General features: G+C 41.8%; 4 protein-coding genes across 8 annotated transcripts in view; 3 read left to right on the top strand and 1 right to left on the bottom strand.

The window, feature by feature from the left end:
• LOC124285663 (mucin-4-like) overlaps nt 1-5,620 on the top strand; it is a 6,394-nt gene extending 774 nt beyond the window's left edge. The window contains exons 2-3 of the mRNA XM_046721936.1: nt 1-134; nt 5,395-5,620. The exon at nt 1-134 is cut by the window's left edge and continues 602 nt beyond it. Coding sequence (XP_046577892.1) covers nt 1-134; nt 5,395-5,620 — 360 coding nt within the window. The remainder of the gene's footprint in view (nt 135-5,394) is intronic.
• A 13,369-nt stretch (nt 5,621-18,989) lies between these two features.
• LOC124285650 (low-density lipoprotein receptor-related protein 4-like) lies at nt 18,990-62,515 on the bottom strand. The gene is made up of 21 exons (XM_046721911.1): nt 62,449-62,515; nt 50,923-51,379; nt 47,366-47,612; nt 47,003-47,144; nt 45,768-45,881; nt 45,289-45,561; nt 35,560-35,713; nt 35,205-35,339; nt 34,782-34,899; nt 34,066-34,219; nt 33,772-33,894; nt 32,716-32,952; nt 32,201-32,372; nt 31,988-32,118; nt 30,275-30,431; nt 28,567-28,676; nt 25,799-25,921; nt 25,341-25,598; nt 25,065-25,133; nt 21,634-21,733; nt 18,990-21,140 (listed from the first exon to the last, which is right to left on the bottom strand). The coding sequence occupies exons 1-21, from the start codon at nt 62,513-62,515 to the stop codon at nt 20,948-20,950; spliced, it is 3,534 nt and encodes a 1,177-aa protein (XP_046577867.1). The 3' UTR covers nt 18,990-20,947.
• A 14,398-nt stretch (nt 62,516-76,913) lies between these two features.
• Nucleotides 76,914-112,998, top strand: LOC124285630 (monocarboxylate transporter 12-like). 3 transcript variants are annotated; one of them, XR_006900855.1, is made up of 8 exons: nt 76,914-77,108; nt 102,567-102,793; nt 103,469-103,612; nt 106,190-106,924; nt 107,940-107,990; nt 108,612-108,774; nt 109,792-111,862; nt 111,893-112,998. XR_006900855.1 is itself a non-coding variant. In XM_046721891.1 (7 exons), the coding sequence occupies exons 2-7, from the start codon at nt 102,574-102,576 to the stop codon at nt 109,814-109,816; spliced, it is 1,338 nt and encodes a 445-aa protein (XP_046577847.1). In that variant the 5' UTR covers nt 76,914-77,108; nt 102,567-102,573; the 3' UTR covers nt 109,817-112,998. The 3 variants fall into 3 exon arrangements, 2 of the variants coding, with proteins under 2 accessions (XP_046577847.1, XP_046577848.1); XM_046721891.1 differs by having other exon boundaries at nt 109,792-112,998; XM_046721892.1 differs by lacking the exon at nt 76,914-77,108 and adding an exon at nt 87,458-87,860 and having other exon boundaries at nt 109,792-112,998.
• A 30,559-nt stretch (nt 112,999-143,557) lies between these two features.
• LOC124285667 overlaps nt 143,558-144,179 on the top strand; it is a 45,853-nt gene continuing 45,231 nt past the window's right edge. For 2 of the 3 annotated variants that reach the window (XM_046721941.1, XM_046721940.1), the window contains exon 1: nt 143,558-143,653. The gene's annotated coding sequence lies outside the window, so the exon portion shown is untranslated. The remainder of the gene's footprint in view (nt 143,654-144,179) is intronic. The other variant, XR_006900864.1, reaches the window with a different exon arrangement.

The following is a 144,179-nucleotide window of genomic DNA, read 5'->3' on the forward strand; positions in this document are numbered from 1 at the left end:
CACAGCCGTTCAGTGTCCACAGGTCACAGCCGTTCAGTGTCCACAGGTCACAGCCGCTCAGTGTCCACAGGTCACAGCCGCTCAGTGTCCACAAGTCACAGCCGCTCAGTGTCCACAGGTCACAGCCGTTCAGTGTATTTATGTTAGACCTCTCTTTTATTAATCTCTTTTATACGTCACAGGTTCTAGATTCAATGGCACAGCTCACAAACGTCTATGTTACATTTGTTTGGAACCTTGCTTTCAGAACACAACTGTTAAAGTAAACGTCTTTTGGTCAACTGTGTTATGGTAAATGTCTACAGATAATGGTTCCTACCGTCAATGTCTTTCAATCACAACAGTTATGGTCAATGCATATAGGGCACATCTATTAGGGTCATTTTTTGCTGTGTCACAGCTGTTAGGGTCAATGTCGTTGTGTCAAAGCTGTTAGGGTCAATGTCGTTGTGTCACAGCTGTTAGGGTCAATGTCGTTGTGTCACAGCTGTTAGGGATTTCAACTGATATTCCAATTACTGATATACTCTGCAGACAACCATGGCTTCAAATCATTTGCCAGTATATGGTGAGTGGGCGATTCAAACATTCTATCCATAGGTGCTATCCAAAGTTACTATTTGGTTGAAATTACACAACATCGAATATTTTTAGAAAGAGATTTTGCCAAAAACGGATCCAGACCCAATTATTTCTGTGTTGTAAATGCCATACATTAGCATTAGGAATTTGCTCGCGTATTACAATGTGTGTCCCCATATAATACATGTAGAAGGGAAATACTGTTTGATAATAGTCTATCGTTAACAAGCCAATGAAGTGGACATTCTTCCACATCACGCTTAAAGTTGATATAACTAGTTTATTATTAGTTTGCACTAATCAAGTCTTTCTATGTCCTCGTATCAATACTCTTCATAATCTAGAAAATATAACCTGGGGTAGTTAAGATGTGACAAATTAGAGTTTCAACCTTACCAATAAGGCCATGGTCAAAGTGCTTGCGTCATTCCTCCCACCAGCTGTGAACGACTTCTGTTAAAGGTCACCCTTTCTCCACAATTCCGACACCACGACCTTCTCCCAGTCTACCATGCAAATGTACCTATCTGAGAGGACGAGATACCTGTGTGGCGCACGACGGAAATAAACCCAGAGTGGGAGGTCATATGAGAGTTATAGTGTTATTGTCTTGCTATCGTGCAAACTTCAGCAGTCGCGCGGATATGTTACTTCACGACACAGTTAGTGTTACTACTGAACACTTAATGAAGATGGGGATGGAACAGTGAAGCGTGAAGCCCCGTTTTGACTAACACTGAGTCATATATGGAGAAATTTCCGTCTATTCTGGAACAGAGAAGGCGTAAGTTTTTTTACCTATTGGTTAAAGCTAACTGTTAACTGGTCATAATCAGGTCGAATCTAGGTTTTAGCCCCAGTGGATTCTTACCCAGTTTGGAGATGACTACTTGGCCAAACGAACCACATAAAAATAAGTAGGCATACATTGCCAGTATATTCAATGGGTTGTCAATATGTTGTTCTTAAACGTTAAATGGCGATGACCGTACGAGGGGCTATCAAAAGTTTTGAGCCTAAAATACTTCTGATATGTGCATGATAGTAATAACTGTGTGATACTGAATAATAGTTGATATCATTTACATAAACCTAATACTGACTTGCACATGTCGCTAGTTTCCGGTCACATGACATCTCAGTGATGGATGATAACTTCTTGTTTATTGCATAGTGCGACATCGGTATCAACCTTAAGTGACTACAACCAAATGGTGAGAAGTATATATGCATGGTATATTATAACAGCAGATTAACATTAACAACAGCAGGTAATTGAAGAACAAGTGGTACATAATTGGAAGAGGCCAGTAGGGGGACTAAAAACAACAAATAGCACTGGTGATGAAGCCAATAGTGAGTAGGTATTGTTTTAGGCCGCCAATATTCCAGCAACATCACGGCGGGGGACACTAGAAATAGGCTTCACACATTGTACCCACGTGGGGAATCGAAACCGGGCCTTCGGCTTGACGAGCGAACGCTTTAACCACTAGGCTACCCCACCACACCAATGAAGCCAATAAACAAGGGGGACTAAGTAGTAATAACAAGCTGATAGGGTGTTTTGATAGAGTCTATAGTTTGATTAATTCTTTATAGGTATGTCGTGTCCTTGGTCTCTGTTGATCAAAGGCGGATTTCGATGGCTTCCAAAAGTTTTCTTTTTGTGAAGTCCTGATTTTGGGTTCATAGGACTTCGAATTTGTCAAACGTGATATGATGGGTAGGGAAATTTTGTTGGTGATCTGAGAGGGCTTGATTTGCTGTCTGCCTCGGCTGATGAATGTTTCATTTCTATATGAGCGTAAGCGTGGCATGAAGTAACACACAGATACTAAGTTTAAGTTCTACACCAGGATCCAATCCAGCCTACAATTGTGATTTCAAAGATAGCTTTGGTCTCAGCAGTGAAAATGGAACTATTGTATTAACAACAGAACCATTCCAAAATCTTCATCGTTTTTACAGACTCATTATCTTGCCTTCAAGCACTTCAAAATGTTACTTCAAGTCACCCTATCATCCTAGACATTTCAGAACTTTACAACGATCTTTCTACTGGCCAATTTGACATCAAACCCACTATCAAAAGTTATACTCGGGACCAACCTTCATGAATTGAAGCCAACATTTGGTTATACCTACGTGGGTTGTCAGTCAAGAGGAGATGAGGTAATTTTACGACGATGTCGTATTGGCCACATTCGGTTTACTCATAACTATCTGCTGAAAACTGATGGCGATGGATCCCCCATGTGTGCCTCTTGCGGGGAAGTGTTCTCCATCAAGCATATTCTGCTTGACTGTGCGGACTTTTCGACGGCAAGGGACTCACATTATGACGCGGCAAACCTGAAAGATCTCTTCTCACGCGTAAGCGGGCATCTCATTGTTAACTACCTGATGAAAGTTGACCTGTATCATAAATTGTAGTTATGTAATGTGAATAACGAACTGCTTACGTTCGAATTTGGTGCTATAACAATGTAAATAATATATATGCTTTTGAATAACAACTCATTTGGACTTTGAACTTAAAACGTTTATTAATTCACACTTGATCCCGTCACTATATGGCTGGAATAATGCCGATGTGACGTAAAACCCAACTCAACCCAACTCAACCTACACCAGGATCACAATGTCAGACACAGAGTTATGTCGGAGATTAAAATGTTGACACAAATAATTAAATAGTTGCATTTACTAACTTCCGGCAGCTTGTCCTGGCAAGCCAAAACCTTCTTTTGATGACACTAAACTATCTTATCGTTAGTGTTTCTAAGTACTAACACATCTGTTTCCAGTTCCTACATCTGGAGTTCAGGTATGGGGTTAACACCAGCCAAGAAGAACAGATTACCAATGATGCATCTGTTTCGTAAAATATACCGTTACTCATGATGCATCTCTATAGCGAGTGAGTGAGTGAGTGAGTGAGTATGGTTTTACGCCGCTTTTAGTAATATTCCAGCAATATCAAGGCGGGGGACACCAGAAATGGGCTTCACACATTGTATCCATGTGGGGAATCGAACCCGGGTCTTCAGCGTGAGGAGCGGACGCCTTAACCACTGGGATACCCCACCGCCCGTATCGTAGAAGAAACCTTTACTAACGAGGCATCTGTATCGTAGAAGAAACCATTACTAACGATGCATCTGTATCGTACAAGACCACCGATGATAACAAAGCATCATCCATTTATAATATAGATATCGCTTGTTATGTACTGGCCACTTAAAACGGTTGGTTATGGGAAAACTCTGAAACGATTCGTCCACCTTTGCAGGATCGATTCAGTGTGTACAGGACACCGGAAACTTATTTCATTGTTGTAAGCAGATAATTTTCTACATGTTATTGACAATACATATTTCATGAGTGTTTTCTTAATATTTTTTCCTGAAGTAACGTCATTGGCGGATACAGAGGGGTGGGGTGTCAGGGGGTTCGAACCCCCTCCTTTCAAATTCCTGGATCCGCCCGTGAACGTTTATCCAGATTGTTTCAATGTACTGCTAGACAGTTCAGTTTACAAAAAGTAAATGCCGTACTGTTCACAATGAGTTCTTGTTATTACAACAGATGCATGGGCAGGTATTTTCCCACCGAGATGAACCTGATGAAGCCGAGTAAAGGTTTGAGAAACACGTGTATTCACAGATCTCTTTGCAGCTTGATCGTTCAACGTACCGTGACACGCCACTTGTTTAGACATTGAACAACGAGACAAGAAACACTTTACTTTCACTCCTTCTCATTGTGTTACTTATGGATCATTCCTTCTGGAGCCGTGTAATATAATGAATATGCACAAGGAGTATCACATTTTCGCTGACCAACGCTTCTCCGAGTTACTGCAACAATCAAATTGAAGGAAGCGCCATAAAATGATTATACAGCGGCATAACGTTAGACTCTCTGTATCAAACATGGGGAGCTTAGTATGTGTTGTTGTAAACGTACGATATACCATCTGTTCACACTTAGTGCCTATAGTCAGTCAACACTGGGTTTCACACTCAGGTCCTAGGCACGTAATTCGCCTGAGTGTGTTAGCATCATTACTATGAGAGCCAGGTATCTCTGGGCTATCAAAGGAAAAAAGCACTGTGGTATAAAAAAGACTGGTTGGACGAAACGTTGTTTCTTGCAAATCACATATCAAGTTACAATGGCAACATATTGATCCTAATCAACGCCCTATGATACCCCCTGGGAAAGGGAAGAGATGCTCATCACAACATTGGCTCAGTATTCTTTGTTGTTATGGATGATACCCTATACCATTGTTGCATAGAACCAGGGAAGAGATGCTCATCACAACATTGGCTCAGTATTCTTTGTTGTTATGGATGATACCCTATACCATTGTTGCATAGAACCAGGGGAGAGTTGGAGGAGAGATGCTCATCACAACATTGGCTCAGTATTCTTTGTTGTTATGGATGATACCCTATACCATTGTTGCATAGAACCAGAGGAGAGATGCTCATCATCACAACACATTGGCTCAGTATTCTTTGTTGTTATGGATGATACCCATACCATTGTTGCATAGAACCAGAGGAGAGATGCTCATCACAACATTGGCTCAGTATTCTTTGTTGTTATGGATGATACCCTATACCATTGTTGCATAGAACCAGGGAGAGATGCTCATCACAACATTGGCTCAGTATTCTTTGTTGTTATGGATGATACCCTATACCATTGTTGCATAGAACCAGAGGAGAGATGCTCATCACAACATTGGCTCAGTATTCTTTGTTGTTATGGATGATACCCTATACCATTGTTGCATAGAACCAGGGGAGAGATGTATCAAGGGAAGATGGCGTGGGTGTCTGACCGAGTAATCATGGAATGTCCAAGCAAAGCTACTGAGTCAGGGTTGTACCGGATCATCCTTGCACAAGGCCGCCTGCAGCTCATCAGACTAAGTCCGTCAAATCAACATGGCCATAAGGTCACCCATCTCACGCCATGTCACCCATCTCACGCCATGTCACGCCATGTCATGCCACGCTAGTGACTTTTACCCAGGACACATCAGGGACACAACAACAAGAAAATACATCTTTTAAAATCATTTTGTAAGATGTCAAAAGAATAGTTGAGAAGGAAATCGATTTGTGGTAGAAATGTGTTGACGATGTTGAGACAATTAAGGAATAATACTGTCGAGTTTGGATAAGGATGACGACACAGATGTTGTATTGACATCACGGTACATCAAAGTAGATGTTTCATCGACTTTTGCTAATTGGGCCATGAACCACCGACCTGAGCAAACCATGCGATAATGTCAGATATATTCTGTCGTGCACACAAGTAGCATGTTCTCTCTTTTTATCAACTTCATTTGTTAACCTTTTATATGTTTATCATTATTCACATGATAAATATGTTTTTACACATGGGTTGGTTAAAAAAAATACAATAACAGTAACCACTTACTACACTACATCTACACTAAATTCCAAATCTCCATTACTCTTTACTTGTTTCATATTTTGTACCTTTTTAATTCGGCCCCCATTCAAATTTCCCTTAACACTCAGTTTTTTTGGTTGTTGTTGTTGTTGTTGTTTTTTGGGTAGTACACCACCACTCTTTCAAAATTTCTATTTTTGGTTCCCCCTCATTTCTTTAGAAGTGTACTACCCCGTCGCCGAAATACCTTAGTTGTGAGTGCGACGTTAAATAAAGCAGATAACAACAAGTAGCATGTTGGTGTTGGCAGACTTTCAATCACCTTCTGTTACCCACCAATGACGGGAGCACGATCGCTGCCACCAAATTACATGATAGCAATGAAGGAAGATCTACAGTGTGTGATGATGAAAGCTGATTTTTTAATTAGAACAAGTGATACTTTCATCATATACGAACATTTTCAAGTATCGCGCTAAAGACGGGTGCCATTTGTGGATGCTAGGGAGTAATCCATGAGGTGATTCTCCTTCTTATTATAAGTATCATTACTGGCTTCTCTTGTACGGAGGTTTCACACAATTTCAAGCTTTAATCAAGTATTATTTTGGAGGCCTTTGAAGAATTGTCTATACCGTGGCCAATGTTCTTGTGATAATATATGATCCTACAGCAAAGCAGCAATCGTATAATTATCATTATTTTGCTAAAGCAATGTTTGTTACAATTCAAGTGTAGTTTCAGTTTGTGGGAATACTTGTTGTACATCCAACTATTGTAAACATGGATGCTACCTTGCTGGTAAATACACAGTGAACCCGACTCCGCGGTTAAACAGCATTCACCGGCCACCAGTCAACGTGAAACCCAAGGTTTTAATGCATGGGCCACTTAATTAATGAGTGTAGTATTCCAGCACCACAAACACCTTGCACATTATCCCTCACAGCAGACCTGGTTCGAATTTGTTCATAACGCAGAGGAGGCCGCCAATATTCTCGTGTGCCACGGGCATGTGCAACAATACCCAACGCAATGTTACTATTGAGAAAACTCAACACAGTACACTAGCCTAAATTCATCTTCAAGGTACAGTACAACTAGAAATTATTGAGAATTTAAAGATTGTTAGTTTGTTTTTTTCACTCATTACTCACGTTTTAAATGTCAATATTAGCAGAACATAACTCCAGATTCAAAGACAGGTGAACAGTTAGTATTTTGTCAAGTCACCATGGGCAGCAATGCAGGCTTCAATGCGCCGGGGCATACTACTGATCAAAGAAGTTAGAAAGTCGTGGTCCCATGCTGTCCCCAAACATTTTGTATTGGATTTAGGTCAGGGCTATAGCTTGGCCAATCTAATAATGTCATATTTTGGGTCCGAAACCAGGCCTGTGAATGCTTTGAACGATGTTTTGGGTCGTTGTCCTGCTGGAAAATCAAAAATGTTCCATAGAACACTTGAGCAGATGGAAGTAAATGTCCCTCGAGAATATCTGTGTACCGCTCACTGTTCATATTCCCTTCAAATACTCAGAGGGGCGTTACCACTAACACAGATATGCCACCCCACACGTTAAATTTCGGACTGTACTTTGGGCGCTGATACCAAAGTTTTTCAGTTTGTTTGGTCCAGAATTTCAATGTATTAGGAAACAGCCACACAGAACTTTCATCTGAGAAAATCACATTGTCCCAGTTAAATTTCTATGCTGTAAGCACCAGTTCAACCTTCGCTCCTTTTGTTCAGGTTTCATGATCGGTGATGGAATTCCTCGACTTTTCTGCCAACCCATTGCATGCAGCTCAGTTCTAATTGTCTCCTTACAGACAGCCACAGTTCCTCTATCAATCATAGCCAGCCTTCAGTTTTCTAAACTCCTTCGTTTGTTTTTAGAAACAAGAATACCAAGCCGCCTCCTGTCACCGAAAGTCAATTTTCTGGGCCTACCTGCGCCTCCCTGGTGCTCAATGCCATATCCATTTGCAATATTTTTCAAAACACGATAAACAGTGGACAAAGGGATGCCTGTTCTACTTGAAATCACTTTAGCTGATCTGATGTCCTTGTTATAATACTCTAAAATCAACTTCCTCTTCTCTAAATCATCCATACCGAGGATAACTGAAAATGTCGTCTGCTAGCAAGTAAACAAAGGGGGCTAACTCTTCACAAACTAATGAAAAAGGATTAACGGAGTTGTCTCTCCTGAATGAAACCAGGCACTTGATAGCTGGTCAAGGTTGTTTATACTAAAAATCCAATTAAACATATTCCTAAAATTCTCAATAATTTATGGTCATACTATATATCTTCACATTAACCTATTAATATTCAGTACGCATGCGTTCTAACTGACTGACTGACTGACAGACTCACTCACTCACTCACTCACTGTTCCCCCCAATGATTTGGAGAGTACATGCAATGTCGTTACATTACATTACTTGTCAATGGCAATGACAATAGATATATACATATCACAGCAGTTACCTCGAGTCTCAGATAGGTGTCAAGGATAAGATTATCAAACAGACACTCACTCTAAACATACAGTTATATTACACACTATGTTCGGGGACCCGAAGATCATGGGTCATCAGTTGATAGTTCTGATGGATGCACAATCCACTACTAATTGCTTGATCTGCCTTTTCGACGTTCATCAGTAAATAATAAAGCATGCAACTTTATGGATAGGAACTTATTGTTTATTGCACAGAGCGAGAAATATGTCAGGATTAATATTCTCTTAATAGATATTGAGAAGGCGTTCGATACAGTATCTAAAAATTTCTTAAATATCATTATAGCGAAATTTGGTTTTGGTCCTGAAATTATTTGTTGGATAAATATACTGACATATGAAACATCATCCTGTGTAATCTAACGTGGGGCATTATCTGAATTTTTCGTAAATGACCGAGAATGCAGGCAAGGCGATCCTCTGTCATAGTACCTCTATATATTTGCCGCTGAAATACTTGGTTGTATGATTAGAAGTAATAAGAACATAAAAGGCATTGCTATTGACAATAATGAGTATAAGGTAAATTAATATGCAGATGATACTGAATTATTTCTTGATGGGAGTGAACAAAGCTTAAAGGCTACTATTGATGAGATTAATACTTTTTATAAAATGTCAGGATTTAAACTAAACATTGATAAGGCCAAAGCTATATGGATTGGCTCAAAGAGAAATAGTATTGATATATTTTGCAAAGACATTAAAATAGAATGGCAAAATGGTGTGTTTGAAGTCTTGGGAGTTAAATGGTGAGGTGAAATTGGGTTTAACGTCGTGCTTAAGAATATTTCGCTCATATGACGACGTGCATGCGTGTGAGTGTGTATGTGCTGCTGCTTGTACTAGCCCAGACTGAAGCTGGTTTTATAGTGCTAGCCCACTGAGATACCACGCCGCAGTGAAGCATAAATACCCCACTCAGACACATTATACTGACTCCGAGCCGACCAGTCCTTGTTCTACCCATAAATGCCGAGCGCCAGACAGGGACCAACAAGTACCATATTTTAACGTCTTTTGGTATGACGCGGTCGGGGATCGAACCCGCGACCTTCCGCTCTCCTGGGAATTAAATTCCACACAGATCTTAACAATTTGTGGGTAATTAATGCCAGAAAAGGACTAGAGGAAATAAACAGACTGCTTGCACAATGGAGGAAAAACAATTGACATCTGATTGGCAAAATAACTGTCATAAAATCTTTGGCTCTGTCAAAACTTGTTCAAATATTCAATACTTTGCCTAATCCTCCAAAGGATTTCATTACTTCATTGAAGAATATCTTCCTCAAATTCATATGGAAACCTGATAAAATCAAAAGGAACAATTTTGAAAAGGATATACAAAGATGGTGGATTAAGGATGATTGACACTGCAACTTTTTGTGAAGCATTGAAACTTGCCAATCTGAGATCATATTGTAGAAAAACAACCATTGAAAACCCCTGTAATATTCCTTTTGATGTCATTTTACAATTTTACAATCTGGTGCAAATGTTGATCAAGTCACTCACATCGATAACCCTTATTGGAAGGATGTTTTGAAAGTATGGAAGAAATATTGTAATAAAAGACATGTGAATTCTGGAGATATTTATGAAATCTTAGCCAAACCACTATGGTTTAACCGTAATTGCGAAAACCCAACATATTACAATAAAACTGGGCAAGTAAGGGAATTCTTACAATTAAGGATCTATGTGACAAAACTGGTTTCCTATCGTTTGACAAGTTGAAGGCAATTTATGGTATTAAAGGCAGATATTTGGACTATTTGCATGTTTTGAATATACTACCCGATTCCGGGAAATATACCATTAGACACTCTAGAAATATCCCAGTTAATAACTTACTCCTAACTGAATGCCATTTGAATTTACTGAAACCATGCACAGGCTCTAGAATTTTTTTATGATGCTTTGATTTTTAATGAAGAGTTACCTAAAGTGTGTCTTAAATGGCAAGCATCTGTTGCTAATGATACTTTTGATTGGAATAGGATTTTTATATGACGTACAGATATGGTTTGAAAGATGTTTGATAACCAATACAAGTTTTTACATGGTATTATCTATACTAAAATGAATTGTTTAAAATGAAATTTGTTGACAATTTAGTTAGCTTTTTTTGTAATGAGCTGAATGAGAGTACTTGTCATGTATCTGGAATGAACTTGAAGTTTGAATGAACAATCATACAGAGAACACAATTGAAATAGCAAAATACCTTGTTTGGTTTGGAACATTAGATTATTGAAAAAATATATCCATTTATGTGGGATTAAACAACATGCTCCAAAACGTCAAAGATATTTGGTTGCTTTGAGAAAGATTCATTGCAAATATAAATAATAGACTTCAGGTATCACGACAAAAAATGGCTATCTATATTCCCAACTCAGCAATAAACCTAGACTCACTATTGGTATATAATCTTGAATTGTGTGTGGCAAACTCTGAAAATGTTCTGTATAACGGTGTACTCTAGGGAACAATAAAACCTCTCTGATGATAATGTACTCTTGATACAGACTACAAGTTTACAAGAAACTTCAGAGATGATACACGTGTCTGTACTCAGTGTAGTTGTTCCATACTGGAATAGAATTCGCACGGGAGGGTTTGCAGTTACCTTTAAGTGCAGGACTAGCGTCCCAATGGAGAGGGTTTACAGACTCGCACTTTGTACTACAGTATTGTGTTTACGGTATCACCAATAAGCAGATGTCTCCATTATTATGTCTCCTCTATTATTAATAAATTACAAATATGCCCAACATATCGGAGAGAATAATGTTCTCTTGCACAGACCTCATCCTGGGCATTGTGGTCTGGTTGTATGTCTCAACATTCTGAATACAGTATACCCTGGTTATAATGCCACCGTTTGACCAGGAGAAAATATGGCATTATATCCAGGACGGCATTAGACATTTATGAAAGTAGAGGTTTGCGGTTAGCTCGGCAATGTAGCTCATTATTAACTCAGGTAAATATGTCAGGTAATGGTAGAGTCTCTTAGAAATCTGTCACCATAAAGTCTTAAATGGAATATTGTTGTTGAGTACGACGTTAAACAACAAACATACACTACAGATGAGAGCACCCTACCGCCTAAACCTCTCACATAGCACGCAAACGAATATGTTCTATTTGGGAACAAATACATAGATTGCCATAAAATATATTTTGTTATTTTGGTGGTGGTGTGTGGTCCTGTGCGTAGAGTTCAGTTAACAAATCAGTTGAAGTTAAGCAACGTGGGTTGCGGAGAGTCCTGAGAGTGTCTGGGACTTCAGTCCTGCCCCACAACGAAGCACATGTGAATCAGGTGGTCTCACCTTAGGCAAGTGAGTTTGTTCAAACTTGCCGCTGTTCACCCAGCAGAAAAAGGGTATCCGGTGGGATAAGTCATGTGACTATTAACCTTCTAGCGTCTGACAGGCAATTTGGGTTATCTGGGGTAATAATAATCAGATTGTAGCGCCTTGAGCGTGCCCCCCGTGGTGCGGAAGTCAGCGCATTACAAATGACTTCAGTATTATTGTAATTATTATTATGATGATGACTGTAGATAGTTGTTTTCCTTCCCCCGGTGAACTTCCCTGCAACATGATTTAGGAGGACAATAAACATTCAGTGAGTGAGTTTAGTTTTACGCCGCTTTTAGCAATATTTCAGCAATATCACTGCGGGGACACCAGAAATGGTCTTCACATATTGTACCCATGTGTGAAATCGAACCCGGGTCTTCGGCGTGACGAGCGAACGCTTTAACCACTAGGCTACCCCACCGCCCCACCAACAAACAGTCGAACTGTGAAAATATCCAGGTAGTACCCGTCTGTATAGCGGCATTTCAATACGCTTCGTGTCCTTTCAGTTCCGTGGAAAATCTGATAAAAATATATTTCTATTCCTTTTTCATAAACCTGGCGAATTCAAGCAAGCAACTGCAAGTAGTCTATTGTCTCAAAGATGTAATAACAGCTGTGTCAGTGCTCTTAAACATATGTGCATGCCTCATTGTAAGCAGCGAGAAGCTGAATATGGAAATTTTGTGTTGCTGTGGGGACAAAATTCTCTTGAGGTTCAGTAGATATAGTTCGGAATTCAATCTTCTCTCAATGACCGGAAGCTTGTTTGTAGACTAATGAACACATTTGACACTACATTAATCTCCACATGAATTCCTGAGTTGATGGCTGTGCCTCTCTATTAACCACACTTGACGACGAGAACAAGGCGAGTATCTCAAGTTAAACAGGAAGCTGATCATTTCGTCACTTCCAGCAAGTGGCTGTGTAACTAGAGAACAACAGCTGACTTGTGATGTGTAGGAAGGAGTGTTGTGTGTGCTGATTGTAACAGCAGCACGGACATGCGGAATGATTCCTCTCATTCAGACAATGATTTTTATGCATGTACGGGTACTTTCCTTCATCCACACGCTAAATATTATACAAGTAAGCGCATACAGATATTTCCCTTCATCCTGACGCTGATTATTATACAAGTACGGGTATACAGATATTTCCCTTTATGCAGACGCTGATTATTATACAAGTACGGGTATACAGATATTTCAATTCACCCAGACGCTGATTATTATACAAGTACGTATACAGATATTTCCCTTTATGCGGGTATACAGATATTTCCCTTCATCCAGACGCTGATTATTATACAAGTACGCTTATACAGATATTTCCCTTCATCCAGACACTGATTATATTACAAGTAAGCGCATACAGATATTTCCTTTCATCCAGACACTGATTATATTACAAGTAAGCGCATACAGATATTTCCCTTCATCCAGACACTGATTATTATACAAGTGTGCTTATACAGATATTTCCCTTCATCCAGACACTGATTATTATACAAGTGTGCTTATACAGATATTTCCCTTCATCCAGACACTGATTATATTACAAGTAAGCGCATACAGATATTTCCTTCATCCAGACACTGATTATATTACAAGTAAGCGCATACAGATATTTCCCTTCACCCAGACGCTGATTATATTATACATAAGCGCTTACAGATATTTCAATTCATCCAGACACTGATTATATTACAAGTAAGCGCATACAGATATTTCCCTTCATCCAAACCCTGATTATTATACAAGTGTGCTTATACAGATATTTCCCTTCACCAAGACACTGATTATTATACAAGTGTGCTTATACAGATATTTCCCTTCTTCCAGACACTGATTATATTACAAGTAAGCGCATACAGATATTTCCCTTCATCCAGACACTGATTATTATACAAGTGTGCTTATACAGATATTTCCCTTCACCCAGACACTGATTATTATACAAACACGAGCTTGTGAGCGTCACACCACAGACATGTGCTTACTGTAATACAAACACGGGCTTGTGAACGTTACACCACAGACATGTGCTTACTGTAATACAAACACGAGCTTGTGAGCGTCACACCACAGACATGTGCTTACTGTAATACAAACACGAGCTTGTGAGCGTCACACCACAGACATGTGCTTACTGTAATACAAACACGAGCTTGTGAGCGTCACACCACAGACATGTGCTTACTGTAATACAAACACGGGCTTGTGAACGTCACACCACAGACATGTGCTTACTGTAATACAAACACGAGCTTGTGAACGTTACACCACAGACATGTGCTTACTGTAATACAAACACGAGCTTGTGAACGTTACACCACAGACATGTGCTTACTGTAATACAAACACGAGCTTGTGAGCGTCACACCACAGACATGTGCTTACTGTAATACAAACACGAGCTTGTGAGCGTCACACCACAGACATGTGCTTACTGTTATGCAAACACGGGCTTGTGAACGTTACACCACAGACATGTGCTTACTGTAATACAAACACGAGCTTGTGAGCGTCACACCACAGACATGTGCTTACTGTTATACAAACACGGGCTTGTGAACGTTACACCACAGACATGTGCTTACTGTAATACAAACACGAGCTTGTGAACGTTACACCACAGACATGTGCTTACTGTAATACAAACACGGGCATGTGGAACTTTTCTCAACATGCATATGGTGATTGTACTGCAACCAGAGACATGTGATCACATCACCACATACACTTAATGATGGCAATTCAAGTACGGAATATGTTTCTACATCCACATACTCAACATTAAGCAAACAACGGGCATTTGGGCATTCCACACATCCATAAATATATTTTAACATTAAAATTAACATTTTATTACTTTTCTGATTACACTCCTATATCGTTATGTGTTTAAAGTAACAGGGAATCCAAGACGCAAGTCCATGAACACATACACATTATTAATTTTGGCAGTAATTTGATATATTTTACTAAAAGTGAAATTAAAATTAAATTAAAAAAATAAATATATGTTTTGTACTTGTGAACTTGGAGTTTCTTCCATAGATAAGTGCACAGAAAAATGCAAAAAAATATAACATTAACCCGAATAATGTCTCTGATAAATCAGATGCATTTGCCAGAAAACTACATTGCACATATGAACGCAGCTATCAATAGGTATGTTAGACACAGCTATCAATACGTATGTTAGACGCAGCTATCAATACGTATGTTAGACGCAGCTATCAATACGTATGTTAGACGCAGCTATCAATACGTATGTTAGACACAGCTATCAATACGTATGTTAGCTATCGCGTATGTTAGACGCGGCTATCAATACGTATGTTAGACGCAGCTATCAATACGTATGTTAGACGCAGCTATCAATACGTATGTTAGACGCAGCTATCAATACGTATGTTAGACGCAGCTATCAATACGTATGTTAGACACAGCTATCAATACGTATGTTAGACACAGCTATCAATACGTATGTTAGACGCAGCTATCAATACGTATGTTAGACGCAGCTATCAATACGTATGTTAGACGCAGCTATCAATACGTATGTTAGACGCAGCTATCAATACGTATGTTAGACGCAGCTATCAATACGTATGTTAGACGCAGCTATCAATACGTATGTTAGACGCAGCTATCAATACGTATGTTAGACGCAGCTATCAATACGTATGTTAGACGCAGCTATCAATACGTATGTTAGACGCAGCTATCAATACGTATGTTAGACGCAGCTATCAATACGTATGTTAGACACAGCTATCAATACGTATGTTAGACGCAGCTATCAATACGTATGTTAGACGCAGCTATCAATACGTATGTTAGACGCAGCTATCAATACGTATGTTAGACGCAGCTATCAATACGTATGTTAGACACAGCTATCAATACGTATGTTAGACGCAGCTATCAATACGTATGTTAGACGCAGCTATCAATACGTATGTTAGAGTGCATGGTACATGTCACATATATCCACCAGGAGGATTCATCAAATCATGAAAGAGCTGCATCAAGCAGCAGGATTGGTCACACACATGTACGTCTGTCTACCAGAAGCCTCGTCAGGTTTACCATACGTATCTGCCAAAGGGGTGTACTGCTACATATACGTTCTACGCCTCCCTGTGGAATCACCTCGGAGAACATTACCAATAGAACATTGTGTATTGCGTCATGTAGTAGACAGGATGAGAGTATCGCTTGTTGTACACGATCACCAGGGGATGGAATATAAACAATTACATTCGTTCATCCAAACTATACAGCATAAGAACAGTGACACCAAGATAACTTGTAACCCTGACAACAGTATTCCTAACCGTTGATTGAAAATCACACCTTTCGTCAACACCAATGATTCTTAAAGTAGACTCACATAAATCTGTTTGAGAACGTTATAGACTCAGCGTAGCGTCTTGATGAACATACATGTTACCATTAATCAAAATAGGTCTTCATATATCGTGACATTATATGGCTTAAAAAGGATGTCATGTGTGACCTGGAAGGAATGACAATGATCTGTGAACTTACCTGAGTCGCCGACTGAAGATGTACACACAGGTGCTACAGACTACAGTTCTTATATGGGGCAGCACAGGTGTAAATATAGCCATGTCACAGCAGGGATACAGTTACATGGGTTGGGCCGCGCAGTGGGAGGGGCAGGGGAGGGTTTGACACCATTCCTCATGACGATTCCAAGAATTCTATTTTAGAAGATCTTCTCCCGTAACCTGTGTTTATTTTTTTATGACAATAATGTTTGGTGTTGAATTCAGGACAGCAAGTTTTGTTACAGAATTAGTGCGCAGTAATGATATGCGCAAGAAACCGTGTTTACAACATGCCTGGAAATGTCGGTAAAAGCAGCAAATTGTCAGGTTTAAGTGACGTCTGGTGGTTGGTGGAGATTCCAGCAGGGCGGGATGACGCAGCCAGAACAGTCAGGAGATAGTTTGGTCATGGCCCGGTCATGAAGGCGGTCATTATTGCTACAAGGGAATTGCATGTCACACTATATATCCACTACAACCAGTGCCTCCAGGCAAGTTCGGAGTCTTGCCGACCGTTTAAACAATACAGCTATCTGAGGCAGAGATTTAATCATAGGTGTCTGCTTTGCTGGGGGCGTCTTGTGACGAACGCAGACCACACCCACCAGTAAGTCGGTAAAGGTAGACATATGCATTGGGTACTGGCACTGCATGGTATTCGTGTAGTAGTTATATGCACTATATTTGTGAAATCAAAAGAAATCATGCTGACATCACAATTTAACAAATGACAACGGTGAATTGGTAAGTAATTACAAATCGTATGGTGTCATGTGGCCCACGAATCGTCCCCGAGGTGGTGTCAACATGTGTAAGTGTTGCCCACGTCAACGTGCATGAGTTACCAATAGCAATTAAAGGCGATAACGACAAAACTCAGACGCTGCTTCAAAGGCCACAGGCCACAATTATGATAGCATCTATGTGGCCAAGCCAATTCGTTGACTGATTCACAGACCAATACTATGATTGCGCCTGTTTGACCATAGTAAGCCCGTCATGATAACATGAATGTCACCATGTTAATTCATAGGCTCATAACCGGACGACACATACAGTAAACGCCAAAAGAAACGTATACCCTCCTTCCTTAATGACGGAAGTACCTATCTTCAGCTGGCGTTGTGATGCGTGGATGTCCACGTCTTGGTCTGTCTACGGTGACCCCAGTCTGTCTGAAGCCCTGAATAAGTCTTAAAACCGTAATACGGTGGCATCCGAGGGCGTTGGCAACAGCATTGTATGTCGACCCCATCTGCACCATCCCAATGGCTCTTTCTCTCTCTTCAGCTGTTAATCGTAGCATATTTCTCGTAGTTGTGTATCACATCATGTATTCTAGGCTCTCTTCATACCCTATAGAAATATTCGAGATGTGAAATGGATGCAAATACTGCTTGTAGTGTACTGAGTATTGCTGCGTTTTGGCGATTGATATTGCTATGTGTAAACAGAAAATGGAAAAAATTTACTTTGCAAGCAAAAATGATAACAAAGACAATTTTAGATGTTCCTAAACATTTTTTCACAATATCAAAGACACGTTTTACTTGTTTTCACTAATGCAAATCAGCAGAAAATGTTTTGAAAGACTGAAATCATAGGAACGATTATTTTACAATTTTACACAGTTGTTTCTTGTTTAATGTTTTGAAAAATAGTGACTTTAAAAGGTTTATCATTGTCCCAAAGCAGAATTTTATTTCAACCTTTCTTTTGGACAACAAAATTACTGTTTCGACATGGACTAATATAGGACAATTTAACACTTCTGAAAAATGCTTTTCACCTAAATATGAATGTATTTGAGAATTTCTTTTCGTGATTTGCATAAAGCTTTGTTGTTAGGTTTTCCTGTAAACTAATACCTTCTCACATATCTTTGATAGTTTTGCAGTAATTCATAAAGGTAGGAGGGTGACGTTTCTTTTGGCGTTTAGTGTATATGTATATATTGCAATTTTGATTAGCAGGCTGATATCAAACCTTATATGCGTCTTTGATTCACTGGATAACACTAATGATTCACCTGGCTGACAATGCTGATCTATAAGCGGATGCTAACATGTTGACGTCTATGTGACGAAGCAAATGCCGACTGATACATGTGTATGATATTCACGTATGCACCATTATGTCAGGAAGCAAAGTCTATCGTTAAACAGTCTAAGTGTCAACACGCAGATGTCGTATATTACGTTAACATCAACCTGATCTGACGTTTGATACAGTGATAACACCAATCATATCAGCAGGCTTATTACTTGGATAACACATGCCACATCATATTGACCGTGAAATGGTTGATAACATCCACGTGATCTGACTGACCCTTAATACGTCCCTGATCTGACTGACCTTTAATACGTTGATAACACACATCTTATTACACTGTCGTTTGTTATATAATCACATTAGTCCCCATGTGTTATTTCGTGGCAGTTAACGCACTGAAGACAAAAAACCCAATTGTTTAGCTCATCATTTATTCAAACGGTTACATCAAACAAATGGCTGTTGTTGGTGTATAAAAGCAATGACATATCTTATATATACATTTTGGGTGTTGCTAAACATCTAACCTCAGGGGCAAAAGAAAGTAAACCGATTTTTTATTTAATTAAAAATAGAATGAACTGTTGTCAAGTTTGATTATGCCTATTTAAAGATCACTTATTCCTGGAACAGTTTGTGAAAGGTAATCTGTGGCTTAGAATTGTAGAATAACTTAGATTATAATATTTAGAGGTCCACAGTATATGTAATGCATTAACATGCATGCAGGATGAAGATCACCATATAGATCCATTTCGTTCTGCATGTGTTCCCCAAGATGGCCGCTCCTAAACAAATCCTGTTTTCAATGCACATCGTCAATTTCGGTATGATATATTTGAGAAATGATAAATGGAGTTGAGAAAACATTGAATGTGCTACCTGTTTTGGTCATGAATGCGTCGTGATATCTAAATGATCATGTTCAGAGTGTCGTGATATCTCTAATCATGAACAAAGTATCATGATAACCAAAATCCTTGATACCAACCCGATTAGGACTCAGAGGTAAATGTGTTTGTTCTTTCATTCATAAAGAATAGTGTTACATATTTGTACAATCTTACTGGGGATTTCAGAGTGTCCGTTATTCAGAGAAAGACAGGATTTTATACATAACAGAGCCACAGTAAACGTTATATATGGGCAATCATCACTGTCATGATACTCAAAGACTGAAATAACATACACATGTATACGTACAACTATATACAGTGCCGTAAATAAGCCCATCGGTAGACAGACTGTGTAACATGCGACGTTACGGTCCGACTGACCACTACCAAACTAAGTGCTTACAAGACACGGCCAGGGGACGTTGTTGTCCCTTCTTCAACAGAGGGCCGGTCTACAAAGTGTCGATGTGCCTCAGGAGCACAGACTTGTCATGTCCTGAGATGTGATATCTAAGTGTTGTAATATGGTGACGCTTGCAGTGGTAGGCTATACACTCACCTGACAGTTTGCCATTGCCAGGTACTCAGTTCTGATGAGAACATGTTCCAGAAGGACGAAGCCTGTTTTCCCCACCAGTAGGTAGTGGATGTGAGTAGGGAATCTTGTTTTTGCTTCTCCCGACTACCTCAAACTCTGTAAGTCTCACTGTACGTTCGACTGTTTTGATCTTTCCATTTAGACAGAAACTAACTCTTGCCTCTTAGATTTTCTCTCAGGTGGAATGGACAACACAAAAACCGGTACTGAGATGTTTTGGAAAGCATCCTTCGTTCCCGAAAACGTTTTGAAAAAGAAATTTGCAAATATACAAAATGGGTTGTGGGTGCAAGAGAGATCTTTACTCTCCATTGTGAGAAGAATGTCGTTCTCCTGAAGAGTTTTCAATAACTATACCTGTCTCTACCAAAGCTCCTCTCCCCCCGCAGGTCACGAGATCGGTATCTCTGTATGGTAATATTACCGCACTACCGATATTCACAGTCGCATCCACTTAATGTCCGAGTTGTCACCATGGCAACATGGCATGACGACTATGTCTTCAAGGGAAACATAATGTGACACAATTGTTAAAAAAAATGTATTTCGTAAGTTAAATGGCAGAGTCCCACCCTCAAGGAAATCCTATGTACACGATGATGACGATTATTGTGGTATTCAATAAATACATGGTAGTTAATCAGTCTCTAACTGGCAGCCAAACACTGCTCAAGCTGGGATATAACCAAAAACATTATTAGCTTTTCAAATGTCAGTTGCTTCCATGATGGATATTGTCAACAAGTGCTGACAAAGGTAAAGCAATGCCACATGATGGCCAATAAATACACAGATGGTAACATATCAAACCATTCTTGGAATGAACTGGAATGTGACAATGTTTAATGATACACCGCAGTAAGGTTACTTCAATGTCTTCAGTGTACGTTGTAAGCGTCTTTGTCGCCGTCGTCGTCGCTGACACAGTCGTAGGCGGGGTTCTCTATGCCGTTATCTATCATGACAGGTTCGTCTTTGTTGTTGTCGGGGAAAGTGATGCGGTAGAAGGTGTCGACACGCTGCGGGTCGTCTTCCAGTAGCTTGCCGTGAGGAATCTTGTACTGGCGGTGCCTGTCGACAGCAGCAAGCAGCACGTTAGTTGGGGAGGTTCAAATGAAGCTAATTTAACTTAAGAGGACGGTCAGAAGTATTCATCAGATTTTTGGGAAAAGTAGCAATAATCGTCCCCGGACTAATGATGAGAATGTCTACTTCTGTCTCACTATAAACGTATAGTTGCAGCGCTAACAAATAATAATATACGCGTCTGCCTTACGTGGAAAACGTAGATTCAGCACTGACGATAATCTATCATGACGATAATATGTATAAACGTCTGCCTCACTTTATAGACACAAATGACGACTATGTGTTCTTCTTCGTATCACCACGTATGGTGACAGTCTATGTTTCGCTTTCCTGTATACATTTAAGTCGCATCAGTTATGTGGACAATACACTCTGTCGCATCTGTCTTTTCTATAGTTTCAGCACCTATGGTGATATTATACTCTTCCCACAAATCGCACTCCACCCCAATATTACGCTATAAGTATAAACTTACTTGCGATATATAACGACAGCAACGACCACTGCTATGATGCAGGCCAGGAGGACCACGATGACAACGGCGGCCACCGTTCCTGAGGATAACCTGGACTGAGCTGCAAAATAGTTTATGATGTGTGACTACTAGCTGGCGAACACATATCGTGTCTGATACACACATGTAGTGTTAGTTAATGTAGTTTTATAGAGATGAAGGTGCCCATGGCTGCTTTGTATGGGTAAACATGTAATGAAGGTTTACATTTATCGGGAGTTGACTTACTGATTGCCTTGGGGACGAGTGTTCCGGGATTGTTTACATCAGGTAGACTATATAACGCGTGTTGTAGATTATCCCTGTTTACATGTATCGGAAGTTGACTTACTGGTGCCTTGGGGACGAGTGTTCCGAGATTGTTTACATGTGTAGGGAGTCGACTTACTTGTTGCCTTGGGGACGAGTGTTCTGAGAGTTTTTACACGTATAGGGAGTTGACTTACTGGTTGACAATGGAGCCACCGATGCATTGGCCTCATATTCCGTAGTGGGGTGTTTACATGTATAGAGAGTTGACTTACTGGTTGACACTGGAGCCACCGATGCATGGGCCTGATATTCCGTAGTGGGGTGTTTACATGTAAAGAGAGTTGACTTACTGCTTGCCTTGGGTACGAGTTTTCCGGGAGTGTTTACATGTATAGACAGTTGACTTACTGCTTGCCTTGGGTACGAGTTTTCCGGGAGTGTTTACATGTATAGGGAGTTGACTTACTGCTTGCCTTGGGTACGAGTTTTCCGGGAGTGTTTACATGTATAGGGAGTTGACCTACTGCTGGCCTTGGGTACGAGTTTTCCGGGAGTGTTTACATGTTTAGGGAGTTTACCTACTGCTTGCCTTGGGTACGAGTTTTCCGGGAGTGTTTACATGTATAGGGAGTTGACTTACTGCTTGCCTTGGGTACGAGTTTTCCGGGAGTGTTTACATGTATAGAGAGTTGACTTACTGCTTGCCTTGGGTACGAGTTTTCCGGGAGTGTTTACATGTATAGGGAGTTGACCTACTGCTGGCCTTGGGTACGAGTTTTCCGGGAGTGTTTACATGTATAGGGAGTTGACCTACTGCTGGCCTTGGGTACGAGTTTTCCGGGAGTGTTTACATGTATAGGGAGTTGACTTACTGCTTGCCTTGGGTACGAGTTTTCCGGGAGTGTTTACATGTATAGGGAGTTGACCTACTGCTGGCCTTGGGTACGAGTTTTCCGGGAGTGTTTACATGTATAGGGAGTTGACTTACTGCTTGCCTTGGGTACGAGTTTTCCGGGAGTGTTTACATGTATAGGGAGTTGACTTACTGCTGGCCTTGGGTACGAGTTTTCCGGGAGTGTTTACATGTATAGGGAGTTGACCTACTGCTGGCCTTGGGTACGAGTTTTCCGGGAGTGTTTACATGTATAGGGAGTTGACTTACTGCTTGCCTTGGGTACGAGTTTTCCGGGAGTGTTTACATGTATAGGGAGTTGACCTACTGCTGGCCTTGGGTACGAGTTTTCCGGGAGTGTTTACATGTATAGGGAGTTGACTTACTGCTTGCCTTGGGTACGAGTTTTCCGGGAGTGTTTACATGTATAGGAGTTGACTTACTGCTGGCCTTGGGTACGAGTTTTCCGGAGTGTTTACATGTATAGGGAGTTGACTTACTGCTGGCCTTGGGTACGAGTTTTCCGGGAGTGTTTACATGTATAGGGAGTTGACTTACTGCTTGCCTTGGGTACGAGTTTTCCAGGAGTGTTTACATGTATAGGGAGTTGACCTACTGCTGGCCTTGGGTACGAGTTTTCCGGGAGTGTTTACATGTATAGGAGTTGACTTACTGCTGGCCTTGGGTACGAGTTTTCCGGGAGTGTTTACATGTTTAGGAGTTGACCTACTGCTTGCCTTGGGTACGAGTTTTCCGGGAGTGTTTACATGTATAGGGAGTTGACTTACTGCTGGCCTTGGGTACGAGTTTTCCGGGAGTGTTTACATGTATAGGGAGTTGACCTACTGCTTGCCTTGGGTACGAGTTTTCCGGGAGTGTTTACATGTATAGGGAGTTGACCTACTGCTGGCCTTGGGTACGAGTTTTCCGGGAGTGTTTACATGTATAGGAGTTGACCTACTGCTTGCCTTGGGTACGAGTTTTCCGGGAGTGTTTACATGTATAGGAGTTGACCTACTGCTGGCCTTGGGTACGAGTTTTCCGGGAGTGTTTACATGTTTAGGGGGAGTTTACCTACTGCTTGCCTTGGGTACGAGTTTTCCGGGAGTGTTTACATGTTTAGGGAGTTGACCTACTGCTTGCCTTGGGTACGAGTTTTCCGGGAGTGTTTACATGTATAGGGAGTTGACCTACTGCTGGCCTTGGGTACGAGTTTTCCGGGAGTGTTTACATGTATTAGGAGTTGACCTACTGCTTGCCTTGGGTACGAGTTTTCCGGGAGTGTTTACATGTGTAGGAGTTGACCTACTGCTGGCCTTGGGTACGAGTTTTCCGGGAGTGTTTACATGTTTAGGGAGTTTACCTACTGCTTGCCTTGGGTACGAGTTTTCCGGGAGTGTTTACATGTGTAGGGAGTTGACCTACTGCTGGCCTTGGGTACGAGTTTTCCGGGAGTGTTTACATGTTTAGGGAGTTTACCTACTGCTTGCCTTGGGTACGAGTTTTCCGGGAGTGTTTACATGTATAGGGAGTTGACCTACTGCTGGCCTTGGGTACGAGTTTTCCGGGAGTGTTTACATGTTTAGGGAGTTTACCTACTGCTTGCCTTGGGTACGAGTTTTCCGGGAGTGTTTACATGTATAGGGAGTTGACCTACTGCTGGCCTTGGGTACGAGTTTTCCGGGAGTGTTTACATGTTTAGGGAGTTTACCTACTGCTTGCCTTGGGTACGAGTTTTCCGGGAGTGTTTACATGTATAGACAGTTGACTTACTGCTTGCCTTGGGTACGAGTTTTCCGGGAGTGTTTACATGTGTAGGGAGTTGACCTACTGCTGGCCTTGGGTACGAGTTTTCCGGGAGTGTTTACATGTATAGGGAGTTGACCTACTGCTGGCCTTGGGTACGAGTTTTCCGGGAGTGTTTACATGTGTAGGGAGTCGACTTACTTGTTGCCTTGGGGACGAGTGTTCTGAGAGTTTTTACACGTATAGGGAGTTGACTTACTGGTTGACAATGGAGCCACCGATGCATTGGCCTCATATTCCGTAGTGGGGTGTTTACATGTATAGAGAGTTAACTTACTGGTTGACACTGGAGCCACCGATGCATGGGCCTGATATTCCGAAGTGGGGTGTTTACATGTATAGAGAGTTGACTTACTGCTTGCCTTGGGTACGAGTTTTCCGGGAGTGTTTACATGTATAGGGAGTTGACTTACTGCTGGCCTTGGGTACGAAGTTGACTTACTGGTTGACACTGGAGCCGCCGGTTCATGGGCCTCATATTCCGTAGTGGGGTGTTTACTCGTAGGTGCCCCTGAAACAAATACCGGGAATGACGAAGACGAAGATGTCGTTACTTTAACGGATGTATATTTGTGCAAAAATGTGCTGCAAAATGATTTCAGAATTGTATTGAATTTTGCCTTGGTCTTTGATCTGGTGTGCGCTGTCGACAACATGTTTTAGTGACGATAATATCCATAGGAGGATTATATTCCAACACATTCGCGTACAAAATCACCTGTGATGGAGTTCTGTGATGTAAAAGTCTTAGGCGTTGATGAAGAGAGTCCCGGGGACGCCGCTGGTATTACACTTGTTACTGGAGACTTGACTGTGGTGGAGGATGATAATGACGTCACGGAAGATGGCGAAGACATCAAAGTAGTTTGTATGGAAGGTGACGTAGCTTTAACTGTCGTTGAAGTTGTAGCAGCATTTGGTGAAGTTGTTGTCGGTGTGGTGGCGAGCCGTGTTGTTGCAGGTGCTGGAGTCGTTTCTATGCAGAGGGAGAAGATCAAATGTTCAAATTGCATAACACCAGGAACATGAGCCAAAATGCGTTATATTAGTTACAAGTAACTGGAGTTTAGAAATGAAGATACCATGAAACAATATTGTTTTCATGTGTACATTTATATCTTCCGTTAGTGCTGTAGTAAAATGGTAATCTGTTTTTCAAAGCCATAGAGAAACTACCTTGAATACAGGTCCTTCTATCATCATTGAGACGGAAGCCTTCCATGCAGGCACAAGTGAACATGTTGTGTGGGCGGGGCAAACACAGCTGCTGGCACTCTTTGAAGACACACACGCTGTTGCCTGTCGTTAATACACATAACGTTGTCTTTATAGTCATCCTATTGCGAGGAATGGTCGTAGTGTCATAATGTACATAATGTTCTAAAACAGCACCAGCAGACAACCGTCTTCAAGATGCACACTTTGACACCCCATTCATTATAATTGTCTCTCTAATTATCACAACATCAGGCTGGGTCATTTCTATGGAATCCGAGAAGGGACATTGTCGCGTTGTCGTATTGTCGCCCTCTCAAAAACAAGTAAAATGAGGCAAAATAAACCAAAACGTGACAACGCGACATTTCGCCCATTTGTCGCATTGTCGCGATGTCGCGTGTCGCGTTTTGATTAATATCTTTTTTATTCCTCCAAAGGGCGACTGACTGACTGACTGAGTTTTGGTATTACGCCGCTTTTAGCAATATTCCAGCAACATCACGGCGGGGGACACCAGAAATGGTGTGCCCATGTGGGGATTCGAACCCGGGTCTTCGGCGTGACGACCAAAGGGCAACACGCGACATAGCGACAATTTTCAAGGTCATAATATGTCGCTATGTCGCATTGTCGCCCTATCTAAGATGCGTGAAAAAAGCCTAAAAATTGACTAAAACGCGACACGCGTGATTGTCGCGTGTCGCGTTTTAGTAAATAGGTCGACAATGCGACAACGCGACATATTTTGACCTTTGAAATTGTCGCTATGTCGAGTGTCGCCCTTTGGTGGAATAGAAAACATATTTTTCAAAACGCGACATGCGACATCGCGACAATGCGACAAATAGCCGAAATGTCGCGTTGTCGCATTGTCGCGCTTTGGTTAATTTTGCCTCATTTTGCTTGTATTTGAGAGGGCAAGAACGCAACAATGCGACAACGCGACAATGTCCCTTCCAGGAGTTCATACATTTCAACACACTCAATTCTACGACGACATTGTCAACACACACCTTGTTCTGTTATCCCTCAACAACAATAGCGATATGCACATTGTCAGCTCTCGTCATAGAGACGGAACAATATGCATATTGTCAGCTCTCGTCATAGAGACGGGACAATATGCACATTGTCAGCTCTCGTCATAGAGACGGAACAATATGCACATTGTCAGCTCTCGTCATAGAGACGGGACAATATGCACATTGTCAGCCCTCGTCATAGAGACGGGACAATATGCACATTGTCAGCTCTCGTCATAGAGACGGGACAATATGCACATTGTCAGCCCTCGTCATAGAGACGGGACAATATGCACATTGTCAGCCCTCGTCATAGAGACGGAACAATATGCACATTGTCAGCTCTCGTCATAGAGACGGAACAATATGCACATTGTCAGCTCTCGTCATAGAGACGGAACAATATGCATATTGTCAGCTCTCGTCATAGAGACGGGACAATATGCACATTGTCAGCTCTCGTCATAGAGACGGAACAATATGCACATTGTCAGCTCTCGTCATAGAGACGGGACAATATGCACATTGTCAGCCCTCGTCATAGAGACGGGACAATATGCACATTGTCAGCTCTCGTCATAGAGACGGGACAATATGCACATTGTCAGCTCTCGTCATAGAGACGGAACAATATGCACATTGTCAGCTCTCGTCATGGAGACGGGACAATATGCACATTGTCAGCTCCCGTCATAGAGACGGAACAATATGCACATTGTCAGCTCTCGTCATAGAGACGGGACAATATGCACATTGTCAGCTCTCGTCATAGAGGCGGGACAATATGCACATTGTCAGCTCTCGTCATAGAGACGGGACAATATGCACATTGTCAGCTCTCGTCATAGAGACGGGACAATATGCACATTGTCAGCTCTCGTCATAGAGACGGAAAGATTTGCACATTGTCAGCTCTCGTCATAGAGGCGGGACAATATGCACATTGTCAGGTCCCGTCATGGAGACGCGACAATAAGCACATTGTCAGCTCTCGTCATAGAGATGGGACAATATGCACATTGTCAGCTCTAGTCATAGAGATGCGACGATATGCATATTGTCAGGTCCCACCAAATTAGTAACCCTCGTCCATGACGACAATATGCACTTAGGTCTACCTTGCTAAGGACCGCTGTATGTGTATTGATACCTTTCCATACACAATATATACAATATACACACCCTCTCGGTAATAACAATACACATCCTATGGTCAGTCACCACGTTACATCCACCTCCGCGCTAACAATCGCAAATCTTTTCACTAACGACCAAACACCCTCACTATACACACACCCACCACTATACTCGGGACCAGATTACACACTGCGTAACATCTAGCCAACGACCACAGTTCCCGCACTGTCACTTGTAGCCAACAACCACAGTACACACACTGTAACCTCACACGAAGAACCACAGTTCACACACTGTAACCTCACACGAACTACCACGGTGCGCACACTGTAACCTCACACGAAAACCACAGTGCAGACACTTTAACCTCACACGAACTACCACAGTGCACACACTGTAACCTCACACGAATAACCTCAATGCACACACTGTAACCCCGCATACCACAGTACACACACTGCAATCTCACACGAACTACTACAGTTCACACAATGCAACCTCTCGCCAATGACTACCTTACACACACTCGTCAACCATTACAAGCTTGCATGTCGCCAGTTGACTCACCTAGGACGACCTCCGTCCTGTTAAAGCCATAAATGCCGTACAGTTTGGTGAAAGAATCTGTACCAAACTCCTCCAAAGCACCTCCTTCCTTGTGCATCCGGGATATGTAACTGCAAGTTCACAGTTGTCATGAGTTCGTTTGTGGGAACTACAGGAACACATTTATACAAGTAGTAGCCAGGTAGCTGCATCATAGGCAGGAACACTTTATACAAGTAGTAGCCAGGTAGCTGCATCATAGGCAGGAACACATGTATACAAGTAGTAGCCAGGTAGCTGCATCATAGGCAGGAACACATTTATACAAGTAGTAGCCAGGTAGCTGCATCATAGGCAGAAACACATTTATACAAGTAGTAGCCAGGTAGCTGCATCATAGGCAGGAACACATGTATACAAGTAGTAGCCAGGTAGCTGCATCATAGGCAGGAACACATTTATACAAGTAGTACAAGCTGTAGGTAGGAACACATTTATACAAGTAGTAGCCAGGTAGCTGCATCATAGGCAGGAACACATTTATACAAGTAGTAGCCAGGTAGCTGCATCATAGGCAGGAACACATTTATACAAGTAGTAGCCAGGTAGCTGCATCATAGGCAGGAACACATTTATACAAGTAGTAGCCAGGTAGCTGCATCATAGAGTAGCAGGCAGGGAACACATTTATACAAGTAGTAGCCAGGTAGCTGCATCACAGGCAGGAACACATTTTATACGAGTAGTAGCCAGGTAGCTGCATCATAGGCAGGAACACATTTATACAAGTAGTAGCCAGGTAGCTGCATCATAGGCAGGAACACTTTATACAAGTAGTAGCCAGGTAGCTGCATCATAGGCAGGAACACATGTATACAAGTAGTAGCCAGGTAGCTGCATAGGTAGGAACACATTTATACAAGTAGTAGCCAGGTAGCTGCATCATAGGCAGAAACACATTTATACAAGTAGTAGCCAGGGCTGCATCATAGGCAGGAACACATTTATACAAGTAGTAGCCAGGTGGCTGCATCATAGGCAGGAACACATTTATACAAGTAGTAGCCAGGTAGCTGCATCATAGGCAGGAACACATTTATACGAGTAGTAGCCAGGTAGCTGCATCATAGGCAGGAACACATGTATACAAGTAGTAGCCAGGTAGCTGCATCATAGGTAGGAACACATGTATACAAGTAGTAGCCAGGTAGCTGCATCATAGGCAGAAACACATTTATACAAGTAGTAGCCAGGTAGCTGCATCATAGGCAGGAACACATTTATACAAGTAGTAGCCAGGTAGCTGCATCATAGGCAGGAACACATTTATACAAGTAGTAGCCAGGTAGCTGCATCATAGGCAGGAACACATTTATACAAGTAGTAGCCAGGTAGCTGCATCATAGGCGTTCATACACGTTTGGATAGGTGATTAGACTGACACTTTTTCCAGCGTAAAATCAGTCCTGGCGGAAATACTGCAATTTTAGCATCTATTTATGCCTAAACCATTGCGTGTGTGCATCCTGAAGGGTTCCAAGTCCCCGCGGCAGGATCCGCAGATCACTTGTTTTAGAGACTATTCGTCCTGAGTATAAACAGAACATAAATATATTATCCATGTCACACAGTTCATTTACAGCAAATAGATCTGGAAATTAAAATCTGTAATTAAAAGGTTTAAATGATAGTACAATACAGTTAGTCATTGGATGCAGAGACTACTCACGTTTTCTTCCAGTCTGTCAGGTAAAGGTAGTCCCCCATGATGGTGATTCCGAAATAGTGGGCCACGTCCTCTTTAAGCATGACGCGTTGTCCGGTGCCATTAAGGAAAATCATAGACACAGTGTTAAACTGTGCGTCAACCCAAAACAAGCGTCGACCTATAGCAGAAATAAGCAGTGTTCTTCAAACGTTGAAAACACACTATGAACAAGGAGACAAAGTCAGCTTTATTCCCCGCCCATTGTCTGATCCTGAAGAGAATTACATGTGCAAAGAAAAGTGACTGGTCTGGCCACCTGCTTGTGTATGTTTTGTTTTTCTTGTGGAAGGGGTGGAGTACAAGACCACCATAACAACGTTGTACACATAGTGACATACCTACACTAGGAAGACAGTAAAGATGGCCACATGTTATAATCATCTATGTGGAGCCAATAATATTGTGTATCTGAATGTACAACAAAGTGCTTTTGTCATCACTGTAGTATGCAGGATTGTCACACAGGCAGCTATTGCTACAGCCCCAACCTTTACAGCTAGGCTTCCAGAGTAAACGGAGAGGCAAAGATTTGTGAGCAAGCATCCCCTTCGCAGTCTGTTGACATTCTAATGGATCTCCTGTGAATGTTTTCTTCTATAGCTTTGTTTGTTGCACTTTCTACGGGTGTGGTAATTAATTTAATCTCGTGAACATAATTTCTGATTCAACATGCCATATGTCAAATATTGTCCAACAAAAGTCTAACTTCAATTTTCTTTAAAGAAGGAAACGCTTAAAATTTGTGGGGAACCTCATTAAATGGGAAATGTGTGTACCATGTTTCTTGAAGATATCGCTTAATATCTGTTAGTTCTGATCCACAGATGAGACCAACAGCTTCCATTGAGACCAGGGACTTAGTCAAAATGTATATACTTAAACTTCGAAAACAAAATCTTAATTTATAGTTGAAGTTGTTGTCATGGAAACTCGAAAAACCACTTTCTTTAAAAATCAGAAATTATTAAGACACCAGCTACGGTTTTCAAGATCTTTTCCGGAAACGAGCACTACCACCATTATCTTCCAATTCAAAGCTCTCAAAAGATCCAATTCATCGTCAGACCTTACCATGTGCCAGGTTTAGTGAATTAGATTTTCAAGATCTGCTCTGGAAACGAAACGTGACGGACAGACGGATCCCATTCCAAATAATTGATGAAGAACTTGTGTCAAAAAGTCTATTGCATTACATATAAACCTATCTCTACATCATACGTTAACATATTAATGAATTTCCGTGATGCCAGCCTGGACCCTCTCAAAATAAAAGACCCTTGCTGAAAAAAGTGCAGTAGACATATCCTAAAGGTAACTTCAACCGTTCTAAAATATAGCAAAACTATGATAACAATGCCAAATGTAACATAGTGTAACAATGCTGTCTTAGCACAAGTGGTCGCGTCCAGCCCTTTTCATGTCAGGTAAACAAGCCAAAAATCTGCAAAGGAATCTGACGTCCTGCCATGTGGTGCAGACCATTCTTGTTCACAGTGCCGTTAAGTGCCTATCAAGGGGACAAATGAGCGTTCTAATTGTGGTCAGGCGACATTTCAGTACAGATATTGGTGGCTGCCAATCTGAAGTCCACCATACGACAACGTCCCTAGAGCAAGTCAAGTCACTGTTTACAAGACCCATCTGTTTTTATCTTTGTTTATCCTTCGGACCTACTCTTACTGTCCACTGCGAGACCATTCGGCCAAGAGTTCTTGTCCAGACTGACAAACGTGGAGCGATCTGATCCATCCATGGATGCCCGTTCAATCCGGGGCTCTACACCCCAGTCTGTCCAGAAGAATATCCTGCAAATAGAAAAAGAGATATCAGCCGTCAGCATCGGGTATCCATGGACACGGAAGTTGAAGAAGCGGTTTAGCTACTAACCCCTCCAGAGGAAGTAGAGCAATTGCCCTCGGCTCGTCAACATCTTCCGTCAGCAGGATCGTGTGGTGCGTATAGTTTGTAAGGGAGACAACTCCGATCAGGTTATGTCCGGCATCGGTAAAGTATAGAAGTTTATTGATATGGTCCACTGCCAGGCCGTCCACTACCGCCTCTACAACATGTCATTGGAGGTAAGAATGTGTTGGCGATCCCTCATTCCAACAAGCAATGTGCTAATATTCGTTGTTGTAGCAGTTACTGTGTACTCGAAACTCGGCTCGCATTTAAAATAGACGGTGTGTGTAATTTCGCTCAAGTATGAACCCGATGCCAATTCCTACCTCTATTACTTATATATTTAAAATTTTAAATCTAACGAGGCTGTAAAATGCACAACACTGTTGTGAAATAGTTGTAGTAGCAGTACATGCTGCGACAGTCTCTGGGACAGGAGATAATGTGTGTACACCTGTGTGGGCGGTCTGATGCCAGGTGTATTTTGTTCAGCACATTACCGTCATCCATCCCAACGACGATTTCAGCGAAGTCTCCGTCCAGATTGGAACCCTTGATAATATGGACTGTATTGTCAGACCAGTAGAGGCGCATCTTGATGGGGTCGAAGCCAATAGCGATGGGCGAGTGCCTGGTGGAGTGGCGGACAGCATGGACAACCCCGTTGCTGGAGCTCACCTGGAACACCTGTCTCTGGTAGGCGTCTGTCACCAACAGGAAGTTGTTTCCTGCTATACCTGGGGAAGTAGAATCTGACACGTCAGATTACTAATCACCTGTGTTTGCCATGACCTGCATCTGCATGGGCATGCCGGGAGTCAATGACATACAGCTTCTAAGAATTGTGGAGATGACATGACAAATATATTGAAGGGCAAATCGGCATGACATGATTGTCATGCTTGCTTGTTGGACATAAGGATTCCATGAGAACAGTTAAGACACGTGAGATGATTTCAAGGCAATGTGTTTCTGAGACATGCAAGGAACTTAAGACAAGACGTGTTAGGGCATATGAGCATTGCGCGACAGAGTACTAGTGTTTCTAGGACAGTGGATGGCATTATGACAAGCAGCTTCAATGATATGATGATGTTATTAGCGGGTGATGTTTGGTAAATGTCTGGCTGGTGGTACACATTATGTCAAGCTGCTGGAAGGAGCGTCAGGGATAATGTGGCATGTAGGATTGGTTCACAGGTTTTCAATGTGGTGACAGGTACGAGCATGATACAAAATGGCAGATTATAATGATCTTTCATGCAACCATTGCAAATGACACTATATACGAAAATCCAGTTCTTCCAAATGCGATAAATAGACTGGTTTTTTATCGTTCTGTACATTTTGGAAATGACGTTCAGTAACCTGAGATCGTCAATATTTGAATTACAACTTAAACAAAGTAAGCCACATGTAGAGATCGTTGACATTTTACTAACCTGTTGGATGCCTACATGAACCTACATTCAAACAAATCGTTCCACTACTTATGGATATCTCGTCATGCAAAATGTTCAGCTATTATGCCTTTGATGCTTAATGTCTTGTATTACTTGAGATACAGGTGACGTCATCCTCTGCTAGTTGGTACCCCAGACCGCAAGTGCACCAGGTGGCGTCTTCAGCTCCACTCAGACAAAGCTGGCTGCACGGGTTGGAACCCTCCCGACAACTGCCTGAAACCGTCAAAGAGTGTCTTCAACCCATATTGGTTATATAACCCATCACATGTTAATATATTTCGTTTCTGCATCGTTTCCATAGAGACAATACGTCAGTTTCAGAAATGGTTCGTCTTGCAACATCAAGATCGAGGCTTGGATTGGTGCCTGAGAATAATGTCTTACTGTTAAAGAGGGGTTGGTTGTTGACGTCGAAGGTGACAAGGTCTTGAGCGATGCCGTAATGGGGGTGTAGGATGCCGCGGATCTTCTCCTCCTTGTCGAGTCTGGCCATGTGGATGCCGTTCATGTCGTTCCTGTCGGTCCACAGGATGATGTCCTGAAGCACATAAACACATTCTCACAGATCAGGTATTGGGCAGGATTAGAGGGTTTGTGGCTGGAAAGATGTCCTAGGTTATTATGATACCGTCGCCGGACAACCAGCTAACGAGATGGCACTGAGCTGCCCAGATGTCTCTCAGATCAGTGGAAGAACCCAGGTTGAATTAATTACTGATCTTTTGACTGACTCATTATGCGCAACACTTGTCATTGTGAACACACCAGTTTCTCGTGTGTGTCAGACGTGTGGTTGCCATGCGAGTCTGTATCAGACGTGTAGTGGCAATGTGAGTCTATGTCAGATGTATAAGATAGACATGTCAGTCTATGTCACACGTGTGGTGGCTATGTGAGTCTGTATCAAACGTGTGGTGGCCATGTGAGTGTGTCACACGTGTGATGGCTATGTGAGTCTCTATCAGACGTGTGGTGGCCATGTGAGTCCATATCAGACGTGTGGTTGCCATGTTGCCAGGTGTCTGTGTGAGAAGTGTGGTTGTCAGGTGTCTGTGTGAGATTTGTGGTTGTCAGGTGTCCGTGTGAGATGTGGTTGTAACCTGGAAGATGCTGATGCCGTAGAATCCGGTGTTGTCCAGTCTGAACACGATAGTCAACTGCTCAGTCTCGAGATTGTACCTCCTCACATGGTTCTTGATTGAGTCGCTCCAATACATCCTGTAACGCAAGGATACCAACAAATATTAGCACTGTTGTCTCTGTTCACGCTCGATCGTATGTTTAGTACTGATCAAGAAATATTACGTTTACTATAAATATTTTTGCTATAAACTCGTGAGAGACATTCGTGGGGTATTCTGTAAGACAAGTGAAGTAAAATATTAAAGAACAGATATGGTATGGAATATTGCTCAACATTCTTTCACATTATCCAATGAGACAATGGTTGCTTTATATTTGTTCTGTTAAGCATGTCATCTTCTTCCTGTAATGTGTCACGCTGCATGGGCAGCAGTACTGACATGTCATTTGTGTAGTCAATGTACAGATGGTTTGGGGAGCCGAGGTCGTAGTCGAGGATGGTCCTCCTGTCACTGCCGTCAGTGTAGGCGGTTTCAACTTTGGGCGTATCTCCGGGATCGGTGAAGTACAGGCGCCTGGAACACGCCCACAGAAGCCTCAAGCAATATTCTGGCAAGATTCTATTTTTGATTAAATGGAAACTTAATAAATTGATTGGTAACGTATTGCTAAGAAGAATGGTTGAACTCGTTTCGTGATGCTACTTCAAATAAAGGTGTACATTTGTTCAAGCAGTATTTACACAATAGCTGCGTCTAAAGAAGCACAAGACGGGTAATGGGTAATGTGACATACCCGCGTCCCGGGTGTACAGCGATACCGAGAGGGTTGTCGAGGTTGGTGGTGATCAGGTCTCTCTGGAAGGTACCGTGTCTGCTGGCCACCTTGATCAGTTGACTGCTGGAGTCGGTCCAGTAGAGGTTGCCGCTCACCCAGTCCAGACAGAGGCCTAGAACAGACACAGCATTGTAATCTACAGTATACTCAGTACACTACTACAGACAGACGCCTAGAACAGACACAGCATTGCACTCTTCTGTATACTCAGTACACTACTACAGACAGTCGCCTAGAACAGACACAGCATTGCACTCTTCTCTATACTCAGTATGCTACCACAGACAGTCGCCTAGAACAGACACAGCATTGCACTCTTCTGTATACTCAGTACACTACTACAGACAGTCGCCTAGAACAGACACAGCATTGCACTCTTCTGTATACTCAGTACACTACTACAGACAGTCGCCTAGAACAGACACAGCATTGCACTCTTCTGTATACTCAGTACACTACCACAGACAGTCGCCTAGAACAGACACATCATTGCACTCTTCTGTATACTCAGTACACTACTACAGACAGACGCCTAGAACAGACACAGCATTGCACTCTTCTGTATACTCAGTACACTACTACAGACAGACGCCTAGAACAGACACAGCATTGCACTCTTCTGTATACTCAGTACACTACTACAGACAGTCGCCTAGAACAGACACAGCATTGCACTCTTCTGTATACTCAGTACACTACTACAGACAGTCGCCTAGAACAGACACAGCATTGCACTCTTCTCTATACTCAGTACACTACTACAGACAGTCGCCTAGAACAGACACAATCATTGCACTCTACTGTATACTCAGTACACTACAACAGACAGTCGCCTAGAACAGACACAGCATTGCACTCTTCTGTATACTCAGTACACTACTACAGACAGTCGCCTAGAACAGACACAGCATTGCACTCTTCTGTATACTCAGTACACTACTACAGACAGTCGCCTAGAACAGACACAGCATTGCACTCTTCTGTATACTCAGTACACTACTACAGACAGTCGCATAGAACAGACACAGCATTGCACTCTTCTGTATACTCAGTACACTACTACAGACAGTCGCCTAGAACAGACACAGCATTGCACTCTTCTCTATACTCAGTATGCTACCACAGACAGTCGCCTAGAACAGACACAGCATTGCACTCTTCTGTATACTCAGTACACTACTACAGACAGTCGCCTAGAACAGACACAGCATTGCACTCTTCTGAATACTCAGTACACTACTACAGACAGTCGCCTAGAACAGACACAGCATTGCACTCTTCTGTATACTCAATACACTACTACAGACAGTCGCCTAGAACAGACACAGCATTGCACTCTTCTGTATACTCAGTACACTACTACAGACAGACGCCTAGAACAGACACAGCATTGCACTCTTCTGTATACTCAGTACACTACTACAGACAGTCGCCTAGAACAGACACAGCATTGCACCCTACTGTATACTCAGTACACTACTACAGACAGTCGCCTAGAACAGACAATCATTGCACTCTTCTGTATACTCAGTACACTACTACAGACAGTCGCCTAGAACAGACAATCCTTGCACTCTTCTGTATACTCAGTACACTACTACAGACAGTCGCCTAGAACAGACAGAGCATTCCACTCTTCTCTATACTCAGTATGCTACCACAGACAGTCGACTAAAAACGACAAGCATTGCACTCTACTGTATACTCAGTACACTACAACAGACAGTCGCCTAGAACAGACACAGCATTGCACTCTTCTCTATACCCAGTATGCTACCACAAACAGTCGCCTAGAACAGACAATCATTGCACTCTACTGTATACTCAGTACACTACAACAGACAGTCGCCTAGAACAGACACAGCATTGCACTCTTCTCTATACTCAGTATGCTACCACAGACAGTCGCCTAGAACAGACACAGCATTGCACTCTACTGTAAACTCAGTACACTACTACAGACAGTCGCCTAGAACAGACACAGCATTGCACTCTTCTGTATACTCAGTACACTACTACAGACAGACGCATAGAACAGACACAGCATTGCACTCTTCTGTATACTCAGTACACTACTACAGACAGACGCATAGAACAGACACAGCATTGCACTCTTCTGTACACTCAATACACTACTACAGACAGTCGCCTAGAACAGACACAGCATTGCACTCTTCTGTATACTCAGTACACTACTACAGACAGACGCCTAGAACAGACACAGCATTGCACTCTTCTGTATACTCAGTACACTACTACAGACAGACGCCTAGAACAGACACAGCATTGCACTCTTCTGTATACTCAGTACACTACTTCAGACAGACGCCAAGAACAGACACAGCATTGCACTCTTCTGTATACAGAGTACACTTCTACAGACAGACGCCTAGAACAAACACAGCATTGCACTCTTCTGTATACTCAATACACTACTACAGACAATCGCCTAGAACAGACACAGCATTGCACTCTTCTGTATACTCAGTACACTACTACAGACAGACGCCTAGAACAGACACAGCATTGCACTCTTCTGTATACTCAGTACACTACTACAGACAGACGCCTAGAACAGACACAGCATTGCACTCTTCTGTATACTCAATACACTACTACAGACAGTCGCCTAGAACAGACACATCATTGCACTCTTCTGTATACTCAGTACACTACTACAGACAGACGCCTAGAACAGACACAGCATTGCACTCTTCTGTATACTCAGTACATTACTACAGACAGTCGCCTAGAACAGACACAGCATTGCACTCTACTGTATACTCAATACACCACTACAGACAGTCGCCTAGAACAGACAATCATTGCACTCTTCTGTATACTCAGTACACTACTACAGACAGTCGCATAGAACAGACAAGCATTGCACTCTTCTGTATACTCAGTACACTACTACAGACAGTCGCCTAGAACAGACACAGCATTGCACTCTTTTCTATACTCAGTATGCTACCACAGACAGTCGCCTAGAACAGACAAGCATTGCACTCTACTGTATACTCAGTACACTACAACAGACAGTCGCCTAGAACAGACACAGCATTGCACTCTTCTCTATACCCAGTATGCTACCACAAACAGTCGCCTAGAACAGACAATCATTGCACTCTACTGTATACTCAGTATACTACAACAGACAGTCGCCTAGAACAGACACAGCATTGCACTCTTCTCTATACTCAGTATGCTACCACAGACAGTCGCCTAGAACAGACACAGCATTGCACTCTACTGTAAACTCAGTACACTACTACAGACAGTCGCCTAGAACAGACACAGAATTGCATTCTACTGTATACTCAGTACACTACTACAGACAGTCGCCTAGAACAGACACAATATGGCACTCTACTGTATACTCAGTACATTACAAAAGACAGTCGTCTAGAACAGACACAGCATTGCACTCTTCTCTATACTCAGTATGCTACCACAGACAGTCGCCTAGAACAGACAATCCTTGCACTCTACTGTATACTCAGTACACTACAACAGACAGACGCCTAGAACAGACACAGCATTGCACTCTTCTGTATACTCAGTACACTACTACAGACAGTCGCCTAGAACAGACACAGCATTGCACTCTTCTGTATATTCAGTACACTACTACAGACTGTCGCCTAGAACAGACACTGCATTGCACTCTTCTGTATACTCAGTACACTACTACAGACAGTCGCCTAGAACAGACACAGCATTGCACTCTTCTGTATACTCAGTACACTACTACAGACAGTCGCCTAGATCAGACATAGCATTGCACTATACTGTATACTGAGAACACTACTACAGACAGTCGCCTAGAACAGACACAGCATTGCACTCTTCTGTATACTCAGTACACTACTACAGACAGTCGCCTAGAACAGACAAAGCATTGCACTCTTCTGTATACTCAGTACACTACTACAGACAGTCGCTTAGAACAGACAAAGCATTGCACTCTTCTGTATACTCAGTACACTACTACAGACTGTCGCCGAGAACAGACACAGCATTGCACTCTTCTGTATACTCAGTACGCTACTATAGACAGTCGCCTAGAACAGACACAGCATTGCACTCTTCTGTATACTCAATACACTACTACGGACAGACGCCTAGAACAGACACAGCATTGCACTCTTCTGCATACTCAATACACTACTACAGACAGTCGCCTAGAGCAGACACAGCATTGCACTCTTCTGTATACTCAGTACACTACAACAGACAGTCACCTATAACAGACACAGACAAGCATGGCACTCTCCTGTATACTCAGTGCACTACATACAGACTGTTGCCTAGAACAGACACAGCATTGCACTCTTCTGTATACTCAGTACACTACTACAGACAGTCGCCTAGTACAGACACAGCATTGCACTCTTCTGTATACTCAGTACACTACTACAGACAGTCGCCTAGTACAGACACAGCATTGTACTCTACTGTATACTCAGTACACTACTACAGACAGTCGCCTAGAACAGACAATCATTGCACTCTTCTGTATACTCAGTACACTACTACAGACAGTCGCCCAGAACAGGCAATCATTGCACTCTTCTGTATACTCAGTACACTACTACAGACAGTCGCCTAGAACAGACACTGCATTGCACTCTTCTGTATACTCAGTACACTACTACAGACAGTCGCCTAGAACAGACACAGCATTGCACTCTTCTGTATACTCAGTACACTACTACAGACAGTCGCCTAGATCAGACATAGCATTGCACTATACTGTATACTGAGAACACTACTACAGACAGTCGCCTAGAACAGACACAGCATTGCACTCTTCTGTATACTCAGTACACTACTACAGACAGTCGCCTAGAACAGACAAAGCATTGCACTCTTCTGTATACTCAGTACACTACTACAGACAGTCGCTTAGAACAGACAAAGCATTGCACTCTTCTGTATACTCAATACACTACTACGGACAGACGCCTAGAACAGACACAGCATTGCACTCTTCTGCATACTCAATACACTACTACAGACAGTCGCCTAGAGCAGACACAGCATTGCACTCTTCTGTATACTCAGTACACTACAACAGACAGTCGCCTATAACAGACACAGACAAGCATGGCACTCTACTGTATACTCAGTACACTACTACAGACTGTTGCCTAGAACAGACACAGCATTGCACACTTCTGTATACTCAGTACACTACTACAGACAGTCGCCTAGTACAGACACAGCATTGCACTCTTCTCTATACTCAGTACACTACTACAGACAGTCGCCTAGTACAGACAGAGCATTGTACTCTACTGTATACTCAGTACACTACTACAGACAGTCGCCTAGAACAGACAATGATTCCACTCTTCTGTATACTCAGTACACTACTACAGACAGTCGCCCAGAACAGGCAATCATTGCGCTCTTCTCATACTCCGGTACACTACTACAGACAGTCGCCTGAGTACAGACACAGCATTGCACTCTTCTGTATACTCGGTACACTACTACAGACAGTCGCCTAGAACAGACAATCATTGCACTCTTCTATATACTCAGTACACTACTACAGACAGACGCCTAGAACAGACACAGCATTGCACTCTACTGTATACTCAGTACACTACTACAGACAGTCGCCTAGAACAGACACAGCATTGCACTCTTCTGTATACTCAGTACACTACTACAGACAGTCGCCTAGAACAGACACAGAATTGCACTCTTCTGTATACTCAGTACACTACTACAGACAGTCGCCTAGAACAGACACAGCATTGTACTCTACTGTATACTCAGTACACTACTACAGACAGTCGCCTAGAACAGACAATCATTGCACTCTTTTGTATACTCAGTACACTACTACAGACAGACGCCTAGAACAGACACAGCATGGCACTCTACTGTATACTCAGTACACTACTACAGACAGTCGCCTAGAACAGACACAGCATTGCACTCTTCTCTATACTCAGTACACTACTACAGACAGTCGCCTAGAACAGACACAGAATTGCACTCTACTGTATACTCAGTACACTACTACAGACAGTCGCCTAGAACAGACACAATATGGCACTCTACTTTATACTCAGTACACTACTTCAGACAGTCGCCTAGAACAGACATAGCATTGCACTCTTCTGTATACTCAGTACGCTACAACAGACAGTCGCCTAGAACAGACAGAGCATTGCACTCTTCTGTGTACTCAGTACACTACTACAGACTGTCGCCTAGAACAGACAAGCATTGCACTCTACTGTATACTCAGTACACTACTACAGACAGTCGCCTAGAACAGACACAATATGGCACTCTACTGTATACTCAGTACACTACTTCAGACAGTAGCCTATAACAGACATAGCATTGCACTCTTCTGTATACTAAGTACACTACTACAGACAGTCGCCTAGAACAGACACAGCATTTGCACTCTTCTGTATACTCAGTACGCTACAACAGACAGTCGCCTAGAACAGACAAGCATGGCACTCTACTGTATACTCAGTACACTACTACAGACTGTCACCTAGAACAGACACAGCATTGCACTCTTCTGTATACTCAGTACACTACTACAGACAGTCGCCTATAACAGACACAGCATTGCACTCTACTGTATACTCAGTACACTACTACAGAAGGTCGCCTAGAACAGACACAGCATTGCACTCTACTGTGTACTCAGTACACTACTACAGACAGTCGCCTAGAACAGACAAGCATTGCACTCTACTGTATACTCAGTACACTACTACAGACAGTCGCCTAGAACAGACACAGCATTGCACTCTTCTGTATACTCAGTACACTACTACAGACAGTCGCCTAGAACAGACAAGCATTGCACTCTTCTGTATACTCAGTACACTACTACAGACAGTCGCCTAGAACAGACAAAGCATTGCACTCTTCTGTATACTCAGTACACTACTACAGATAGTCGCCTAGAACAGACACAGCATTGCACTCTACTGTGTACTCAGTACACTACTACAGACAGTCGCCTAGAACAGACACAGCATTGCACTCTACTGTATACTCAGTACACTACTACAGACAGTCGCCTAGAACAGACACAGCATTGCACTCTTCTGTATACTCAGTACACTACTACAGACAGTCGCCTAGAACAGACAAGCATTGCACTCTTCTGTATACTCAGTACACTACTACAGACAGTCGCCTAGAACAGACACAGCATTGCACTCTTCTGTATACTCAGTACACTACTACAGACAGTCGCCTAGAACAGACACAGCATTGCACTCTTCTGTATACTCAGTACACTACTACAGACAGTCGCCTAGAACAGACACAGCATTGCACTCTTCTGTATACTCAGTACACTACTACAGACAGTCGCCTAGAACAGACAAAGCATTGCACTCTTCTGTATACTCAGTACACTACTACAGACAGTCGCCTAGAACAGACACAGCATTGCACTCTACTGTATACTCAGTACACTACTACAGACAGTCGCCTAGAACAGACAATCATTGCACTCTTCTGTATACTCAGTACACTACTACAGACAGTCGCCCAGAACAGGCAATCATTGCACTCTTCTGTATACTCAGTACACTACTACAGACAGTCGCCTAGAACAGACACAGCATTGCACTCTTCTGTATACTCAGTACACTACTACAGACAGTCGCCTAGAACAGACACAATATGGCACTCTACTTTATACTCAGTACACTACAACAGACAGACGCCTAGAACAGACACAGCATGGCACTCTACTGTATACTCAGTACACTACAACAGACAGTCGCCTAGAACAGACACAGCATTGCACTCTTCTGTATACTCAGTACACTACTACAGACAGTCGCCTAGAACAGACACAGAATTGCACTCTACTGTATACTCAGTACACTACTACAGACAGTCGCCTAGAACAGACACAATATGGCGCTCTACTTTATACTCAGTACACTACTTCAGACAGTCGCCTAGAACAGACATAGCATTGCACTCTTCTGTATACTCAGTACACTACAACAGACAGTCGCCTAGAACAGACAAGCATTGCACTCCTCTGTATACTCAGTACACTACTACAGACTGTCGCCTAGAACAGACAAGCATTGCACTCTACTGTATACTCAGTACACTACTACAGACAGTCGCCTAGAACAGACACAATATGGCACTCTACTGTATACTCAGTACACTACTTCAGACAGTAGCCTATAACAGACATAGCATTGCACTCTTCTGTATACTAAGTACACTACTACAGACAGTCGCCTAAAACAGACACAGCATTTGCACTCTTCTGTATGCTCAGTACGCTACAACAGACAGTCGCCTAGAACAGACAAGCATGGCACTCTACTGTATACTCAGTACACTACTACAGACTGTCACCTAGAACAGACACAGCATTGCACTCTTCTGTATACTCAGTACACTACTACAGACAGTCGCCTATAACAGACACAGCATTGCACTCTACTGTATACTCAGTACACTACTACAGAAGGTCGCATAGAACAGACACAGCATTGCGCTCTACTGTAAACTCAGTACACTACTACAGACAGTCGCCTAGAACAGACACAGCATTGCACTCTTCTGTATACTCAGTACACTACTACAGACAGTCGCCTAGAACAGACAAGCATTGCACTCTTCTGTATACTCAGTACACTACTACAGACAGTCGCCTAGAACAGACAAAGCATTGCACTCTTCTGTATACTCAGTACACTACTACAGAAGGTCGCATAGAACAGACACAGCATTGCACTCTACTGTGTACTCAGTACACTACTACAGACAGTCGCCTAGAACAGACAAGCATTGCACTCTACTGTATACTCAGTACACTACTACAGACAGTCGCCTAGAACAGACACAGCATTGCACTCTTCTGTATACTCAGTACACTACTACAGACAGTCGCCTAGAACAGACACAGCATTGCACTCTTCTGTATACTCAGTACACTACTACAGACAGTCGCCTAGAACAGACACAGCATTGCACTCTTCTGTATACTCAGTACACTACTACAGACAGTCGCCTAGAACAGACACAGCATTGCACTCTTCTGTATACTCAGTACACTACTACAGACAGTCGCCTAGAACAGACACAGACAAGCATTGCACTCTACTGTATACTCAGTACACTACTACAGACAGTCGCCTAGAACATATACAGACAATCATTGTATACTCAGTAATTTATATGCCTATAGCATGCACAAACATTGCGCTATGTTGCATTCTCAGCTCGCTCCTCACCCTGTCCAGACAGAGACCTATACCGTGCACTGACGCCCACTTTACTATATATTCAGTGCTCCCTTCATCCAGCTCTGGCTGAAGCCTAATCAAGCACAGACAATCACAGTTTCGTAGGTCATCCTCTTTGCTGAAGCTGACCTGATACAACCCCAGGGGCCATCCGCTATTGTCCCACCATTCACACCTCTGACAGAGCACCAGCTCCACCGGGTAGAGTCTCTGAGATAGGTCACCTGATTTAACTCCAGGGCTACAAGCTATTGCCCCTGCTGTAGCTCACCTGCCACAACTCCAGGGCTACAAGCTATTGCCCCTGCTGTAGCTCACCTGCCACAACTCCAGGGCTACAAGCTATTGCCCCTACTGTAGCTCACCTGCCACAACTCCAGGGCTACAAGCTATTGCCCCTACTGTAGCTCACCTGCCACAACTCCAGTTCCACCAGCTACCGTCTCCGCTGTAGCTCCAACCTCAAGGTTTATCCTGCTGATAGTTTTCGTGTTGTTTTCAGAGTAATAGAGAAAGTTTTCCCTGGCATCGAAAGCTAAGGCCAGGTAGCCATGGCGTTTGTCCAGGAAGCACTGTTTGTCTAGAGTGACGTTAAGGAGCGACATGTCGGCCACGTTGGCGGGGTAGTGACAGATGGCGTCGTGCACGGCGTAGATATGCGAGGGCTGAACGAACTGCTCCGTCACTGAAAGAAATAGATAAGGCAAAGACGACGTTGCTGAAAATTCCTTTGGCAATCAAGTCCAGTAATAGCAAGCCCGAAATAAATAATTAGCTCTAAAGAAATCGAAACTCCATCACTGCCATGTCCACTGAGTTTGTTTATACTTTAACTGCACTTTTCTAACTCTTGTTATGGTACCACCGCTTTGTATAAGATAAGACTCTCACATTCACAAGAGCGACCATCGTCGGTGATGTTGAATCCCTCCCCGCAAATACATCTGGCGCCTGGGTCGGGCATGTCCACGCAGAACTGTTCACACTGCAGCATGTCGCACCTGTCTGCACACGTGATAAATAGAACGATTACAGATTGTTTCCATCCTATCAAGTGTGCGAACAGACGCAGTAGTCACTGAAAAGACACACTTATGAATACATACTCAGCTACATGACAATATCCCAGTCCGTTGTGTTGTAGCAGTTGGCTAAGTACGTGGTTCCTTTTAGAAGTGTGTACATGCTTAGGTGATCAATGGTATTTAGAATAGACGTGAAGTATCAACAAGGCCCCGTCATGCAGACGTGATGTCCATGGTGTGTAGTTGTGACTTACGTACGTTAGGACCATGTTGTGTAGTTGTGACATACATACCTGATGACCATGGTGTGTAGTTGTGACATACGTACCTGATGACCATGGTGTGTAGTTGTGACATACGTACCTGATGACCATGGTGTGTAGTTGTGACATACGTACGTGATGTCCATGGTGTGTAGTTGTGACATACGTACGTGATGTCCATGGTGTGTAGTTGTGACATACGTACGTGATGTCCATGATGTGTAGTTGTGACATACGTACGTGATGTCCATGGTGTGTAGTTGTGACATACGTACGTGATGACCATAATGTGTAGTTGTGACATACGTACGTGATGACCATGTTGTGTAGTTGTGACATACGTACGTGATGTCCATGACCATTGTGTGTTGTTGTGACATACGTACGTGATGTCCATAATGTGTGTGTAGTTGTGACATACGTACGTGATGACCATGTTGTGTAGTTGTGACATACGTACGTGATGACCATAATGTGTAGTTGTGACATACGTACGTGATGACCATAATGTGTAGTTGTGACTTACGTACGTGATGACCATAATGTGTAGTTGTGACATACGTACGTGATGACCATGTTGTGTAGTTGTGACATACGTACGTGATGACCATAGTTGTGACATACGTGTATAATGTAGTTGTGACTTACGTACGTGATGACCATAATGTGTAGTTGTGACATACGTACGTGATGACCATGTTATGTGTAGTTGTGACATACGTACGTGATGACCATAATGTGTAGTTGTGACATACGTACGTGCTGACTTTGTCGTGTAGTTGTGACTTACGTACATGATGACATATACAACTGTGTCGAGTAGACGCGATATACGTACGTGATGACCCTGTTGTGTAGTTGGTATACATGATGATGTCGTAAGGGATATAACCAAGACGGTAGCTGATTTTATTTTGGCCGTCGTCCTTGTCTACGATTTTAAGGTGGCCTTTACTCTGCTCGGTTACAAACAGATAGTCCTGAAATAGCAAGAGAAACAGCGATTGTCAGTGCGTGTGAATGACAGTTGAAATAATAACCAATCTGAGCCAACGAAAAATGTGAAAATTGTGTGACTAGATAAAAGTGTGTACCGTTCCATATTTAACACTGTTGGTTGATGTAAAGTGGACGGCCACTTTGAAATACGTTGGATGTCCTCTATAGCCCAATTGTTGAGTGTTAATAACATTATACTTACCCCATAGGCTGCTATGCCGAAGAAATTGGACCCTGAATGTACGACGACGATCCGCCGTTCAGTGCCGTCAATGTTGACGGCCTCCACCGTGTCCTTCTGGCTGTCCACCCAGTACAAGGTATCTCCATCCAGAGTGATAGCCCGGGGATGCTCCAGACTCTGGTCAACCAACACATGGCGGTCACCCCCCAGCAGGTCAGACATCTCGATCCGCGGACGCTCGCCAAAATCCGACCATATGAGTAGTCTGAAATATCCAGGAATAACAACGTCACGTGATCCAACGTCACGTTACACGAATTACCGATGGTTATAAGGTCTTTTTACTAGGACAGAAAGGAGCAATAAAAGTAGCATCTATTATAGACTAAGGCTTAGTCTCTGAATATATATAATTTTGATAGTAACAAACAAGCCCATTTATATTGAAAAGGAGCCCTAGGGAGACCAGAGATTCAGAACCTGAGGAAATCTAGACTTGCTTTATTTAGGGCTTTAGCACTGCAGAGAGGGCTTGGCAGTAGGGAAATTAATGTGGTTCAGGGACTGTGAGACAGACTACATCTATTACTACCTCCGTGTTCTTAACTACCTGAGCCGTGGAGATTCGGATAAGAATTGATCTACATTAACCCATGCTTGTCGTAAGAGACGACGAACAGGATCGGGTTGTCATGCTCGCTGACTTGGTTGACACATGTCATCGGTTCCCAATTTCGTAGATCGATGCTCATTATGTTGATCATTGGAGTGTCTGGTCCAGACTGGATTATTTACAGACCGCCGCCATATAGCTGGAATATTGCTGAGTGAGGCGTAAACCTAAACTCACTCAATCAATGTTAATTAACTATGTTGACGACAATTGCAGATTGTCTGAACTCCTAAAATATGTCCCCGCACGCAACTTGCGCTCAAACACACAAAACCGACTGGTCATCCCCTGCAAAATGCCGATCATTCTTTTATCTCTAACGTGACAAGTCCAGCCTTAAAAGCATTGAACGTGTCAGAATTCTTCACCTTACTGCATTTGAATTGCATTTTGTTAGGGGTGACATAGTCTGTCTGTCTCTGTCTATCTGGAAAATGACATGTCTCGAACGAAACACAAGCCAGGCTCACCCTCTTTCTATATGTGCACTATCATATGTTGTACAGTTGTAGGCAAACCTGTCTCAACTCACCCTCTTTCTATATGTACACATTCATATGTTGGAGGCAACCCTGTCTCAACTCACCCTCTTTCTATATGTACACATTCATATGTTGGAGGCAACCCTGTCTCAACTCACCCTCTTTCTATATGTACACATTCATATGTTGGAGGCAACCCTGTCTCAACTCACCCTCTTTCTATATGTACACATTCATATGTTGGAGGCAACCCTGTCTCAACTCACCCTCTTTCTATATGTACACATTCATATGTTGGAGGCAACCCTGTCTCAACTCACCCTCTTTCTATATGTACACATTCATATGTTGGAGGCAACCCTGTCTCAACTCACCCTCTTTCTATATGTACACATTCATATGTTGGAGGCAACCCTGTCTCAACTCACCCTCTTTCTATATGTACACATTCATATGTTGGAGGCAACCCTGTCTCAACTCACCCTCTTTCTATATGTACACATTCATATGTTGGAGGCAACCCTGTCTCAACTCTATATGTACACCAACCCTGTCTCTCTTTCTATATGTACACATTCATATGTTGGAGGTAACCCTGTCTCAACTCACCCTCTTTCTATATGTACACATTCATATGTTGGAGGTAACCCTGTCTCAACTCACCCTCTTTCTATATGTACACATTCATATGTTGGAGGCAACCCTGTCTCAACTCACCCTCTTTCTATATGTACACATTCATATGTTGGAGGCAACCCTGTCTCAACTCACCCTCTTTCTATATGTACACATTCATATGTTGGAGGCAACCCTGTCTCAACTCACCCTCTTTCTATATGTACACATTCATATGTTGGAGGCAACCCTGTCTCAACTCACCCTCTTTCTATATGTACACATTCATATGTTGGAGGCAACCCTGTCTCAACTCACCCTCTTTCTATATGTACACATTCATATGTTGGAGGCAACCCTGTCTCAACTCACCCTCTTTCTATATGTACACATTCATATGTTGGAGGCAACCCTGTCTCAACTCACCCTCTTTCTATATGTACACATTCATATGTTGGAGGCAACCCTGTCTCAACTCACCCTCTTTCTATATGTACACATTCATATGTTGGAGGTAACCCTGTCTCAACTCACCCTCTTTCTATATGTACACATTCATATGTTGGAGGCAACCCTGTCTCAACTCTCTTTGTATATGTACACATTCATATGTTGGAGGCAACCCTGTCTCAACTCACCCTCTTTCTATATGTACACATTCATATGTTGGAGGCAACCCTGTCTCAACTCACCCTCTTTCTATATGTACACATTCATATGTTGGAGGCAACCCTGTCTCAACTCACCCTCTTTCTATATGTACACATTCATATGTTGGAGGCAACCCTGTCTCAATTCTCACCCTCTTTCTATATGTACACATTCATATGTTGGAGGCAACCCTGTCTCAACTCACCCTCTTTCTATATGTACACATTCATATGTTGGAGGCAACCCTGTCTCAACTCACCCTCTTTCTCATTCCTAACCCTGTCTCAACTCACATTCATATGTTGGAGGCAACCCTCTTTCTATATGTACACATTCATATGTTGGAGCATATGTTGGAGGCAACCCTGTCTCAACTCACCCTCTTTCTATATGCGCACATTCATATGTTGGAGGAAACCCTGTCTCAATTCACCCTCTTTCTATATGTACACATTCATATGTTGGAGGCAACCCTGTCTCAACTCACCCTCTTTCTATATGTACACATTCATATGTTGGAGGCAACCCTGTCTCAACTCACACCCTCTTTCTATATGTACACATTCATATGTTGGAGGCAACCCTGTCTCAACTCACCCTCTTTGTATATGTACACATTCATATGTTGGAGGCAACCCTGTCTCAACTCACCCTCTTTCTATATGTACACATTCATATGTTGGAGGCAACCCTGTCTCAACTCACCCTCTTTCTATATGTACACATTCATATGTTGGAGGCAACCCTGTCTCAACTCACCCTCTTTCTATATGTACACATTATTCATATGTTGGAGGTAACCCTGTCTCAACTCACCCTCTTTCTATATGTACACATTCATATGTTGGAGGCAACCCTGTCTCAACTCACCCTCTTTCTATATGTACACATTCATATGTTGGAGGTAACCCTGTCTCAACTCACCCCCTTTATATATGTACACATTCATATGTTGGAGGCAACCCTGTCTCAACTCACCCTCTTCGTATATGTACACTATCTGTGTTGTAGGCAACCCACTCAAAACTCACCTTTTTACTGAATGTACATTATTCTGCTCTTGAAGCGACACAAACCCAACTCACCCACTTTCATCTAACCTTTGGTCACATCCCACTCTCTAACTATTTTACCTGGGGCGTAGCTCGACTCACCCTCTTGTTGTGTGTACGGCTATGCCATGTGGAGAATCCAGGCCCGTCTGGATGATGATCTTGTATGTTCTGGTCTTGTTCCTTGCGTGAAGGGGCGCCATGATTATCCAGTTATACAGGGCGTCTGTCCAGTATAGGTTTCCGGACTGCCAATCCACAGCCATGCCGTACACCTCTGGCGACGTTCCCGTGAAGACGTCGGAGGTGTCGGTACTGCCGTTCAGAACGAGGCTCTGTATTCGTTTGTTCATAGCCTCGCTCCATATCAATGTTTGTGTGGTGTAGTCGAAAGCCAGAGCAGAAAACTCCCAACCAAGATGTGGGGCGCTGATGTGCCTGATCTTCACCTTACCGCTAACTACCCACTCGTCAGGGTCTCCTTCAATCCCCACCAACCGAGACACGGAATTCCTCAGAGACGGGACTTGAGCCCAGATAAGGTTCTGACCGTGACGTACTGAAACAAGCACCATGACGACAATATGTGAGAAAAAGTCAAGAAGCACAAGGGTCGACTGTGGGTATTCCCACAAGCTACACGTTAGATATATCAATCAAGTGGATCTTACACATGACTAATTTATAATAATGACAGATATGAAGTTTTTTTACGCTATTGTATGTTAGTGCTGCGCATCATATTGTGTTTTCTCATTGCATTGAGTTTCATTGTGATTAGTGCAGAAGGATGAGTATTGGATCATAGCGAAGGGACTGTGTACGTTCAGGTCTATTCTGCTCATAGGCCGGACTCAGTGCCGATGTTAACATTTATAGTCTGTTTACATGATTATGGATAAATGTCGCAAGGGACATTCATGCGTTTCGCAACTGGACTCCAGACAATTTCTGGGTCTTGAGTCGTGCTCCACACTGAAGCACATGGACACATCATACACATGTAGCACATGTTGTGTCTCTTTAGGCAAGTGCCCTTGTTTTCAATATGCCCCTGTTCACCCAGCAGTAAAGGTGTCACGCTATCTTGAGTCGTATTGGTATGGGATAAAACTACTGCAACTTCATTGTCTCGCGATCCAGGCCACGCTATCTCCAGGTTACAGGTGGTTCAAGAAATCCAGTAATAAATCTATACCTCTGTAATCGAGAAAACATGCATCCATAGTTGAGTGTATATCCATATCATCGTGTCACGTACACCTGTATCCGTGATGAACAAAACATGTATATATAGTTGTGTGTATGTCCATATCATCGTGTCACGTACACCTGTATCTGTGATGAACAAAACATGTATATATAGTTGTGTGTATGTCCATATCATCGTGTCACGTGCACCTGAATCTGTGATGAACAAAACATGTATATATAGTTGTGTTTATGTCCATATCATCGTGTCACGTGCACCTGTATCCGTGATGAACAAAACATGTATACATAGGTGTGTGTATGTCCATATCATCGTGCCACGTGTACTTGTATCAGTGGTGAACAAAACATGTATACATAGGTGTGTGTATGTCCATATCATCGTGTCACGTGTACTTGTATCAGTGGTGAACAAAACATGTATACATAGGTGTGTGTATGTCCATATCATCGTGTCACGTGCACCTGTATGTGAGATGAACAAATGATGTATCCCTAGTTTTGTATGTCCGCGTCATCGTGTCACGTGTAAGCAGAAGGACGTGCGTGGTCTTGTGAGTGACCCAGACATGCACCAACCGGAAACAGTAGACATGACCGGAAGTCAGTCAGTAGGCGACTATGAAGAACAGTCATATAAATACAGTGTAAGACGGCAACGTGTACTCAGCGAGTCGGAAGTCAACACTTGTCGAGTTAGGAAGAAATTACGTCAATTGCACAGAGCTCGTGTACAACCTCACTGCACACGCGGCTGTTTGTTCCAGCCACTATCATGCGTGTTCTTACATATACCCATAAAACAAGCTGTTTGATTCAACCACTATCAAGCATGTTGCCACATATACCCATAAAACAAGCTGTTTGTTCCAACCACTATCATGCATGTTCTCACATATACCCATGAAACAAGCTGTTTGTTCCAACCACTATCATGCATGTTCTCACAGGTATCCATGAAACAAGCTGTTTGTTCCAACCACTATCAAGCATGTTGTCACATACACCCATAAAACAAGCTGTTTGTTCCAACCACTATCATGCATGTTGTCACATATACCCATAAAACAAGCTGTTTGTTCCAACCACTATCATGCATGTTGCCACATATACCCATAAAACAAGCTGTTTGTTCCAACCACTATCATGCATGTTCTCACATGTACCCATGAAACAAGCTGTTTGTTCCAACCACTATCATGCATTTTGTCACATGAATCAATGAAACAAGCTGTTCGATTCAACCACTATCAAGCATGTTGTCACATATACCCATAAAACAAGCTGTTTGTTCCAACCACTATCAAGCATGTTGCCACATATCCCATAAAACAAGCTGTTTGTTCCAACCACTATCATGCATGTTGTCACATATACCCATAAAACAAGCTGTTAGTTCCAACCACTATCAAGCATGTTGTCACATATACCCATAAAACAAGTTGTTTGTTCCAACCACTATCAAGCATGTTGTCACATATACCCATAGAACAAGCTGTTTGTTCCAACCACTATCAGGTATTTTGTCACATATACCCATAAAACAAGCTGTTTGTTCCAACCACTATCAAGCATGTTGTCACATATACCCATGAAACAAGCTGTTTGTTCCAACCACTATCATGCATGTTGCCACATATCCCATAAAATAAGCTGTTTGTTCCAACCACTATCAGGCATGTTGTCACATATACCCATAAAACAAGCTGTTTGTTCCAACCACTATCATGCATGTTCTCACATATACCCATAAAATAAGCTGTTTGTTCCAACCACTATCATGCATGTTCTCACATATACCCATAAAACAAGCTGTTTGTTCCAACCACTATCAAGCATGTTGCCACATATACCCATGAAACAAGATGTTTGTTCCAACCGCTATCAAGCATGTTCTCACATGTACCCATGAAACAAGCTGTTTGTTCCAACCACTATCAGGCATTTTGTCACATGAATCCATGAAACAAGCTGTTCGATTCAACCACTATCATGCATGTTGCCACATATACCCATAAAACAAGCTGTTTGTTCCAACCACTATCATGCATGTTCTCACATATACCCATGAAACAAGCTATTTGTTCCAACCACTATCAGGCATTTTGTCACATGAATCCATGAACCAAGCTGTTCGATTCAACCACTATCAAGCATGTTGTCACATATACCCATAAAACAAGCTGTTTGTTCCAACCACTATCATGCATGTTGTCACATATCCCATAAAACAAGCTGTTTGTTCCAACCACTATCAAGCATGTTGTCACATATACCCATAAAACAAGCTGTTAGTTCCAACCACTATCAAGCATGTTGTCACATATACCCATAAAACAAGTTATTTGTTCCAACCACTATCAAGCATGTTGTCACATATACCCATAGAACAAGCTGTTTGTTCCAACCACTATCATGCATTTTGTCACATATACCCATAAAACAAGCTGTTTGTTCCAACCACTATCAGGCATGTTGTCACATACACCCATAAAACAAGCTGTTTGTTCCAACCACTATCATGCATTTTGTCACATATACCCATAAAACAAGCTGTTTGTTCCAACCACTATCAAGCATGTTGTTACATATACCCATAACACAAGCTGTTTGTTCCAACCACTATCAGGTATTTTTTCACATATACCCATAAAACAAGCTGTTTGTTCCAACCACTATCAAGCATGTTGTCACATATACCCATAAAACAAGCTGTTTGTTCCAACCACTATCAAGCATGTTGTCACATATACCCATAAAACAAGCTGTTTGTTCCAACCACTATCAAGCATGTTGTCACATCTCCCATGAAACAAGCTGTTTGTTCCAACCACTATCATGCATGTTGTCACATATACCCATTAAACAAGCTGTTTGTTCCAACCACTATCAAGCATGTTGTCACATATACCCATAAAACAAGCTGTTTGTTCCAACCACTATCAAGCATGTTGTCACATGTACCCATGAGACAAGTCAGGATGTGAGGAGTCATGCAGGAGTAGTATCACGCCTGTTGGTGTTTATAGTGTCACGCCTGTTGGTGTTTATAGTGTCACGCCTGTTGGTGTTTATAGTGTCACGCCTGTTGGTGTTTATAGTGTCACGCCTGTTGGTGCATACAGTGTCACACCTGTTGGTGTGTATAGCGTCACGCCTGTTGGTGTATATAGCGTCACGCCTGTTGGTGTGTATAGCGTCACGCCTGTTGGTGTATATAGCGTCACGCCTGTTGGTGTGCATAGCGTCACGCCTGTTGGTGTATATAGTGTCTCATATTTCATGAACTGCTACTGCTCTTATGTAAGCCGTATTCATCGCGTTGTTAAGAGCAGCACATTCTAATTAGAGACTACTCCTAGTATATTGTTTGGTATTGTATTGTTTTAAGTATCTCAGTTGAGGCGACAGGAAGCTAAGAGAATTTCTATTCATATGGTGTATATAGTGTCACGCCTGTTGATGTATATAGCATCACGCCTGTTGGTGTGTATAGCGTCACGCCTGTTGGTGTATATAGCGTCACGCCTGTTGGTGTATATAGTGTCTCATATTTCACGTACTGCTACTGCTCTTATGTAAGATGTATTCATCGCGTTGTTAAGAGCAGCACATTCTAATTAGAGACTTCTCCTAGTATATTGTTTTGTATTGTATTGTTTTAAGTATCTCAGTTGAGGCGACAGGAAGCTAAGAGAATTTCTATTCACTGCTAGCTGTTACCCAGATCCTTTGCTACATCGGCTAACGTTTAAAGGTTCGTTTTACACGGATAGAACATACTGTCACAGCACATTGAAACACGAGAGCAGCGAGCAATCTGAGGTCAGTCATTACCACTATATACGTCACCCGGGTTTGTAGGGAGGGGGTATATGTGAGCCCAAGGGTCAGTGCTGCATGTGGACACTACACATGAACGGCCAGAATACACACACGTTGTTCTGTGGTGCCTGTATGTAGTTTCTAAAAGAACAAGTGGCAATGGGTCATTGCATCTTTTTGTACCTTCAAATACATATTTAAATAAATTCCTCTGGCGCCAGTTTGGTAGCAAAAAAACATATTGGGACTGAAATCTATCCCTGTTTCAACCATCTGTCTACTTTTGAGAAACTAACAAATTCTAGATTTTTCTCGTTACTTTGCTTATATTTGCGCAATTTTAGTTTGGTATTTTTTATTTTTTCAAACTTATTGCCCAAACTTGAAATCTTTAATTTCTTTTCGTGTCTTTGAATATGTTCTCGTTACGTCAAATAATTTCTGTTTTTCAAGTTTTGTGAATGTCATATGGTCTCTGGTCACAGTTATTCTTTTCTCGTTACTCCAAATATTTTCTCGCTATTCCAATTTTCTATTTAAATTGAAATTGTACGTTATTATGATCATGTTAACGTAAGTTCAGGTTATTTGCAAATACTCGGAATATCGTTTTTTCCCACGTTGCTTCGTTAATATTCTCGTTATTTCAATTAATTTCTCCACTTTCATGTTGATTTTCCAAAGTGAAAATTTCGCGAAAATCCCTGTTGTGGCTAGGTAAATAATATCACCACTGACTTTACTGCAATGCGTGTGCGTGCATGGGCGGATCCAGGATTTTACGGGGGGTGGGGTGGGGGTGGGGGTGGCTGTCCAGGGGGTTCGAACACCTTAACCCCACCCCCTGGCTCCGCCAACGCAAAAAAAACTACAATCTGCAAATTTCAAATCAAATATTTCAATATTTCATTTGATTTCATTTTTTAATTTCATATACTACTGAAGACAAAGTGTACAGTAGTTGTAGGACTCCTCCAGAGGACGACTGATACACTCAGGGTTGTTTGGCCAGACACAACAAATGCTGTTTAAATTCACATTTCATCCAAACATATGCAGGCATGTTTCTGTTTTAGGTTTCGACCGTTCATAATTTATTTTTATGGAGCAGCATGAACAATGTGAATGACACCCCACCCCCCTAAAATGTATGTACAAAATAAGTTACCACCCATGCATGTCATATACAAAATCACAAACACACCCCTTCCCATAATTTTTAAGCATACTTTTTTAAATATTTTTATGTACAAAATTGCTGACCCCCTCCCCCCATAGCATGTGTACAAAAGTGATGACCCCCCTACCTCCCCAGAACAAAATGAGTGACCTCTCCCACCCCGACCACCCCCTAAAAAAAATCATCAACACGCCCCCTAGCAGTCATTTTTTGGTAGCGCTGATTGGTGCGGCAAGATCAGTCTGTCAACATAACTAAAACCATGGTTATGTCGGGATATTATCATTTGCTTGTTTCATCAACGATATTTGATGCAAGTTCCGCCGGACTGTCCTGGCTGTTTATCACCCGACAAGCGTCCACTGCGTCAGCTACTTTCATGTACAGAAACGCTATTGCCAAGTTGAAGTAGTGTGCTGGGATTGATGGAGAACGATAACAAGGCTTTCATATATCATTACTCCTTTCATTCGGCAAGACATGCAGGCGAGGAACTTGAAAGTGGAAGCAAATATATTAATCAGGTTTCTTAAATAATTAAAATCTGATGAAAAGAATATTAATTCTGTCTTAGTAAGCAAGATGTGGTTGTGGCTCCATACTAGAAAGATGACAATACTTTAAGAAAAGTATTACTCCGTGTTTTCATTGTGAACGATTACAGTTATGGTAACCAGAGGAGTATTGAAATAATGGTACAATATGTTACATGTTTGATGGGGTTTTGTTTAGTGTAGACAGTCCGGTTGTTGACTTGACTGGATGACATGTATTAGTTGACAACCACCAAGTGGATATTGTACTGTCAATATGTATATGCTTCGGTTGAAGAAAAAGGACATAAGACTGATATGGTAATTTCAGTAAACATAGGTGGTTGCATGGCGCTACACTTGACATTCCTGTAACATAAAACTCAACTCACTCACGGGATTGTGCGGATGTCATGTGTGTCGTGGACAGAGAATCACTGCATCAATATTTTTCAGGGGGTAAGAACACGTCATGTATCGCTTCGCGTGAACAAACAAGAAAAGACGACTTTGTCGGTAAAGACGTCAAATTTGCAATTAAACATCACAAGACAAGATTATTTATCTATTCAGTTCTAACATGGAAAAAGCCTTTGTAATTCCTCTCGTGAAATGACTTTAGTGCTGTTCTAAAACTAACCTAGACATCTCTCTTGTGGACTGATCACTGAAGGCAGCTGTACAGTAGTCAGCTTCGTATTGAGTTTCTTCCGAATATCATCTATCCCTGGAACACTGCACTTGAGATCAGCCTAAGTACCTTCGACCCAAGTGCTGATACCAAACTGAGATCAGACTGAAACATCCCCGACCCAAGGGTTAATTCAGCAATGAGATCAGCCTGAAACACGCTCGACCCAAGGCTGATTCATCAACGAGGTCAGCCTGAAACACGCACGACCCAAGGGCTGATTCCGTAATGAGGTCAGCCTGAAGCGTTCTCGATCCCGAGATTAAGGCCATAATGGGTTATCATGCACTGGACCTTTTCCTGGTTTTGTATCATTAGACATTACCGGTACTGGGAGACTTTCAATGCGACTTTTGAGATTGTTTTTTGCAAATTATTGAGATGTGCGCCATTGCGACAGTGAACATGCAAATGGTCGTAGCTTTTCGCTTTTCTGTATATTTTCTCATTGAATATCGACAGTGTCATTAAAACAGTTTTCTGAATGCCATTTGTTGCATGGACCCTGTAAGATGTGACGAATCGCAGGTGTACTAAGCTGACCAAGAGCTGTAAGTATAGACAAACACGGTAAGGAGATCCTTCTGTATGAGTACACCAGGGCCCCGTTCCACTGAGCGATCTTAGTGCTACAATTGTCCAAAGCCTATGGCGAAGCACGGGACTTCTGATAATCAAAGCGCAAAGATCGTCTTGTGGACTATGGCACTGTCCGAGGAGATCCCTTTGACATGGCCTGTGGAACGACTACCTGGCCAGCTGATTCCTCCACACTTCCTGGGCTCCTCGTGTATGACTGGCCTGACTCTCTAGTACGTATATCCCCGATGCTAAGTGCATGTAAACTTCCTTCCATCCAAGTGTTCTCGCGGGAAGCTTCCCGTTTCTATAAATACTTGATCATGAATTGGTGGTATTGGCACAAACCTCGATTCTGACTATCATGTGCAAGTGATGATACCAGATTTTCACCAATAGCCGAGCATATCCTGCCACAAAGGTGACACTCAACAGAGTAGATATTCCGGTTCGGATGCATAAAGAAACACATCTTCCAGGAGGGTAGCAATGTTGATGCCCATTGGGACAAGCATAGGTTCAGCCATCAGGAAGTCCAACACTCGACGTATTACTTTCTCAGTAAACTTCCAAGTTATATTTATTTCCTGAACATTATCCTGAACCTCGGCAGTGTATCTTTCATCACCTCGTTTACTGACAAATTACATAGGATTCGGATAATAAAGTTTGTTATATGGGATACTGGTGTACAAAGTTGAAAAATCAAATGTTTTGACAGACTTGAAGTTGATTATTTTCAGCGTTTGCACAAATTCGAGCATATTTGTGTAGTGTGGGGGAATCTACATGCCACTTGCTTCCTTGATTGTATTAAGCACTATCGTTAATCTTCTATACAAGGATTTTACTGTATATATGTTGGATAAATATAGGTTGCGTGAGGTTTGGGATGGTAAGTATCTTGTATTCGTGTCTCAAACATTGAATATACCTTGAAAGCTTTTCGCAAAATTCTGTCCGCCTGACAGCCAGAGTAACTGCCCTTTATCAACGGGAAGCAGCCCTGGTCTGTGAGAAACCTACCCATTATAAGATGAATCAATATGCAAAATGTGTACTGTGTTATGGAACTTGGAAATACAATACAAAACAAGGGAATGCACGTGATTGTCTTGAGATTTCAGAGACAGGTCAAAACTTTGAAAGTACTTATGCATGGCTTACCATTTGTATCCCTCAGTTATAGTCATCTGAATATCATGATAGATTCAGGAGAGGTCTGTTTGTGTATGGATCAGAATATCATGATAGACACAGAGTGGTCTGTTTGTGTATGGATCAGAATATCATGATAGACACAGAGTGGTCTGTTTGTGTATGAATCAGAATATCACGGTACACACAGAGTGGTATGTTTGTGTATGGATCAGCATATCATGGTAGACACAGAGTGGTATGTTTGTGTATGGATCAGAATATCACGATAGACACAGAGTGGTATGTTTGTGTATGGATCAGTATATCATGGTAGACCCAGACTGGTATGTTTGTGTATGGGTCAGAATATCACGATAGACACAGAGTGGTATGTTTGTGTATGGATCAGTATATCATGAAAGACACATAGTGGTCTGAGTGGTAGGTTTGTGTATGGATCAGTATATCATGATAGACACAGAGTGGTACGTTTGTGTATGGACCAGTATATCATGATAGACACAGAGTGGTATGTTTGTGTATGGGTCAGAATAACACGATAGACACAGAGTGGTATGTTTGTGTATGGATCAGAATATCACGACAGTCAGAGAGTGGTCTGTCTGTGTATGGATCAGTATATCACGATAGACACAGAGTGGTATGTTTGTGTATGGATCAGAGTATCACGATAGACACAGAGTGGTCTGTTTGTGTATGGATCAGTATATCATGATAGACACAGAGTGGTCTGTCTGTGTATGGATCAGAATATCACGATAGACACAAAGTGGTATGTTTGTGTATGGATCAGAATATCACGGTAGACACAGAGTGGTCTGTTTGTGTATGGATCAGTTTATCATGGTAAACACAGAGTGGTCTGTCTGTGTATGGATCAGAATATCACGATAGACACAAAGTGGTATGTTTGTGTATGGATCAGAATATCACGGTAGACACAGAGTGGTATGTTTGTGTATGGATCAGTATATCATGGTAGACACAAAGTGGTATGTTTGTGTATTGATCAGAATATCATGATAGACACAGAGTGGTATGTTTGTGCATGGATCAGTATATCATGGTAGACACAGAGTGGTCTGTCTGTGTATGGATCAGAATATCATGATAGACACAAAGTGGTATGTTTGTGTATGGATCAAAATATCACGGTAGACACAGAGTGGTCTGTTTGTGTATGAATCAGTATATCATGGTAAACACAGAGTGGTATGTTTGTGTATGGATCAGTATATCATGGTAAACACAAAGTGGTATGTTTGTGTATTGATCAGAATATCATGATAGACACAGAGTGGTATGTTTGTGTATGGATCAGAGTATCACGGTAGACACAGAGTGGTATGTTTGTGCATGGATCAGAGTATCACGGTAGACACAGAGTGGTATGTTTGTGTATGGATCAGAGTATCCCGGTAGACACAGAGTGGTATGTTTGTGCATGGATCAGAGTATCACGGTAGACACAGAGTGGTATGTTTGTGTATGGATCAGAGTATCACGGTAGACACAGAGTGGTATGTTTGTGCATGGATCAGAGTATCACGGTAGACACAGGGGTATGATGTTTGTGTATGGATGAGAAATTATGGTAGAGACAGGCGTTAGATATATGTGGTAGTACATTAGTACCTAAGATAACAAAGTGAACATCTTTGACATATACTTTCCCGATATCCTTGAAGAATCAACACCGTGAAATTAAACACCAATTTTAAATCGAAATTGGCCAAAAGGAAATAGTAGCACCAAGTGCCGTTGCTATCTACAAGTATGGACAATTTGCGCTGTTGAAACTCATCTTCATCCCTAATTTGTACTTTAGACCACTTGGATAAATAACCATATATATTCAAAGTACAGACTTCACAGTTTTGAAACAAAATCATCGTTGAGATAGTGTCATGCACACCTTAATCCTTGAATGAAGGCTTTATCATTGATAATACATTTGAAGCAATTGTGTAAAGTTACTTGGACAAGGATTAGGTCGGATAACCAATGTAGTAATGAACACAAATCTGCTTAGATTACAAAGTGCAATTAAGCCTGTCAGAAACTGCGATTTGAAATTGTAATTTCAGGAACTAATATTCGTTCCAAAATGTAAGGTGGTGAAGTGGCCGTTGTGACTCTCGTATTTCTCAGTAGAGGAAACGGGTCATAGTGCCCTTCCTAGCTGTGCCGGGCGGTACACTGTCAGCTGGTCCACCACCATTGTACTTAATGATGAACCTTCCCTACGACCAGCGTTTACTAAAAACTAGTTTGCCTCTACAGAAACCAGAACAGGGGATATCTACAAAGGTATGAGTACATGTGATGGAGAGATGTCTTAAAACAAGTACTGGGTTCAGAAGAACATTGTAAACGATACACATCACGTAACCTCCATCAGTAAAGTAGGTCTAAGTTGCGCAATGTATACAGAAGAAAATACTTACTTGAACATACTCCGGCAATGGACGAAAATATCCATACAAAATGAAATATAGAGTGATGGATGTGCATGACGTGAGGAGAATACAGTAACACTACGTTGGGGGACACACACAGCACAGTTCCTTGGATGGGGTGTGGTGAATACAGTAACATATGCTGGGGGTTTGGAGAATACACAGTAACATACGTTGGAGGTGAGGAGAATACACGGTAACATACGTTGGGGGTGTGGAGAATACACAGTAACTTACGATTGGGGTGTGGTGAATACAGTAACATATGTTGGGTGTGTGGAGAATACAGTAACATGTTGGGGGTTTGGAGAATACACAGTAACAGACGTTGGAGGTGAGGAGAATACACACATACGGTGTGGAGATACACAGTAACTTACAGTGGAGAACACACATATGAGACATACTTTGGGTGTATGGAGAATACACAGTAACACATGGGTGTGAATAATACATACATATATTGGGGGTGTGAATTGTATACAGTAAAAATACTTTGGTTATTGTGGAGAATACACAGTAACATACGATGTGGAGTGTGGAGAATACACACAGTAACAACAGTGGAGTCACATACTGAACACACAACACACAGTAAAATACATCATTGGAGAATACACAGTAACATATATTATTAGGTAAGTGAATACAGTAACATACGTTAGAGGTGGAGAAGACACAGAACACTTTGGGGGGAATTGGGGTGGGGGTGGACAATACAGTAACATATGTTGGGGGTGTTGGAGAATACACAGTAACATACGACAGGGGAGTGTGGAGAAACACAGTGAACATAAGTAGGGGTGTGGAATACACAGTAACACGATGGGGGGTGTGGTGAATAAGTAACTTATATATTGAAGGGTCTAGTGGTGTATACAGTAAAATACATGTGTGTGGAGAATACACATGTTAACATACAAGGAGTGAATACAGTAACATACGCTGGGGTGTGGAGACCCAGTGAGGTAGACAATAGTATAACTATATAGAAGTTGGGGGTGTGGAGAACACATACGATGGGATGTGGACACACAGAGCTTATAAGTTGGGGTGAGTGGAGAATACACACATACAGGGGGTTGTGGAGAGTGCACAGTACCTTGAAGGAGAATACACAGTAACTTGATGGGTGTGTGGAGAATGTAATGAAATATGGTTACATGCGGAGAATACTACAGTAAATGTGAGAAAGAATACAGTAACATATGTTGGGTGTGGAGAGAAATACACAGTGCAACACGATGGGGAGTGTGAATGGAATATAGTAACATATATTGGGTGTGGAGAATACACAGTAACATACGTTGGGGTTTATGAGGAATAAGTAACATATGTTAGAGGTGGAGAATACACAGTAAATACGATAAGGGGTGGAAAGAATACACACATATATTTAGTGGAGGATACACAGAAACATACGTTGGTGAGGAGGAATAAGTAACATACGTTGGGGGTGTGGGAAATACAGTAACATAGAATACAGTAAAATACATTGGGGTGGTGAATTGTATACAGTATTGGAATACGATGGAGTGTGTGGTAGGAATACAGTAACATGATAGGGGTGTGGAGTAACATTTGGGGTGTGGTGAACATAACATACTTTAGGTGTGGAGAATACACAGTAACGTACGCTGGGGGTGTGGAGAATACACAGTAATAACACGATAAAGGGGTTGGATACAGTAACATACGTTGGGGTGTGGAGAATACATTATACGTTGGGGGTGTGGAGAATACAGTAACATATACCTTTGGGGTGTGGAGAATACACAGTAACATACACAAAGTGTGGAGAATACACAGTAACATACGTTAGGGGGTGTGGAGAATACACAGTAACATACGTTAGGGGAGTGTGAAGCCACAGTAACATACTGCTTAGAATTTGTTTTAGAGATACAGTAACATAATTTGGGTGTGTGGAGAATACACAGTAACTTACGATGGGGATGTGGAGAATACAGTAACATACGTTGGGTGTGTGGATAATGAACAATAACATACGATGACTGTGTGTGGAGAATGCACGGTAACAAACGTTGGGTGTGTAGAATACACAGTAACATACGTTGGGGGTGTGGAGAATACACAGTAACTTACGATTGACCAGTAGCAATATGTTGAGGGTGTGGATAATGAACAACAACATACATGACTGTGTGTGGAGAATGCACAGTAACGTTGGAGGTGAGGAGAATACACAGTAACATACGTTGGGGGTGTGGAGAATACACAGTAACTTACGATTGGGGTGTGGAGAATACAGTAACATACGTTGGGTGTGTGGATAATGAACAATAACATACGATGACTGTGTGTGGAGAATGCACGGTAACAAACGTTGGAGGTGAGGAGAATACACAGTAACATACGTTGAGGGGTGTGGAGAATACACAGTAACTTACGATTGGGGTGTGGTGAATACAGTAACATATGTTGGGGGTGTGGTGTATACAGTAACATACTTTGGGTGTATGGAGAATACACAGTAACATACGATGTGGGTGTGGAGAATACAGCAACATATATTGGGGGTCTGGTGTATACAGTAAAATACTTTGGTTGTGTGGAGAATACACAGTAACATACGATGTGGGTGTGGAGAATACACAGTAACTTACGATGGGGGTGTGGTGAATAAAGTAACATATATTGGGGGTCTGGTGTATACAGTAAAATACTTTGGTTGTGTGGAGAATACACAGTAACATATATTGGGTGTGTGGTGAATACAGTAACATACGTTGGGGGTGTGGAGAAGACACAGTAAGGTACGCACTTTGGGGGTGGGGGTGGGGGTGGACAATACAGTAACATATGTTGGGTGTGTGGAGAATACACAGTAACATACGATGGGGCTGTGGAGAATACAGAAACATAAGTTGGGGGTGTGGAGAATACAGAAACATAAGTTGGGGGTGTGGAGAATACACAGTAACTTACGATAGGGTGTGTGATAGAGAATATAGTAACATATGTTGGCGGTGTGGAGTAAATACACAGTAAATACACAGTGCGATGGGGCTGTGGAGAATACAGTAACATATGTTGGGGGTGTGGAGAGTACACAGTACCTTACGATGGGGGTGTGGAGAATACACAGTACCTTACGATGGGGGTGTGGAGAATACAGTAACATATGTTAGCGGTGCGGAGAATACACAGTAACTTACGATGGGGGTGTGAAGAATATAGTAACATATGTTAGCGGTGTGGAGAATACACAGTAACTTACGATGGGGGTGTGAAGAATATAGTAACATATGTTAGCGGTGTGGAGAATACACAGTAACATACGTTGGGGGTGAGGAGAATACAGTAACATACGTTGGGGGTGTGGAAAATACAGTAACATATGTTGTGGGTGTGGAGAATACAGTAAAATACGTTGGGGTGGTGGTGTATACAGTAACATACGATGGGTGTGTGGTAAATACAGTAACATACGTTGGGGGTGTGGAGAATACAGTAACATACGTTGGGGGGTGGGTGTGGAGAATACAGTAACATACGTTGGGGGTGTGGAGAATACACAGTAACATACGTTGGGGGTGTGGAGAATACAGTAAGTAACATACGTTGGGGGTGTGGAGAATACACAGTAACATACGTTGGGGGTGTGGAGAATACACAGTAACATACGTTGGGGGTGTGGAGAATACACAGTAACATACGTTGGGGGTGTGAGAAGAAGTAACAGTAACATGTGGAGAATAGGTGGGGTGTTTAGAATACAGTAACATAAATTTGGGTGTGTGGAGAATACACAGTAACTTACGATGGGGGTGTGGAGAATACAGTAACATACGTTGGGGGGTGTGTGGATAATACGAACAATAACATTGTAACATACGATGACTGTGTGTGGAGAATGCACGGTAACAAACGATGGGGGTGTGGAGAATACAACAGTAACATACGTTGGAATGTGGGATAATGAACAAGTAACATTGACTGTGTGTGGAGAATGCACGGTAACAAACGATGGGGTGTGGAGAATACACAGTAACATCTTGAAGATAGGGGGAATACATAGTAACATATATTGGTGATATAGAAAACACACAGTAACATCTTGAGTATATGGGGAATGTACAGTAACATGTTGGGAATAGGAAGACTACACAACACCGTATAGTGGTGATAGGGACAATACGCAGTAACACAAGCTAGGAACAGAGTGGCATGTGTAACTGTAAGTGTGAAAGGTGCATTAAAGTGTTTATACCGATCCTATCCATAATAGTAAGGGATTCAGTTGGCAGGAGATTGATAAAAGCTCACTATTGTCCTCCCAAAAACAGATTAAAACTGCACCATCATGATCAGTTTGGAAATCAAACACACATACTGTGGACCTTGGTAGTGAACCCAGTACTAACACTAAGTTGTTATCTAGGATACAGTCAGTGTACGAAGTACTAGCACTTAGTTATGATGAGAACCTCGGTCAACGTACCCTGTACTAGCATTAAGTACGTTGACCGGGTCCCGATCAGAACTAAAATTTAGTTCTGATCGGGACCCGGTCAACGTACACTATACTACCACTTAGTTCTGATCGGAGACTCGGTCAACGTACCCTGTACTAGCATTTAGTTCTGATCGGGACCCGGTCAACGTACACTATACAACCACTTAGTTCTGATCGGAGACTCGGTCAACGTACCCTGTACTAGCATTTAGTTCTGATCGGGACCCGGTCAACGTACACTATACTACCACTTAGTTCTGATCGGGACCCGGTCAACGTACACTATACTACCACTTAGTTCTGATCGGACACTCGGTCAACGTACCCTGTACTAGCATTTAGTTCTGATCGGGACCCGGTCAACGTACACTATACAACCACTTAGTTCTGATCGGACACTCGGTCAACGTACCCTGTACTAGCATTTAGTTCTGATCGGGACTCGGTCAACGTACACTATACTACCACTTAGTTCTGATTAGAACCTCGGTCAACGTACCCTGTACTAGCATTTAGTTCTGATCGGGACCCGGTCAACGTACACTATACAACCACTTAGTTCTGATCGGACACTCGGTCCACGTACCCTGTACTAGCATTTAGTTCTGATCGGGACTCGGTCAACGTACACTATACAACCACTTAGTTCTAATCGGACACTCGGTCAACGTACCCTGTACTAGCATTTAGTTCTGATCGGGACCCGGTCAACGTTCACTATACTACCACTTAGTTCTGATTAGAACCTCGGTCAGCGACCCTACACTAGCACTTAGTTCTGATCGAACAATGCCTCCAGACTTGAATTGGATTCCTTTGTTAATTATTTCTCCACAATATCGGAAACAGTCTATAATCAGCAACGTCATTTGCTCATCGGTACGTTACAGGTGATAAAAAGAAGACGGAAGTCAAGGTAAACACTAAACCCTTGCACTTCCTTTTCAGTCTAAGTAAACTTAGGCTCAGTATTATTCGTTACACTGCTATACTGAGTTTAACAAAACCTAGTAGAAGGTCGCGTCAGCTAACCTTTTAGCGACCTATGACCGTTCAATCAAACGCTAGACGGCCGAACGGATTTAACCAATCAGACAACGACTACTTGTTAAGGTTCGGCGGGACTTGCAAAACGTCTACAGTAATCGCTCTTGAAAGGTTTATGTATGATGTGAGTTTGCATGTGTACTATTTTCATTTTCAAACAAACAAAAGTCTAGAAACAAACACTAACAACTGTGTGGTGCAAGATGATTTTCAAATTAATGGCTGCACAACTACCAGCCACACGCCATCACATCCTGCTTAATGCTATCAGAACCTGTCCATCATCTTAATTGGTGCATACGGTCTTTGTATTGTCCCAACCCACGGTTATGATGCAATTTGTTTGGAGTATAAAGATCCGCCGAAAGATCAGTGTTCGCTGATAGAGGCGTCATCGCTAGTCAAACACCATGCATGTGCTGTGGAAGACGCACGTCGCTGTCCGGTCGCCGCTGATAACAACGTTAACAGAGACGGAAAACAACAACAATGGGGAGGCTGCTCAATGTCCTCGAACAATATGTAAAACCAAACAGACTCGAGCGACACCAGTTACGCAAAAGACATGAAAACTAAAATTATTAATGTTATCAAAACGCTACCAAGCCGAAAACACTACAAACTCAAGCTCCACAACACAACTGAACTGAAGAGCTAAAGGTACTCTTAACTCTTAGTTGATTATATATGATTGCCGTATTAGATAAAACGATGAGCTGTTCAAGCTCTTAGTCAACGCTTTTGTATTACTTCTACCTGGCTTTCTTTTTGACAATTGAATTTGATTTAAAACTTTTAGAAATTCGCATTTTTGACAACTGCTGAAGTTTATTTGAGACAGCTTATCTATGAACATCCACAACTTCGGAGGCACAAATTCACACCACTTCAAACATGATACAAATCCTGCATTCACAGATTCGTTTCTTATACGTCTTCATTGAACCAGTTTATTTTTATACAATATTACCCACCCACAAATCACGTTTTACAAATTGTAGCTGGAATACGTCATGGTAATTCAACAAATTCTTTAGTTCATTTTGAGTTTTCTTAGAAAGTCGATATACTTTCTTTAGCCCTTTAGTTTATGCAGCCAATATCAAATACCTCACGAAATGTATTACAATTTCTTGCTTGTTTAATCTCTAATTGCCATCCAACATGTATAATTTCTTGTGCCCAGAAGTTTACTCCGGTTCAGTTACACTTCATAATAATAACACAAATAATAACCAAAGTAATAGCACCAATAACCAAAGTAACAAAAAGAACCAAAGTAATAACAATGATAACCAAAGTAATAACACCAATAACCAAAGTAACAACAAGAACCAAAGTAATAACAACAATAACCAAAGTAATAACAGCGACAACTTAAGTAACAACAATAACCAAAGTAATAACGACAACCAAAGTAAATAGCACCAATAACCAAAGTATCAACAAGAACCAAAGTAATAACAACAATAACCAAAGTAATAACAGCGACAACTTAAGTAACAACAATAACCAAAGTAATAACGACAACCAAAGTAAATAGCACCAATAACCAAAGTAATAACGACAACCAAAGTAATAACAACAATAACCAAAGTAATAACAGCGACAACTTAAGTAACAACAATAACCAAAGTAATAACGACAACCAAAGTAATAGCACCAATAACCAAAGTAATAACGACAACCAAAGTAATAACAACAATAACCAAAGTAATAACAGCGACAACTAAAGTAACAACAATAACCAAAGTAATAACGACAACCAAAGTAAATAGCACCAATAACCAAAGTATCAACAAGAACCAAAGTAATAACAACAATAACCAAAGTAATAACAGCGACAACTAAAGTAACAACAATAACCAAAGTAATAACGACAACCAAAGTAAATAGCACCAATAACCAAAGTAATAACGACAACCAAAGTTAATAACAACAATAACCAAAGTAATAACGACAACCAAAGTAATAACAACAATAACCAAAGTAATAACAGCGACAACTAAAGTAACAACAATAACCAAAGTAATAACGACAACCAAAGTAATAACAACAATAACCAAAGTAATAACGACAACCAAAGTAATAACAACAATAACCAAAGTAATAACAGCGACAACTAAAGTAACAACAATAACCAAAGTAATAACGACAACCAAAGTAAATAGCACCAATAACCAAAGTAATAACGACAACCAAAGTAATAACAACAATAACCAAAGTAATAACAGCGACAACTAAAGTAACAACAATAACCAAAGTAATAACGACAACCAAAGTAATAACAACAATAACCAAAGTGATAACAGCGACAACTAAAGTAACAACAATAACCAAAGTAATAAAGCGACAACCAAAGTAACAACAATAACCAAAGTAATAACGACAACCAAAGTAAATAGCACCAATAACCAAAGTAGTAACAAGAACCAAAGTAATAACAATGATAACCAAAGTAATAACAGCGACAACTAAAGTAATAACAATGCTAACGAGCCAAGGATGTTGGTGGTTTCAGTACTGCTGGCACAGAAATGAGAGTCAACCAAGAGAAGTGTCATATCCAATCGGCACAGACTCTCAAAGAAAAGCTCCTTGACCAATATGTGTAGTATCTTGAGACGTCGAGCAACCATGCAGAGTTTAATGCAGTTCGCCGGCCTAAATCATAAATGTAGCCTTGCTCTAAGGCTGTACTAAATGCTGAGCCCATGGTTGTATTACTACACTGTAATTCTATCCTTCTAATCAAGATAAGAGGACAGTTCTAGAGTACCCCACTCTGTTATTTATCATTCTTTAGAAGTAAATGTTTACCTAAGACACTTGTACAAGTCTAGCCTAAACGGTGAAACAGAAGGTAGAATATAGATTTTGCATTCAACACTAAGTCAGTGGATGTCCAGCATTTACACAAACACAGCACCCAAAGTGACAGTCGTGGCTCCTTGGTTTTATTACAATCTTCGCTATGCTTGCGGTTTTGACTCGGAGGCCCATGCATGGTACGACCGAGGGTATGTAGAGGTTGCCGTGAACAAAGATAACTATAACATTCTTTGAAATATGCCAGTATTCAACACATTTTGTCCTTTAAATAAACCTAATTAAATCGTTTATATCAAATAGCAAATGTTGTTGACAAGATTCGGGATGCAAAGAATCCTAAGTTGGTTGGCAGCATTACTCTGTGGAGTTGATGATTAACATGAATGCAGTCAGGAAACACGTCTACAACAGAACGGTACCCACGTCAAGTATACCATGTAGATGAGTGTTTTGTGTACAGACAACTAATAGGCTGACACCATTACTGCTGTCCACGACGACAATACAGCTCGTGCGAGATCTCCCGGTCGAGATGTTAAACATGATAATCCTGGCGGTAGGTGATGTGACATCATATCTGTCATTGTCCAGCTGGATGATTGGTTGTTATCTGATGGTAGTGACGGTGAATCAGGAAATTCCAAAAATTCCAGTCCGGAAGAGTTTCGATACAACCACTTAATGTTGCCATCCTAAGCTGCTTCCCGCTCTTGTGGCTGTTTCTCCAACAGTTTACTGTTACTTTACCCTCGTAACACTTTACACGGAAAATCAGAGCAAAATGATGATAGTTTGTTGAGTAACTTTTTTATTTTGGACACAAACGTTACGAAACTGACTAGCTATTCTCGAAACGTTCGTAGCCCTACGAACGTCTTAAGCCCATTCTTAACACATTGGCTACGATCAAAGTTAAGAATTCTTAGGGCTACGAACATTTCCAGAGTGGGTCTGATGTTTTTATTACATTATACGTTGAAATGAATTTTTGATCATGAACCGATTTGGTGTTAGATTGTGATTCATCGGTATCATACTGACCCAAACAGACTGTAATGTCTACCTCCCTTATTATACCCGTGAAGATCCTGGTTAGAATTGGTCTTCCTCAAACCATGCTTGTCGTAAAAGACGACTAACGGGATCGGGTGATCAGGCTCGCGAACTTGGTTGACCCAAGTCATCGTCTACCAATTGTGTAGATGAATGCTGTTGCTGTTGATAATTGGATTGTCTGGTCCAGACACGATAATTTACAGACCGCCGCCATATAGCTTGAATATTGCTGAGTGCGGCGTAAAACAATAAACCAACCAACCACCTCTCTCATTCACGTCACTTTACGAAAGTGTGACGTATCCTGACATCACAAAAGGAAACAAGGCAGAGAGGGGAAATCCTTTGATGCCGCTTGTGTTTAGACAATAATGTGTTGTCTGTGTCAGTTCTGTTTGTCTTAAGTGGTGGGCAGACAATAAGCCCACTGGGATAAAAAGCCCTCGGACAAAAAACCCTTAGGCTAAAACAACCTCGGTGTATATTTTGAGTTGACAGGTGGTAACATGATGTTTTCTAAGGACCTGGCTTAAATTGGTCACTTCATCTTATGTTTGATTTCGTTGGGCAGGTACTCATTGTGGCATGTCAGTGAACATGGTGTTTATTAAGATGGTCTATTAAGATGGTCAACGCTATTATTATTTAAATAAATGCTGATTTCCTGCCACTTTCTATAAAGTTTGGAATCCAGCGGCCCGCTATTGGTGACAAGTATCAAGTATCAACTGCACAACTGCATTATGTGCTTGGTGATTTACATTTGTGAAGTATGTGCTATTACATATACTATTTAATGTTATATTATATTGTATTCATGTGGGAATGAAAAAAAGATTTGTTGGTATTCTATTACATATCTTCATTGAGGACCTTTTGTCCTACCCATTGAGGGCTTTTTGTCATGGGGGCATTTAGCCTAGGGGTGTTTTGTCTGAGGGTGTTATGTCCTTGTGGGCCTATTGTCCTACCACCGTCTTAAGTATACATTAGGGGGAAATGTCTCCCATAACCCACGTGGGTGACTCATACAACAAACAGCTTTTTATTTCATGCATTTAAACTATGCGTTGTAGTGGGCGAGACTTAAATAAATATTCTCTCTCTCTCTCTCTCTCTCTCTCTCTCTCTCTCTCTCTCTCTCTCTCTCTCTCTCTCTCTCTCTCTCTCTCTCTCTCTCTCTCTCTCTCTCTCTCTCTCTCTCTCTCTCTCTCTCTCTCTCTCTCTCTCTCTCTCTCTCTCTCTCATATATTACAGAGACAGTAGGGCAGCCTGGTGGTGACAGTGTTTGCGCGGTGACATATTTACTAATGTTGTGGTGAGTGAATCTCTATAAACGTTCACCTATGTTGTGGTGGGTTGGTGATTCCTTCAGAAAAACGTACTTCCGTTGCTTTTGTTTTTGGCCAAATGTAATATTTTACGAAACTTCAGACAGATAGATCGCCTTGTACGATAACCATAAATGTGCTGAGCGTGTCACCTGGGGTACACTGGTTCAAATCTTACAATAGTACAATGAGTTGAGTTGAGTTGAGTTGAGTTGAGCTTTACGTCACATCGGCATTTTTCCAGCCATATAGTGACGAGAACAAGTTTGCATTAGTAAATATTGTAAGTACATACTCGGAATGAGTTTTATTTCAAAGACATTTATTTATTGCATTGTCATTCGAAAGCAGAAACGCTCACGCGTGAGAACAGATCTTTTAGGTTTGTTGCATCATAATGTGAGTCCCTTTGCAGGCGATAAGTCCACGCATTCAAGCAGAATATGCTTGACGGTGTACAATAGTACAAATCCACTGTACTTTAAAGGTCACATGCAACGTAAAACACAACTTTGCAGAGTCTGATACCTTTCGGTATGGACTTACCGAAACAAATCATCAAAAATAAAATATAAAGTTGAAAAATAACGCGATGAAAAAACCTGCGCGAAATCGTAGTTCAAACGATTCACTAATTTTCCCCCAGCTCTTGGGGGAATTTAAGTGGCTTAAACAGCTGGGCTGCGCTCATAGCACATGCGCAGTGAAATAGGTTCGCGCAGCTTGGAAGCGGGTTGTCCGGTGAATACTCGGTGAAGGCTTTGGTGTGAGCTATTTTTCTAATGTTTTGTTGATATTTCACAGGCGCGAGCTTTTTATATGTTATTACAGTAGATTACCGATTTAACTGTTTATATAATTTCATTTGTCTGTTTCACCACACGTTCTTCTTACCGAGTCACTTTCTCAGTTCGATACTTAAAAGCAATGTCATTATTTAGCGTTGACAGAATTTCTAACTGTGATATAGATATGTCGTTGTCACAGACAAAACTCAATGTCTTGTTTTATTGACACCTGTGTGTCTGCCTGCCTGTCTGCTAATGACAATATTCAATACACAACTGCTATCACTGACCACATGCAATTTGAACTTAACACCAATCAGGCTATACACCATAAACAAAATGCATTGATTTATGGCCCGAGTTCGCTCTTTGTCACATTATGTAATTACACAGACAGGCAGGTGTGATACTTGAACATGTTATGATGTCTGTTGATTGGAAAATGTTATACACAAAAAATGAGCATGTATTTACAAAACCCAACATCTCTATATATACACACACAATAAGCCGTGAGGGCATCTGCAAATGAACCAGCCGTTACACTTGAGTGCACACCCACCCGCTCTGACTGGGTTCGGTATCCCGGCTGCTTCGTTTCTTGGGAAGTAAACCCAAGTACAAAATATTGCACTTTTGATTTGCTTATATTTTAATTTTGTTTATATGTTTTTTTAATAACCAGCAATGTATATTATATGTCATGAATAAGTGATAATTGTGTTTTAATTATGTTTGATCTTTTGGTTGCATGTGACCTTTAAGGAGAAATAGTGAATCACAATTTTATGAAGTATGTGACAAAGGATCAAACAAAGTATATATTCATTATTCACACAGACAAAAAAAGTCACATTTGCTGTCATTGTATTCCAAAAAGTAACTAACAACTGCCCAAATCAGACAACCAGCGCTTATGCATATTGTTTTCCCAGCTTCGGGCAAAGTCTGGCTGTGACGTCATAGACGCGAGACAACGGCCATTTTCCTTTGTTTACAGTCCTTCTATCTAATTGTTTGATCGGCATTCTTGAAGTTGATTAGTAGAACCTGAAACATACAACTTTATGTTTTTTAGCTATTAATATTGACTTTGAGCAATAATCTTCTTCGCTTACTAGTTTTGATATGCCCTATAAGTGATTCAATTATAATATTTTACTGTATATCTCCTTTAAGGTAAAACTAAGCCAAGTACAGGCGCCGTGCGCTTCCAGCTGTGCAGATGGTCCGTGTATGGCTGCAGCTTGCGCAACCAAGTTACGGAAGTTCCTGTATCAATAAGCATTACCATCGCGTGTGCGTGCGTATGTGCGTGGGTGCGTGCGTGCGTGTGTGTGTGTGGGTGTGTGGGTGTGTGTGTGCTCGTGTGTGAAAGATATTGCTGCATTTATTCAACAAAACATCACTCACGGCAAATTCAATTAGAGGGAGGCAACTCTTCCTTTCCTCCTGAATGTGAAACGTCTGAAGCTGTGCCTTTCTCACAGCTAATTAAGATAATTTCTGGTGTCCCCCGACGTGTTGGAGTATTGCTAAAAGCGACGTAAAACTGAACTCACTCATTCATATATCCATGTATTAAATTTTAGTCTCTACTGTTGTTTTAGGTGTGTTCTTCTTATTTTATTTCAGTCGAACATTCATGGTGAATTTTTTGTCAGAACATTCACACGCACGGTGAAATTTATCTCGGAACATTTACATGCATGGCGAAATTTATCTCGGAACAGTCACACGCATAGTGAAATTATCTCGGAACAGTCACACGCATAGTGAAATTATCTCGGAACAGTCGCACGCATAGTGAAATTATCTCGGAACAGTCACACGCATAGTGAAATTATCTCGGAACAGTCACACGCATAGTGAAATTATCTCGGAACAGTCACACGCATAGTGAAATTATCTCGGAACAGTCACACGCATAGTGAAATTATCTCGGAACAGTCACACGCATAGTGAAATTATGGAACAGTCACACGCATAGTGAAATCACACGCATGGTGGAACATCTCACACGCATGGTGAAATTATCTCGGAACAGTCACACGCATGGTGAAATTATCTCGGAACAGTCACACGCATGGTGAAATTATCTCGGAACAGTCACACGCATGGTGAAATTATCTCGGAAAAGTCACATGGTGAAATTATCTCGGAACAGTCACACGCATGGTGAAATTATCTCGGAACAGTCACACGCATAGTGAAATTATCTCGGAACAGTCACACGCATAGTGAAATTATCTCGGAACAGTCACACGCATAGTGAAATTATCTCGGAACAGTCACACGCATAGTGAAATTATCTCGGAACAGTCACACGCATGGTGAGATTATCTCGGAACATTTACGCGCATGGTGAAATCTATATGGCTGAACATTCACGCGCATCCAGAATTTGCTCACTGCATCGTTGTCTGACTACGACGTTGTACATATAATCTTGTGGTGCTGAGCAAATGTCCATCCGTTTTGTTTTACACGGAATATTGATATTGTCCGATTATCTTGCTGAAATTGTGTAGAACACGTGTAGAAAAAAACATTTTTTTCAAAGCCTTAAAGCACATGATCTATTGTCCAACCACCTCCACAGCTTACCTAATGGAAACAACGAAAGTGAGGTGGGCAGTTTGAGTACGGATGCTTGATGGCCGTGATATGTAGCAACATACTTGATATTTACATATATCAATTATTTATTTTTGCTAGTTTTTAACCACAATCACAATAGGTTTTTAAACAGGTAGTACGTTTCCTGATGTGATTTTAGAAACGTACAGGGTTATCTTGACGACTGAACGCTCAACATTTTCGCCCGCTAGGTTCCAAGGGAAGCAACTACGTCGCTCTTACCCCTGTGTTGCGCCAAGTAAATATTGATATTTTTAGCTGTGACCTAGATGTACATAGAGACAAACCACGGGGCTGGCTGATAATTATTCATGAGCGTTCCGCCATGATGTTCCTTGAATGACATCCGCGCTTGTTAGAAGCGATCAGTTATCAGTTGTGTCCAATAACTGGCAACTTGACCCGCAGTACCTCGCGACCACTGGAGTCGTCCTAACTCGCCGAGCCTCACAGAGACATGTGAGGGCATTAAACGTGAGTACCAACTACGTCCTTGAAAGAACCGTGATTGCACTACGTGTACAAAATATGAGGTGGCTGTCGAGTCGAAACTGTTGTTTATCATATCAACTTTTACCACAGATTTCCAGCAGATTCATCAGACCAATCGCATGTGATTGTGAACCACCTACTCATGGTTGAATATTTCCACAGTCTGAACAATAAGCTCTGTACGGTTGGGAGCCATCTGTCTGTGGGGATATATTGTTTGTATGGAACCTGCATCAGTGTGATAAAAGCACACCGCATGTGAATGTTTACATTTTGTGTTTAGGATTTATTATCAGTGGCAGTCTTTGTGGCTGTTGGTGTTACGTGGGATGTTTTACAGTATAACAAGATCAGGCGAGTGGTGTTGGTGACAAGTGATATTGTGACTGGCACCTCGCGCTGGGAATGTTATGTTAGGTGACACGTGTTTACAAGCCAGGTGCACCATTGTGTTGTGTAATTCCCAGCCGTATACAACAGCGATATTAACTCAAGTCTGTAACATTACGTCACATCTGAGTATGTTCAAATGACCGCTTTGTTTGATCTTTGTCCCGACCAGCCAAACGAAGACTAATTAAGCACATGTTGACCTACTTTCGTAATACCTGCTCGCCATATGTGACACGATTGTACAACACGCTCGGGTAGCTATCGTTGTGTACGTCCAAGGCGCGCAGCAAAACCAGGTCAACTGGAAACTGGTCTGATAAGAGTTATTAGAATCAGTTCTCAAATTATCAGGTAATGGCGACAAAACCTACACATTTGGTCAAGGCGATTATCCTCGGCTTAGCCTGGGGTGTTGGGTAAGTCGTGTTAATAGGCTCAGTTCTCAACATGCTATGTAAGTCATGACGACAAATCATACACATTTGGTCAAGGCGATTCTTCACAGTTTAGACCCGTGAAGGTCCGGGTTAGAATATGGATCTTCAGTTACCCATGCTTATCGTAAGACTGACTGACTGACTGAGTTTGGTTTTACGCCGCTTTTAGCAATATTCCAGCAACATCACGTCGGGGGGACACCAGAAATGGGCTTCACACATTGTGCCCATGTGGGGATTCGAACCCGGGTCTTCGGCGTGACGAGCCAACGCTTTAACCATTAGGCTACCCCACCGCCCGCTTGTCGTAAGAGGCTAACTAACGGGTTCGGGTGGTTAGGCTTCCCAATTGCGCAGATCGATGCTCATGCTGTTGATCACTGGATTGTCTAGTCCAGACTCGATTATTTACAGACCGCCGCCATATAGCTGGAACATTGCTGAGTGCGGCGTAAAACTAAACTCAGTCACTCACTCTTCACAGTTTACCTAGGGACAGAGGTCATACTGTTATATTTTCGCCAGGTTGTGTAGACCTGAGTATTTTAAAGGTCACAGTTCGGTTAGAACAGACCAAGGAGTACTGTTTCCACATCACATTCACATGACTTCCGCCCGTATCCACCCTTAAATTTCATTCTCATCAAATCATATCACCTGAATATATATTCCTCATCTCACAAGGAGAAGTTTTAACGTGTTTCTTTAATTGTATCTGAACAAACTGAAATACATATCCAACTTCTAAAAATGCCACTCAAAGAAATTTTTCCTTTTCGTTTAAATCTAGGGAGGGTACTTACCATCAAGGGAACTGATTTTATCCTATACATATCACAGAAATACTATATAAAAGTATCAAATCCTACACTTGTTTCTGGGCGATGGGGTAGCCTAGTGGTTAAAGCGCCCGCTCGTCACGCTGAAGACCCGGGTTCGATTCCCCAAATGAGTACAATGTGTGAAGCCCATTTCTGGGGTCCCCCGCCGTGATATTGCTGGAATATTGCTAAAAGCGACGTAAGACTATACGCGATCACTACGCTTGTTTTGCAATGGAAATATTATTATCATTAACTTCAACAGTGATGACACCAATAAGTGTTGTACTTACAGGGATAATGTCTGTATAAAGTCTGGAGTATCCCTATAGATGCCACAACAAAGTCTCCGAAATATACAGTACACAAACATCTCACTCCATGATAGATTAACTAATAGGAAAGAATCGAGTGTTATCTTCCTTTTTCAGAGAGAGAAATCCACGAGCCCTTTGCGGCGGTGGGCGAGCCTGGTGGTTAAAGCGTTCGCTCGTCACGCTGAAGACCCGGGTACAATGTGTGAAGCCCATTTCTGGAGTCCCCCGCCGTGTCATTGCTGAAATATTGCTAAAAGCGGCGTAAAACCCAATTCACTCACTCACTGACGAGCCCTGTTTTAATGTACTATGTCAAAGTATGAAGAAGAGAGTTTTTATGGATGTCAACTTCTCTATTATGAGGAACACAACGTTTGGGAGTATATCCTTACTCCTTCATCAGTATATCCTTACATCCTTACTCCTTCATCAGTATATCCTTACTCCTTCATCCGTCATCAGTATATCCTTATTCCTTCATCAGTATATCCTTACTCCTTCATCAGTATATCCTTACTCCTTCATCAGTATATCCTTACATCCTTCTCCTTCATCAGTATATCCTTACTCCTTCATCCGTCATCAGTATATCCTTATTCCTTCATCAGTATATCCTTACTCCTTCATCAGTATATCCTTACTCCTTCATCCTTACATCCTTACTCCTTCATCAGTATATCCTTATCATCAGTATATTCCTTCATCAGTATATCCTTACTCCTTCATCAGTATATCCTTATTCCTTCATCAGTATATCCTTACTCCTTCATCAGTATATCCTTACTCCTTCATCAGTATATCCTTACATCTTCATCAGTATATCCTTACTCCTTCATCAGTATATCCTTACTCCTTCATCAGTATATCCTTACTCCTTCATCATTCACCTCTCTTCCTCATGTGTATCACTTCTAATTGCCATTCAAAGATATGTCATAGTATGTATTACCAATTCTGAATTTTGAAATTATTAATCAAGAAATGAATGTTTTGTACCTCAAAATTACATATTAATAATTTGTTATGTTCGTATGACTTTGTAATAATTTGTATTTCACGATATGACTGAAATATTGCCAATGTGACCGTAAACTTTTACTGAATCGCCCATGTTGAGATGTCATGAATGTTTCGAGATGAATGAATAAGCTGCCTTTATTACTGGCAACACTTCGAATTTTAGATACCACGAGTCAATTATTAATGTACGAAAATATATGTGTACTTCAGGTGTTGGCGAGCACTGGCTGGGCTGTGACTGGCATTGCCTGTCTGCTACGCCATTTCACGATGTGGAAACTGTTTCTCGTTTTCTTGCTAGTTTGTTGGCGTTGTGTCACGTAGACACACACATCACCACCTGACGCGATCAGCTGTAATCGATAGATTTTTTGTGTTGGTTTGATTTGAACGTGTTCAATCAATCAATCTTGAACGTGTTATTTTCATGTCATTTGTGATGCCTGAACGTTTCCATCCCACGAGAGCAGATTTCTACTCGATCGACTAATGCATACAACAAGCATTAGCGTGTGTTGTGTTAATGGTTATCATCTGAACCTGTCATTCATAAGTCATAACCCATCAAGGAAATTGCATGCACAAGTCCGTGACCCAGAGAGCAGCGGGGGCACGTCCTCCTGTATATACAGACCGTAGTGCATGCCCGGGGCGAGGTCCCCAGGGCAGAACATGTAACAGCAGACACTTTCTTCTCACCCAACCAAAAACAGTTTCTTATACATGTGTATTTATTGTAAGTCTAGGTTGTTTGGGTCAAGACGATTTCCTAGTAGAGTTTGTTATGGCAGTGTGTGTAGTTATATAGAGTAGCTTGGTTGGAGTTCGACTTGTTAGTCTCCAAGGTAAACATTCATAATTTGTATGAAAATTTATATAAAAAATAATTACTAACTGTTCTGTTCGCGTATCTAGACTTGCCTCTTCAAAGGATAGAATTATCAACATCATGGGCTCAGCATTGAGTACAGCCTTGGAGCAAGGCTAGGTAGGGATGTGCTGGGTGACATGTGGAGCAGCTGGCTTGGGATATGCTACGTGACATGGTGTGGAGTTCATAGGTTGGTGTGTGCAGCGTGACATGGTGTGGACTAGCTGGGTTGGGGTAGTGCCATCACTCTCAGGAATGTATTCGGGAGTGTACTGATGGAGTCTTTGGTCTATAGTGCCATCACTCTCATGAGTGTATTCGAGAGTGTACTGATGGAGTCCTTGGTCTATCGTGCCATCACTCTCAGGAGTGTATTCGGGAGAGTGTACTGATGGATTCCATGGTCTATCGTGCCATCACTCTCAGGAGTGTATTCGAGAGTGTACTGATGGAGTCCTTGGTCTATCATGCCATCACTCTCAGGAGTGTATTCGGGAGTGTACTGATGGATTCCATGGTCTATCGTGCCATCACTCTCAGGAGCGTATTCGAGAGTGTACTGATGGATTCCTTGGTCTATCATGCCATCACTCTCAGGAGTGTATTCGAGAGTGTACTGATGGAGTCCTTGGTCTATCATGCCATCACTCTCAGGAGTGTATTCGAGAGTGTACTGATGAATTCCTTGGTCTATCATGCCATCACTCTCAGGAGTGTATTCGGGAGTGTACTGATGGATTCCTTGGTCTATCAAGCCATCACTCTCACGAGTGTATTCGAGAGTGTACTGATGGAGTCCTTGGTCTATCGTGCCATCACTCTCAGGAGCGTATTCGAGAGTGTACTGATGGAGTCTTTGGTCTATCATGCCATCACTCTCAGGAGTGTATTCGGGAGTGTACTGATGGATTCCATGGTCTATCGTGCCATCACTCTCAGGAGTGTATTCGAGAGTGTACTGATGGATTCCATGGTCTATCGTGCCATCACTCTCAGGAGTATATTCCTGAGTGTACTGATGGAGTCCTTGGTCTATCGTGTCGTCCCTCCTGGGAGTCGACCACTGGAGGTCCTGGATCTGTTACACATCCATACTGAGGAGAATTGTTGATATGTCAGTGGCGGCCCTGGCAACTGTTACCGGTTAAGCTGGGCTGTTGCCAGTGCCGAATAAATTCTCTCCCATACGTTGCATGGAAAATGGGGCAAATGGATATTGGGTCTAATGGTGCAGTAAACAACGAGCAGTTAAATGTCATTAGGTACAAGAGTTCAGCATTAGTTGCAACTCATTGATTTCCTGTAGACACTCACTTATGCAGAGGGTGTGCAGTTTTGCGGATGTAATAGTTCTCGTCTTGGAAGGCAGTGTGTTTGTTCGTGACAAATGTTTCAACCAATGTTGTAAAGGTTAGGTATTTGTAGTTACACATGACACCCACAGCTGCCACAGGCTTCAACACGTTGTCTATGGAATGCCAGCTTATGGGACACTTTGTGTTCCAGTATGATGTCACCTAAGTACCTGGACCTGGTCTATTCAGTTGTCTATTGCCTGTTAACATCGACCATATTGTCTGTGAAAATCTAGGACACTGTCTAATGAGTTCCATGTTTACAGAATCAAAAGGCAATGCCCGAAGAGGCTCTTGGGCGAGTGCAAACTCTCCCCGTAATCTGTATCTAGTTTAAAAAGTAGTTATTAAAAAGTCACGTTTTTGTAATTTTTTATACCTGTATTTTTGACCTTGAAGAACGTGATGCCAGGACAGACATCGGCCCTGACCTACCTTGATCTGCCCTGACGTTGTCACATAGTCACTTTTGTACTGTACATGGGCCAGTGTTGTAATCACGCGGATGATAGATAGTTGCCTGGTACCTTACATGGCGTAATTACTGGTAAAGGCATGTCTGGTAAATATTTGCAGCAATCAAACCCTTGCTGAGACATCGGTCAGTGCCCGATCAGTCCTTGCACTAACGCTCGATGACTCATGCCCCTGGCTAAGCCTTCAATCCTATCTGATAAGGTGAATCTGTTATGGAAACTTTTAGTGGAAATGTTTGACGAGGTCATAATTTTTTCCAGACCTCTGGCAGATAAGGTTTTTCCCAGGCATATTGACTCGTGTTTTAAGTGCATAAAATCATCACCAGTTTGTAAAATATTCACATTTGTTTTCTAGTTTCTGACAATTTACTGCGCAGACACTCGAGGGATATTTGGTCGAATAAGACCTCTTTGGATATAAAGGTTTCATGCCCCGATTCTTGCTGGTATATTCTTACCTCACACATAAATGTTGCTTTCTGATTGGCTGAGCGCTCTTCTATTATTTTCAAGGTACCCCGCTTACAATCGAGTAACATTTCAACGTACCCCGCTGTCAATGGCAACTCATTTGGTTCTTCGTGGTAGTAATTCTTTATCTCGAATAACATTGAATCGCGTATGATGTACGGAAATTACCGATGTTTTGCGAATGCAAATCGATGGAAGGGAGATAACTCTAAATCTGTTTTTCTTGTTAGCGATGGCTACAAAAAGATTTGTACCCGTTCTTCAATGAATTCAAAATTAACATTAAGGTGTTTGGTAAGATAAATACGTTGTTCAATGGTCACTCGGGGCCTATGGGTTGATGTACCCTCGATGGTTGTTCATGTTCCCTAATGACGTCAATCACTGGACCGTATGACCAAGGTCTACAGACCGCCGCCACGCAGCTAGAACATTGCTTAGTGCGATGTAAAACAATGTTCATGCTGTTGATCCCTGGATTGTCTGGTCCAGACTCGATTATTTACAGACCGCCGCCATATAGCTGGAATATTGCTGAGTGAGGCGTAAAACTAAACTCACTCACTCACTGATACCCTAGAAATATCTCCTTGTAGATTACCAACATTACCTTCAGCCTGATGACGGCTTATGATCTCATTCCGGTTTCAGAAGAAACACAAACATGTCGCCTGCACATATTGTGTTCGTCTTGCTGTTACAGCCTGTAGCTGTGCCTGTCAGCTTTTGCAGAATCTTGTTAGATAACCGCTGTGTTTTGTGGCGCTAATTCCCTAACCCCCGCAGCATACAAGACGTTTGATTTAGTTAGGTCGCAGATGTCTTCCGTATGGGGCCAGCTATTACATAGCCAGAGGTCGCTATCCATCAGTCATGAGTGCAGAGCTGCAATTATCTGTAGTTGCCAGTGGTTATGTGGCCGCCAGCTCCCTGCAAAGGCCAGTTCCACTGTTCTTCCTGTAGAATGATACTGTCTCCTTGTAAGTGGATTATTGGTGGGTGTGATAACAGATATTCGCTTTCGGGGTCATTTGTCGCGTCCATCCCCAGGTTTGTTAGCCGCGTCGTGGCTGTCAAACCATTTAGCCAGATATCGCTCTGATATTGTTGCAATGGTGATTTAAGTGGCGTCATACCTCTCCCACAAGGTTCCTAATCCCTGCAGTATCACTGGTTTTGCTGAAACATTAAACGCCGATTTGTAGAGTATCAGGTTATGGTGTTACACTGCTGCAAATAGTGAAGATGCACTGGCTCTCCTGTCTGGGTGAGGTCAGCTCAGAGATATTATTATTATGCACATGGACTATGCCGAGATAGATTAGATACGCTAGAGTTCGACCAATGATTGATTTGTGATACATTCAAGGCAAATTGTACAAATAGGCTGTTTTGTCCAATAATAAAACTGTGGGCGGATCCCCTCAGTGGCGTCACATGACACAAACATAGGCTGTTTCCTGCTGTGGCTTTACATGACACAAACATAGGCTGTTTCCTGCTGTGGCTTCACATGACACAAACATAGGCTGTTTCCTGCTGTGGTGTCACATGACACAAACATAGGCTGTTTTCTGCTGTGGCGTCACATGACACAAACATAGGCTGTTTCCTGCTGGGGCGTCACATGACACAAACATAGGCTGTTTCCTGCTGTGGCGTCACATGACACAAACATAGGCTGTTTCCTGCTGTGGCGTCACATGACACAAACATAGGCTGTTTCCTGCTGGGGTGTCACATGACACAAACATAGGCTGTTTCCCTGCTGTGGCGTCACATGACACAAACATAGGCTGTTTCCTGCTGGGGTGTCACATGACACAAACATAGGCTGTTTCCTGCTGGGGCGTCACATGACACAAACATAGGCTGTTTCCTGCTGGGGCATCACATGACACAAACATAGGCTGTTTCCTGCTGTGGCGTCACATGACACAAACAGGCTGTTTCCTACTGTGGCGTCACATGACACAAACATAGGCTGTTTCCTGCTGTGGCGTCACATGACACAAACATAGGCTGTTTCCTGCTGGGGTGTCACATGACACAAACATAGGCTGTTTCCTGCTGTGGCATCACATGACACAAACATAGGCTGTTTCCTGCTGTGGTGTCACATGACACAGCATAACAGGCTGTCTTCTGCTGTGGTGTCACATGAAGCAAATAGGCTGTCTTCCTGCTGTGGTGTCACATGACACAAACATAGGCTGTTTCCTGCTGTGGCGTCACATGACACAAACATAGGCTGTTTCCTGCTGGGGTGTCACATGACACAAACATAGGCTGTTTCCTGCTGTGGCGTCACGCATGACACAAACATAGGCTGTTTCCTGCTGGGGTGTCACATGACACAAACATAGGCTGTTTCCTGCTGTGGTGTCACATGACACAAACATAGGCTGTTTCCTGCTGGGGCGTCACATGACACAAACATAGGCTGTTTCCTGCTGGGGCGTCACATGACACAAACATAGGCTGTTTCCTGCTGTGGCATCACATGACACAAACATAGGCTGTTTCCTGCTGTGGCGTCACATGACACAAACATAGGCTGTTTCCTGCTGTGGTGTCACATGACACAAACAGGCTGTTTCCTGCTGTGGCGTCACATGACACAAACATAGGCTGTTTCCTGCTGTGGCGTCACATGACACAAACAGGCTGTCTTCTGCTGTGGTGTCACATGAAGCAAACAGGCTGTCTTCTGCTGTGGGTGTCACATGACACAAACATAGGCTGTTTCCTGCTGTGGCGTCACATGACACAAACATAGGCTGTTTCCTGCTGTGGTGTCACATGACACAAACATAGGCTGTTTCCTGCTGTGGCGTCACATGACACAAACATAGGCTGTTTCCTGCTGTGGCGTCACATGACGAAAACATAGGCTTTTTCCTGCTGTGGCGACACATGACACAAGGATAAAAGGTTTCCTGCAGTGATGTTTGCCCTCTCGCCAAGTAGCAATTATTTCATTGGAAATATGTGAATTTATGACATCTTTTACTCCTTGTGTTTAATCTTAACGGTCCACGTATATTATGTATCAGGTGGTCATTTACGGTTTTTGGTAGTATATAGTCGTTTAATGTAAGTGTGGTGTGGAATGAATGTTCCCGAAGTGGGATATGGGGTCACTGGAGTCCAACTCTCTGTACAAGTCGGCATTTCCGTGTGTCGGCGGTGGAGTCACTCAAACACAGCGACGGGGTTGAAGTCCACCGCCGAGGATGAGGCAGAGTCACGCCGGGGGTTACTACGTCGTAGAGACCGTGTTGCCCATAAACTAAAGCTTAGTCTCTGACTATATATAATTGTGATAGAAACAAATACTTCTCTTTATGTTGAAAGCAGCCCCAGTGTGATGGGAGCTTAAATCTGTGGAAATCTAAACTTTCTTCATTTTTAGGGCTTTAACATTGTAGTTAGGGCTGGGCGGAAGGGAACACAGGTTAACGGTTCAGAGACTGTGAGACAAACTAAGTTGCCAGATACTCGGGTTTGGGTTCATAGTCATGGTGGAAATAACAATACACACCGTACACACCGTACACACCGTACACACCGTACACACCGTACACACCGTCTCACTGTCCCAGAAGCGTGTCTGTTTTCCTAAATGAAGCAAGTGTATATTTGTCTCAGGTTCAGGTTCTGAATCTGCAATTTCAGTAGACCTCAGTTTTAAACAGAGTTATGTACTTGTGTGTTCTTCAATTCTTACCCGAGCTTCATTTGGTTGCAAATGAAAATATTACATTTGGTCACGTTTCAACACACAAACTTTCAAACAGAAACTATCTGGACAAAGGGGAGGTGCATTACCTCCAAACCCCCCCTCCTGGTTGCCGCTTTTCTATGCGTTGCGACTGTACAGCACCAATATAATCCCAGTATTTAATCATTTGCCAGATACATTCAGGTGCATTTTGAAGAATGGCCATTTGGTCATTTAAAAAGAAATTGTAACAGTCGACTACAGCACCCTATAATTTTAGTCAGGTAGATATAGATATGTAACAGTCTATAATGTTGTGTGATGTTGTTAGGATATTATCCGACAGGAAGATCAGAGCCGCCCTGCTAGGGTTGCGTCCCTTTGAAGCAATTTGCTGTGATGACGTCAATCTCAAATATAGCTGGCACCTCTCCAGCAGCGATCAACAAAGGGGCAGGGTGCACTACGCCTGGTTAGCCGGTAGTCATGTTACAATCCATGCTAATCAAATGATTTTATGACGTTGACAAACATGCAGGGGTTTGAGTAAGTTAACGAAATGGTTCTAAACTGAATGAAACATTTGGTCACGTGGTATGGTGACCTTTGACCCCCACAACATAAACACTGATGTCAGCTGTGGCGAAGTGGAACGCTGTGTTGTGGATGGACGACCTCTTCTCAAACTGGATATGTTATGTATAAGGAGAGAAAACACTTGCTTGTGTTCCTAAATATCAGCTTGAGTTTTAGTTCCCGCGGCCGTTCCCGCTGACGAAGGATATAGCGGAATACTCGCTTCGCCTCTCATAGTGTTGTTGTATCCAGGAATGTTCTCACACAAAGGTAAGCCGTGCTAATGGCTGTCACGGGTACGAGCCCCGTCCTTCACATGGCGACCAGGGCTTGTGTATGTGGGTGTTTGTGTTTATGAGGGTCACTATTTTCTCTTGTAAGATTTGTCCTGTTTTCATGTTGTATATCCGGATACAGCTGGTTGTGAATCGACAGACCAACAAGACCAGAGTGTGATGTACATGTACTGTTACAAAGATGGTTTTACTGTGACCCAGCCACACACACACACACACAGACAGACACCCCACCCCACCCCCTCGTGCGTGATGTCCGTTCATACATATATATGAAAACAAAGTCACATACCTGCGATATGTATGCGCGTGCAGATGTAATCGTCTGCCAGAGAAACCGAAATAGGAACTGTATGTCGATCTGTGCAGGGAACAGGTGTGATGCGAGTGTGGAGTGCACGGGGAGGTGTAACTCGACAGAGTGGAGCAGCACATGGTAAAAGTAAATGATACCAGTATAGGATGATATATAATAGTACGCAATACCAGTGTATAGTGCGATGTAGTAGTACACAATGCCAGTATAATGATGAGATAAGTAGTACACAATACCAGTGTATGATGAGATAAAGTAGTACACAATACCAGTGTATGATGGGATAAAGTAGTACACAATACCAGTGTATGATGGGATAAGTAGTACACAATACCAGTGTATGATGGGATAAGTAGTACACAATACCAGTGTATGATGAGATAAAGTAGTGCACAATACAAGTGTATGATGAGATAAGTAGTACACAATACCAGTGTATGATGAGATAAAGTAGTACACAATACCAGTGTATGATGGGATAAAGTAGTACACAATACCAGTGTATGATGAGATAAAGTAGTACACAATACCAGTGTATGATGAGATAAGTAGTACACAATACCAGTGTATGATGAGATAAGTAGTACACAATACCAGTGTATGATAGTACACAATACCAGGGATAAGTAGTACACAATACCAGTGTATGATGGGATAAAGTAGTACACAATACCAGTGTATGATGAGATAAAGTAGTACACAATACCAGTGTATGATGAGATAAAGTAGTACACAATACCAGTGTATGATGAGATAAAGTAGTACACAATACCAGTGTATGATGAGATAAAGTAGTACACAATACCAGTGTATGATGGGATAAAGTAGTACACAATACCAGTGTATGATGAGATAAAGTAGTACACAATACCAGTGTATGATGATGTAGATAAAGTAGTACACAATACCAGTGTATGATGAGATAAAGTAGTACACAATACCAGTGTATGATGGGATAAAGTAGTACACAATACCAGTGTATGATGAGATAAAGTAGTACACAATACCAGTGTATGATGAGATAAAGTAGTGCACAATACCAGTGTATGATGAGATAAAGTAGTGCACAATACCAGTGTATGATGAGATAAAGTAGTACACAATACCAGTGTATGATGAGATAAAGTAGTACACAATACCAGTGTATGATGGGATAAGTAGTACACAATACCAGTGTATGATGAGATAAAGTAGTACACAATACCAGTGTATGATGAGATACACTAGTACGTGACGCCTCTATATGATGTGCATAAAATAGTGCATAATACCTATATATGATGCGATACAACAGTACATAAACCACTATATGATAAGATATAATAGTGCATGATGCCAGTATTGACATGTTATAGTACACCAGTATATATACTGGACAAAAATAGTTAGGGATATATGTAAATGTTGAAATTATGAATAATGATCTATTTGTTCATTGACACACTGATAAAATATCAATCACAAAAATACCAATATCCCTAACTTATTTTGTCCAGTATGATTAGATACAGCAGTATACAATACCAGTATGTAGTGGGAAGTACACTCATTGTATGAGAGAACACAATGAGGTTGGTGTGACAGCTATGACGTCGAGGGAGAGCTTTGAAAGGCCATGATGGACTTTGCTCCAGGACCGCTACCCAGCAACAGATAATGATTTACATAAAGGAGTGGTTTATTCTTCCAGAGCATTTAGGCGAGGACCTATGTGGTTATAATGATTTACATAAAGGAGTGGTTTATTCTTCCAGAGCATTTAGGCGAGGACCTATGTGGTTATAATGATTTACATAAAGGAGTGGTTTATTCTTCCAGAGCATTTAGGCGAGGACCTATGTGGTTATAATGATTTACATAAAGGAGTGGTTTATTCTTCCAGAGCATTTAGGCGAGGACCTATGTGGTTATAATGATTTACATAAAGGAGTGGTTTATTCTTCCAGAGCATTTAGGCGAGGACCTATGTGGTTATAATGATTTACATAAAGGAGTGGTTTATTCTTCCAGAGCATTTAGGCGAGGACCTATGTGGTTATAATGATTTACATAAAGGAGTGGTTTATTCTTCCAGAGCATTTAGGCGAGGACCTATGTGGTTATTACTTCTACTAATTCGCCATGTTTGATTATTTGAAGCAAGGTCCGCTGTAATTATGTCATCTTGGTTTTGATATTTTTGCTGAAGGCGACGCTTAACTTCCGTCGTCCTAGTTTCAGTAACACAGGGAAACATGTAGGGAAGGGTTAATCTAGCCAGTAAGTTGATCATGTTTTGTCCTGCATATAACATTAATCAATGCGTGATGAGGAAGTTATTCCGTGAACGTCTTGATATCCACATCCAGCAGAATATGTGGACAGACACATGAGTTAATACACGTGTGACTGAGATGGTGGTGCATTTATTCAAGGCTGTTTATTATCTTAGTTGGAAAGTGAATATCGTATCCGCGTCTGATTTGAAGGGGTCAATTAATTATTGCCCGTTTCAATAGTCAAATAAATGTCGACTATACACATTTGTCTTCAAACGTTCTCCGACTGTATGATCGTGTAAGCTAACGTCGACTTACGAGGATTTTCAGGGGTTTCGGAACGATTTCTTTACCACAACGATAACGATACTTTATATATAAAACACGTCATACTAACCTATCGTTAACATCTCTCTTAAACGAGTTGTCTAACATTCCCTTACATCGGGGTCAAAATGCAACAAGTACGAATGCAAGTTAATGTTTAAGACTTAGTTCTATCTGTGGACCGAAATACGCCTATAAAACACCACCATCGTGCCAGACCCGTCACTGACTGAAGGACTATGAGATCCATGGTATCCCGTGTATGTTGTGGTCTGCAGGTAGCGGTTGGCTGGTGTTGTGTGGTCAGCTGGTGTTGTGGTCAGCTGGTGTTGTGTGGTCAGGTAGCGGTTGTGTGGTGGCTGATGTTGTTGCTGTGGTCAGCTGGTGTTGTGGTGTGCTGGTGGTAGCGGCTGGCTGGTCTTGTGTGGTCAGCTGGTGTTGTGGTCTGCAGGTAGCGGTTGGCTGGTGTCAGCTGGTGTGTGGTCAGCTGGTGTTGTGGTCTGCAGGTAGCGGTTGGCTGGTGTTGTGTGGTCAGCTGGTGTTGTGTGGTCAGCTGGTGTTGTGTGGTCAGCTGGGGTTAGCTGGTGTTGTGTGGTCAGCTGGTGTTGTGGTCTGCAGGTAGCGGTTGGCTGATGCTGGTGTGGTCAGCTGATATTGTGGTCGGTCAGCATGTAGCGGTCAGCTGGTGTTGTGTGGTCAGCTGATATTGTGGTCTGCTGGTGTGCTGTGGGCTGGTGTGTTGTAATGGTGTGTGGTCAGCTGGTGTGTGGTCAGCTGGTGTTGTGTGGTCTGCTGGTGTGGTGCGGTTCAGCTGGTGTTGTGTGGTCAGCTGGTGTTGTGTCAGCTGGTTGTGGTCAGCTGGTGGTGCTGGTGTTGTGTGTGTGTGGTCAGCTGGTGTTGTGTGGTGTGGTCAGCTGGTGCAGGTGTCTGCGGTTGGCTGGTGTTGTGTGGTCAGCTGATGTGTGTCAGCTGGTCTGCAGGTAGCAGCTGGTGTTGTGTGTCAGCTGATGTGGTCAGCTGGTGTTGTGTGGTCAGCTGGTGGTGTTGTGTGGTCAGTCAGCTGGTGTTGTGTGGTCAGCTGGTGTTGTGGTCTGCAGGTAGCGGTTGGCTGGTGTTGTGTGGTCAGCTGGTGTTGTGTGGTCAGCTGGTGTTGTGTGGTCAGCTGGTGTTGTGTGGTCAGCTGGTGTTGTGTGGTCTGTGGTCTGGTGTAGCGGTTGGCTGGTGTTGTGTGGTCAGCTGGTGTTGTGTGGTCAGCTGGTGTTGTGTGGTCAGCTGGTGTTGTGTGGTCAGCTGGTGTTGTGTGGTCAGCTGGTGTTGTGTGGTCAGCTGGTGTTGTGGTCTGCAGGTAGCGGTTGGCTGGTGTTGTGTGGTCAGCTGGTGTTGTGTGGTCAGCTGTTGTTGTGTGGTCATCTGGTGGTGTTGTGGTTGTGTGGTCAGCTGGTGTGCTGTGTGGTCAGCTGGTGTTGTGGTAGCGGTCAGCTGGTGTTGTGTGGTCAGCTGGTGTTGTGTGGTCAGCTGGTGTTGTGTGGTCAGCTGGTGTTGTGTGGTCAGCTGGTGTTGTGTGGTCAGCTGATATTGTGGCCTGCAGAGAACGACGTGTGACCACTGGCAGCTACAGCTCAAAACCTACCCTCTCTTCGGTTAGTCTTGATGATCTTTGTGTGACTGCCTTCTGGTTACTTACTAAATAGACACTTGGTTCCCTTTTTAGTCGGTCATGGCATCGATCTTCTTATTCTATTCTAATCCCAGTAAGTCCCTAGTAAGACAAGTATGTTGTAGAGGAAGTCTACCAGGGGTCGCCTCTGTAGACACATCTATACCAATAGCGCTGTCTTATTGATTATATACTTAGAGGCATCAGTGAGTTGGAGTAACCGGCATGAACTGTTGTCATTAGCCTAGATAGACCTCGGTGAGACTGTAGTGGCCAGTAGATGGCCGCGGTGAAGTGACCATTACAGTCTTAGATGATGGTGACGGTACCCGCACCATTCCCTCTCTCAGCAGGTGGATAATCCCAGATTGGCTGGCTGGTGAACTTCATTTTCGTGGTCGAGGAAATGAGATGAATCTTGACACCTTGATCTTCGCGTGGACACCTTGGTCACAGATCTTCAACAAACAAATTATTCTGAGACCTTCAACAGACACATTATACTTAGATCTTCAACAGACACTGTCTTCAAAACAGATTGTTTTGAGGTTTTCATCAGAAACATAATTCTCAGATCTCCACATCATTTGAGTTTTCAACAGATGTGTTCTGAAATACGGGACAGTGGCATTGTCCTTGGGTCTTCAACTAGGACATACATCTGAGATTTTCAAGATATTAAGAGATCTTCAACAGACACACGTTCCGACATATTTGTCTGAATACATCTTTCTGGCTGTGTTCACTGTGATGGGTGTGTGGTCAGTTTGTGGGTTTGTCATGGACAATAGGAAATGCACCAGTCCGCCCAGCTTGACGCATCAGCTTGACGATGCCAAGGTACGAGGCCGAAGCTCCTTACTCCCGTCGCCTGATTAAAGGTAAAGCAAACCATACAGTAGCCCCTGTCCTCCGTGAAGCCCACTGCCTGAGCCAGTTCTTGTCAATGATAAACAGTGCTCAGAGATTTAAGTTCTGTAAATTTTCCCCGGCTAATTCCAGTAATGACATGCAACACGTCAACAGCACAAGGTAACTGTATGTTTGTGGGGAATCCTCTGTTTTCGTGCAGAGGGAGTGCTGGAGAACTGCATACCCACTATTCTAATCTATTATGTGTTTCACGGTAATGTTTGACATGCAATTTCACACTTATATGTATTTTCTATGACTTGAGATTGTCGATGGACGTGACGTGTGGATGCTGGGCGGTGGGAGAACTACATTGGGGCTATATTGTTTGGACACGACAGTAGCGTACCTGTCATTAAGCACTTTAGGCACTTGCCTACACTTAATGTTTACGGCAGTTTTCGAAGCATTCTAGCATTCAATATGTATTCACAACAGTACATGCAACAATTGGTTTCAGTCGATATAACCAGAACTAGTCAACAGATTTTTCAGTATTCATAAAAATTGTATGGTGATTCCTGATTTCTGTTCACACATTTTATGACCAAATAGAATAATGACTTCTGCTGAAAGAGTTATTTTGTCATTGCTTAAATATGTTATGAAATAGTTGTTAGAATTTTTGTACATAACATTATCCAAAATAATATGCTTAAAATATATGGGGAAGGGGGTCATTGATTTTGTGAGCATGACATGCAGGGGGGTCACTTGCTTTCTACATAAATGTTAGGGGGGTTACTCACATTGTACATGCTTACACACTCACACTCTCTCACACACACTCACACACACACGCACTCACACTCACACTCTCTCTCTCTCTCTCTCACTCACACACACACACACACACACACACACACCAGCCATGACTTGTGAACGGTCCCTTTGCATCCCTAGTTTGTGGGCATCGTATCCGCGCCCCTGGGCTTATCCAGCGTGATAAACGACAGTGACGTTTTCAGCACTCTTTTCTCCAACACCAAGGCTTCCCTGCCGTTTTGTTGTCTCATTCAGTTAAGGTTTTCCTCCACCCTATTTGTTGGAAAGAATTTATGCTTCAATGCAACCTGTCTATTTTAACCAAGATCTATGGGCCCTTTAAAATGGAATACAATTTGTACATCCATTACCGCATCAGAGTCTTTTTATTGTTTATTAGAATACCGGATAATATCCAGTAAAACTTCCCTCCTGATACAGCTGGGATGAGTGAACGAGTTTAGTTTTACGCCACTTTTAGCAATATTCCAGCAACATCACGGTGGGGGGCACCAGGAAATGGGCTTCACACATTGTACCCATGTGGGGAATCGAACCCGGGTCTTCGGCGTGACGACCGAACGCTTTAACCACTTTGCTACCCCTCTGCCGCTTAGAAGCACCGCATATTCTGAATACATTATGGCGTTATGTATATATCGAGTTGCTGGAAGTCGTTAAACTCAGTCTATTGTTTTAGACTGGCTCCTGTCGCTCGCTATCTGAGCCGGGCCTACATAGATAATACTTATGTTTCAACACTCATGTAGCACATTCAGGCTCACGATCATATCGTGTCCCTGGCGTGATACTGCTGCTATCGGAATGTAGGTAATTGTGCTATCTCTGCATTGAAACACGTGTCACTTATCAGACCGCATTGCATAAGCTGATGACCGTCAGTGAGTAATAACGGTAACGACGATTCTTAAACGATGAGGTTGGATTTTGATATGCTAAACCTGTCCCATAGTAAAGGGATCGCAGGTCTGTATGGTGGAGGGGATCAGGCGCAATAGTAGGAATAGGAAACAAAATGTCTTTGTAAAGGTTGTGCTTCATATGTACGTCCGGCTGGGACATGTTACCTAGGCAACGATAACATTATGTCGTTGCTGCTATCGACCGACTTCCGTAAGCGGTTTTGTTGTCACAAATAAATTGTCTGATATTACCTATCCTACCATGGGTCCTTGGCCGCTGGGCCAGACGGCAGCGTTCCCGGATGTGAAGGTGAAGTTAGCTGTGGCCACTGTTAGCGTCATTGGTGTCTTAGGAAGTGATATGGCAGATAGATGACATCATTTGTGTCTTACAGTAAGGAGTGACATGGCAGATAGATGACATCATTTGTATCTTACAGTAAGGAGTGACATGGCAGATAGATGACATCATTTGTATCTTACAGTAAGGAGTGACATGGCAGATAGATGACATCATTTGTATCTTACAGTAAGGAGTGACATGGCAGATAGATGACATCATTTGTATCTTACAGTAAGGAGTGACATGGCAGATAGATGACATCATTTGTATCTTACAGTAAGGAGTGACATGGCAGATAGATGACATCATTTGTATCTTACAGTAAGGAGTGACATGGTAGATAGATGACATCATTTGTGTCTTACAGTAAGGAGTGACATGGCAGATAGATGACATCATTTTGTGTCTTACAGGAAGGAGTGACATGGTAGATAGATGACATCATTTGTATCTTACAGTAAGGAGTGACATGGCAGATAGATGACATCATTTGTATCTTACAGTAAGGAGTGACATGGCAGATAGATGACATCATTTGTATCTTACAGTAAGGAGTGACATGGCAGATAGATGACATCATTTGTATCTTACAGTAAGGAGTGACATGGCAGATAGATGACATCATTTGTGTCTTACAGTAAGGAGTGACATGGCAGATAGATGACATCATTTGTAACTTACAGTAAGGAGTGACATGGCAGATAGATGACATCATTTGTATCTTACAGTAAGGAGTGACATGGCAGATAGATGACATCATTTGTGTCTTACAGTAAGGAGTGACATGGCAGATAGATGACATCATTTGTATCTTACAGTAAGGAGTGACATGGCAGATAGATGACATCATTTGTGTCTTACAGTAAGGAGTGACATGGCAGATAGATGACATCATTTGTATCTTACAGTAAGGAGTGACATGGCAGATAGATGACATCATTTGTTTCTTACAGTAAGGAGTGACATGGCAGATAGATGACATCATTTGTATCTTACAGTAAAGAGTGACATGGCAGATAGATGACATCATTTGTGTCTTACAGTAAGGAGTGACATGGCAGATAGATGACATCATTTGTGTCTTACAGTAAGGAGTGACATGGCAGATAGATGACATCATTTGTATCTTACAGTAAGGAGTGACATGGCAGATAGATGACATCATTTGTGTCTTACAGTAAGGAGTGACATGGCAGATAGATGACATCATTTGTGTCTTACAGTAAGGAGTGACATGGCAGATAGATGACATCATTTGTATCTTACAGTAAGGAGTGACATGGCAGATAGATGACATCATTTGTATCTTACAGTAAAAGAGTGACATGACAGATAGATGACATCATTTGTGTCTTACAGTAAGGAGTGACATGGCAGATAGATGACATCATTTGTATCTTACAGTAAAGAGTGACATGGTAGATAGATGACATCATTTGTGTCTTACAGTAAAGAGTGACATGACAGATAGATGACATCATTTGTATCTTACAGTAAAGAGTGACATGGTAGATAGATGACATCATTTGTGTCTTACAGTAAGGAGTGACATGGCAGATAGATGACATCATTTGTATCTTACAGTAAGGAGTGACATGGCAGATAGATGACATCATTTGTATCTTACAGTAAGGAGTGACATGGCAGATAGATGACATCATTTGTGTCTTACAGTAAGGAGTGACATGGTAGATTAGCCGTATCATTGATGCTGGTGTCTCGGTGTCTTACAGTAAGGAGTGACATGGTAGATTAGCCGTATCATTGATGCTGGTGTCTCGGTGTGATTTGTGTCTTACAGTAAGGAGTGACATGGTAGATTAGATGACATCATTGATGCTGGTGTCTCGGTGTCTTACAGTAAGGAGTGACATGGTAGATTAGCCGTATCATTGATGCTGGTGTCTCGGTGTCTTACAGTAAGGAGTGACATGGTAGATTAGCCGTATCATTGATGCTGGTGTCTCGGTGTCATTACAGTTTGCTTCTTAAGGAGTGGCATGGTAGATTAGCCGTATCATTGATGCTGGTGTCTCGGTGTCTTACAGTAAGGAGTGACATGGTAGATTAGCCGTATCATTGATGCTGGTGTCTCGGTGTCTTACAGTAAGGAGTGACATGGTAGATTAGCCGTATCATTGATGCTGGTGTCTCGGTGTCTTACAGTAAGGAGTGACATGGTAGATTAGCCGTATCATTGATGCTGGTGTCTCGGTGTCTTACAGTAAGGGTGACATGGTAGATTAGCCGTATCATTGATGCTGGTGTCTCGGTGTCTTACAGTAAGGAGTGACATGGTAGATTAGCCGTATCATTGATGCTGGTGTCTCGGTGTCTTACAGTAAGGAGTGACATGGTAGATTAAGGCCGTATCATTGATGCTGGTGTCTCGGTGTCTTACAGTAAGGAGTGACATGGTAGATTAGCCGTATCATTGATGCTGGTGTCTCGGTGTCTTACAGTAAGGAGTGACATGGTAGATTAGCCGTATCATTGATGCTGGTGTCTCGGTGTCTTACAGTAAGGAGTGACATGGTAGATTAGCCGTATCATTGATGCTGGTGTCTCGGTGTCTTACAGTAAGGAGTGACATGGTAGATTAGCCGTATCATTGATGCTGGTGTCTCGGTGTCTTACAGTAAGGAGTGACATGGTAGATTAGATGTATCATGATGCTGGTGTCTCGGTGTCTTACAGTAAGGAGTGACATGGTAGATGAGCCGTATCATTGATGCTGGTGTCTCGGTGTCTTACAGTAAGGAGTGACATGGTAGATGAGCCGTATCATTGATGCTGGTGTCTCGGTGTCTTATAGTAAGGAGTGACATGGCAGATAGCCGTATCATTGATGCTGGTGTCTCGGTGTCTTACAGTAAGGAGTGACATGGTAGATGAGCCGACATCATTGATGCTGGTGTCTCGGTGTCTTACAGTAAGGAGTGACATGGTAGATTAGCCGTATCATTGATGCTGGTGTCTCGGTGTCTTACAGTAAGGAGTGACATGGTAGATTAGATGTATCATTGATGCTGGTGTAGTCTCGGTGTCTTACAGTAAGGAGTGACATGGTAGATTAGCCGTATCATTGATGCTGGTGTCTCGGTGTCTTACAGTAAGGAGTGACATGGTAGATTAGCCATCATTGATGCTGGTGTCTCGGTGTGATGCTGGTGTCTCGGTGTGATGCTGGTGTCTCGGTGTGATGCTGGTGTCTCGGTGTGATGCTGGTGTCTCGGTGTGATGCTGGTGTCTCGGTGTGATGCTGGTGTCTTTGTGTCTTACAGTAAGGAGTGACATGGTAGATAGATATCATTGATGTATCATTGATGCTGGTGTCATCATTTGTGTCTTACAGTAAGGAGTGACATGGTAGATTAGCCGTATCATTGATGCTGGTGTCTCGGTGTCTTACAGTAAGGAGTGACATGGTAGATTAGCCGTATCATTGATGCTGGTGTCTCGGTGTGATGCTGGTGTCTCGGTGTGATGCTACAGTCTCGGAGTGACATGGTGTCTCGGCCGATGCTTGATGTCTCGGGTGATGCTGGTGTCTCGGTGTGATGCTGGTGTCATGGTGTGATGCTGGTGTCTCGGTGTGATGCTGGTGTCTCGGTGTCATTACAGTTTGCTTCTTATGTTATTGTTTGTTTTGCTGTTTTACGCCGCCCTCAGCAATGTTCCAGCTGTGTGACCATGGTCTGTAAATAATCCAGTCTGGACAATCCAGTGATCAACAGCATGACCATCTCTCTACGCAATTGGAGACCGATGACATGTGTCAATCAAGTCAGCAAAGCTGACAACCTGATCCCGTTAGTCGCCTCTTACGGCAAGCAGGGGTTACTGAAGACAAATTCTAACTAAGAAATTCACGGGTCGCTTCTTATGTTAAAATTGATGTGGTAGAAAAGGGTTGTAACTGAGAATGATTTTGTAGCATTACCGGTCATTGAGAGATGTGCAAAAGACTATGACCTAAGATTACTCTTTTAATTAATCAACTAGATTGTTTTAAACATGTCCGGAAACTGCGTCATAATGGCCATCCAACCTCTGCTCCGTGCTGCAAGCGTGCTTGTGTCTTTTTATCAGTGTGGCCGAGGTCCAGTTGTTGGACCTTCAGTGTTGTGCCCGTCCTCCACCTAATGCAGCATTACCTCACTGGTTAAACATGGGCCGGGTACATTGGGAATACGGGAAGGCCATCATGAAAGGTTGGTTGATGTTCATGATGTTCGTCAGGCCTTGACTGACCACTGTAGGATCTTGATAACCTTACTGTTCGTGACTGACCACTGTAGGATCTTGATAACCTTACTGTTCGTGACTGACCACTGTAGGATCTTGATAACCTTACTGTTCGTGACTGACCACTGTAGGATCTTGATAACCTTACTGTTCGTGACTGACCACTGTAGGATCTTGATAACCTTACTGTTCGTGACTGACCACTGTAGGATCTTGATAACCTTACTGTTCGTGACTGACCACTGTAGGATCTTGATAACCTTACTGTTCGTGACTGACCACTGTAGGATCTTGATAACCTTACTGTTCGTGACTGACCACTGTAGGATCTTGATAACCTTACTGTTCGTGACTGACCACTGTAGGATCTTGATAACCTTACTGTTCGTGACTGACCACTGTAGGACTGACTGACTGAGTTTAGTTTTACGCCGCTTTTAGCAATATTCCAGCAATATCACGGCGGGGGACACCAGAAATGGGCTTAACACATTGTGCCCATGTGGGGAATCGAACCCGGGTCTTCGGCGTGACGAGCCAACGCTTTAACCACTAGGGTACCCCACCGCCCCTATATCTTCCGATAACCTTACTGTTCCTGTAGGATCTTGATAACCTTACTGTTCGTGACTGACCAACCGTGACTGACCACTGTAGGATCTTGATAACCTTACTGTTCGTGACTGACCACTGTAGGATCTTGATAACCTTACTGTTCGTGACTGACCACTGTAGGATCTTGATAACCTTACTGTTCGTGACTGACCACTGTAGGATCTTGATAACCTTACTGTTCGTGACTGACCACTGTAGGATCTTGATAACCTTACTGTTCGTGACTGACCACTGTAGGATCTTGATAACCTTACTGTTCGTGACTGACCACTGTAGGATCTTGATAACCTTACTGTTCGTGACTGACCACTGTAGGATCTTGATAACCTTACTGTTCGTGACTGACCACTGTAGGATCTTGATAACCTTACTGTTCGTGACTGACCACTGTAGGATCTTGATAACCTTACTGTTCGTGACTGACCATTGTAGGATCTTGATAACCTTACTGTTCGTGACTGACCACTGTAAGACCTCGATAATCTTACAATTCATGATTCACAACTGTAGGGCCTTGATAATCTTACATTTCATGACTGATCATTGTAGGGCCTTGAGAATATTACATTTCATGACTGACCACTGTAGGGCCTTGAAAATCTCACTATTCATGACTGGCCATTGTAGGGCCTTGATATTCTTACATTTCATGACTGATCATTGTAGGGTCTTGACAATCTTACCTTTCATGACTGATCTTTGTAGGGCCTTGACAATCTTACTATTCAGGACTGGCCATTGTAGGGCCTTGATATTCTTACATTTCATGACTGATAACTGTAGGGCTTTTATAATCTTACTATTCATGACTGACCCCTCTAAGGCGTTGATAATCTTACCATTCTTGCTGGATCACTGTAGCGGGCCATGTGTACAGTTACATCCTATGTCACTAGCGGACGTACATTATGTCGGTAATAACGTTGGTAGATCTCATCATGAATTTCCTTCATGAGTGGGTCTTAACAAAACTGCCATTGTTGCCATATCAGCTGCCTTCAACATGACTGACATCCCCATGAGAAAGGTTCTGATTCCATGTGGGTCTCTATCTGTGACCGACTTGCCATGTTTCCACAGTCTGATTGAAGATCGATACTGTGTCTATTGAGGGCAAACTGTTTATGGAAAGGACAAGCTTATTTGCAACGTTACGTCTCGTATTAGCTGAACAGATATATCCACTGATTAATGCATTGTATTGTATTCTGGTCGTCGACCTTACCTAAATCGATTTTTGGAGGGATTTGTATGGCTTTTTTCATGTATCAGAAAGCAGCACTAATATGAATTTGTTCAGCTATCTATTAAAGACTACTGCATCGCCAGCAATCAATGTGTCAAATCTCATCAATTTACAAAAAAAACAGACAGACAGACAGAAAGACAGACAGATTTATTACAGTAGAAGGCCTCGGGCCCAAAATACAGTGTTGCAATCGATTGATAATTTACATTGCATGCATAAGTTTAGTTTTAAAGTTCACGAAGTTAGACGACGTGCGTTGAACACTTTGTACAGGAACATAGCTGTAGGTTGGATTGTTTTTATATCAGTGGATTGCAGGAGCTGAGCGAATTTATGCAAAGTTGTATTTTCAAAGAAATATTGGTTGATATATGTTTTCCGTAGATGGTGATACTTGGGGCAACACAGGGGAACATGGTATTGATCTTCGATGAACTTTGCATTATTAGTTGTGCACATTTCACATAATCTTTGACTGCGAGGTATATTTCTATGACGACCAGATTCTATTAATAAGTTGAAGTTGTTGCAACGGAATTTAGCTATATACTTGACAAGATAAGGCTGGATGTCACATGTAAGGTACTTTTCAACATCAAGGGGAGATTTAAACATCTTGTAGTTGCAACATTTAAAGTTGTCATGTAGGGATGAATGCCAGTCCTGAATTAGATTATCTTTCAGTCGCTGCTTAAATTCCAAGAAGAACAGATCAATGTTTCCCATGTCTTGTTGTATCCACACCTGTCCAAATCCCAGTTTAAAGAGTATATTTCTAATCTCAGAAGCCCACGTATAACGACCTGTATCAGAGATGGATTTAATCATGTAGTAGGCTTGGTAGGGGAGTCTTGAAGGTTTCAGATGGATAAGTCAGCACCAGAATTTAATTGCTTTTGTCATATAAGTTAGCTGTAAGTCGGTTTTGCCACATTCCCCAAGGGCCATATTCCCCAAGAGCCAAACATCAAATTACGGATTTATTTTTCAAACAAAGATAGTTCAATTACAGTTTTTGTGTCAGTGACCATGTAAGTTAACACTCCGTTATTGTTGTACTGTTTCAGAGACTAAATGATCGTCGTTACAATTAAGCGGAAGTCCACGATGAACGAGGAGGATGGCTACCGGAAGTGGGTCGTCGTCATGGCCGCCTTCTTTACACAGTTCATAGTGTGCGGTATCACGTACAGTCTCGGCGTCTTCCACGTCATCTTCAGGGACATCTTCCAGAAGAACCACTTCGACACGTCATGGGTTGGGTCGGTGCTGCTATACGTCACCGCTCTCTCCAGTACGTCAACCCATGTCTGCTAAGGGACCGTTCATAATTTATGGATAGGGGGGTTGATGATGATTTTAAGGGGGCTCACCCATTTTGTTCTGGGGAGGCAGGGGGAGGTATCAATTGTGTACACATGTACTGGGCGGGGTATTTTTTAGTAGTATTTTTTAAATATGTGGATAAAAAATATAGGAAGTGGGTGGGGGTGTGTCATTGATTTTGTACATGACATGCAGGGCGGGGTCACTTAATTTCTACATAAATATTAGAGGGGGTCATTCACTTTGTACATGCCTCTCCATGAAAATCATCATCATCCCCCTAGATTGTGAACGGTCCCTAACAAACTCTTTTCACATTTACGAGTCATAGCATTGATTTTTAGACACGAAATATTGTTCAAGGTCTAATGAAACTTTTGTATTCTGCTATTCTGACTTTTTTCTCGTTGCTCCCATTAGATCAAACCCACTGTGCAGTGTTGTGCCACATGCCAGGATATGATGATCGCTGGTCGAATTCCAAATCCACCCTGATTACGAACCTTGGTTTGTTAACGCCATGCCCGTGCTTGTTGGCAGCGAAATGCTCCAATTCACATTTGATGTAACTGAAAGTACCTTTCAAAACGGAAAGTACTATTAAAGCAAACTCGCTGACTCATGTTATGCTACTATGTTGTAGGTGTTATGCTACGGTTTGTAGCGAGTATGTGGGGGTGCCGTGTCAGCGTCATGGCCGGGGGGCTTCTGGCGGCTACAGGGCTGTCGTTAGGACTCTTCGTCAATGAACTGTATCAAGTGTATCTCACTTTCGGACTGCTCACAGGTAAGTTCATCAGGCGTTATCCTGAAACTTATTCAGCTTTGTATTGTGAAGCGGAATGGGACGAATGTAAGGCTGAGGGTTGTCGAGGCTGTAAGACGAGCAATGATTGGTGGGGCAGTATTTGAAGACTTGTAAGGGTGTGGGGCAGTATTTGAAGACTTGTAAGGGTATGTGGGGCAGTATTTAAAGACTTGTAAGTGTGTGTGAGGCAGTATTTTGAGACTTGTAAGGGTGTGTGGGGCAGTATTTGAAGACTTGTAAGGGTGTGTGGCATTATTTGAAGACTTGTAAGGGTATGTGGGGCAGTATTTGGAGACTTGTAAGTGTGTGTGAGGCAGTATTTGAAGACTTGTAAGGGTATTGGGGCAGTATTTGAAGACTTGTAAGTGTGTGTGAGGCAGTATTTTGAGACTTGTAAGGGTATGTGGGGCAGTATTTTGAAGACTTGTAAGGGGTGTGTGAGGCAGTATTTTAGAAGACTTGTAATTTGAAGGTGTGTGGAGGCAGTATTTGAAGACTTGTAAGGGTGTGTGAGGCAGTATTTGAAGACTTGTAAGGGTGTGTGAAGCAGTATTTGAAGACTTGTAAGGGTGTGTGAGGCAGTATTTGAAGACTTGTAAGGGTGTGTGAGGCAGTATTTGAAGACTTGTAAGGTGTGTGAGGCAGTATTTGAAGACTTGTAAGGGTGTGTGAGGCAGTATTTGAAGACTTGTAAGGTGTGTGAGGCAGTATTTGAAGACTTGTAAGGGTGTGTGAGGCAGTATTTGAAGACTTGTAAGGGTGTGTGAGGCAGTATTTGAAGACTTGTAAGGGTGTGTGAGGCAGTATTTGAAGACTTGTAAGGGTGTGTGAGGAAATATTTGAAGATTTGGGGTGTGTGAGGCAGTGTGAAGACTTGAGGCAACATTTTGAGACTTGTGGTGTGAGGTGTGTGAGGCAGTATTTGAAGACTTGTAAGGGTGTGTGAGGCAGTATTTGGAGACTTGTAAGGGTGTGTGAGGCAGTATTGGAAGACTTGTAAGGGTGTGTGAGGCAGTATTGAAAGACTTGTAAGGGTGTGTGAGGCAGTATTTGGAGATTTGTTAGTGTGTGTGAGGCTGTATTTGAAGACTTGTAAGGGTGTGAGGCAGCATTTGAAAACTTGTAAGGGTGTGTGAGGCAGTATTTTGAGACTTGTAAGGGTGTGTGAGGCAATATTTGAAGATTTGTAAGGGTGTGTGAGGCAGCATTTGAAGACTTGTAAGGGTGTGTGAGGCAGTATTTGAAGACTTGTAAGGGTGTGTGTGAGGCAGTATTTGAAGACTTGTAAGGTGTGTGTGAAGCTTGTAATGTGAAGACTTGTATTTGGAGACTTGTAAGGGTGTGTGAGGCAGTATTTGAAAACTTGTAAGGGTGTGTGAGGAAATATTTGAAGACTTGTAAGGGTGTGGTGTATTGAGGCAGCATTTTGAGACTTGTAGAGTCAGGGTGTGTGAGGCAGTATTTGGAGACTTGTAAGGGTGTGTGAGGCAGTGTGTGAGGCAGTATTTGAAGACTTGTAAGGGTGTGTGTCGCAGTATTTGAAGACTTGTAAGGGTGTGTGAGGAAATATTTGAAGACGGGTAAGGGTGGTGGGTGAGGCTGTATTTAAAGACTTGTAAGGGTGGGTGAGGCAGTATTTGAAGACTTGTAAGGGTGTGTGAGGACATATTTGAAGACGGGTAAGGGTGGTGGGTGAGGCTGTATTTAAAGACTTGTAAGGGTGGTTGGTGAGGCAGTATTTGAAGACGGGTAAGGGTAGGTGAGGCAGTATTGGAAGACGGGTAAGGGTGGTGGGTGAGGCAGTGTTTGAAGGCGGGTAAGGGTGGTGGGTGAGGCTGTATTTAGAGACGGGTAAGGGTAGGTTAGGCAGTATTTGAAGACGGGTAAGGGTAGGTGAGGCAGTATTTGAAGACGGGTAAGGGTGGTGGGTGAGGCTGTATTTGAAGACGTGTAAGATGGGTTAGGCTGTATTTTTCAAGAGATGGGGTATGGATTACTGGGGGAAATGATGTGTATGGATATTCATATTGAGACAAGAGGTTCACGATGGAGTTAGGTGTGAGACAGTATCAGGGGTAGGTGTATAGAGGGATGGAGAGGGTTCATCCAGTGTAACACCAGGGAAAGGTGTAAGAAGACGTTAGCATATATCAGTAGACTACCCAGCCGTATGACTGCCTTAGCCTTTTTATGTAGTTACAGTAGTCGGGGGAGCGTTAGAAAAAATCCAGCATCAGAGACATCAGTGTGAACAGGACATATACTTCCAGAACAGTTGACCAAACATATCTGTCCAAATATCTGTAAAATATAAAATCCAAGCTCCACAATAAGCTGAATGTGCTTTGGACTGATATTGGAGCTCTGTCAACTTAACCACTGGCTATTTGGATGAAACACACATACAACATGGCAGATAAAAGTAATGGATGCTCGAAGAATATCTATTTCACTTTCTTTCCTGTATCCAACATTTTTGCTTCATGCACATTTTCCCATGAGCAAGGCAGGTCGTTACAAAAGTAATTGTGATGACTCCAATGCTTCATGTTACAGGTATTGGCTTCGGACTGGCGTGCTCTCCATCTATAGTTGCTGTAGAGCGTTACTTCATCCATGGGCGATTCCAGGCGTTGAGCGTCGTGGTCGGTGGGGTGGGGGCAGGCATCATCACCTTCCCCATCATCATCAGACACATGCTGGACATGTTTGCGTGGAGGGGAACTCTCCTCCTCCTGGGCGGGGTGTCGCTCAACCTGTGCGTGTGTGGTGCCCTGCTCAAGCCTCTACCTGGGAAGAAGGAGGTGCGCCTCCTGCCCCTCCTGTCGTGCCTCCCCCTCCGACACCCTCTGTTTCATGGCATGTGCATCGCCAACCTCTTCTGGAGCTTCGGCTCCACCATCATCTACATGTATTTGCCATCCTATGCAATATCGCAAGGAACGGATTTCGAGAGCTCCACGTTCCTCGTGGCTTGTGTCGGCATGGCTAGCTTCACCAGCAGGATGATATTCGCATTTATGGGCCACAACAGCACGCTTGATGACGTGACGTCGGTGTTGTGCCCCGTAGGACTAGGCGTGGTTGTCACCGGCATCTGCCCACTATTGTTCAAAGACTTCACGGGTCAGATCGGGTACACGTTACTATTCGGCTTCTACAGCGGATATTGGACAACATTCCTCTCTCAAGCATCCCGGGAGCTTCTCGGCCCGGAATATATTGCCATGGGCAACGGGTACCTGTGTTTCATGATAGCCTTGGGCTGCCTTACCGGAGGACCAGCGGCAGGTACGACTATTAATCTCCCCATGTGTCTTCCTGTGTGGCTATGCGAACACGAGTTAAGGATTTTATACGTTGTGTGTAGATGCAGTGTCCCCCGTGGATTATTTACAGACCGCCACCATATAGCTAGAATATTGCTGAGTGCGGCGTTAAACAACCAACAAATAATAGTTCCAATGTCAGTTGTATACCCTTTGATAGGGTTGTTTTAGTCTGATCTTACCATGATATCTTTAGGGGTTTACGATGACTAAATTCGCGTCATGTTAACATAATGATGGGGAATGTGAATGGCATTTTGCACCACATGATCTGTGAATAAATTAAAAAATGAATGCTTTACGAAATCATGAACGCATATCAATCAGTAGTGTGGAGATGAGGCAAAGGTTCGTGTGATTTCCTCAGGAGGCGTTCTTGCCATATGACCTCGCCCTAAGCCCTATGTCCGTAGGAGATGTAGGAGACGAACAGTACAAATATATTGTAAAATTGGCATCTGGGATCATGGATGTCCTCACCGTTTTGTTTGTTTCAAAAATGTGAAAATTGGCTTTATTGTGCATTGTCCTATCAGAGACCCGTCGCGCAATGTCTTACAACCAACGCATAAGATTTGTTTTTTCTGACAAGCAGTATTCATGGTATGTCGTCATTGCTAAAAGTAGTTTAGCACGTTGTGATTTGCCATGGCAACAAGAAATACACGTTGCTGGTTGCCATGGTAACAAGACACTAAATGTAGTAGGTCATCATTGTAAAAATGGGTGCACGTGGTAGCTCGTCATGGAAGCGAGCAGTACACGGTTTAGGTCGTTATGGTACTTGGCTGTACACGTGGGTGGTCGTCATGGTGACCAGCGCTATACTAAAGTGAAAGGGGTGTGTGTGTAATGAATGGATCTCAGTATTTGTCAATGTTTGATGTCAAAGCAGGTGCACCCATGTCTGAAGATTATATATACTGACCCATCACTTGGCATGTTTTGTAGATTGACACTGATGTTTATCTGTGCAGGTTTGCTGATTCAGCTAGAAATGGAATACAAGTACGCCTTCTACCTAGCAGGTACAGTACCAGACCAACCCTGATTACCTCCACTTCACACACTGCCTTCACACACTGCCAGTCTTTCTCTGAAGATTGTTCATGGAAAATACATATGAAAATGAATATACTATGCAAAATAGATAGAAAAGAAAAACCCGGGTTTGAATTGGTCTTCAGCAACCCATGTTTGTCCTAACAGGCGAATAAGGGGATCGGGTGGTAAGGCTCGCTGGTTTGGGTGACACATGTCATCGTACCCCAATTGCGTAGATCGATGCTCATGCTGTTGATCACTGGATTGTCTGGTCCAGTCTCGATTATATAACCACATGGCTGGAATACTGTTTTACACGACAAACAAACACGAAACCAAACATAGCAAGGAAAAACGATTAAGTGGAATCAGGTTAGATACTGGTATTTGTATCACAACAGTCCACAACTAACTGGCTTCTTTCTCTCTTTTCTTCTTTTTTCTTATGTTTGTGTGTGTGTGTGTGTGTGTGTGCGTGCGTGCATGCGTGAGAAACAACCGACCGTCGGGTGTATAAAGCACAACTAACTGTAGTTCGTATGTAGAAACGCCCTGTCATATCTGTCTATGGCCGACTTGTTTGCATCTTGTTCTACTCACCCCAGGGGCGTGTCTGCTGTGGAGCTCTGTCATCATGGTGCTGTTCAAGATCAAGCGTTGTGTGGTGGCCAACAAGCCCCTCACTGACCACAAGGTGCCCCTCATGGAGGGCGAGGAGGACTACAAGGACACAGAGAAGACTCCGCCGGCGGCAGATGACATCGTTGTGTGGGTAGCACGAGATCTTTAAATATGTTCCCGACACCAGGGTCACCTTTGTCTTGTTCTCGGGATTGTTAGAACCTTATAAGATGACAGCTTGTTATTTATGTTCTTCATGTTTGACTGTGTTAGGATTGTTTAGCCATCCACGCCCGTTTCCCTCAATCAGTAATTGATCAGGCGGGTAAATAAATAAATAAATAATTATTCAACTTCATACATGTTTAAAGTAAAGCACATATGTAATCGATCTATTCGCTATAGTGCAGTAACGAATTTATGACCCATGTTTTTAAAAAGATCAATCTGACCTGGAACTTGTTTTTAACTTGGTAGGAGTATTTGTTAATTTTAATCTGTATTATTTATCACATCGGGGCCATAAATGTTCCATGGCAGTGGGAATAATTAACAATTAATTTAGGACCGGTGGGAGATGGGGAACGTCCAAACTACTACCACTTAAAGAATACGGGCAGCGCATGGGATAAGCTATTACTTGTGGACATGTGTACATAGGTTTGTAAGACTGAGATCTGTCTAGGCCACTGAGAGATCATGATGGTAGTAGCTCGTGGGATCTGGGCACACTATGCACACACCCTTCTCTCTCTATCTGCTACTTAGTATGGCGGGGGATGTCTCCCCTACTGATCTATTCCATGGGGTGACACATACATTGCCCTCCACTCTTTACTATGTATTTTAAAACTTCTTCAGTTTAATGCAATTTGTCCCTTCACAATGTCCAGAAATTCATGTTGTTCGAAATAACCTGCCCGCCAACTTGGTGCCTGAGTGGCCACTTGTATAACACATGACAAGCATCAGTGAAGATTTATGGAAATATTTCTATTTGGGGGAAATAGTAATCATCAAGCCGTATACTTTATGCCGAAACCGTATTCTGTCCCAAGAATGTAAGAGATAAGTCATTTTTGCCTGAAAGACGCTTTAAATAATCATTTATTATCAGAATTGTCACCTAAACAGTAAGATTTAAGCAATTTCTCTTCCTTCCAGACATGCTGTGGTAACCTCGGTATGAGTTAACATCAACAACATTACCAAATAGACTGTTCCGTTTGGAAAAAGGCTCCGAGTTAGAGACCGAATGGAAGGTGCCAAGTTTCTTTTGGTGATTGTGCCACGTGTGGAGACTCCTGGCTGTGCTGGCTGCAGCGGACTCTGTGTGGAGCTGCCGTCGACACTGCATGTATATGTGGCACAATCCAGATTATTTCTCAAGCCGTTTCAATGGCGACATTTTACATCTTTGTTCCTAGCCTACTCCACGCTGGATGGAGAATACACGTTTTTTCTTTACGCCGTGTTGAATACATGACGTAAATCACTATGCAAGCCGGTCTCTGGCCCCCTTGGCAGATGGGATTCGGCCAATGTAGATATGTGTGAGTGGATTTGGAACGAGGTTCAGTAGGTGCCATTTGTGTGGGTGTGACTGTCCATCTGCCTAGTTCATTGTCAGCTACGTGTCAAGAAATACAACTGGACCAATTATTATTATTATTTTGTTTAACATATTTACTTAATCTCTAAATGGGGCCGAGATGAAACGTGATTGTTGTTGTCTCTTTTTTAAAATGACAAGGGCAGTCCTGGGCCAACCACCATTGATATTACTTTGAATGCTTTCAGTAAAACTATGTATGTTATGTTGCCTTCAATGAAGCAAGCACTGGTTTGAAATACATACACATTGAGACACGATTTCCTAATATTCTGTTCAATTCGGCAAAGTTAAAACAAGAAACACGTTGGTCTGGCGTTTATGAGGTATGTTGGAAAGTGTGAAACTACAACCGGAGATTATTAACGATTTACCAATGGCATTGTTCCTACAGTATTCTGGTTCATATGGATATTTCTGTTGGAATCCATTGTTGATTATGACTTATGAGGACACATGTCTGTTGCTGTCTATAGTTGATTAAGACTTGTGTGAACAAATGTCTGTAGCAGTCTGTTGTTGATTTGTGTGGACAAAGTCAACACCGTTACCAGTCTGATGTTTTACACGACAGCATCTGCGTCGAGAAGACCCCTTGTCATTCCTGAATACCTGCCCTGCATCTGTTCAGTCTTGGTCAACCACTATATGCCTTTGTTATTTTTAGATATACTGTCTGCTCCACAACTAATCTATAACAATGATGAACTTTCATAAACCCTTGTCAATATTCCCCCAAGTTTGGGTGAACGCTGATGGATCTAATGTATACATTCATTTAAGAACGGGACTCTTATTGTCAATTTGGTTATCAAAGGGAGGTAATCAGTCCGTTTTTGTCAGGTACGTACGATCAGACATCAGACACTATGCACAAACAATGCAGGATAGCTGCGAGTTATCCACTTATTTATTATGATACGTCAATAGTTCATGTAAATACAATATACGATATTATAGACAAGCAGTTTTGTTTATACTTTAGATAGTGGCATATTTTTCATCTACTGTCTCGTCAAGTGTTGCATTCTCAAAGACATTTTTCAAGAAATAGTGGAACTTACATCGACCGCGGCCTTAACTAGAGCATACGTTCATGTATAAAGAGGGCGTACTTTTCAGTCACAAAATGCGATATTGCAGCAACAGAAAGATAATAATAGTGAGTTTACGTATGTCAACAATGTTACTTAGGATGACATGTTTGAAGTGTGCCCTGTTGATAAGTACCCGGATGTAGTAAGTGTTTGAACATGTAAAAGTAAAATGTGTTGCCAGCAGTGCACCAATGGTACAACGGCGCCATAGGTTCCAATAATGTCTCCCCACCGCCATAGTGTAATCCTCGGGACAGACTCGGATCCTTCCAAGCTGCTGTTTATAACGAGGCAGTCTGTGAGTGACAATCAAAGAAGTCTATCTTCAACAAACAGGTCGCATGGACATAGTTGTAAAGTGGGTCTTGAGGTACATCCCTTGCTGTTGCTTTCCACGCTCCCAACACCCACTGAATCTACTAACTGCGTACGGTCTCAAAGAACCGTATGTCCCAGTTTCAAAGTAGGGCCAGATAGTGCGGGACTGGTCAAGCATCAAGAGTATCCCGTCAGCACAATTCCTCAGGTCGCCGATATACATCTTGACTAGTTACAGGTCGCCGATATACATCTTGACTAGTTACAGGTCGCCACTATACATCTTGACTAGTTACAGGTCGCCGATATACGGCTTGACCATGTACAGGTTGCCGAGATGTTGATTGTCCATTTTCAGCCCGCCTAGGTATAGCTCGACTTACTACACGTTACTGAGGTACAGACTGACTGTGTACAGCTTGTCGACATAGTTTCACATATAAGAGGTTGCTGACAGGGAGCTCGACCACGAGGGGTCGATGAAAAATATAGCATGGCAGTGTGCGGTTGGCAAGAAATAGCTCGACTACGTACATTCTGCTAACATATTGCATGGTTATGTTCAGGTTGCCGAGGTACAGGTTGACTGTACACATATTGCCAGGATATAGCTCCGCCATATATGGATCGCCGACGTATTGGTTAATACTGTCTGCAGACACTGGAAGCAGATTCCGACATAGAGTACAGCTGGCTGTGCACACCGTATGCTCACCATCTCCTGTCCCCATCGTTCACAGTATACCAAATGTTGTCTATATATTAATAAGACTCAAGTGTGAAGTACTTATACCATGTAGTATTTTGTTGTGTTATCAGTCCATACAATTCCTGCGTCTGGTCCAGCCGGCTGTAGTTAGTCATGTTCTGATGTTCTGATGGTGGAAGATCTGAACACAGTCGATGGAGGCCTTTGAGGTCACGAGTTCAGTAGGGTAGATGAGGTAAGCCCAGAAACTGTTGCTGTGTAGATACTACAATGGAACTGGACGCGAGGAATTTACAATGGAAACAATTTATACTTGGGTAATGTAACGGATCGGTTTGGTATGTACGTCACTCTTAAAGAATGGTGTCTTCCTTCTTGCACGAATTCTCATTGTCACGCACGAGACACGTCGCGCGGGTAACGATGTCCATGTAGATGTAGGTCTTGTGACCCGGGCCACTCCGAGGTGACGGCCGCTGCTGGTATGCTGTAGTTAGGTGACTGAGATTCCGCTGTACATAGAGTGGTGGTGACGTGTATGAGTGTCAAGGGATATACGTGACTGTATATAGTTTCTTCATGTTTGAGATTATCTGTCATTTGGGACATTAATAAAACAAGTTGGTATTTGTCAATGAGTTGTTGTTGTTGTTTGGCGATATGAACACGGCAACGATCATGTGGACGGAATGGATTAGAAAAGTAAGACAAGGTGTAACATAACAAGCAAAAGAATATGTTGGCTTAGTCTGTCATACAGACCCTTGCAGCAAATATATCCAAGAAAGCCCTCGCAAATGTAGCAAGTCTAGATTTCCACAGCTTCTAAAAATGAAGAAAGTCTCGGGGCTCCTTTTCACTATATTTTATTTTTTTAAACCATGAGCTTTTTGCTGTAAAACATGTTCATTTCAGAGACTAGTTGTTAGCCTAATGTTGGCAGTGTTCTGACGGGTATAAACATCTAGAAACACGAATGTAATCAGTAAGTAAGCGTAAGCTCTTTCTAATGATCCAAAGACAGTAGATAGTGGTATTTCTGGGTGAAACTGAACAAAATGTTGGGTGTGGCATTTTTCATTGTGTGTGGAATAATAAAGGAAATTTCTGGCAGGTCAGTCTCTTCAGGAGCGTTTGGTATGATTGATATATTTCCTTATGTAAAGTCACTTTAAGTGACTTGGATACAAAGCTGTTTACAAATTTAATTTACAAAGTAATCCTGTCATCCCAGGTGAAATATCTGTTTTACAGGATATTGCAGTTGTCATAAATGGTTCCAAAAGATATTTATTATACATTGCTTTCTCCCAAAATAACATCAAATCACTGCTGAAATGGTAAAACGACACTGTCAAACTCCAAGTCTTGACTGGCCAAATGTTAATATCTAACCTTTCAAGACTACACAAGACACAAAATTACGATGGTTCTAATATAGACTGCTGCATAGAGTAATACCTACAAATGTATACTTATTCACAATAAGTAGGACAGAGAGTTCATTGTGCAGTTTTTGTAGTACAATATCTTATATCTTTTAGGAGTGTCATTTTTTGGAATAATTTACGTCAGTGAATACAAAAAAGCTGTGTTCATATTTGCAACATGACTTTGGGTGCATAACTAATTTTTGGGAATGTGGGAAAATATTGTCACTGATCGTGTTTTTTCTGTTAACGCTCTCTGTCTGTATTTATTAATGTAAATTTATAAAAAACTTGAAACCATCACAAAGGAATATTCAAAAACAGATATATAACAGAAAAGCATCTTTTTGTGGATAGACGGGAACAGAAGGAATTGCATACACAATGAGCATTCTGACACTGTTTGAAGCTTCCTAGTTAAACGTATTATTATGTGCCAGATCTTTAAAAAATTACTTTAAGATTGTACTAGCCCAGTCATATCTGTCTTTAATTGATATTACTAGATTATTGTTTTCCCCATCAATTTCCCCTTTGAATATAATATGAAAGGATGTATGAAAGGTGTAAAAACTTACAAGAGTCCCACGGTCAAACCTCTTCTATTTATAATATTAATCTCAGAACCTGTTCACAACTATTGTTAATCTCGAATATTAAATCTTTTACTATGAAGTATGTTGTTGTAACTATTGTATCAATATCATCATATGAGTTTATGAAGTCCAGCAGCAAGAGGCATGCATTTCCCCTGCATGTACAATGTATGTCTCATATCGTAGCAGGACTCAGGTCATAAATAATGCTAAGAATGAAAATAAAATATAATAATGACGCAAAGCGATTTATCCACAAGTCACTGAAGTATCAAAATCAAAGCTGAGCCGATACCCATGTGCATTTCTGGTGTGTTCGGGCACTAGGCTGGGGTCCTGAAACGGTTCTGTGTCTGGCAGTCATATTTCAGAGCTGATCTCTATTCTGACAAGCGGCCATGAACATAATAGTATTTGTGCGCCATTGTCTTTGAATTTCTTCAATTGATTTGCCAGCAAGACTTCGGTCTTCATGTTGGTTTTGAGAAATTTAGGGTCTTTTGAGCAGAACGGGTAATAGATACATGAACTGAAAGGTACCAGATATTTCGTAGAATTTATAATGCCTGATTATCTGATGGAAGATTGAATATTTGACTCCAGAAAGAAAGCAATAAAATATTGGCAATATTGGTATGATCTGTATGGAAGAAATGCCAACACTGTTAATTTGGTTAAAAAGCAGTTCAGTGGATAATTATTGTCCTAGTACAACACATGATGAGATAAGACCGGACCTCGCTGTACATGTCTGCATTTGCCATTTGAAATTTAAGGAGGTGTTTGACATCTGGTGTATGACACCCTCCACCCTTGTCCACATACCACCAGTGAACCTGCGGATACGTTCCCCAGGCAATCGCCGCCACCCCTCGAGCAATGCTGCCTCCAATTCACATACATTTTGTTCAGGAGGGACCTGCAAACTACGGCAAAGAATGCCCATGATGTGCTCCATGGGGTTCAGATCAGGTCTCCTTGCAGGCCAAGGGAGAGTCTCAGTGGCATTATTCTACAGGGAGAGTCACAGTGGCATTATTCTACAGGGAGAGTCACAGTGACATTATTCTACAGGGAGAGTCACAGTGACATTATTCTACAGGAACTCTACCACAGCACGGGAACGATGTGGCCTTATCTGAATATTGGGCGGGTGGCAAATGAGGCACAACGAATGCCTATGATGTAGCGCTGGCCATTGCGATTTTCCAGTGTCAACTGACAGCAATGGAAGACACACACCCACACCATAACTGAGCTTCCGCCTAGGGCAACCGTAGGATGATTGTTCCTCGGCAGTGTTTATGGTCTCAGACAACCATCCGTAACATCAATCAGGAACCTGCTATCTTTTGACCAATGGATTCGTCTCCAGGTGCGAAGATTCCAGCGCCGTCGAGCAAAACACCACTGCAGACGTTGTCTTTGATGTCCATATGTCTTGTTTGATCGCCTGATGACTCTTCGGGACGTCAAACCAAAAACCTTGAGACGGTTTCACTCTTTCTTAGTTGACAAACGGCTGTTGGGCACCCAGGCTTGACGTCAAATGTAACGGTCCAGATTGCGGTCTTCCGGGGTTGCTCTGGCCTTGGTCAATCTTTGACAGCGCCTGTTTGTTGGTGTTTCCGGGTAAGCCAGTAACCAAGTTGATGCCCGATGACCTTGAATGACATGCCAGCTGCATGTATAATTACCAGCTGCCATGTCAGGCCTAATGAAAATCTTCTCCTCGCCATGTTAACATTTATGGATGAAAACCGATAGCATATTCACAAGTATTATATCCTTGAACAGAATGCTTCACATGTATGTGGCCTGTGTTTTGTCAAACCCTTTCAAACTGAAACCGTGTTTTTTCATTACCTGAGATGTACTACTAAACCATAGCATCGTACACGTGATGAAATATGTTAGGGTCTTTTGTCAAATCAAGTTCTATGCGTATATATTGCATGTGTACATATTCCCGGCACATTATACTAAAAGGCCCCAAACCGCAGCTCGGTCAAATCTTTGTCCCCCCTACTATTACCTTGTCGCCCCTACTACTACCTTTTCGCCCCTTTGCCAAAATAAATGAAGAATATGAAGAACAGGTGATTTCACACTTTGTTTCCATTACGGAAATACGAGGCTTTGTATCAGTAACACTTTCAGAATGTAATAACTTTCTAAGTATTTCATTACAAGAAGAATCAAGTTCATAATCTGATTCCGAATGTTGCCAATTAGGTTTTTCTAAATTTTGTTCACCTATGATGGTGTTCCAGCAAACTGGCACCAAAGAGAAAGAGGAATGCTCCACTCCACTCCAGATCAGAGGATCGACCAGATTGGCGCCCGGGGTCAATTCTACTACCTGTCTAGTGTCTAATTAAAGTCAAAGGGTCAAAGTAGTGTGTTGGGAAAAACACGGCTATTACTGGCTTCAGTACCTCAACCACCAGACTCCGCTCCTCCACCGACACAGGGACGCTATCTCAGACATTTAGCAAAATTTTGCAAGACCTATACTTTCCCAGGGAGACTTCACGACTTTCGTCCACACTCGCCCGTTTTCCGTAACCTCCTAGAAGACCCGTCCCCCTCTCGATGTGCGAAAATACGACAAACCAACCTGAACGCACATAATGACTTTTTGAATAATCCCGAGTACTTAAATCGTTGATGTCATTATGCGATTGTTTAAAAATCATGAAAAATATATATTGACAGTACAAAAAACATAACTAACAGAATTGTGTTGTCTAATATCATGTGTTGGAGAAGAATTATGCCATGAACGGTGATAGATCCAAATACGCGCGTGCGTTTGTTTACATTACGTCTCTCACTGGTCCAACTGAGTGTTTTTCTTACGATCTTGTGGGCTTGAGTTTACGTCCCCCTTCCAACATGTTTAGGGCATTTAATTATACATCGCCACAAGTATCAAAACAGTACATTAATATATAACTAATCAACATTTAGGCTTATATTTCACATGTCTATGGATATTTCCTTCTGACGTTTCTCGAGTCTTTCATAATTTTTCATCGTAATCATTTTGAAATTCAAGCAGGGCTATGGTCGCAAAGTTACACGTATTTTCAGTTTGAGAAATATTTTAAAGTCATTTTTAGTATCTCTTTTAGGATTTCATGTTGGGCATTCAGTATCACTTTTAGGATTCCATGTTGCCCAATATAATATTATTGTACACTCAGTCAGATTTTTTTAATCTTCACAGCCATAAATTTGTAAAGAATGAATTGAAATTTGTTAAGTGACAGTTGTCATGAATATTGACGGTAAAGACGTTGTCAAAGACGACATGCCGCACATTAATGCCCACGTGCACCGATCCGTAGCACATGCTAACAACCTTTGGACCAAAAGTGTGTTTTCACGTGCCACTACGCACGGTAGAGTGACAAACCAGGAAAACGAGTTCAAACAAGAATACTGTGTCACGCGCTTGTCCGACTTTGAATGAAAACACGAAATTGTAAACAAAATAAATAAAGTTTATTATGAACAAAACCACTTCATGTATTCAATCTCAAATGCTCCCAACAACCACTCACCAACTTAAATCTGCACGTGCAAACACTATTCATTTAAGTATTCACATGTACCAAACATACAATAAATACATCAAATCAATGTTTCTAAACAGATGTACTAGTACAAGTCAAACACTTGAAAGAAGTTCACGTGCAGTAATATAGTATAACTAAAAATTATTGAGAATTTAAAGATTGTAATTTTATATATTTTTTTCACTCATGACTCACGTATTAAATGTGAATATTAGCAGAACATAACTCCAGATTCAAAGACAGGTGAACATTTAATTTTTTTCAAGTCAACATGGGCAGCAAGGCAGGCTTCAATGTGGCGGGGCATACTACTGATCAAAGAAGTTAGAAAGTCGTGGTCCATGCTGTCCCAATATCGGACCACCTCTTCTTTCATTTCAGCAAAATTTGTCAGGTTTTTCTTACTGACACTTTGCTTCTTAGGTCCCAAAACATTTTCTATTGGATTTAGGTCAGGGCTATAGCTTGACCAATCTAATAATGTCATATTTTGGGTCCGAAACCAGGCCTGTGAATGCTTTGAACGATGTTTTGGGTCGTTGTCCTGCTGGAAAATCCATAAAATTTCCATAGAAAACCCTTGAGCAGATGGAAGTAAATGTCCCTCGAGAATATCTGTGTACCGCTCACTGTTCATATTCCCTTCAAATACATAGAGGGGCGTTGCCACTAACACAGATATGCCACCCCACACGTTAAATTTCGGACTGTACTTTGGGCGCTGATAGAAAGGTTTTTCAGTTTGTTTGGTCCAGAATTTCAGTGTATTAGGAAACAGCCACACAGAACTTTCATCTGAGAAAATCACATTGTCCCAGTTAAAATTTCTATGCTGTAAGCACCAGTTCAACTTTCGCTCCTCTTGTTCAGTTTTCATGATCGGTGATGGAATTCCTCGACTTTTCTGCCAACCCATTGCATGCAGCTCAGTTCAAATTGTCTTCTTACAGACAACCAAAGTTCCTCTGTCAATCATATCCAGCCTATCAATCATATCCAACAGGGATGCCTGTTCTAAAAGAAAATCACTTTAGCTGATCTGATGTCCTTGTTATAATACTCTAAAATCAACTTCCTCTTCTCTAAATCATCCATACTGATGATCACTGAAAATGTCGTCTGCTAGCAAGTAAACAAAGGGGGATAACTCTTCACAAACTAATGAAAAGGGATTAATGGAGTTGAATGAAACCAAGCACTTGAATGCTGGTCAAGGTTGTTTATACTAGAAATCCAATAAAACATATTCCTAAAATTCTGAATACTTTCTGGTCATGCTATAGCACTACTGCCTCACCATAACGCAGGCTTGGATATGAATGTCTCATCATACCATGACAAATACAAGTCATACATTTGAATGAAAAGTTAATGTTAGTGTGCGTCTATAGCACTAATGCACCACCATAACCTGGGCTTGAGTATCCATCATAACCTGGGATGAAGAATAGCCTACCCAAGACTATCAGTTACTGTAACAACTGTACCAACGTCTTTTGGTTACACTGCCGACCCAATGGCATCACCGTGACATCACAGCTGACGGCATTCCACAAAGCTGACGACCTTCCACACAGCTGGCGACGTTCCACACAGCCGACGACGTTCCACACACAATGTCTCACTTCTGACATGACAATGACATCACACACGAACATACATGGAGGCGTAGCTTGGACAAGACAAATACTTGACTTGCATCATTTTCCAACAACTACCATGCCCCTGATGTTCAACAACAACACTGGAATAAATAGACACTGGGTATTGCATCTTTTTAATATGAAATATGACTTGATGAAAATTGCAAATTGTGAATGTGTATAGCTACAATATCACTATCAGCAACGTAATTACATTACCAACTTGATCACCTGCATATTTTGTTCATTCAACATAAAATACTTCTTTTGTCACATATAAAAAAATTCACACAAAGTGAAAATTACACTCAAAACACAAATGTTCAATAAATATACTTAGCAGCAAAAGAAACGTCAGTTTGGAATTGTCCTTCTCAGAAGCGGAAAACTGCAAACTCATTTAATGTTTTGATTGTATATTTTTGACAACATCTCCAACTTTACCTGAGCAAAGACATTCCTTCCCAAACTCAGAATGGAACCCAAGAAATGGTCTCAAAAACGCAACCTGATCTCGGAGATGGTACGGTGGTCGCCATGTTTTTCATGCAACTCATGCTGCACGTGCTGTTCACAGGGAACAGCCCAATAAAATGCACCCCCCAACCTCGTTGAAACATTCACATTACAACGTCAGCAGGATGCCGCGACTCACGACAGCTCAGAGAAATCAGGCGCTAGGAAGACTTGAAGCTGGCCACGCTGCACAAGCCGTTGCCAATCACTTCCAGGTGAACGTTCGGACCTTCTACAGGCTGCAGCAACGTTTCCGGGCCACATGGGACTCAGTCCAACAAAAGTACTAGAATCTGCACTTAGCTAAGAAAGTGTAATCCCAAATATACTGAGTCAAAAAAGAAACTTCACAAAATGTAATTTGAAAAATAATGAATAATTTTTCTCAAGATATTTCACTATTTCAGAGAGCTAAGCTCATTGACACAATCTTAGGAATAAACTAGTCACTGTGGAACATTGATGAAAAATGTCTGTCTACAGATGTCGTTCAACCCAGAAGAGTTGCTGGAAAACACTGCAAGCCGCAAGCAGTAACAACTGGTTAATCTCAGACTGTAGCTATGCCTGTAGCTGTGAATGCATCTGTAAACACGATTCCGCCTTTGTTTTGTTTTCCCAGGAAAGCACATATTGGATGAGTGAGTGAGTGAATTTAGTTTTATGCCGCACTCAGCAATACGGCGGCGGGCTCTAAATAATCGAGTCTTGACCTAGCAGTCCAGGGATCAACAGCATGAGCATCGCTCTGCGCAACTGGGATACGATGACATGTCAACCCAGTCAGCAAGCCTGACCACCCGATCCCGTTAGTCGTCTGAGTCTTATTGAATGGGCTAGAGAGAACCACATCATCCTACTTGTACTCTCCCTCCTCCCTCCCCCCAACACACATAACCACCCCCCATCTATGCCAGTCATATTTGTACAGCCGCTAGATGTTGGTTGTTACGGACCGTTCGAATCCGGATGGATTTCAGCATGTCATTCACACCTGCGTCAAACTGGTGGGAAGGTTATCACCCAGTACGATGTTTCCAAGTTGGCTTGCAAGGTTCACACTTCTACTATGACTATCTCAAACATCATATCTTCAATCAGAAGACAGGGATAAATCCCTAGACAGTGAGGTTGTTCCAGACACGTCTGTCGCTCCAGCTTTGTCTTTTCCAAAGCCTCCACACACGACAGCTGTTACCTTTCTTGAAATTCGTGGAGGGGAGCTGCTAAGACACGTGTATCTAGCCAAGACCAGAATCGCAAAGTTGTACGAGGCAAGGCGATCACCTGATGATGATGTCATATCACGTATACGCGGGCACCAGGAAAAGAAAAGTGGAAAGAAGAAGTCGTCCACGGAGAGTAATCCTTGTAAAGGGAGGAGCGGCGTTAACTTGGCTATAGGGAAAGACAGCGTGTACAAAACGATGTCGTTGTTGTTGTTGCTGCTGCAGATATCCTGTTAGCGACACTGACTTAAGTGATTGAAATAATGATGAAAAGTGCTGCGTGTGTGGACGATTTTCTCCTGCTCAATTAAAAGACTATCACGGAGTAATGTTGGTCAAATGGGCGGAGTGATCATCTTGTGGTCACTGGGTACATTTACAGTTCAGGGGCCCGTTCCTCAGAGGTGATCGTAACTCCCATACTTTAACATAGACTTACGACTGTCGTAGCGCTACAATCGCTTGGAGGAACAGGGCCCAGTACTGAAGACCGTGTTGTCAGGACACATGCATCTTTTTATTGCCCTCATATACATGTGCAAGACTAAATTCGTGAGTGAAAATGGCATTTTCCAAATGAACAATTTGAAATTTAATTGAACATGCTATTAACTTCCCCAAGTTGTGACTGTCATTTCGTGTAATTGTTGGAAGTTGGTTCAAACATTGTTTTACCACATTTTATAAGCTATGAAATTATTTCCATGAGAAGCTGATAATGTGTATCGTTGTGTAGAATGTGTTCTTTGAACTGTGCGCATTCCATACCAGTGGTTATGTGCTCGAACACCACCGTCAAAAACCCATACAGAAACCCAGTTTCGCCGATACGATGTCATTCACGCTATTTTTGGTGGAAACACTAGATAATTTTGTATGGAATAGACGAATAGATCACTCGAGGTTAGTAAAATAAAAACTTCAAATGATATTTAAGATACAAATAATGTTTTTGTCTTACATCATCGAAAACCCCTGACACCGGGATATGAAATAAGTTCAAAAGAAATATGTTTTGAAAAAAACCCAAGTCATACATTATATGAGTACTTCGGTGATTTGAACTACCACTGGAATCAAACAGGAATCGAGTTTTATCGTTCTTGTTTGAAGTTTTTCTGATCTTCATACGCCAATATGAAATCCTTCCACAGAGGGACGGGTTTCTATTCGGCTTGTCCCGGGAAATCGCTGGACACAAGTTGGACACGAATGTCTTCACGAGAGCCATTCCTTCTGAACCATAGAGACTATGAAACTGTGATGTTCACACTTATGGACAAAAGTCATTTTCTCAGGAAATATCAGCTGTTCACATGCTACAAAATATCAAAATAACCCCAGTGAAATCGTTATTTTGTCTTCCTTTCAATTACAGTATATCAATAATATTCTGTTCCCAAAATTTGAAACTTTGTTTTGAATAGATTCTGAACCGCAAAAGAAACATTTTCTGTGCAAACGAAGCCGCCACTGAAACAGCGCGGACAACAATTAGCAACCCCCACCCATATAAGTAATCAGTTTCGGACGTCAAAGCATTCCTAAGGAGAACAATAGCATTCCAGGGGAGAACAATAGCAATTTTTAAGGAGTACTCCTACATACCAAAGGAGTTTTCAGGAGCACATTCCATAAATTCCAGGAGCTGTCCTTTGAACCCTTAACCCTATTGTATACAATGATAGCCTACACTATGGTTCTATACCAGCCGGTAAAGAGTTAAGTGGCGTCTTTATATAACATCATGACTCATGGAGATGGGAATGTGTATTGAAATGTTATGAACAGGAACCAATCAAATTTGATGTATTGAAATCATTGCTATTAAAGTTGAAATGGGTGGAATGTTGGCCACCTACATCTTTTAAATATTTGTGTTGTTTGGCATTCCATTTATCATGTCTTGTTAACCAACCAATCAGACAGCATGTGTACTACTCTACATCCAATCAGACAGCACAAGCACTACACAATCCCATATTGCACCTTCCACTATGAGACATTTCAAATCAGTTATCATTGCTATCATAGACCAGAAGAGTTTTGGAAAAGCATTTCTGCTCGCAATCAATATGACTCAGAAGGTGTTGGATATGAGACGTATAGGCTTCTCAACAGACCAGTTACTTACTAGTGTGTTTCAAGAAGTGAAGGATATTGTGAATACTCAGGTACATTTGCATGAAACAATGATGCGAACAAGTGAGTTGTACAAAACCATGTACACCGAGATGGCAGAGCGAATGAAGACCTTAGAAGAGAAACTGCCATCAGTATCGCCTGCTCTCTTGAGTTTGCTGTTGGATTACATGAAAATTGCTGCCACATCTGCCAACGAGAATTCAGAGAACAAAAAGCAAAAATCTCCAATCGCATCTCTTCCTAAGGCTAAGAAAACTAGAAAAGTGAAGGAGAACGAGCGACAACCAGTGGCAAAGAAGAGCAAAAGAACACAAAAGCGGAAGACCAAACAGGAGGTAGCCAGTCCAGTAATCAAACCAAGGTAAGTGTAATCATTACGATAATTAATTTTGTTTGTTCTACCTAATTGTTTACAATGAAATAATTTTATTTCTCAATTTATATCTTATATTCGTCTTCTTTATTGATAGGAGCGATGTCAGCGCTATTTCACCTACTGCACCGCAGCTATCTCCATCACTCCTGATAGAACCTATAACACCTCCTACAGAACCTAACTTCAATGACTGGCTTCCAACAGAGTCCACCTTAAATGATTTGTGGTTGGATTACACTCAACTCATGGAAGACATTGAACAGCAAGAGAAACAACACATGGAGATGAATGTCGCAGGTGTTTTAACAGCGGAAGATCCATATGAAGAAGAGAAACTTCCTCCTCTTCAACGAAATTGTAGCATTTGTCGTCACAATAATATGCTGTGTCACATGAGTTGCAATAGTGGACAAGTCCAGTGTCACGTGTGTTGTAATGAACTTATTGACTGTTTGTGTGACTATGATCCAGAGGGGATGATGGAAGACATGTCATCTCAAGATTTTGAAGGACTTATCCTATCAGTGTAAATTCAGAGGTGTTTTAATCATGCTCTGTAACATGGTGATGATCATTATGTACTGTAACACACTTTTGTGAATTGTAATAGGGGATAGTGGTGGAATGAATAAATAATCAAACCATATGTGTTTTATGTTATATATATATTGTTTAGTAAGTCACATTCTCCTCAGTACAACATGAGTTCCCATAAGAAAAGCATTGAGTTGAAATAGCAAAAAGCATTAGAAAAGTATTATTATGACCCTCACAATCCGGGCGCTTATTATGGACCCTCCAAACTGCGTGATGAATTGAAGAAAAAGAGTCACCATAGTATCAAAGCTGAGGAAGGTGAAACGATTTGTGAACAACCAAGATGCTTATAGTTTACACAAACCAGTCAAACACAGATTTAAAGGATGAAGTAGGAACTGAATATCTCAATCTGGTGAAATCGGGAAATGTGAGACTTGAAACTGAATTCAAATCTGCTCTCACCAAAAGTTTGAGTTGTGTCATCATGAGTGAAAGAAACTCTATCATAGAAATTGATAAGGCAAGGAATGTGTATATCAAGTTATCATCAACATGAAAGCCTCAGAATTGCAATGTGCCATACAGTGTGATTCAGTCTTACAGACCCATGTCTTGGGAGTGTATGCTAAAGATACTTTACCCACACTCGCACCTTCACTGTTGAAGAAAGGAGTGGGTGTCATTGTGAATACAGACAGCATACAAAAGAGTGGTCGCCACTGGGTGGCTATGTATTTCAAAGTAACTAGAGCAAAACTGTTTGATAGTTTAGCAGAACCAGTTGATGCTGTCTTATGGTAAATCTTACTTGCACAATGGTGAACGGTTACAATCTGTAGATTCAAATGTATGTGGCTTCTATTGTTTGTGTTATCTCTTATGTAAATGTAAAACCAACTGGAGTTTTCATCACTTTCTTCATCAATTTGATGTAAGGAACTTTATATGGAATGACACTTTTGTATCTCAATATATTTGTCACTACTTCAAATACTGTACACCTTCTTGTTTCAGTTGTCAATGATGCTATTGATGTATGTGAAAAAAAAGTAGTTTAGATCAAATGATGTTTTGTTGGGTATAAGAAAAAATGTACAAATGCAAATATCATTTGCAAAAATTTCCTGCATAGTAAGAAAGTAGAATAAATACTAAACTGAAGTATCTAATGACTGGCATTTCACTCTTGCCTGCTGACGGATAAGATGTCCTTTTTCAACATGAGGAGAGCTTCTGGGGATATATTTGGCCCTACACCCATGTTCACAAAGTTTGGCAAGAGCAAGTCAACAAAAACACGTCAGAGAAAAACAATGGGATCGCTGAATAGACAGGTTACATCTAACAAGAAAAAAAGAGGGGCAACTGTGAAGGGCAAAAAGAAGACTGCACTTAAAATACAACCTGTGTCCAATATCATTATGAAACGGACTAAAGCTGCCTTGAAACGTAGCATGGCTCAAAGGTTTCAAAGAATGCTTCAGACCCTCTAATCACCCACTTACATCACTATGGAGCTTACTACCACCTGTCCAGACTGTGACAAGAGATTTACGCGAAAAGATAATTTACAAAGACATCAGAAGCAGATGCATATGCATGGATCAATTCAAGAGTTACATCCTCCTCTTCCTCAGGATAAACATCTTCCTTCGGGTTGTTGACACGCGGCATCTCTTTTCAATAGTGTCAAGTCGCATCCCCCACACTAGTTAGTTGTGGCTCATGATCAGCTATAATAACATCTCAACAATGACCCCACAGTGAGCTTGTCACGTGAATACACATACCTTTCTTTGTCAGCACTTCCCTATTTGGAAATGGCTACTACGTTTTTATACTATCCATTGTTTTGCTTTCATGAAGGCTGAGATGACTGAATGTATCAGTGCATGAGAACAATACACCCAACCATGACTTGGCTGACTTGTTACGTCATGCATATCTTTAGCTATTAATGACTGACTGAGTTTGGTTTTACGCACTTTTAGAAATATTCCAGCAACATCACAGCGGGGGAAACCAGAAATGGGCTAAATACATTGTACCCATGTGGGGATTCGAACCCGGGTCTTCGGCGTGATGAGCCAACGCTTTAACCACTAGGCTACCCCACCGCACCCGAACACCCGAATATATATATATATTGCTGACACCAGTGTAATTGTCTTTTCACAAGACCGCCCCCGCTCTGGATCGGGTGATCAAGTAGTAGCATAACCTTATATGGAAAGGTCTGCTACCCCATGTTTTGGCTGAATGAAGAGTCTAAGTTAATATAGCATTAGTGTATTAGCATCTGTCATCTCGTCTAACCTTGATGTCATGCATACATTGCGTGTGTATGAGTGTTCATGCACTTTACATAACTACCGAGAGGTAACAACAAAGCAAGTTAAAGAAGCTTTGACCAAATAAGCAGAAAAACCTAAAGTATTTACCAATGAAACTATTCGTACAATACATCCAGCTGGTGTTGATGAACTCGAATGTTTCGTGTGAAGAAAACACAAAACGATTACAGCTTAGATAATTACATATTTTTGCAAAATGCCATTCTTCGAATTCTGCTATCTACCTAAAAAGCTCACAAACAGGTTGTTGACACACGGCATCTCTTTTCAATAGTGTCAAGTCGCAGCAGACTGCCTCCATGGTGTAGTGGTTAGAGCGTCCGCCCGGAGGTTGGGAGGTCGCGAGGTTCTATCCCCGACCGCGTCATACCAAAAAGATGTTAAAATATGGTACTTGTTGGTCCCTGCCTGGCGCTCGGCATTAATGGGTACAACAAGGACTGGTCGGCTCAGAGTCAGTATAATGTGTCTGAGTGGGGTATTCATGCTTCACTGCGGCATGGTATCTCAGTGGGCTAGCACTATAACACCAGCGTAAATCTGGGCTAGTACAAGCAGCCGCACATACACATACAGGTGCATGCACGTCGGCATATGAGCGAAATATTCTCAAGCACGACGTAAAACCCAATTCCACTTCCCTATTCCGTACCTCGGAATCCCATGAGATGTGCGCATGCGCGTAAGTGTCAGTGCGCTTTCGCTAAGTTTTGGAATTTGACTTGAAGAATCGAGCTTACTAATTTTTGGGAATTTTACAGTGATTAAGAAGAACTTTGGGTTTTTATGGTGTTGATCGCCGTTGGATATTCCCGAGGATCGATTGTGCTAGTTGGTTCGAGGAATCGTCACTTCAAGAAGAAGGAATTCGACTTCATCGTTATCACCTAAACGACCACGGGTCGTGGTGAGCACAATGGCTACCTCATAGGGGTCAGATACTGTGCATGAACTTGACAGTGCCAGCACCTCACAGAGGCAGAGCATCTTTGACCTAGCGGACAACCTCATTCAAAAAGACATTGCAGATGACGCATGTCCCACTGGGAATCGTCACCATCCCAAAACTGTTACTAACTTTTCCAAAGTGTCAGTTGGAAATTGTGAGAAATCGTCAAGTAGTAACGTATCAATGGCGGGAGGCGAGGCGAGCGGGATGACCAAAGGTCAGCTGGAAGCAATGATGCGTGACCTCATTAAGTCTCAGACCGACACGATGAGGCAAATCGGCTCGGCATTTGCTAACTTTAGCAACTCGCCTTCGACACCGCTCGGAGTTCCCTGACCAGTCACGGAAACAGCCGAGAACTTCCACAGGAAGTAAACAAACAATGGCAGACACAGAAGATCTGAGTGATATTTCTGCCGATGAGAGCGACTTGTTTGACTCCTTGCTCAATAGTTGTAACCAGGAAAAGTTTGACAATGACACTAACAACGAGGATGACATAAGTGCCATCAATGAACTTGTATACGATTTGAGGGATTTCTTCGGTAATGACGAAGACACCTCTGAGAAAATTCGGACCGACCTCGCCCAAACAGTGAATGACGGTGCATCCAAACAGCCAACCATGGCGAAAATGAAAACAGTTATTGATCGATACAAACGGCCAGAAAACTGTGAAGGTTTGACTGTTCCCCGTATCAATGAGGAAATTTGGCATCAAGCAAAGGCCCACACCAAGTCCAAGGACCTAAAATCACAACACCTGCAAGGTTTGCTAATTAAGGCTATGATTCCCCTGGTGCAAATCACCGATTCCCTCGTGGCAGTAGTGACAGACGGGAAAGAACTCGACATAAAGGGGACCATGAGAAAAGCCATGGACACCATCAGGTTGTTGGCAGCGGCCCATGCAGACCTCAACATTAAAAGGCGAGAAAGTTTCAAACAAGATCTGAGTGGCCCCTACAAGAGACTCTGCTCTGCATGAGGTCCAACTACAAACTACCTATTTGGTGACGACCTCACCAAACGAATTAAAGAAATCTCAGAAGCTAACCAAATCGGGAAGAAGATCTCCCAACCAAACTTCAGGGATAAACCGAAAGGTAAAAGCTATCAGTATCACAGATATGAACCTTATGCGAACAACAGACAAGGGCAGACTTTCAGCAAGAGCACCCCTTCCCACAACAGAGGGAAACCAGCAGGCAGAGGCCGAGGCCAGCATCACAATGCTTTTTTAAGCAAACGCCAGAGGGACAACCCTCGGAACTGACAGAAGACCTCCCCACAGGGGATAATATATATGAGGTGAGAGCTAAAACATGTATCCTTCACTGCCAGAACAACCCCAAGAATTATATAGCAGGCAAGACCAGTCAGTTCTTGACAAATTGGTATGGGATTACCTCCGATCAATGGGTGTTATCGAGCATTGCAGGGGTTACTTTAGACTTAACTGAAGTGCCTGCACAGCGGTATACCCCTAAACCAATAATGTTCAATCTTACAGAAATGCTGCAAATTGAATCGGAGATAGGTTTCATGTTACAAAAAGGTATTATTGAACCTTGTTCCCATATATCAGGAGAGTACATTTCAAACATATTTGCAAGGACCAAGAAGGATAACTCCTTGCGAGTTATTCTCAATCTCAAATCTCTAAATGACATTGTTGATTCACCTCATTTTAAGATGGATACTTTTCGAACAGCATTAAATCTAGTGCACAAGGACTGCTTTTTTGCATCCATAGACCTCAAAGATGCATATTTCTCAATTTCTGTCCAGGAACAAGATAGGAAATATCTGAGATTTCTTTTGAATGGGGAGCTTTTTCAATTTACATGTATGCCAAACGGGCTCTCATCAGCTCCGAGGATTTTCACGAAATTGCTCAAACCAGTGTTTTCTTCAATTAGACAGTTTGGGTATTCAAACACTGTGTATATCGATGACCCCCTACTGGTGGGTGAGGACAGGCAGCATTGTACTGATAATGTTGTGTATACTGTGCAGCTTTTGGACAAACTAGGGTTCACTGTACACCCAGAAAAATCTGTGCTGGTTCCCTCAAAAGAGATCACTTATTTGGGTTTCATCATCAACAGTGCATATATGACAGTTACCCTGACACAAGAGAAGGCTGATATTATCAAGCAAGATTGTAGAGATATCTTAAAAAAGTCTCATGTGTCTATTAGGGAACTGGCAGCATTGATAGGGAAACTTAATGCAACTGGATATGGGATGAAATATGCCCCTTTGTATTACAAGAGATTGGAGATATTCAAAATTTGGTGCCTCGAGCAGAAGAAAGGTAACTATGGTGCAAATGTTGCATTGAGTGATGAATGTGAATCTGACATATTGTGGTGGGCAGACAACACGGGCTGTTACCCTCAATCTATTGAACTATGCGACCCTGATCTAACTGTTCAATCTGATGCGTCAAAAAGAGGTTGGGGGGGAGTGTGTGGCCCAGACAAGACAGGTGGGCTCTGGTCAGATGAGGAAGTGGAAAACATATTAACTTCCTTGAAATATATGCTGGTCTCCTTACATTGCAATCATTCTGTAGTGGGGCTCATGATGCTCACATAAGACTAGAAATGGACAATACCACAGCTGTGGCTTATGTGAACAATATGGGAGGTACTAAGCCCAGCTGTAATGATATGGCAAGAACAATGTGGTTGTGGTGCAAACAAAGGAATATCTGGTTGAGTGCAGCTCATTTGCCGGGGCAGATAACTGTGAAGCTGATTGGTACTCGAGAAATGTCACTGATGACAAAGCGTGGAAGTTAGATCATAAAGTGTTCCATAAACTAACAAGGGTGTTTGGAATTCCATGTAGAGATTTATTTGCATCAAGACTGAATAACCAGTCACCTAGATATGTTTCATCGTTCCCTGACCCGGGTGCACAAGCTGTAGATGCTTTCACGTTGTCATGGAAATCTAGTTATGGCTATATTTTCTGCCCATTCAGTGTCATTGGGAAAGTGCTGCAGAAAGTCAAGCTGGAGGAAGCCGATGTCCTGATGATAGCTCCATAATGGCCAACTCAGTGCTGGTTCAGCAAGCTACTGGAATTATCAACAGACTGTCCCAGGTTGCTACCAAAGTCCAAGTCCCTTCTGACACTACCCAACAACACCGAAGCAGTACATCAATTGCACGGGAAGCTGAAGCTAACAGCATTCAGCTTATCAGGAAAATATTGGAAAGTCAAGGCATTCAGGAGCCAGCTATCAACATCATACTGCAATCATGGAAAAGTTCCACACACAAGCAGTATGGGACTTATATCCAAAAGTGGCTGTTGTTTTGCAGTGAGAGATGTGTTAATCCCCTTTCACCATCTTTAGCAGAAGGTCTTAACTTTTTGGAGAGACTATATCAACAAGGCCTGAGCTACTCTGCTATAAATACAGCCCGTTCAGCCTTGTCAACACTTGTGAAAATAGACAGCAATAGTTTTGGACACCATGAATTAGTTATCCGCTTTATGAAAGGGATATTCCACCTAAGACCTGCTTTACCCAAGTACAATGTGACATGGGATGTTCATCTAGTTCTACAACACTTGAAGGATGTGCCTGAGAATGAACTAAAATATCTAACTCATAAGCTTGCCATGATGTTGCTTTTGCTCTCCCGACAGCGAGTGCAATCACTACACCTACTTGACTGTAGAAACATTGATATCACAGAGAAGTGTGTGAAGTTAAGATTTGGGGACTTACTAAAACAGTCTCGGCCTTCATATCACCAAAGGGAGATAACTTTACCAGGCTTCTCAGATCCCAAGTTGTGTATAGTTAGAGTACTAGGTAATTACCTGCATGTTACAAATAGTTTAAGGGGTAATGAGACATCCCTCTTTATTAGTGTTCATAAGCCACATAAACGTGTGACCAAAGACACTATATGCAGATGGATAAAACATGTGATGACATGTGCTGGCATCAACATGGGTATTTTTTTGTCCTCATAGTGTTAGGTCAGCTGCAACTAGTGCAGCTGCTGGTGTGAGGGTGCCCATGAGCACAATCTTGAGAACTGCAGGATGGAGCAGTGACTGTGTATTCAAACAGTTACAACAAACCGATAGCAACTGATGGACAGTTCGGTAAAGCACTACTGGAGTTTACACCACACAAAATGACTATATTACCCAAATTTACTAACGTCAGGAAATACTCGTTTCATCCGGCGGCCATATGAACAACGTTTGAAATCTACGTATCATCTGGCCGTCAGATTTACACACGTTTAAAAGGGTGTTAAAATAAACGAACATTCGACTCTGCATTTACATGTATTTCACAGGTGTGTAAATCTGGCCATTGTTTCCATGTGTTTCCTAACATGTGTAACATATGTAAATGCTGTGATTGTAGGACATGCATTTCAATACCCTTGAAATCTCGTATGATCAGGGTTAGGTTTGTCATATATTTTGTACATGCGTAAATGGTTGGAAATGAGTAAGTATAGTGTTACAAGATTAGCACTACTTTAACATGTATTTCAATGGTGCTGTAATGTAACTGTCACATAGGGTTCGTTAGCGCGTCCGACCACGCCATAATGTACTGAGATAATTAGTAACACATGGTGAAGTGATACCCATGACTGAGCACCACTAATAACGTACGTGTCTTTCTTGACATACACATGGTGTCTGTTTAAAAGGTTCAAATATCGGGTCTATGGGCCAGAGCGATATGTATGTTAGGGAGTGTGTGTGTGTGTGCGAGGGAGAGGGTGTGGCATGGGGTAGGCCTAGGGTGGGGTGGTGGCGGTGGTCGGTGTTGGGGTACTGATAAGTCTTTCTGACCAATAGGTAATATCATTTATACTTTTTGTAATGGAAATTACATAACAGTTTAAATAACTGACCTTAGGTACACTTCTTATATATGCTATACTAGGAGACACTGCTAATTACAATAAAACACAGATCTAGACGAATGTGTTCACACAGACATGAACCGGTAGGTCCCTAATTTTAGTGCTCACTTGTATGAGTTATCCGACTGATCATAACTGAACAAATTTCATTATCTATACTTTCATAAAAGATGATTACAATGTATTAATGATTCCCGGTGTAAATTACTTTTGTAAATGTGTGAACATGCACATACTTGGTGTGACCTCTTTTGATTCGGAATACAGGTATTATTCCATACGGACGTTTTCTCAAATTTCAGTTACCCGACGGAATATACTGTAGACATATTTTGTTTCCACCTCTTGGGTAGACTAAAGAAAATTGTAGTGATTGCAATTAGCTCATAATTTTCATATTAGACCTATTTTGTTTCCATCTGTTGGGCAGACTATAGGAAATTGTGGTGATTGCAATTAGCTCATAACTAAGCAGTTTCGATAATTGTTGAAAGCTTACTACCTGACAGCATTATGTTGCTCATGCGTTTTCTTTTTTGCTTTTGCTTTTTGCTGTCTAATTTGTTATACATTATATAATCATGTTAATCATTTTGGTATCTCAATATCATGGAATATAATATGTACTTATTAATCTATCAAAGTACCGAAACGTATTATCTGTATGCTTTACTGTTATTGGGTGAAACTGTTAAAAGTACCTTCGTACAGAATTTCGTGGAAACAGAAAATGAAAATTACTAGATCAATGGAAAACTAAATTGGATAAAGATCGCAAACAATCATTATTTATATTCCACTTTTAAATTATCAGTGTGCAGATCATGTCACTAACATAAAACTGAAGGATATATGGTGACAAAACTGGGTTCAATCTTGAATGTATAATAAATGTACCAACAGTAGCAAGGAATGATGGGGTATTAAAAGCGTTCGCGCTAATATTATCCTTCAAAAACACATATATATTTTGATAAAAGGCAACAATCACTTAACAACATCATTATGGCATTACAGATAAAAAAGGCCATATTTCCAGACAGTATAGCATAACATCACCTTTGCAGTATTTTCTTACAGGGAGTTCCAAAGAGTGTGTTTGACACGTGCAAAGAAAGCCTGTCAGTTAATCACCATTATGGCATTACAAAAGGACAAATAAACCCTTTGGTTTGTGCCTGTCAGTTAACCCAAAGGAAATAACCCTTGTGCTTTAAAGTGATAGGCACAATGAAGTGTAGGTTGCCATGCATTTTATAGTCTGTCTCACAGTCCCTGAACCTCATTATTTTCCTTACTGTTTAGTCTGTCTCACAGTCCCTGAACCACATTATTTCCCCTACTGCCAAGCCCTCTGTGCAATGCTAAAGCCTTAAATGAAGCAAGTCTAGATCTCCTCAGGTCCAGGGTCTGTTAACATCTGCAAGAACCCTAACTCACTTTTGGGGTCGGGTTACAAAGTAAACATATCTATAGCTAACTGCAGCCATGGCTAGCCGGACTGAATCTCGTGTCTCCCTGGGGCTTAATTTAAATGGGCCTGTTTGTTACTATCAAAATTATATATACTCAGACACTAAGCGTTAGTCTATGTATTTTCCGATATGATGGAAATACTAATATTTACCAGATAAAATTCTAAAGGAGCCTTTCTTAAAGCAGTGACTTAACGCCATACATAGCTAGACTTGCTTAGATGATAGAATTCATACAAGGCATCACAGATATTTCACAAACATGGTACAGGACCCTTAGCCTCATTAGCTTATTGCCTCACCACTTGCGAATTAAGCGTTGGCAGATGTAAATGTTACTGGAGATGTTGGTCCCGCCAGCTGTGGGTGTTCGGTATGGCTCTCCATAACCCGAACCCTGCAGTGAGTTTTCCTAGAGACGGAAGGGGAGAAAATATCGTTCTGTGACTATGGAAAACCAAAAATGTGGACAACACACCATTGTTTGGGTCTTTTAATTGTAAATATGATTCAACTAGCTTAACCTAGATTCCGATATCCTCCGAATGTACATTTGGTGGAAAATATACATTTATCCCGAGACAAGGACGAATGTTTATATATAATTAAAAAATGTAACGGCACTAGTATCCATTTTGTCTTTTGTCTTCTACCCGTCAGCACTAGATTAACAACTAGTCTCTGATATGAACATATTTTACAGAAAAAAAGTTGATAGTAAAAAAAGAATATTATATAAGGAAAAGGAGCCCTGATACTTTCTCCTGAAGCTGTGAAAATCTAGACTTGCCACATTTTGTAGACTTGCGTGGGCTTGGATATATTTGCTTCAGGCTCTGTATGAGAGACGACGTCCCAACACACGCTCAATCACATGTGTCTCCAGGTCACGGAGAATCAGTGGTTAGAGGCCCGTATTGCAATTCTCGTGCGTTTGCCAGGCACGTAGCAAGCCATGTTTTTCGTGTAAGCAATATGAGCTGCAAAGCCTTATATTTAGGTGGTATTGAGGGCTTGTCCAACTTTCATTTTTTGTGAGACTTGAAGAGTTATCGTTTGACGTTTGATGATTTCAATTGCTTCAAAATATGGTGGAAAGACTTCCGCCTGTATCCCCTTAAATTTCATTCTAGTCACATCATATCACCTGAATATATATTCCTCAACCGATAAGGATGGGTTTTAACGTGTTTTGTTTATTTAATCTGAACATACTGAAAGACATATAAATGCCACGCAAAGAAAGTTTTTCCTCATCGTTAAAATTTAAGGGGAGGGTGGGAGGTTTGGGGGTTATGGACGGAAGTCTTACCACCATGGAAATTCAAGTGTGATTTCCTCATATACAAATATGTTTGGACATATTTTATACATGTCAGCTGCATTGATACAATACCATACATCGAGTATTTGGTGTTTTTTCTAAAATAATTGATAAACAAATGATAAATAAACAACTGCATTTCAGTGATGATTCACATATAATCATGACTGTAACAAAACATCCTCATACATGTCGATGGAAAAACAATCATCACTGAAAGCTATGATATGAAGAATAACCTGTTTACCGTAATTTACTGTAAATTATTTTTAGCAAAGATCATGTGAATGCTCGAGCTGTTTTTATAAAACAGGTAGCTACGCCCCTGTTTGCATGTGTTGTTGACGCGGCATGGACTGCTTGTAACATCACTATTTGATTATGATTCACAAACACATGCCCACGATATGGTCGGAATCGTGCCACGGATTAGCAGATACTTATCATGAAAACAGGTTTTTATGTAGGTGACTTTTACAAAGGCCTATAGGTTCGATCACAATACATTTCGTTTTACAGCTTCTCTTTTCTTAACATGCTCACGTCAAAACTGATTTAAATTCTAATCACAGATTAAAGAACAACACAATAAATAGTATGCCAAATTATCGTTACCATGACAACCCTGTGATATTTCACCTTATGTAAGAGAGTAATGCAGATGATACTGTCGGCTGTAAATTTTGATAAGTTGCTTCATCCCTATCAATAAACACTGGGTATCTATACAAATATATGTGTGATCAAAGGCCATTAGATAGATTATGTGGTCTCTGGTGTGATGGAGGAGAACTTGCGTCGCTAGTTTTCTCGATAATCTGAACACATGTATGTAGAGTGAAACCGGCAGATACTTTAGAGTAAAGTGTTTGCCCTACCTGTAACAACGATGTCCCGTGTCTATAAAAGGGATATAATGTGGAGATGAATGACACATACTTTTATCTTGGCCCGTTTATGATGATACATACTGCGATCTTTCACAATAATCCCTCTGTCTATCAGATTGAAGGTGCGTTTTAAACATAACCGGTATTTCTATTATTGTATTTATAAAGTTCTTCGAACGTTCTCCATATACGACCGTCATATACATCGCGCACTACCCTTTTCTCTTTTGATCTTCTCAAACGACTGTTACAAGTTCGAAGAATCTTGGTCAAAGTAGAAAAGTCTTAAGACTATTCCCTACAATTCTGTAACTTACACATTGTACCCTAAATGGGTAGAGCTTTAGTTCGGGGGAATATCAGAAGGACAACGATAGAGGTATTTCCAATGTTGTAGAAAGATCTCCACTTACTTAGGAAAACACTGAGATATTGTATTCATGTCGGAATGATATTTTCAGCCCCTGTCAGATCAGAACCTGAACATGCGATGTCCGCGTCTGTGGACCCGTGAAGGTCCGGGGTAGAATAGCCCTTCAGCAACCCATGCTTGCTATAAAAGGCGACGATGCTTGTCGTAAAAGGCGACTAACGGGATCGGGTGGTCAGGCTCGCTGACTTGGTTGACATATGTCATCGGTTCCCAATTGCGCAGATCGATGCTCATGATGTTGATCACTGGATTGTCTGGTCCAGGCTCGATTATTTACAGACCGCCGCCATATAGCTGGAATATTGCTGAGTGCGGCGTAAAACTCAACTCACTCACTCACTCCGCGTCTGTGTCAGACTAAAGGCCTGTAAGATGTTTAGCAACACTGGGGCGTAATAGCCATAGATCTTCTCCAAACAAGGGAATATACATCTTGTGAGAATGACTTCTTCGACAGGGAAATTTACAGCAATGGGACATCACAATTAATTACGTGATATTTACTCGCAATCTGAGTTATGGATCGTCAATTTAAACAGGACAATATAGACGAATTTCCCAAAAGGCACGGAGATCCAACATGTCTATGATATACTCAGAGAACGCACCCGCCTGTGCTATCCGGTCATAATCGCTACTCGATAAAACAATTTTCATTTCATGTCTCACAGAATATATAATTTGATATGGCATTGTTTCTTATTTTATACTTTTGCGTTAGTGAAACAAACTTTAAAGTTTATGTATGGCGTTTATTACAGCAAGTGCAATAATATTCCAATTATGTACTGCCACAATTATTGTACAGTAGTGATTCGCGAGCTGAACAGACTTAAGAAATTACGAGTTGGTTCGTGTAGCATATTTGACTGTGCTCCAAGAGAGACAAAGTGCTATTCTTTTGGGGCAGCTAGGGACACTTGCTAGGACAAAGGGGCAACGCATCGCCCTTTGTTCACCACTGAACCTTTCAATCCCTCGAAACATGCACCTCACAACACCACAGACAAGGCGTAACTGATACTGGTAGCAAGAGCGAGTGCAGCTTAATAAGGCGTGTTAGCTTGCGTAATACCGCTTTCTTTGTCAGGCTCTTTGGTGATAAGAATATTGAGGTCATGTGAACGTTGATTTCAAACGTACTAAAATGTGTGAAAGTGAAATTACATGAACCAAGTAATTCACATGATGGAAACATTTGATCATCTTGCTTGAATACAGGTAACATCATGGTGTATAAACCGTTCATATACATACCCCTGAAATCCGGTATGATACATAAATATCTAAGGTATGTAAACATTTGCAAATTTGAAAATTTACTTGTGTTTCCCCACCTAAGTAAATTCACATGTTTCCAACCCGAGTAAACTTAGAACGAAATCGGAAATTTCAGCACCCACTGAAATTCAAAGGAATGCATTGGAAATACTGTATGATCATGTATTTACCGGGGTATCTGTTTTGCAATTCATATTTGGAAATCCCCGACAATCCGGTCAGGGCATACATGAACGAGGTGCTTGTGTATACGAAAATGTACGATGAGCATATGTTTCAAAGGTATAGATTCATATGAAATATATGCCCCAAGTTAGGAAATATCTGAAAACATACGTAAACCCGGTCATGGCATATATTTCCTACTGTATTTACGTATATTTCAATGGTTTACTATCCGGTTTTTGGTGCTGTGTTAATGCTAATCACCATGAGTGATGATAAACATATCATAATAAGAGTGACATTATTGCTAAAGCCTAACAATGTTGACAATGACATGTACATCCTTTTTATAACAGTATGGTTTTCATTTTATTACTATGGAAATTACTTAGCAGTTCTCTAGGGACATTTGTCCAGTTTATTAAACAATTGGATTTGCATTGTGTTTTTTTGTGATCCTTCTGATTGTATAATGGAGAAAATATGTTTCTTGCTCTAAATATCTCATGGGATTCCGAGGTACGGAATAGGGAAGTGGAATTTAAAAATTAAACGAGACTTACCTGTAAGTTGAAGTTTGATATAAATTCCACTGACCTATGAAGTACAGAGGGATCACATGCCCATCCATTGTATCCCTTCCCTTGGTACCCAAGAATCATATTTTCAAGTTAAATACTGATACTTACGCGCATGCGCACATCTCATGTGATCCCTCTGTACTTCATAGGTCAGTGGAATTTATATCAAACTTCAACTTACAGGTAAGTCTCGTTTAATTTTTAAATTTCACCTCACCTCACCAAGTCGCAGCCCCCACACTAGTCAGTTGCGGCTCATGATCTATAATAACATCTCAACAATGACCACACAGTGAGCTTGTCACGTGATACACATTCTTTTCTGTGTCAGCACTTCCCTATTTGGAAATGGCTACTACGTTTTTATACTATCCATTGTTTTGCTTTAATGAAGGCTGAGATGGCTGAATGTATCAGTGCATGAGAACAATACACCCAACCATGACTTGGCTGACTTGTTACGTCATGCATATCTTTAGCTATTAATGAGTTACATACATACTAAATAACCTGCCACAGAAAACACATGAAACTAAATTTGACCTCAGTTTAATATAAAGGTTGTAGTTGATGAAGTATCAATAAAATATTTTGTGGCACAACTATTTGAATACAATGCAATAATCGGATAATAGTGTATACCCGTAAAGAGGTCATATGGTATACTTTCTTATTTGTCTGCAAACAAAAAAGGTTTGCAAATCTTGATCGTGACATTTGTAATAGCATATGTGTACTGAAAATTCAAAGGAATTGTAAGTCATGATATAGCGTGATATAAATCGTGACATTTTCTAAATAGCGTCTACCATTAAACATTCGAAATAAAGTGGTAAAATATTGAAGACATACGTGATTTAATTGTATGTTGACATAAAAAATATCACAGGTACAGGTGAACGCACACATCTCTTCCTGGCGTGTGATTCAGCTGAATGATAAGCAGTTGTGTGAAACTTTTCCTATCCTTAAAAGCAAAGTGAAAAATTTAGTGTTATCAATTCAAGACCAGGAACGGTGTTTTTGCATTGACTTTTAAGTAATATTTCTCATCCATTGAGCATTTGATATTTCATTTCTTGCAGAGAATAGTCTTAATTTTGACCTGCTTGTATACTGCAGAATTATATTCATATGCAGGCATGTACAATGAGCTAGAAAAGGTGAGCTGTACTTCATACATTCTGTTAACCCTTTACCTGCTGGAGTAGAGAAATACTCAGTTGAATACACATTCCAATCTCAGAGAGTTATGTTTGTTGCAGAATTACGGAAATCGGAAATGACCTTGTTTTGTGGAAGCATGACCCATATCGAATTCATGTAAGTTGGCTGTGTAATGATATCTTGCAAGGTTTTGTAAATAATTAATCTTTGCCGCAGGTACCATTAACTTTTAATTTTACTTAATTTTCACTAGTGAGTTTAAGCTGTTGATGGGTAGTATATCTTAGATTGAAAAAATTGCGATCCGGTGGAGTGTAGCGCCAAAACACAACTTTGAGGCGAGATGACCAACTTTCGACCCCACTTTAACGAGGACGGTTGCGTTTGGGTGAATATTTTCAATTTCAGTAACTGACATTCCAGTCTGTGTGACTCACCAGGCTAAACCTTCCATTCATATTTACATATTTTTGTACTTCTTTTCAAACCAATTGATTTAAACAATATGTTATTTCCAAAGAAGCTATATGTACAAGGTTTGAACATTGATTTTACATATAAAAGGAAATAGACTGCTGCATTTCTAGGTTGGAATTCTGATGGAATATAACGTTAGAAGTGTTGCATGCTTACAAGTTACACTAACAACTAGTCTCTGAAATGAACATATTTTACTGAAAAAAGTTCATAGTAAAAAAAATATAATTGTAAGACTTGGGTAATTGCTGTGGTTGTGTAACAATTACGTCTCACGGGAAAAGGGATGGGCAAGTGTGTCTATTGCGCGAAGTGCTCCAGTCAAAGATGACACAACACAAAAAGACAGTAATAATATGTATTAAAATAAAAGGTCTTGGTTACAGAGTTGCAAATTCCGACTGCACAGTCCAGGTGAAACCTAAAAAACAAGTTGGCTTGTTGTCACCTCGACAGTGCAGGCAGAAAGAGCCATTGTACATATACAATTATGAAAATCAACAATAATCCGACTGATATATAGGATGTGACGACAATACTTATTAGGGGAAACAATATTATTAAAGGACAAATAAATACAATATTGGTACTCAAGCATATGTGCATATATGAGCACACAATCCCAAAGAGTATTTACATAAATAACTTTAATTATATAACCCGAAAGAATCGTCAACCCCTCCTATCAGAGGATTTACATAGGGCCCCACCTGAGGTGAGGTGAAAGTCACAATAACTTTAAGGGCCAATCGGAAGTATAAAAATACATATATATACACAAAGTTGGGGAAAATTTATACCCAACACATTTGGAATATATGAGAACCGGTTTGATTGATATAAACAATAGCCACGACAGGACACCTGGCCTGTATGACACATATGGCTAAGCGAAATGGGGTATGACTGCCTGTTGGATGATCATACTAGTCAATATGAGGCTAGCTCCAACAGAATGTCAATACACCCAGTAGGTACACCACTTGGGGCTACCCAGAATGAACACCTAATTGTAGTAAGTAAATTGAAAATATGTAATAAACGGATATTACATGATTTATATTACTACAATTTGTAGGTATATTATTGGCCATATAATATAATACATTATATTATTATTGAATAAACTGTGACTTCACTTTCACATCAAGTGGGTAAACATACTAAAACATGATTGATGTAACAACATGTAGAACTATTACGTTTGCTTGCGTAACGCCAGACGCGAAGAGAACGAGAAAATAATCTTGTTCAGAAGATAAACAATATTCAAATGCAGAATATGCTATTACCCATCAGTAGCACTTTACAGATATACTTGATAAAGTGACATGAGATGATGGTAGGCTTTTGCTATGTTAGGATAAACATGAAGCAGACGACGGACCCTAGGTTTGTTTACATCCGGTGCAGCCATTTTGTAATGAAGCCGGACGGGAGCCGAAGAATGCCGAGGAGAGCCGAAGACAGCCAAGGTTGTGTGCTGCTCAGTGGAGAGGTCAGCACTGGTCAGTGAGCATGATCGCCACTAATTGGTTCCAGATGATACCGTGATACTCTAACTGAGCACATGGTTTGGAAACCGGAACAGTGATACAGCCACTTTTTAATTTAGAATAAAATGGCAAAAGAGTTCTGTTGTTAACAGCAACAAGTTGTAAATAAATGGAATTTTGAATTTAGCAATGAGCTAGAGACAATTTTGACTGGCAGGTCAAATAAGCAAATTAATGCTAAACACACAGAGTACTTTACTAAAATGAACTTCTAGATGAAAATATATTACAATGAGTACATGTCATTTATTCTTGCCATCGAGTGCACGTTTGGACAGTCACAGATGAGTGACCTTTCGCCAGTTTGGCACAGCAAGAATAATTGATGACAGTGACCCAACACTTGTTTTAATTGTGATTTATCAAATTAAAAAATACATTAATTTAAAAGCCGCAGATAATTACTTATCCTGCTAACAACATAACTATGCATTGGAATTTTAATACAGAAGACCTAGTTGCAATATGGAAGCAAACTGAGGTTCTTACCTAAAAAACAAGTTGGCTTGTTGTCACCTCGACAGTGCAGGCAGAAAGAGGAAGATTTCAGGCTTGGGGGTCCCACGCTCCCTCTTGCCCCTGTCATGTGACAACATAGCCCCTGGGGATTGGCTAAAAACTGTTGCTATGGAACCCATGGCACCAGTGCCTTGAACCCCAGAACCCTATCAGATAACTGGTAAAGGGCAGGATATTGGGTTACTTGTGCAAGAGACTAGGACAAAATATCCAGCCTTTACATAATGAAAAGGAGCCCTGAGACTTTCTTCATTTTCAGAAGCTGAGGAAATCTAGACTTGCCACATTTTCTAGACTTGCATGGGCTTTCTTGGATATATTTGCTTCAGTATCTGTACGACAGACTAGCTTACAAGTGTTAACAAATAAGATGTACTACTTAATGAACATATTACTTATGGTATCAAGCACTTATTGAAAGCGGTTAGAATCAGCTATGAATTTATAGACATAAGCAACATTCCACCCATTTCAAATTTAACAGCAATGATTTCAATATATCAAATTTGATTGGTTCCTAGTCATAACATTTCAATACACATTCCAGTCAGCATGGGTAATCTCTTTAAATAAAGACGCCACTTAACTCTTTACCGGCTGGTATAGAACCATAGTGTAGGCTATCATTGTATACAATAGGGTTAAGGGTTCAAAGGACAGCTCCTGGAATTTATGGAATGTGCTCCTGAAAACTCCTTTGGTATGTAGGAGTACTCCTTAAAAAATGCTATTGTTCTCCCCTGGAATGCTATTGTTCTCCTTAGGAATGCTATTGTTCTCCTTAGGAATGCTTTGATGTCCGAAACTGATTACTTATATACTACTCACATTAATTCGTCAGTTAGAGCTGATGCACAATAAGTTCAGATCACTTGTAGTGTATGCTGACGATTCAAACTTCAAACCACCAGGCCACTTTAATTATTGTCTGCAAGGTACGAAGTACAAGGCAACGCTGTAACGGAACGCACTCATGATGGAATAAGCTGACTGTCACGACCAGTCATATTCATCCAATACTTTAAAGACGGATATCTGTTTCGTCACACTTGCAGGCGCCTCTCACAGTCCGAGTTTCGTTTTCTAGCTGAGCAAGACGACAGCCATATTTGACTTAGATTTCATGTCCGTGTATCAAGTAAGTAAAACATATCTGCTCATTATATTGTCATTGTCTTGAGAACCATCATGTTCTGCCTCTTGGTGAGTGACTTTCATTACAGATCTTGAAGCATTGGTACAAACTATGTTTAGTCTGTGTTCACTGTCTGTGTAGGTATCAGGCGGCTGTTGGTAGGTCGGGTTGGGTGGGGTCTTGAAAGGGAACATGGAAGCAACAGTGTTGATGTTGATACCTTCCTGGTCCAGGATACCTTCATTATCAGTTACGTATATAGACACACTTTCTGTTATAGTGTGAAGATACATAGACTCTCGCCATCTGTTTGTGTGACCAGTTAGATGACCACTTGTTAGACATAACGTAACTGGTCATGTCAAACCCGGCTCATGTTTCAGCATAGAACTGTTAGATCAGTTAGAGGCACGTCAGGGCGGGTCACTCATAGAGAGGGTCCAGCCACATTATTTACAGACACAGAACTGTTAGATTAGTTAGAGACACGTCAGACCGGTTCACTCATAGAGAGGGTCCAGCGACATTA

The sequence above is a fragment of the Haliotis rubra genome, unplaced genomic scaffold, assembly GCF_003918875.1.
Source record: "Haliotis rubra isolate DU_JTF1 unplaced genomic scaffold, ASM391887v1 Scf365, whole genome shotgun sequence".
Taxonomy (NCBI): Eukaryota; Metazoa; Mollusca; class Gastropoda; order Lepetellida; family Haliotidae; genus Haliotis; species Haliotis rubra.

What these genes read in the sequence shown, in the direction of transcription:
- LOC124285650 (XM_046721911.1), bottom strand. Translation starts at nt 62,515, where the DNA reads ATGCACATCCATCACTCTATATTTCATTTTGTATGGATATTTTCGTCC. An exon ending in CTACACAACAGGGTCATCAC is followed by an intron (nt 45,882 to 47,002) that starts GTACGTATATCG and finishes TCACGTGTGCAG; the next exon opens with ACAGGTGCGACATGCTGCAG. An exon ending in CTGACAGACTGGAAGAAAAC is followed by an intron (nt 28,677 to 30,274) that starts GTGAGTAGTCTC and finishes GTGAACTTGCAG; the next exon opens with TTACATATCCCGGATGCACA.
- LOC124285630 (XM_046721891.1), top strand. Translation starts at nt 102,574, where the DNA reads ATGATCGTCGTTACAATTAAGCGGAAGTCCACGATGAACGAGGAGGAT. An exon ending in ATACGTCACCGCTCTCTCCA is followed by an intron (nt 102,794 to 103,468) that starts GTACGTCAACCC and finishes ACTATGTTGTAG; the next exon opens with GTGTTATGCTACGGTTTGTA. An exon ending in TACCGGAGGACCAGCGGCAG is followed by an intron (nt 106,925 to 107,939) that starts GTACGACTATTA and finishes TTATCTGTGCAG; the next exon opens with GTTTGCTGATTCAGCTAGAA.